Consider the following 131,140-nt stretch of genomic DNA (forward strand, 5'->3'; position numbering starts at 1 on the left):
TTACAAAAGAGAAAATACTTTATGTTATATTATTAATACTTAGTTCAGTTCATTTCAGTCACTCAGTCATGTCCGACTCTTTGCGACCCCACGGACCGCAGCACGCCAGGCTTCCCTGTCCATCACCAACTCCCGGAACCTACCCCAACTCATGTCCATTGAGTCAGTGACGCCATCCAACCATCTCATCCTCTGTCGTCTTCTTCTCCTCCTGCCCTCAATCCTTCCCAGCATTAGGGTCTTTTCCAATGAGTCAACTCTTCACATGAGGTGGCCAAAGTATTGGAGTTTCAGCTTCAACATCAGTCCTTCCAATGAACACCCAGGACTGATCTCCTTTAGGATGGACTGGTTGTATCTCCTTGCAGTCCAAGGGACGCTCAAGAGTCTTCTCCAACACCACAGTTCAAAAGCATCAATTCTTCGGTGCTCAGCTTTCTTTATAGTCCCACTCTCACATCCATATATGGCTACTGGAAAACCATAGCCTTGACTAGATGTTGGCAAAGTAACGTCTCTACTTTTTAGTATGCTGTCTAGGTTAGTCATAACTTTCCTGCCAAGGAGTAAGCGTCTTTTAATTTCATGGCTGCAGTCACCATCTGCAGTGATTTTGGAGCCCAAAAAGATAAAGTCAGCCACTGTTTCCACTGTTTCCCCATCTATTTGAATAATTGAATAATTTTGGGCAAATCACATCGTTTCTTTGAGTTTGATCATTTCTAAAATTGAAGATAATACCTTTCCCATACATACTAATTAAAGATTGAGTATTAATGAAAGATGAAGGATAGAATGAGAGATGTTACTAAAAATTTCTAGTCTACTATCTGGCACATAGTTTGTATATCATAAATATTAACTGATATAATGATAATATTCCAAGAATTTTATATGATTCATGCTTTATAAATTTCATTGACTAAATATTGTTAAGTAGCTAACATTTCTGAGCTCAGTTTTCCTTTTTTTAAGACACTAATTCCACCTTTGTGCAAATTTGAGGTGAAGGCATTATAATAATATTAGTCAAATGTACACTAGCAACTAGTTACCAATCCCATACAAACGATTGCACTTCATGAATATGGTTTATGAAATATGATAGAATTAAACTACCTTATATTTTTTATCATTGAAAATCTTGTATTTAAACAAAATGATTCCAATGTTTTCGTACATTGGCTATGAATAACAATTTCTAGCTGACTTTTGATTGCTACATAATTAAAACTATATTTTTACAAAGTTCTGTCATGGCCACTAGCATGGACTTGTGATGATTAATATTGTTTTCTAAAGCTTTTGTTTCCATTTTGATTTGCATCAGTTAAGGCACATTCCTGGAATACTTATCAACACAATTCTTGACTAAAAACTTAATCATTGTTGTAGAAAGTTTTCACCATTCTTGATCAAATAAAGAATGCTTTCAAGTCAGTCATTTTTACAGTATGATTCTGTTGTGTGTGTGAATAAGGTAGTGTGTGTGTGTCTGTGTGTGTGTGTAGCCAAACCTGCTACACAACCTGTAAAATACAAGAGTGATTTTACCAATCACATGGGTGGTTTCTTGGCCTTAGGAATAAGAATGGGTATTTTTTTTTTAAGTCGTAAGTCATGTAAAAGCAATCTTTCATCAAGTATTCAAAACAGGCTGTCAGTTTCCATTCAGAGCTGCAAACTGCAAGGAGGAAACTTTCTTTTTGAACTGTTGCATTTCCAGAAGGAAATAAAGAGAAGCAGAGTCATTGCCCTTAGTTCTTTTTACTTCTCTCCTTTCCTTTACCTCTCTCTCCTTCCACTCTTCAGCATAATAGCTTTTATATCCTTAAGGATTTGGTGTGTCACTTAGGATCTCAGTTACAAAATTTGTGGGCGAAATCCGCTGGAGACAGAGCCCTTTTAAAGGCTAGGAAAGCTCAGGAAACTGTTTCTATGGACACAGGACGCATAGCCAAGGGCCTAAATCCGGCAGAAAACAGTTACCAGAGCCAGAAGAGAAAAGAAAGTAGGTGCGGTTTGGGGAGGCGGCGGCGTTGGAAGTTTGGAAGCTTAAATTTGTATGGAGATGGAAAGTGAAATAAGAAACGCATGCTTTTCTTAGGCCTTTTTCCTCCCCAGCCGACAACAGAACTTTCTCCCCCCAAGGATCTGGCTGGGGAGGGATTGGGCGCGAGGCGTCCCTGTCACGCTGGTTGCGCTGGTTGCGGAGTCGCTCCCAGCACGGTTTCCAGGTGAGTGTGGGACACAGGTGGGAGGCAGGCCTCAGGGGCTTCACCCAGCTTCCTTGAAAGGACGTTTGCCTCTTCTATACTTAATTTTAAGGAGTTTCCTCAATCACAACATCTTTGATATTTTGGTTTCCTATTAAAGGACCACAGGCAGAGGGTGTTTGCGAAGGGCTCCCTGATTTCCGGGTACCCCTGAGCCTCTTCACGCGGCCCTCCTGAGATGGAGGCTCCCAGGGAAGGTGAACTGGAGGACCAGCATGAAGTGCGGGCGGGCTCCAGGCATCCTCATCGGTGCATTTCAAACTTTGAAACAGACAGAATGGTTGTGGACGGTGTTGGTTGGAGTTGATCACTCCAGCAATAATTGTGATGCGATTTCAAATTTGCCAATAAGAGTCTTCCTATCGTAATCTTATTGTTTGCTCACAATGGCACTCCCCAGAGCTTATACACATACTTTTAGAACATCTTTGATGTTTTTCGTTAGAAGCTTACCATCCAACCTCAAATTGGTGACAGGCAAATTTTAGTAATGTTTGAAAACCAAGAGTCAATTTTCTCCCCTGCCCTTATAACACAAAGGGGACAAGAAATTATATAGTATGGATCTATGTGCAGAGACCAGGATTAATCTTTAAATCTTCTAATAATGACTTTTTAAGTTAGTTCTCATGATTTGTGGGCTGTGTTGGTTTGCTAGAGCTGCCACAACTGCAATACCATGTGCCATGGTCCATGCACAGGTTGGAAAAGAATTTCCAGACATGAGGCAGAATGAGAGGGAAATAAAGTTTATTAAAGTGGGAGATGCTGTTAGAACAGCGGGGCAACTCAAGGGAGAACCAACATTGAATAGGGGTCCTTAGTCCACTTTCATACCCAGGGTACAAGGAGTGGGATAGGGATCTTGCGGGTCATTTGCTTATTGGATGAGGAACATATACTGGGTGGGGGGAAGAGTAAGGCAAATACCTCCTCCCTATGGGGTAGGAGCGGAGACAGGTTATACTGTTCCATTAATAGTTACAACATGGGGAAGGGGAGGACAATAAGGGTCTGGTTTTTCCATTTCTGCCTTCCAAGACCCTCCTTGGTTATCTGCTCCTTCGTCCTTGTGTCACCACACCACAGACAGTATGACTTGAACAACAGTAATTTATTCCTCACAATTCTGGAGACTAGAAGTTCAAGATCAAGGTGTCTGCAGATTGGTTTCTTCTTAAGCTTCTGTCCTTGGCTGACAGATGGACCCCTTTTCCCTGTGTCTCCCCTGATCTTCCCTTTGTGCATATTGTCTGTGTCCTAATCTCCTCTTCCTGTATGCCACCAGGCACAGTGGATCAAAGCCCACTCTAATGACCTCATTTTAACTTAATTACTTTTTTAAAAATAAAGGTCCTCCCTCCAAAAACAGCCACACTCTGAGATACTTGGGATTAGGATTTCAACACGCAGATTTGAAGGTGACATAATTCAGCCTGTAATATGAGTCAACATTTTAGACTTAAAAAAAAAAGAATTCTCTTGTGTCTGTACTTGGAATGTGAGGCAAAGAAATTTAGCCAGTTATCTCAAATGGAGCAAATTACTTAACAAGTGCTTTCTAGGTGCTTAGTTCAGTGTTTAGTGGGACTTCCCAGGTGTCACTAGTGGTAAAGAACCTGTCTGCGAATGCAAAAAAACTTAAGAGAGGTGGGTTCAATCCTCAGGTCAGGAATAGTCCCTGGAGGAAGGCATGGCAACCCACTCCAATATTATTGCCTGGAGAGTCCCATGGACAGAGGAGCCTGGCAGGCTGCAGACCATGGGGTCACAAAGAGCTAGACAGGACTGAAGCAACTTAGCATACATGCACAGTGTTTAGTGGACTGTGTCAGGTACAAGTATAAGAGGCCTTTCCTGAAAGAAGTGAACATATGACCTGATGAAGCCAGATAAAGGAATAAATGTTAATTTGAGCCTCCATTTTCTGGATAGTTGCTCAGTCCAGCTCTTTAGTTTACGAGTTTAAAGCCACTTTCAGTTTTCTTTAGTTTTTCCTTTAATAGGAGATGCTTACAACTTGCTGAAGAAGACTTCTTAGCAGAGCCTATTATATTGGCAGCATTGGGCTTTTTGTTTGTTTGATTTTTGACTTTTTTACAGTCCACAAGTACTGTTAAAATGAATTAATGCTTTTTAAAAAGTAACTTTTTAGTTTGATGTTATTTTTAGTAATGACTCAATCTCTGATTGCTTATAATGTTGGCCTTGCAACCTTGAAATTGTTTGTTGATGTAGCCAAGTCTTTGCAGTGAAGCCAGTGGATGATTTACTATGAGAGTGATTGGGAATTTTATTCTGCCCTAGTTGGCAAGTTCTTTATTTCATTAGGTTCTTTTTCAAAAAACTGTCATTACTGAGCCAGTAATTAAGAACATAAATCTCAGTTTCCTTTGAAATTAATTTTACCGAGTTTAGATTTGGCAAGAACCAAATCTCATAATTCACTCAACTTCATATTTCATCCCCAGTAAATCATCCTGAATTAATACCATCCATCATATATAAACTGGGATTGCTCCCCATAAAATGCTTTATTCAGAGACATCTCCAAACTAAATTATAATTTTCAGATCCCAGTTAGGTGTAAAATCCTTTGTCTGGTGCTGAGATTCAAAGAAGGTAAATCAATTCTTGCTTTAAATGAGATTTAACACAGTGAGGAAGAGATTTGTCAAATGGTAAATCTCTGTAGTACAATGTGCCAAGTTCTATCATGAAAGACAAAATACGATAGCACATAATAAAATGTAACTATCACTGGGACAAAGAATGAGGGAACGTCAAGGAGAGTCTTGCAAAAGAGCCTGCCTTTACATTGCTGTGCTGCGTGCTCATTCGTGTTTGATTCTTTGTGACTTCATGGACTGGAGCCTGCCAGGCTCCTCTGTCCATGGAATTTTCCAGGCAAGAATACTGGAGCAGGTTGCCATTTCCTACTCCAAGGGATATTCCCAACCCAGGGGTTGAATCCATGTCTCTCGTGTCTTCTGCATTGGCAAGTGGATTCTTTACCACTGTACCACCTGGCAAGCCCACCTTTACATTAGGAGTTGAGAAAGGATAGGGTTTTGACTAGAAGACATTAAGAAAGAACATTCCAATGAAATGAAAAGCAGGAATGGGACTTCTCTAGTGGTTCAGAGGCTAAGACTTTGAGCTCTCAGTGCAAGGGGCCTGGGTTCAATCCCTGGTCAGGGAACTATGATCCCACATGTCTAGTTTTCATGTTGCAATGAAGACTGAAGATCCTGTATGCTGCCACTAAGACCCGGCACACTCAAGCAAATAAATATTTTAAAAAGAAAGAAAAAAAAGCAGGAGTGAAGGACATGCTTGGAAAGGGGCAAGATGTGTCCGGGGAAAAGAAATGGTAAAGCCTGGCAGAAGAAGATGGGTTATGGGGGAGGTTAACTGGAAAGGTGGAGTGAGCCAGATCCTGGACTGTTTTCTCGAACTGTCCTGTATGTCATCTGCAGTTTGCATGTTACACTGCAGATATTGGGGAGCAAACTGAGGTTTGAGGGCTGGAGCTGGACCCGGTCAGTGTCCTGTTTCATTAAGCCAGCTCTGATGGCATTTTGAAGGACCAATATTTGAGGGATGCAGAGGAAATTTAGGGGCTGGCAAATTAGGGAGATTAGAGTGCAGTAACTGAGAGAAGGGAAAATGAACATCTTAAGGTCTGAAGGAAGACAATAACATTGAAAGTAAAAGCCAGGATCAGAAAGGCCTTGTCCAGTTGGGGTCAATGTAGCCTCACTGTACATGGAATTATGTGAAAGACTATTGGTCCATTTTAACCCCAAGATTCTATGGGTTAGGTTTCTGTGACCACATAAGAACTCTCCATTCCAAAAAGGAGCATTTCCCAGCAACTGTAAGTATATATAAGGTATGAGATCATCTCTTTCACCCCTAGTTAATAAATCATTGAAAGGCAGATGATTAGATCTATTTACTTGAACACAAACTACTTTTGTTTTTTGATGAGTCTCCAAATGACAACCCACTCCAGTACTCTTGCCTGGAAAATCTCATGGACGGATTAGCTTGGTAGGCTACAGTCCATGGGGTCACAAAGAGTTGGACATGGCTGAGTGACTTCACTTTCACTTTCTAGTGTGGCAACATCATAATGCTTATCAAAGGAGCATCAAATTGTCTCCCTAAACACTTACTATATATTCAAGACCTACACTAATGCCTCATGAGACAATGAGTTTTAGTTTTTGTTGACTGAACTCAGAAAAAAGAATTGAATAAAAAATTGAGAAGTAAAACTGAGAAAATTAGAGAAGAAAAGGAAAAAAGATAATAGATGACATGGTACAGAAGATATTAAATTTCTGAATTAGAATATACTGAATTACTGGATTAAATAGAAGATACTGACTTGCTGAATAAATTCTCTTTGTTTCCCAAGTTCCAAGCATTTAGTTTGGGTATATTGAAGAAATATCCTGTGAAGTAGGCCATCAGACATATGGAGACCATTGGTGATTGCATGGTGACAGGTATGCAGAAAAAAACAAAATGATATGCAGATGTGGAACATGCATTTTCCAGAATTTACAGGTAATCTCATACATTTTATCCCTAACCAGTAAGTGTATCATTACTTATATTTACTTCTTTCACTTATCAAACACTTTATGTGTCACTTGCATTCACTCAGTTAAACCTCATAACAGCCCAAATGAAGTAGGTTCTTCTATTATTCCCTTTTTATGAATGGGAAAATACAGAGAGGGTAGGCAATTAGCCCATAGTCACACAGCTGGTAAGTAGCAGAGCCAAGGATTCAAACCCAAGCAGCCCAATTTTAGATTTCATGTTCTTAACCAGTATACTCCCACTCCAGTATTCTTGCCTGGAGAATCCTAGGGATGGCGGAGCCTGGTGGGCTGCCGTCTATGGGGTCACACAGAGGCGGACACGACTGAAGCGACTTAGCAGCAGCAGCAGCAACCAGTATACTATGCTGCCTTTCTAAGTTTAAAGGTGGGAGAGAAAGCAGTGTTTTTTAATGTTATGGCTTCATCTAGGAGAACCTCAACAGGACTCTGTGAAAGATTTATGCATACTCATAAATGTAAATGCAGACTAAAAGTAAGCATCAGTTCAGTTCAGTTCAGTCGCTCAGTCGTGTCCAACTCTTTGCAACCCCATGGACCACAGTACGTCAGGCCTCCCTGTCCAGCACCAACTCCCGGAGTCTACCCAAACTCATGTCCATTGAGTCGGTGATGCCATCCAACCATCTCATCCTCTGTCGTCCCCTTCTTCTCCTGCCTTCAATCTTTCCCAGCATCAGGGTCTTCTCAAATGAATCAGCTCTTTGCATCAGGTGGCCAAAGTATTGGAGTTTCAGTTTCAACATCAGTCCTTCCAATGACCACTCAGGACTGATCTCTTTAGGATGGACTGGTTGGATCTCCTTGCAGTCCAAGGGGCTCTCAAGAGTCTTCTCCAACACCATAGTTCAAAAGCATCAATTCTTCGGTTCTCAGCTTTCTTTATAGTCCAACTCTCACCTCCATATATGACTACTGGAAAAACCATAGCCTTGAATAGATGGACCTTTGTTGGCAAAGTAATGTCTCTGCTTTTTAATATGCTGTCTGCTGCTGCTGCTGCTGCTAAGTCGCTTCAGTCATGTCCGACTCTGTGTGACCCCATAGACGGCAGCCCACCAGGCTCCCCTGTCCCCGGGATTCTCCAGGCAAGAACACTGGAGTGGGTTGCCATTTCTTTCTCCAATGCATGAAAGTGAAAAGTGAAAGTGAAGTCGCTCAGTCATGTCCGACCCTTAGCGACCCCATGGACTGCAGCCTACCAGGCTCCACCATCCATGGGAATTTCCAGGCAAGAGTACTGGAGTGGGTTGCCATTTCCTTCTCTGAATATGCTGTCTAGGTTGCTCATAACTTTCCTGCCAAGGAGTAAGCGTTTTTTAATTTCATGGCTGCAGTCACCATCTGCCGTGATTTTGGAGCCCCCCAAAATAAAGTCTGACACTGTTTCCCCATCTATTTGCCATGAATTGATGGGACCAGATGCCATGACCTTAGTTTTCTGAATGTTGAGTTTTAAGCCAACTTTTTCACTCTCCTTTCACTTTCATCAAGAGGCTCTTTAGTTCTTCTTCACTTTCTGCCATAAGGGTGGTGTCATCTTCTAATCTGAGGTTATTGATATTTCTGCCAGCAATCTTGATTCTAGCTTCTGCTTCATCCAGCCCAGTGTTTCTCATGATGCATATAAGTTAAATAAGCATGGTGACGATATACAGACTTGACATACTCCTTTCCTGATTTGGAACCAGTCTATTGTTCCATGTCCAGTTCTAACTGTTGCTTCCTGACCTGCATACAGGTTTCTCAAGAGGCAGGTCAGGTGGTCTGGTATTCTCATTTATTTCAGGATTTTCCACAGTTTATTGTGATCCACACAGTCAAAGGCTTTGGCATAGTCAATAAAGCAGAAATAGATGTTTTTCTGGAATTCTCTCGCTTCTTTGATGATCCAGCGGATGTTGGCAAGTTAATCTCTGGTTCCTCTGCCTTTTATTTACCATTTTCCATTTCCTCTATGGCTGGTTGTTAGGTATTCAGGATGCAAGGATGAGTTAGATCTGCCTCTGGCCTTCAATAAACAGTATAGAGCAGGGATAAAGTATATCAAATGCTTTAAGAGAGTGTGATTAAAGAACTAGGACAGCAGTATACATAGACTATCATGTGAATGTAGACACTGGGCATCTAAATCACAGTTTACCAGGAAAGCCTCCCAGCAGAGGTGTTATTTCTATTGGATCTTGAGGGATGCATTGGACTTAGAAATACCGAGAATGGATAACAGCATTGTAGGCAGAGGAAACAGCAAAGACAAAGCAACTAGTGAAGGAAAATACACCACATTCAAGGACTGCAAGTTCATCAGGACTGGGTTATCAAGGATACATGAGGAGGAGGCAGGTGAGGTTCAAGATTTAGTCAGAGGCCAAACCTTGAGCCTCGTAGAATAAATCAAGGAGCTTGACCTTTGTCCTGAAATCTATAGGGAGGGGTTGAAGTGTCAGGGAGGCATGTGATTGTATTTTTCTAGAAAAAATAATTCAGGCAAAAGTAAGAATAAAGCAAATGTACAAAGATGTTTTGAAACTGTTGCAATAACCCAGACAAGTTATGGAATCTTACACTGAGACAAATAGCAATGTGAAGGGATAAGAGGAAAAAAACTGAAAAGATATGTAGGATGTAGAATATATAAGAGAAAGTGATTATTGTATATTTAGGGAAAGGGTAGGAAGGAGTTTTCCCGGAGTGTGTTAGTGTTAGTCACTCAGTCGTGTCTGATTCTTTGTGATCCCATGGACTGTAGCCCACCAGGCTTCTCTGTCCGTGGAATTCTCCAGACAAGAATACTGGAGTGGGTTGCCATTCCCTTCTTCAGGGGATCTTCCCAACCCAGGGTTTGAACCTGAGTTTTCTGCACTGGCAGAAATGCAGGCAGATTCTTTACCGTCTGAGGCACAGGGAAGCCCTAATTAATTGTAAATACCTCTATTTTTAAGCTCAAATTATTCCCTAGTTTGGTTCCCATCTCTTAGCCAAAATTCCAGTGATGTAAACTTTTACTTTATCTATAAACCAAAACAGAAAATTTGCCATCATCCTTTTTTTAAATTTTAATTTCTAGTGAGAGATACCTATCTTCTACTCTGTTGTACTCAAAATAGGAAAACATTTTAGAGTAATGGGAGCCATTTACCTAGCAGAGATTTAAGAAGCAATCAGGAGAGAAGACAAAATGAACATGACAGAGCTTCTGATATTTATTTTCCATTTGTCTCTTAGTAAGAAAATCCTGATTTTCACCTGACTGTATCACAGAGGTAAAGGGACTGCAAGTCCCAGCCTCCCTTTCAGCTGGGTGCAGCTATTTTACTATGGCTATTCCTGGAGAGTGGTGACCAAATTCTGGTTTGGGGAACAGCTGCTTTAGAAGGGCTTTAAAAATATATCCCTGGTCTTTGCCTCTGTAAATCCTAACGTAGTGGGTCTGAGGAGGTAACTGGGAATTTGTACTTCTTGAAACCTTTTGAGTTCATTCTGCAGTGTAACTAGGATTGAAAACCATTACAACTCCTAAGTTTATGGGCTGGATGCCTAAGATATAATCTGTATGATAATAAAGGTTGGAAGAGATTTTTGGCTAAGGGAGCAGAAGAACGGATTTACTTTTAGTCCTACATTTGGGCCACCTGTGGGAAATCTGGACTGAGTGAGGTATATAGGTTGGAATTGAGAAGAGGGATTTTGTTTGGAAATAGATGGTGGTAGATGAAGTCCTGAGTTTGGGAGGTCATCCTGAAAGAATATATGGAGTAGTGGAAAAAATGACTGAACATTTAAGAATGCTAGTATTTAGGAAGTAGTCTGAGAAAGAAGAGCAAGTTGAAGCTATTGGCAAGGAATATTTAGAGAAGGTAAGAAGACAGGACTGTTGTCATAGAAACCAAGAGAAGGGAGACCTGTAGAAAGCAGTGGTTAACATTAGCAAAAGTTTTAAAAACTCAAATAAGATAGATAAGAGCAGAAAAGTGTCCACATATTTATAAAATGGTGACCCTGGTAACTTATGGGAGCAGATTTAGAGGAATAGGTTAAGAGGAAGTCAAATGATGACTGACTGAGAAGGAAAAGGGATGTAAAAAATTAGAAAACCTCAGTATAGACAATTATCTTAAGAATTTGGCAATCAAGGGAAGATGAGAGAGAGTAATGGCTAGTAGGGAGAATGGAGGAATTTTTTCCTTTTTTCTTTTTTTTTTCAAATAGAAGAGCCCTGAGCATGCTAAGGAGAAGGAATTGGTAAAGAAAAACAATAAAAGATAAAAGGACAAGGAAATAAAAAAATGGAAATAATTCTTTTAGGAGGCTAGAGATAGTAGAGTTTAGGGTATATGGGAGGAATTAGTTTGGATGGGAGAGGCAACACTTCTGTTAAAATTAAAATATAAGTAAGATGGCAATGGATGGATGCCAGTTAGACTTTGGTATGAGAAGTGGAAGTTAAAGAAGTTCTTACCTGATGATCTCTCTTTTTTTTTGGTAAAATAGGAGAGACTATTTGCCTTGCCTAGGAAGATGGTGTCACAGAAAAATGTCTGCCAGGAGACAACTTACTTACTTAGACAACTTACTGTGATAGAATACCTAGCACAGTATGTTTCATGTAATGGAGTTAGTGGCTAGAAGCCAAATGAAATGTTTATCATTAAATGAAATTATATGCTGATAGAAATAGAACAATGAAGTCGAATTTATGCCCATAGAAGTATAAATATGAAACTGAAGTACGAAGCCAATATGCTGGTTTAAAATAGACATTAAAATTAAAGATTAAATCAAGAAAGGACAGATGGTCAAATTGAAGGACATTTAATATAGTCTGGATGCTCTTGATTAAAAGGTTGGTTTTTACTTCATGCAAAAGCAGTTGGGATGCATCAGCATATTAGCCCTGGTGGTCCTTTGCTCTCAGCATTTACTTGAAGAGACACAGCTAGGTTCTTGGTACCCCCAGGATGATGGTGAAAGCAAGCAAGTTAGTCTGTGGCGTTACCTCACCTGTACTCTCCCTCAGTGCCCTTCATCCACTGGGAACCACTGGCATGTTGCCAAAGAGCTATGAAAACATTTGCAAGCTAAAAAGGAAATTTTGCCTCCAAAATATGAAAATAAGACTGCAAAACTGAAACTAGTAACATTCTGTTTCATTGTCAAACTTCATATTCTTCACTTCAAAGAAACTCATGATAAGCACAGTGATTTGCCAGAAATCATATCATAGCTAAATAATTTGCTCATAGTAAAATAATTTTAAATCAAAAACATAAAAATTTCCTTCAAATTACAGTTTTCTATGTGTGTGTTTATAAAAAAAATAGAATGATGTGGCATAGCTTAAAATGTCTGATGTGATGTTGAAGATGAGGGACTGTAAAAGGCATGAGACATTTTACCGTTTAAAAGCTCTGCTTTCTGTCCCTCCCACAGTAAGCAGCAAGTCTCTGTTCCCTCATATAATTTACATCTTCCTCAAACTGGGAAATGCATTCCTTTGATTATTCTAGTTATTTACTTCTGTGTATTTTATTTAGCAATAGAAATCTTTGTCCCCAATAAAATAAATTTTGGTGAGAATTATAGTATCCTTCCCCATATTTGAAGTCATATTATGTTTAAGAGAAACACAGAAGCTAAAATTCCTATAGTTGTTTTTGGGATATATAAGAGGGGTGGTTTCTAAATCTGAGAAGACAGTATACAGTGTCCTGCTGCTGCTGCTGCTAAGTCGCTTCAGTCGTGTCCAACTCTGTGCGACCCCATAGACGGCAGCCCACCAGGCTCCGCCGTCCCTGGGATTCTCCAGGCAAGAATACTGGAGTGGATTGCCATTTCCCTCTCCAGTGCATGAAAGGGAAAAGTGAAAGTGAAGTCACTCAGTCGTGTCCGACTCTTAGCGACCCCATGGACTGTAGCCTACCAGGCTCCTCCCTCCATGGGATTTTCCAGGCAAGAGTACTGGAGTGGGGTGCCATTGCCTTCTCCGTCCAGATAGTCTCTAATTTCTCCCCAACTCTCCTGTAGGAGACCCAGAGAATCTGAGGCATTCACACTGTGCTAACACCTTTATCCTACATCTTTCTTTTCCAAGCTGCAACCCAAGGTTATGTGGTTCATACCAAGGCAGGCTATCTGCATAGCTCACAAAAGTCCTTTGTCACATAGGACTACATCATGGGATGGAGGTGGAGTATTTAGATGTAGCAAAATGTCAGAGGGCTTGCTGGGATGGGAAGACACCAGCAGAGCATCAGGAATTCACCAGCACAATAGATGGTGAAGGAAAGAAAATAGAAAAGACAGCTAAAAGAAACCAAGTACAAAATAATTTGAGCTTTTGGCATAGGGTTCTTAATTCTTGTCTTTTCATGCTTTACTCCCTCTGTGTGATGTTGACTGAATAATATACAATATGGGAGACATTGCATAAAAAGTTTTTGAGCTAAAAAGAATCTTAGTGATCTTCACTAGAAATACTGATGAATTCAATACTTTTTGTGAAGTTTTACAGACATTTAACTAAATGTTGCTGGAGCCCATTCAATTCAGTGAACAAAAATACGTTAAATGCATGAATGTCTATTCAAATTTTAAAAATAAATAAATAAATAAAATAGGAGTTTTGGGTTGGTATTCCTGATCCTTGCCTCCACTCTGCCCCTAGATATTTGTGTTGCATTATAAGGTACTTTGTGGCTTTTAATTTTCTCATCTGAAAATGGAAATAAATTAGACCAGGTTCTAGTGGCTAACATTCAAGTCCCTAAAACTAATGTGGACCATCTGAGCCCAGATGAGATTTGTAGCAAATTAATTAACTGGAAATAGGAACTATTATGGCAACAGTCCCTTCCCAGCTTGACTGCTGCTCCTTCTGTGTGACTGATTGCCTGCTAAGTGCTGTATTAACAGTCTTGGATCATTGACCAATTTAATTTGAATGCAATTAATTCTATAAAAGTGAGCTCTCTTTATTTACTTTCATTAAAATTAAATCACGACAAAAAGAACATATAAATCAAACTGCATGCCCTTGCTTCAGGTATAAGTTACAGCTGGTTCTCACACAGTAATCTTGAACTTTCTTCAACTCACCTTTAATCATGCATATAAAAATTCCTAGGGCTCACATGTTTCTGGGAATTCTGATCATATGAGCTTCTATCTAAAACATTTGAGTACTTCTACAATTCTGTGATTTGTTCCATGATCTAGAAAAGAACTGTATTCTTTTCTTTACCTAAAACAGTGTTGGAAAGGTGTATCTCTTAATTTATGCCTAAATAGTTAGTTATATGTTTAGTTTTGTTTTGGAGATTTATTCCTCCCCCTCTTCCTTTTAAATAGGAATTTACTGACTGACAATGGCAGAAAGAGTCTTAGAGAAGTTGGATATTCTTGATGAGCAAGCAAAGACCCTCTTGGCCACAAGAGCAAAGGTTTGTAAAATATGAGCTAAAATTCACTAAATTTTATCATTAAAAGGTTATCATTTCAAATGTGAGCGGTGCTGCTGCTGCTGCTAAGTCGCTTCAGTCGTGTCCGACTCTGTGCGACCCCATAGATGGCAGCCCACCAGGCTCTGCCGTCCCTGGGATTCTCCAGGCAAGAATAGTGGAGTGGGTTGCCATTTCCTTCTCCAGTGCATGAAAGTGAAAAGTGAAAGTGAAGTCGCTCAGTCGTGTCCGACTCTTAGCAACCCCATGGACTGTAGCCTACCAGGCTCCTCCCTCCATGGGATTTTCCAGGCAAGAGTACTGGAGTGGGGTGCCATTGCCTTCTCCGAATTTTTAAAAAGGTAATAATTGTATTAGTTGAAAGAGTCATCTATGTAATACTATAAAGAATTGATTAAATATACAAGGTAACGTCCAGCCAGCTGTAATATTTGGTTATGATGCATCTAACCTGTTTTTTAAAAAAAATCTTAAGCAGTCAAATAGTAAATGTGACTACTCCTGGGACTTCCCAGGTGGTTTAGTGACTAAGACTCTGTGCTCCCAATGCAGGGACCCTGGGTTCAATCCCTGATCAGGGAACTAGATCCCACATGCTACAACTAAGTGTTCATGTGCCACAACTAAAGACCCCACAACTAAGACCCAGTGTAGATAAACATATAAGTATTTTTTAATGTGACTAGTATATTTTTTACTTATATGTTAAACATAAAAACTTGTTTAGTTGGTTCATTAAAAGGTAGACAATATTTGATAGCTACCATGTTAGAAATAAAGTTCTTAGAAAATAAACTGAAAAATGTTTGTTGTTTAACTGCTAAGTCATGTCCGACTCTTTTGGAACCCTATGGACTGTAGCCTGCCAGGCTCCTCTGTCCATAGGATTTCCCAGGAAAGAATACTGGAGTTGGTGGCCATTTGCTTCTCCAGAGGATCTTCCCTACCCAGGGATTCAATGTCTCCTGCATTGCAGGTGGATTCTTTACCACTGAGCCACCAGGGAAGACCCAAAAGAGTGAGACTGTTATAAAATTAAATATAATATATTAATAAAGAATATAGTTCTGAAACACCAGATTTTTTACATGTGAGCAATTTAACTTGGTTACAAAAAGACTTGTAAGATAATATAACTGTGGATAAATAAAGTATATATAAAGAGCAGTGGAGTTTAAGAAATCAAGGAAGACAGCACAGAGAGAAACTCTTAAGTGAATAAACATATTTGCAAACCTGGAAATGAAAGCATTAATGTTTGAATAATAATTTGGTTTCATTTTAATATTTCATAATTATCTCCTTTCATTCAGAAAATAAAGTAGAGGAATATGGAAAAATTTGTTCTGTTATAGCTACCAAAATTTTGAAATATCAAACCAAGGGTAACTTAACTAAAGCAAACCTGTTAGACTTTGACACCCCAAAGTTTATTGCTTTTTAATTTTTTATTTTAAATGAATTGTAATTTACTTTAAAAATATAATCAGAGATAAATCTATTAAATTTGTCACAAAATTCCTTTATACATAAAATGTTAAGTTATAAATAGTAATAATAATTCTTACTTTTTCCAGGAGCCTCCTTTGCACAAAGCATTTCCATGTATTTTCTCATTTTGCATTACTATGCTTAATCCATCTGACTGAAAGAAAATTCTCTGGAAGTTCTTTTAAAAGTATATAAAGTCATTTAAAAAATATTTTCTTAGTTTTCAAGTTATATTTTTGAAAACAAGTTAAGCAATATATATAGATATGTATAAAGAAAATTGTACATAAGGAAAATGATATAAAGAAATATTAATAGTCTTTGGCCTCTTCCCTCTAATCCTTTCCTCAGAGGCAGACTCATTTTAGCAGTTGAGGTTTATCTGTCTACATCTTTTGTAGTCTTACAAAGATATACAAATATGAATGTATGATTGTATACATACATTTATCTTTACTTACAAATATCTATAATATAAATATACAGGTACATATTTACATATATATTTGTGAAGATAGATTATCTCTCTTTATTGACAAAAAAATGAAATACAATATATAAATCAGTTTGGTAATTGCTTCTTTGTTTTTTAAAATCTTTTATTTTGAAATAATCGTAGACTCACAGGAAGTTACAGAAATAGTACAAATAGTTCCATGTACCTTTCCTCAGTTGACCCCCAAAAGTGACATCTTACATAGTTGTAGTTCACTAGCCAAAACCAGTATGAGTCACATCCAACATTGACACTGATGTATTATTCTTAACCAGACTACAGACTTGACCCAATCATCTCCATTTTTTAACCTTTATTCATTTGTATCTGTAGTTTTATGCAATTTTATCACATTACAGATTGTGGAAACCACCATAATCAAAGCATATTACATCTCCATCCTATAAAAGTACTCCCTCATGTTACTTCTTTGTATTTGGATTCACTTGTTATTGTTTAGTCACTAAGTTGTGTCCAACTCTTTGTGAACCTATGGACTATAGCCTGCCAGGCTCCTCTGTCCATGGAATCTTCCGGGCAAGAATACTGGAATGAGTTGTGATTTCCTCTAGGGGATCTTCCCGACCTAGGGACTGAACCCACCTCTTTTGCATCTCCTGCATTGCAGGCAGATTCTTTACCACTGAGCCACCAGGGAAGCCCATTCCCCCATCCTAATTCTGTCTCTATCCCCAGCAATGACTAATCTATTCTTCATAACTATCCTTTTGTAATCTTGAGAATGTTATATAAATGAAATTATTCAGTGTGTAAAATTTTGTGATTGACTATTTCATATGCCCTTGAGGCCCATTAAATTTTTGCATGAAGTGATGGTGTTTTTTTATGGTAAATAATGTATAAAATTTATTGCTGAGTAGTATTCCATTATATGAATGTACAGAGTTTCAATTACTTACACACTGAAGGATATTTCATTGTTTTCAGTATTTTGCTTTTAAAATAAGGCTGCTAAAAAAATAAGCTGAAGTAAAGCTGCTATAAATATTTATGTACAGGATTTTGTATGAATGTAAGTTTTATTTCTTTGGGGTGAATGCCCAAGAGTGTGTCCGCCAGTGCAGTGTCTATCTCTCAGAACCAGCCAGGTTAGAGCCACAAGGTTTAATTTGAGTTCCCCCCTCCCTGTGCCTCAGTCTGGAAATGGCCTTCAAGAATAAGCCAGGCTATTGTAGGGTTTACCTCATTTGTTTCTCTTTCCTCAGGGATCATGGTCCTGCTCTGCCTGTTTCCTAATGCCTGATTGTAGTTGTTTTCATATACTTTGTCTGGTTTTCTAGTTGTTTATAGCAGAAGGGCGATTCCTGTAGCACTTAATCCCTCACTGGCAGAAATCAAAGTGCTCATATCCTATGATTTCCTTTTCAAGTTATTATTTCTTTATTCCTCTGTGCAGTTCTCTGAGAGAGCTTTTTAGAGGAGATTTTCAGCTCCTTAACTCACTCTTTAGCTTTACCCTTTTTGCTCTTCAGTCCATCTGTATAAATACTTGAACAGAATTCTCTTTTGATTGCTTTCTTAACTCAATTTCTGGCTCTGGCTCCACCATGTATGTGGCTCCAGGGAGAGAAGTGGGTTGGAGGGACCTGCCTGCTATGGCTCCATTAACTCTACGGATTAATAATTGTCTTTGCTGAATATATAGGTCATTCTTAAATTCGGAACTTTAGAATTCTGAACTTCAGAGGGAGCCTTCATGAGCACCTAGTCCAACACCCTCGCTTAATAAACAGGAAAAGAGTCCATACACAAGGCCTCCAACTTTCAGTCTGAATTATTTTTGCATTGTTGCCTGCCACATAAATTCTGTGCATGAGGGTGTATGTATAAAGTGAGATTAATTTTGTCCTTTCCATACAGATTTTCCTCATGTGATATGTACTCATTTTTTTCACTGTGTTATATTTTGGATTTGTTGCAGAAAAACTGCCTTCAGAGTCAAGTAAAGAGAAAGATTTCAGTGATACCCCTGACGTTTGATTTCCAGTTGGAACTTGAAAAGGATATTGCTACCTCCACGTCTAAGACAAACTCAAAGATCACAAAAGACACATCATCTGGCACTAAAAAACCAAAAAGGTTATCATAATAACTACCTCAAACTTTCAGTCTGAAGTTTTAAAGCATTATTTTTATTGACTCAGATTGTGCAATCTATATTAAATGTAAGCTTTGTCAACATAGGTGTATTTCATAATGGTTATGAGTTACAGTATGCTTGATTAGTATTCCGGAGAAGGCAATGGCAACCCACTCCAGTGTTCTTGCTTGGAGAATCCCAGGGACGGGAGGACCTGGTGGGCTGCCGTCTATGGGGTCGCACAGAGTCGGACACTACTGAAGCGACTTAGCAGCAGTAGCAGATTAGTATTCTGAATACTAGTTTATAAAATATTTATTATAATATTTCACCATTCTAGATGATAATTATACATAGTAATTATAATTCTAAACATTTAAAGAAAGACTTCTTGAGCTTTATCATATCACTCCAAGTTAATATCAGGATTTATTTCAAGCTTCAACCAATATGATGCAAAAAAAAAGAATATATTCCTAGAAAACTAAGTAAGGCAGTTTCTCTGTGTACTTACAAGGGGTAGCCTGAATATGTAATAATTGGTCTTTCACTGGCATCATGCATGTATGTAATGAGATATGATTTTTCTAGGCACTAGAAATGTGGAGAAGATCCAAGACAAAAGAAATAGTAAGATGTAGAATCAATAAGACTTCAAATCAATTGGGCATTTGTGGTAGTGTGAATACTGCTCTTACCACATTTATTTTTATTCTGTAGTAACTCAATTTTCTGGTGGGCTTCCCCAGTGGCTCAGTGGTAAAGAATCCGCCTGCCATGCAGGAGACACGGGTGTGATCCATGGGTCAGGAAGATCCCCTGGTGAAGGAAAGGGCAACCCACTCCAGTATTCTTTTTTTTTTTTTTTTTTTTATAAATTTATTTATTTTAGTTGGGGGCCAATCTCTTCACAACATTGCAATAGTTTTTGCCATACATTGACATGAATCAGCCATGGGTTTACATGTGTTCCCCCTCCTGGACCCCCCACCCACCTCCCTCCCCATCCCATCCTTCTGGATCATCCCATTGCCCCGGCCCTGAGCCCTTGTCTCATGCATCGAACATGGAATGGTGTTCCGTCTCACATATGATAATATACATGTTTCAATGCTATTCTCCCAGAACGTCCCACCCTCACCTTCTCCCTCAGAGTCCATAAAATTGTTCCATGCATCTGTGTCTCTTATTCTGTCTCGCATATAGGGTTATCGTTACCATCTTTCAAATTCCATATATATGCATTAGTATACTGTATTGTTGTTTTTCTTTCTGGCTTACTTCACTCTGTATAATGGGCTCCAGTTTCATCCATCTCAGTAGAACCGATTCAAATGTATTTTTTTTAATGGCTGAGTAATATTCCATTGTGTATATGTACCACAGCTTCCTTACCCATTCGTCCGCTGATGGACATCTAGGTTGCTTCCATGTCCTGGCTATTGTAAACAGTGCTGCGATGAACATTGGGGTACACGCGTCTCTTTCAATTCTGGTTTCCTCGGTGTATATGCCCAGCAGTGGGATTGTTGGGTCATATGGCAGTTCTATTCCTAGTTTTTTAAGGAATCTCCACACTGTTCTCCATAGTGGCTGTACTAGTTTGCATTCCCACCAACAGTGTAAGAGGGTTCCCTTTTCTCCACACCCTCTCCAGCATTTATTGCTTGTAGACTTTTGGATAGCAGCCATTCTGACTGGTGTGAAATGATACCTCATTGTGGTTTTGATTTGCATTTCTCTAATAATGCCACTCCAGTATTCTTGCCTGGGAAATCCCACTGAAAGAGTAGCCTGGCGGGCTATAGTCCGTGGGTCACAAAATAGTCGACATGACTTAGCAACTAAACAGCAAAAACAACTCAATGTATTAAGTGCAGTTTCACAGATGACAAACCCAAGTCTTGGTGAGCTAAAATGACTTGCCCAGAGTCACACAGCTAGCAAGTGGCAGAAGCTAGATTTAAATACTAGCTAGATTTAAATTTCAGAGCCTATGCTCTTATCACTACCACATTCTACAGACTGATTTCCAGCTTTTGGTCTTGGTGACTAGATGTATTTTGGTGTTTTGTACTTAGGTAGAGATCATAGGTTGAAAAGCAGATTGGGGTGGGTAAGAGATTAGAATGAGAAATGCTGAGCTTTGGGGCATCCAGGTGGTGGTATCTAAAAGACAATTGAACAAACATGTCTGAATATAAAGTAAAACAAGGCCATTTAGACTCAAAATACAGCTTTCTCAACTGTATTTTTGTTATTTATGATTTACCAGGGTGTCAGAACATGTTTCCATTGTGCAGAAAAGGAGTTTGTTTCTAGCACAAATAAATATTAATGGTTTGTATACTTTAGCTTTATCACAAACTTCTTTCACTATTACTTTGTTTTTATGTAGATATGGCCAATACTTTTACTTCAAAATCATTTATAGATCTATCCATGTTAAAATAGAATATTGTAATAATACATAGAAAAAGTTGCATAAAATAGAAGTTGGGCATGTAGAGAAGGGAAAAATAATGTATCTTATTATATATTATGTATTATATAATTATAATTATAAATATTTTATATTTGTATATATTTATATTTTTATTATATATATGTAAGCCATTATGTGATAGCATAATATATGGCCAATGACCATTAGATACGTTTAAAGATAATGTGCAATGTGTCTTACGGCAGCATTTTCCAGGATGATGCCATTGCTTTCCCTTTCCTGTCTGTAGATGATAGTTTATAAAGGCATCATTGATCCTGTGTTTAGTGATAATACCAATAGCTGATAATGTTCCTTTGAATTGTGTAAGTCTGTAACTTGAAGTTTGAAATCAGTGTCTAAATTATAAAAACAAACTGGCACATAGTTTCAAGATTCAAAGACCAAGTAAATTTTGTTTGTTCAGTGCGCAGAGGACCAAAACTAGCACACATGCAAAAAAAAAAAAAAAAGTACAGGAAAATCAAAAGAATTTACATCAGAATTAGGGTGTAACCCAGGCCCAAAGAAAGAAAATGTGGTTGAAGAAATTAAGAGGATCTAGTACATATAGATAAGCCCAACTGGCAGTATATCTAGGCTCTGAGATTTCCTTCTAAGACTACTTCTAACATTTTCCTCTTTTCAAATAATTTTTCTCATGTAGTGATTTTGTGCTGTCACTCTTGCTTGAATGATTGGCCCTAAACCAAGTTCAAATAAAAAATTCTTACAGATAACTTCATTTTAAGTTTTAATAGTAGTGCTGCTATCACATACTACTGTAATTTAATTTATTAATTTTATTCTATAAGTATTGATTGAGTGACTGCTATGCTCTGGGCATCTGACAGCAACTGTGAAATATACCTCATCAGTGGGGATTCAGATAAGTGAACAGGCAAGCACCAGTTGCTACAGAGAGATTCCTAATGTGAGAATCAGCAGAAGTTTCTAGAGGAGGTGGCCCCTCAGGTGAGACCCAGAAAGTTAGTTAAGAGGCATTAAGATTTAAAAGAAAGAGATTCCAGGCCAAGGCAATAACATGGACAAAGGGTCAGCCAGAGGTAAAGGCAAGTGCAGCTCATTTGAGGAACCAGAAGTAGTTTAGCGTTGCTGCTGCTGCTGCTGCTAAGTCGCTTCAGTCGTGTCCGACTCTGTGCGACCCCATAGACGGCAGCCCACCAGGCTCCACCGTCCCTGGGATTCTCCAGGCAAGAATACTGGAGTGGGTTGCCATTTCCTTCTCCAGTGCATGAGAGGGTAAAGTGAAAGTGAAGTCGCTCAGTCGTGTCCGACTCTTAGCGACCCCATGGACTGTAGCCTACCAGGCTCCTCCGTCCATGGGATTTTCCAGGCAAGAGTACTGGAGTGGGGTGCCATTGCCTTCTCCAGTTTAGCGTTACTAGACTTGAAAGGGATATGAGGCAGAGACTGGAGACAGATTGGTAAGAAATTGGGCTAAGGGGTAAATAAAGGCCAGATTACCAAGGGCTTTATGAGCCAGGTGAAGAACCCTGGACAATCTCCTTCAGTGAGGAACCACTGAAGGGCTTAAACTGGAAAGCACACACTTGGATTCTAGAAATATCATTAGGTAGTAAAAGAGGTTATTAAAAACTATGAGAGCTCCTCAAAGAACCTAACCTTTTAGAATTCACAGTATCTCCAAAAACTTCCTCTTCCAGGAAACAAGTCATCTTGCAACGAGTCCTTTTTCAGCCATAACAGAATGATTACTTAAATAACAGAGTAAAAGGAGGCAAGTTTTTCCCTCATATCAACAATGATATGCTGATTACTTTGACTATATTGCACAGATTTAATTCCTCCAAATCTGGAGATGCAGCTCCTGGTCTTATACATGTATGTATGCTCAGTTGTGGGCTTCCCTTGTGGCTCAGCTGGTAAAGAATCCACCTGCATTGCCGGAGACCTGGCTTTGATCCCTGGGTTGGGACGATCCCCTGGAGAAGTGAAAGGCTACCCGCTCCAGTATTCTGGCCTGGAGAATTCCATGGACTGTATAGTCCATGGAGTTGCAAAGAGTCGTACACGACTGAGCGGCTTTCACTATGCTCAGTTGTGTCCGACTCTTAGGGACACCATGGACTGTGGCCCACCAGTCTCCTCTGCCCATGGGATTCTCCAGGCAAGAATACTGGAGTGGGTTGCCACTTCCTCCTCCAGGGGATATTCCCAACTCAGGGATCGAACCTGTGTCTCTTGCGGCTCCAGCATCGGCAGGCAGATTCTTTGCCACTGAGCCATCTAGGAAGCCCCCTGGTCTTATAAGTTACATTAATTATAACAGGATACCAACCTCTACCAGTGCTCACAAACCTCACTCCTACATGAGCCAACATGTCAGATGTGATTCACACAGATTTCAGCTCAGCCTAAACCTTACATCATAATCATGACCACCAGTACCAGAGTAACTCCTACCAACTGCATACCTTTTTCATTTTTGATCTCTAGTCTACTGCTATTCAAAGTGTTGTCTTCCATCCAGCAGCATTGGTATCACCTTGCAGCTTGTTTGAAATACAGAATTTTCTGACCTCATCCCAAACCAAAGCTGCAGTTAACAAGATTCCCCAGGTAATTTCTGTGGACACTAACGATTGAGAAGTATTAGTCTAGCCTTTCAAACATGGAGGAATCATTAAATACAGATCGTGGGGCCCGACTGGCAGAGTTTTTGATTCTGTAGGTCTGGGCTGGGGCCTGATAATTTGCATGTCTGGTTAAGTCTCCAGGTGACAACTGATGCTGTTGGCACAGGGACCACCCTGCTCTAGCTGTGCCCCCACTGTAATCATGCTGGTCAACACTGGCATCTGCTCCATGCTTCTTCTTGATTTGATGGATATCATAGCAACACTCAACCTGGTATTATGATCACCTAGATGAAACATGCCTATGGTTGAACTGTAGTTGAGTTTTGTTTTCAGAGCAGTGGTTTTTAACCCATCTGCATGTTAGCATTACTCAGGGAGCTTTAAACTAATTGGATTCAACTTTAATTAGTTTGGAGTAGGGCCCAGGCATTACTATTTTTAAGATTTCTCAGATGATTCTGAGAAAAGCTAGGATTGAGAATCATTAAAATTCATAGGGCTTCTTTCTCAGTTACTCCCAGAGACATCTTTTCCATGTTACTATTAGCTCGAGATTTCTACATTTTTCTTATATAGATGGGAACTGATAAAGGTGATGGCCTCAAACACCCAAAATTTGCTGGAAGGACATTCCAGGGACTACTTTACTGATAGGCAGAGACTTTTATAATCATTTGAAAATCCCTCTCAGTCTTTTGCCCTTCATTTGTCTATGGTCTTTAAGACTTGTCAGCAAACACCAAAGCTACTCTTCTTGGCAACTTTTCATAATTGGACCTTTTACAAAAGAGCCATACTCATTTTAACAAAAGTCTTTTTAAAAAATTACCTGGGACATAAGTTTTAAAAGAGAAAAAAAGTGATCTCTTCCATGCTGGATTCCCATACTCCTTTTTTTAAAATAAATTTATTTATTTTAGTTGGGGGCTAATTACTATGCCCCGACCAGTAACGCCGAAGAAGCTGAAGTTGAACGGTTCTACGAAGACCTACAAGACCTTCTAGAACTAACGCCCAAAAAAGATGTCCTTTTCATTATAGGGGACTGGAATGCAAAAGTAGGAAGTCAAGAAACACCTGGCGTAACAGGCAAGTTTGGCCTTGGAGTACAGAATGAAGCAGGGCAGAGGCTAATAGAGTTTTGCCACGAGAACGCACTGGTAATAGCAAACACCCTATTCCAACAACACAAGAGAAGACTCTACACATGGACATCACCAGATGGTCAACACCAAAATCAGATTGATTATATTCTTTGCAGCCAAAGATAGAGAAGCTCTATACAGTCAGCAAAAACAAGACCAGGAGCAGACGGCGGCTCAGATCGTGAACTGCTTATTGCCAAATTCAGACTTAAATTGAAGAAAGTAGGGAAAACCACTAGTCCATTCAGGTATGACCTAGATCAAATCCCTTATGAGTATACAGTGGAAGTGACAAATAGATTTAAGGGACTAGACCTGATAGACAGAGTGCCTGATGAACTATGGACAGAGGTTCGTGACATTGTACAGGAGACAGGGATCAAGAAAATCCCCATGGAAAAGAAATGCAAAAAAGCAAAATGGCTGTCTGAAGAGGCCTTACAGATAGCAGGGAAGAGAAGAGAAGTGAAAAGCAAAGGAGAAAAGGAAAGATATTCCCATCTGAATGCAGAGTTCCAAAGAATAGCAAGGAGAGATAAGAAAGCCTTCCTCAGGGATCAGTACAAAGAAATAGAGGAAAACAACAGATTGGGAAAGACTAGAGATCTCTTCAAGAAAATTAGAGATACCAAAGGAACATTTCATGCAAAGATAGGCTCGATAAAGGACAGAAATGGTATGGACCTAACAGAAGCAGAAGATATTAAGAAGAGGTGGCAAGAATACACAGAAGAACTGTACAAAAAATATCTTCACGACCCAGATAATCACGATGGTGTGATCACTCACCTAGAGCCAGACATCCTGGAATGTGAAGTCAAGTGGGCGTTAGAAAGCATCACTACGAACAAAGCTAGTGGAGGTGATGGAATTCCAGTTGAGCTATTTCAAATCGTCAAAGGTGATGCTGTGAAAGTGCTGCACTCGATATGCCAGCAAATCTGGAAAACTCAAAAGTGGCCACAGGACTGGAAAAGGTCAGTTTTTGTTCCAATCCCAAAGAAAGGCAATGCCAAAGAATGCTCAAACTACTGCACAATTGCACTCATCTCACACGCTAGTAAAGTAATGCTCAAAATTCTCCAAGCCAGGCTTCAGCAATACATGAACCGTGAACTTCCAGATGTTCAAGCTGGCTTTAGAAAAGGCAGAGGAACCAGAGATCAAATTGCCAATATCCGCTGGATCATCAAAAAAGCAAGAGAGTTCCAGAAAAACATCTATTTCTGCTTTATTGACTATGCCAAGGCCTTTGACTGTGTGGGTCACAATAAACTGTGGAAAATTCTGAAAGAGATGGGAATACCAGACCATCTGACCTGTCTCTTGAGAAACCTGTATGCAGGTCAGGAAGCAACAGTTAGAACTGGACATGGAACAACAGACTGGTTCCAAATAGGAAAAGGAGTACGTCAAGGCTGTATATTGTCACCCTGCTTATTTAACTTATATGCAGAGTACATCATGAGAAACGCTGGGCTAGAAGAAACACAAGCTGGAATCAAGATTTCCGGGAGAAATATCAATAACCTCAGATATGCGGATGACACCACCCTTATGGCAGAAAGTGAAGAAGAACTTAAGAGCCTCTTGATAAAAGTGAAAGAGGAGAGTGAAAAAGTTGGCTTAAAGCTCAACGTTCAGAAAACTAAGATCATGGCATCTGGTCCCATCACTTCATGGGAAATAGATGGGGAAACAGTGGAAACAGTGTCAGACTTTATTTTTTTGGGCTCCAGAATCACTGCTGATGGTGACTGCAGCCATGAAATTAAAAGACGCTTGCTCCTTGGAAGGAAGGTTATGGCCAACCTAGGTAGCATATTTAAAAGCAGAGACATTACTTTGCCAACAAAAGTCCATCTAGTCAAGGCTATGGTTTTTCCAGTGGTCATGTATGGATGTGAGAGTTGTACGGTGAAGAAAGCTGAGCGCTGAAGAATTGCTGCTTTTGAACTGTGGTGTTGGAGAAGACTCTTGAGAGCCCCTTGGACTGCAAGGAGATCCAATCAATCCATCCTAAAGGAGATCAGTCCTGGGTGTTCATTGGAAGGTCTGATGTTGAAGCTGAAACTCCAATACTTTGGCCACCTCATGCGAAGGGTTGACTCATTGGAAAAGACCCTAATGCTGGGTAGGATTGGAGGCGGGAGGAGAAGGGGACGACAGAGGATGAGAAGGTTGGATGGCATCACCAACTCGATGGACATGGGTTTGGGTGGACTCCGGGAGTTGGTGATGGACAGAGAGGCCTGGCGTGCTGCAGTTCATTGGGTCGCAAAGAGTCGGACATGACTGAGCGACTGAACTGAACTGAATTACTTTACAATATTGTAGTGGTTTTTGCCATACATTGACATGAATCAGCCATGGGTTTACATGTGTTCTCCTTCCTGAACCCCCCTCCCACCTCTCTCCCCATCCCATCCCTCTGGGTCATCCCAGTGCCCCAGCCCTGAGCATTTGTCTCATGCATCGAACCTGGAATGGTGTTCTGGTTCGCATATGATAACATACATGTTTCAGTGCTATTCTCTCAGAACGTTCCACCCTCACCTTCTCCCTCAGAGTCCATAAGACTGTTCTATGCATCTGTGTCTCTTATTCTGTCTCGCATATAGGGTTATCGTTACCATCTTTCAAATTCCATATATATGCATTAGTATACTGTATTGGTGTTTTTCTTTCTGGCTTACTTCACTCTGTATAATGGGGTCCAGTTTCATCCATCTCAATAGAACTGATTCAAATGTATTCTTTTTAATGGCTGAGTAATATTCCATTGTGTATATGTACCACAGCTTCCTTATCCATTTGTCTGCTGATGGACATCTAGGTTGCTTCCATGTCCTGGCTATTATAAACAGTGCTGCGATGAACATTGGGGTACACGTGTCTCTTCCAGTTTCCCATACTCATTTTAACAAAAGTCTTTTTAAAAAATTACCTGGAACATAAGTTTTAAAAGAGAAAAAAAGTGATCTCTTCCATATTGGATTCTCAAGTGAAAATGGCAAATTTACCACTTATTAAGTGGTAAGAACTAGGAAACCAGTTAGGGGCAAGTAGACATATTAAGATGGAGAAGGAAATGGCAACCCACTCCAGTATTCTTGCCTGGAGAATCCCAGGGACCAGGGAGCCTGGTGGGCTGCCGTCTATGGGGTCGCACAGAGTCAGACACGACTGAAGCGATTTAGCAGCAGCAGCAGCAGACATATTAAGAATACTTTTTCTTTAGATTAATAGGGGCTTCTCATTAGAAGAATTACTTTCCTAAAACTAAATCCAAAAGAATAGTCCTTTTAGAAGTATTTTTATGATAGAAGGATAAACTTCCATACAGGAGAGATAATGAAATATGAACAGAGAATAGGATTACAGCCTATAATGAAATTTAATCAGTCAAATTCTGTCTTCCTTAATTCAATATGCATGTCTTATACTCTGTGTGACATTAGCCTGGCATAGAGATTAAGAAGATGGGGATTGTTTGCCACTGATTTACTGCAAAAGAATCTTCTCTCTCACTGCCTGATGCTACCTGAGTCCCATATAGCTTGACCTTCATAGTTGCTGCAGGAACCCACACTCACTGAAATGAGTAAAGAACCACAGACCATTTAAGGGGACTCATATGAAGGAGGGAGATAAAACTAAACTCTCATTAACAGGTGACTCCTAATGAAACACATTTAAGGGAGGAAACAGAGGAAACTTTAGAAAATCTGTCTCAAACAGGAGGAAAGGGGATTTAGAAAAAAAGACTTTTTAAATCAAAAACTGAGTAAAGAAATTAAAAATAGAATACAGATGAAGACTGAATCGATAATCTAGATGATCAAATAAAGACACAATCTCATAAAAATACTCCCCCACCACAAAATGAAAATCGGGTTAAAAAGAGACATGTAGGTACAGTTTTAGGATACTCAATATGAAAATATACATTTAATACATAAATCAGGAGAGCAAGAAACAGATGGCAAGGAAATTAAAGAATTATAAGAAAAAAGTGTCATTTAAGACAGACTTGAATTTTCAGATCTAAAGTGTTATCAAGTACTAGACTTATGGTAAAATTACTCAGTTTCAGACAGGGGAGAAAATAGCGGTTAATTACAAAGGAAAAGATAGCAAATAAGATTCACGTCTCATCTGTATCTCTGAGGCTAGAAAACACTAAAACCTTTCCAACCTTTAAACAGAATGGCAATCCAGGAATCTGCTATTTGGGTGAATCATCATTTATATTTGAGAACAAAACAGAGACAAGTTTTTGGACTTGAAAGACTTTAGAATGTAATCTGCGTATTCTCTCTGAGGAAACTACTTGGAGAAATATTTTTATCCAAATTTAAGTTAAATATGAATAAAATAAAGATCCAAACTGAGTGTCTTTATTACACAAAAATGAATTTGAAGTTTTCCCATGGTGCCTGAATGAAACTCTGGATTTCCATTTCAAAATGGCTGCTCTATAAAAACATAAAGCATTTCAGAGAATTACCAAGCAAGTGTTCCATAGGAGATTTCCAGTTGAGAAGAGGCAGCCTTAGCTCACCCACCATGCTTCCATCTGAACTGTGCCTTTGTCTGGTTTTCCTTTGTGTGCCAGCGCCACTCGCATGGTCCTTTCCAGGCCCATGCAACAGCCTTCCTTTGATTCCAGCCCATGCAGCACAAATCAAGGCCTTTACCTGTGTTCCCTTTAACTCAACTGCAACAGGATATAATTTCACGGGGGATTTTTCTAACTAGAAGACAAAAGAGGGGAGGGGAAGAGTTGAATCTTTTAAAAATCCACATAGCCCCAAACCAATACAACTTACAAAAAACAGATTTATCATTTTATGCTAGTGAAGTCATCTACCAAATTTATAACTCCAAGCCCAATTCCTCATATTTTTTGAGAACACAGTACTAAGAACACAAGTTTTATTCCTAGATTCTTATCCCCTCCATTCCTTCTTTCTACTGTTGGGAAAACTCTCCATAGGTGTCTTGTATTTCTGTACATTTGTGAGCAAAAGCACTGGTTGTTCCTATCTTTTCTAGGACGTTTGTATAGCAGACAGCCTTGGAAGACAAAGTGCCCTCTTTTGAGCAAGAGCAGGAATATTACTGTCCATTGAAAAGATCTGGGTTCCCTAAACTCAAGGTTCCATTCCTGTAACATAACTCAGTGTGTGTGCTGATGTCATGTGGCCTTCTGCTTACTGCCCTGTGGAACTGGGGCTCAGAGAATTAGTGCAGAAGATACCACTCCTATTGCTGTGTGTGATAAATAGTCCTTTGTCTCTGACCCAGGAGTCTCATATCTTCCAAAAGAGACGAAATTGTATCAGGCCAACTTGTTACTTTGTAAGTAGGGTCAAATCTCTGACTTTTCACAGCTCTTCACACCTACTTGGAGGGAAGGAGCTTGGGGTAGAATAACAGAAACCTTGTTGCTTCTCTTAAACTGAGTGGTAAACAAAATTGTGGCTCATTCCTCAGTGACTAATAGAGGCGCCTCTGAGTTTAGAGGGAACCTATTTTATAGCTATTTTATCTATCCTATAAGTCTATAATTTAGTTATAGATTATAGATTATAGAATATAGTTATAGATTTATAATTTAGTTATACCTAAACTAAGTCCACAAAATTAATCCATATAATAAAATTTTCAGTAAAAAAGAGAACAACATGAAAAGGGACTATGTAAGCTAAAAATGACGTGATTAATTGAGGACAGTTTGTGTAAAGTTAATTTTACAAGTACCTAGCACTTAGTTCAGTTTCTTTTTTATAAAGTAAGTGCACATTTACTAAAGGACCAATAAATAAATAAGTAAAAAAAGCTGTCATCTCCCAGGAATTCCACCAAACTTTGCTTTCCTCTCATAAGCACTTTGAATCTTTAAGAGTATTTTGCAAAATTGGCATGTTCAAGACCTCCCCAAAGAATGTTAAAATGACCATAATTTGAGAAATTGAAGGGGAAAAAAAGGCACAGTACTAGTAATGGGAAAGGAGGAGCTATAAACATAGATGTAGAAGAAATTAAGATAATTATGAGTACATTGCTTCCCAGTGGCTCAGTGGGTAAAGAAGCTACCTGCAATGCAGGAGATACAGGAGACACAGACTTGATTCCTGGGTCCAGAAGATCTCCTGGAGGAGGGCATGGCAACCCACTCCAGTATTCTTGCCTGGAGAATCCCATGGACAGAGGAGCCTGGCAGGCTACAGTCCATGTTGGATGCAAAGAGTCGGACATGACTGAAGCAACTGAGCACACGTATAACTATGCTCCTTTGAAACATGAGTCTGGTAATGGATGATCTGGGAAGCTAAAAAAGGTGAAAGTAGAATTAACAACAAGAAGAAAACATAAATAAATCAATAGCTAGAAAAATTTGAGAAAGCTGTCAGAAAACTATCTTTTACCAAAGCACCACCTTGAAGTTGTGTCAAGGGTGAGTTTCTTCAAAGAATTATTTAAATGGTTTCTGAGCATAGACAAAGATGAAATACTTCCAATTCTTCTCCTAAAGATAACTTTGATCCCCAAATCTGACCATGAGAATATAAAACCGTTACAGTATTTCACTTATAAATATAGATTTTTAAAAAATCTAAAATAAAATATTAACTGTTTCATTGTCTGTTCTCAACTCAGGACCATATAAAGCAGTTTAATTTTTCTCCATTTCATTCTGACCATTTTTGGTTATTAAAAGTTTGTGCAGTTTAGTATTTTGATCCTACATATTAGTCAAGGCTTTCCCTTCCCCCATATCCAAGTCTTGTGACATTGGAGGACCTAAAACAAAAAGGGTATGGCCAGCAATTTGATTCTTTCTGTCCTGACCTGTAAGTGGGGGTGGGTATGGTCTTCCTCCAGCACATCTCCTCCTCTTCCCTCTTTTAGTCTTTTTTTTTTCTTTCTGTTAGGGGAACACAGTTGTGATAGAGCCAGCTCCCACCAATTCCTTAGAGCTGAGTGTTGAATTTGCAGGGATTTTGTGAGATCATTGTTAAATACAGTCATTATTTAAATTAAATATGTAAACTAAAAATTCAATGACAAAACAAATGCTGAAAACGCATCATTTCCTCATTATTTTCTTACATTTTATTGTTATCTATTTTTTTGAAGTCCTGTAGTTTACTTGTATTTCATCCGACAGAATGTTCTATTTGTGCGAGTGATCAGACACTGGGGATTAGGGCTGGGAGGGGGCAGGAAAAGGGAGAAAATAGCCACGTCCACTATCACAGATGCGTCTGCCCAGAACTACCACGTGGGGGTGAGTGAGAGAGTCTGGAATTCATCACCTTCTCTTTCCTCCCTTCCTCTCTTCCTGACAGGGAGGTCTGTAGTCTACAGTTCATGGGTCACAAAGAATCAGACACGACTTAGCAACTAAACAATATATTCTGCAAATGTATATGAAAAAATACCTTTGTTAGATAAGGGTAAAAACAATCATCTCCTTAACAAGACAGTCAACACCATTAGGGTGGAATACTTGACACATTGCCGTTTAAATTAGAAATAGGATGCCCATTCTTACTAGTATACCTAACTATTGTGGAAGTATTTGTCAACGATATTACATAAGAACATGAGATACAAATTTAAATGTTTTGAAAGGAACAGATGAATTATTTTATAAAGATTAAATGATTGTTTACGGAAAATCCTATAGAGAATAAACTGAAAACTCACTGGAGGTTTTAAGATTTTAAGAAAGTTCAATGAAAATTTACCAAAACAATGTATACATTCAACAAATACTTATTACACAGTACTATGTGCCAGTCCCTCTCCTGGGTGCTAGGAATAAAACAGTGACCTAAACAAACACCCTACCTTCAATTTACATTCTAGGATAAGGTGGGAAGATAGATAACAGACTAAATAAATAAATCAACATATAATGTAAATTGACTAGTGACAAATGTTATGAAGAAAAATACAGTAAATTAAGGGAATTAGGATTAATAGGGATTACTTTAGATGGGAGGGGATGAAAAAAGACCTTTCTGGAAAGGTGGAAATTTGAGTAGAGACTTAAGAAATATATCACTTATGATTTGAGTGAGTAAGCCTCTCTATATTTAGGGGAAGAATATTACAAGCAGAGGATAGAGCAAGGGCCAAGGTCCTGAAGTAGGAGCTCAAGTTCCTTTTCTTAAACCAAACAGCCAAAAAACTCACCCTGCTTCCATGTTGAGGAGAGGGGTGAAGGGATGCACAGAGAGGCCTGGAGGGGCATTCAGTGGAAGCTCCTCACTTAGAAATATAAGAATTGAGGAAAGTTGCTGTCTTGCAATGAGAATTTTGAATTTTATTTCAGTGTGACAGGAAATGGTAGGAGGGAAGTGACAATCTCATTAATATTTTATGGATGTCACCATGGGTTGTATTGGGACCGTTGGGCACAAGAGAGATAGCAGAGAGAGCAGACAGAAGAAGGCTAGAGATGTGGAGAAGTAGTTCAGATGAGACATGAAGGGGCCTTGGAACTAGGACAGAAGTGATGAGAAAGAAGCTGTTCGATTTGGAATGTGTTTCAAAGAAAGATCCGGTGAGATTTGTTGAGATATCAGGAACGGGGAATGAGAGAAACAGAAGTCAAAGATGACTGCAGAATACACTTGAAATCTGAAAGAACTGGTATAGACCATCTTATTTATGAAGCAGAAATAGAGTCACAGATGTAGAAAACAAATATACGGATACCAAGGGGGGAGGGGGGTGGGTGGGAAGAACCGAGAGATTGGGATTGACATATATACACTATTGATCCTACGTATAATATGGATAACTAGTGAAAACATATAGTATAGCATATGGAACTCTACTCAATGGTCTTTGGTGACCTAAATGGGAAGTGAATCCAAAAAAAGAGTAGATATACGTATATGTGGGCTTCCCCAGTGGCTCAGTGGTAAAGAATCTGCCTGAAATGCAGGAGACACAGGAGACGAGGGTTCATTCACTCAGTTGGGAAGATCCCCTGGAGGAGGGCATGGCAACCCACTCCAGTATTCTTGTCGGGAAAAATCCCACGGACAGAGGAGCCTGGGGGGCTACAGTCCATGGGGTAGCAAAGAGTCAGACACGCCTGAAGCAACTGAGCACACACACACAAGTATGTGTTTGGCTGATTCACTTTGCTGTACAATAGAAACTAACACAAAATTGTAAAGCAGCTATACTCCAATAAAAATTTTAAAACAAACAGAAACAAACAAACTTGAGTACATAATTTTGGCCTAACCCTCTAGTTGAATGGAATTGAGAAAACCTGGGTAAGAAAGAGATAGGAAAAGAAGTGAAAGCAAACATTTGGTTTTGAATATAAGTTTGAAATTCCCATAATACATCTAACTGCAGGAATCATGAAGCAGCTGGATTCATAAACCTGGAATTCAGGGAAGAGTTTGGGGTCTGTATTAAAAATCTGGAGAATACCAATCTATAGATAATATTTAAAGGTGGAGGACTAGATGATATAAATCAAAGATGAGTGTCTGAGGTCTAAGTCATAGTATTTAAAGGTCAGAAATACCATGAATTATATGGTAGTATTAACTTCCTTATATACTATCAATAGTCAAAGAATTTAGAGGAGAAAAGTTTTTGTTCACAGCAAATAGATGTCGTGATCCTATCTGGTATACTGTTCTGGAACCTGAACTGACCCTGAATCCATATCTCACTGCTTGACTAGAGTTGGCAGTGTTCCTAATATTTAATTCAACAAATTTTTAAGGTATTTTTCTAAAAGGGTCAATATAGCTTGTGAACAGTAATTTCCTGAGTGCCCTCACTCCTATAACACTAGCAGTTTTCTCTATTTCTTTCTTACTAATATTTCCAGTTTCTGCTTAATCAGTTCCAGTCTTTTACACTGTACTATAATATATTAAAACAATAACATTCAAATCTATATAACTGGGACTTGACCACATTTCTTCAGATGTATTTTTTAAGTTATTTTATACATTTTCTGATTATTTTAATTTAGATTAAATTTCTTTCTTTCAGATATGTCTCCTTCAAAAATATGCCTGAACCTAAAAAAAGTGATCTTCAAAACTCAATTTTAAGACCACCCTTTTTGCCACCAAATATAAAAACTCAGGAAATCAACACAATAGGTAATGTTTTGTGTAACATATTTGCCTCTCTTTTGATGTATTGAATGGTTTTATTTATTTACTGCTTTATTATATATTATTTTGTCTTATAGTTCTTATAATTTGTCTTATAAGTTCTTACAATTCGATGCGTCTGTTGAAAGTATTTGCTTGAAAATGCTTGTGAAAGATTTCAGTGAGCTATCAAGAAGGATTTCCTAAGAGAAAGAGATGATAAATATCAGGATAGGCAATTTGTACAATTCACAAAAAATTCATATTTTTATGTTTATTTTGCTAGAAAGAAAATCTTTGGATTTCCTTTCAACTCAGTCCTGAATTTTCTTATTATTGTTTTTTTAAAAAATCACTCAAGTCTGGACATCTTGCTTAGTAGAAACTTACTTTATAGGGACTGTAAAAGAATTCACTTTCCTAAAAACTTAAGGAATCTGTAAGCTAGGAACCAGCATTATAGTTCCTCAGAGAATTTGGGTGTTTTATGTCATCTTTGTTGTTCTTTCTCTGACATTGTCAGAAAAACGTCTAATTGTGTCATTCTCATCAACAACCTTGACTGAGATGCCTTGCTTCCATGTTGCCCCATTTGCCTCATTTCTGTTACTCTTCATAATCTGATTCCTCAGAAGGTTTGTTTACATATGCTGTCTCTACTCCTTCAACTTTTGTTCAAACTTCAACCTGCTGCAGTTTGTTTTTTGCCTCTGCCATCCTACTGAAGCTACCCTGAATAAGGGTACCAATGATCTCCGTGTTGCTAAACCCAAAGGATTTTTGTTTTCGTTTTCTTCCACTTCTCAATACCAGTGTAGTTAGTTCTTAACTCCCTCCTTCTTAAAACTCTGTTTTTCTGCTATCTCATTCTTCTCAGTCTGTCTTCTTAATTTCACTTCTCTATCCTTAAAGTACTGTATTTGCTGAGAGCTCAATCTTGAGCCTGCCTCTGTTTCTACACTGTCTCCTCTTAGGTAATCTAATCCAGTCTTATAGTTTAAAATACCATAGAAATACCATTAAATCCTTCATTTGTATCTCAGTCCAGACTAATCCTCTGAAGAGCAGATGCCTATACTGAACTGCATATTTGATATCTCCACTTAAACTTCCCACTACATCTTAAACCTAATATCCAGAGCTGGTCTCATGATTCCTTATCCCAACTGTCCTTGAAAACTTTCTCCCATTCCCCCTGCCCCTCAACAGCATTCCATTCTCAGTACTTTGGATCAAAGTGTCCCAAGTGACTCCAGTCTAAAACCTAGAAGCCAGGCCCACCCTGGTGGTTCAGCGGTTAAGACTTCGCCTTCCAGTGCAGGGGGTGAAAGTTTGATACCTGGTCGGGGAGCTAAGATTCCACATGCCTCATAGCCAAAAAACCAAGACATAAAACAGAAACAATGTTGTAACAAATTCAATAAATGCTTTTAAAAAATGACCCACATAAAAAATCTTTTAAAAATAAATAAAACAAAATAATAAAGCCTAGAAGCCATCCTTCATCTCCCCTTTCCTTCCTCTCCAAAGTTCAATACACTGACAAGTTCTTTTCATTCTAACTCATCTTGAATTAATCTATTTTCACCATTTCTGTTATCACCACTCTAATCCAAATCATCATTATTTTTGTGTGTCAACTATAGTAACTTGCTGACAGGTATTTCTTCTTTCAGTCTTGCCCTCTTTCTAATCTATTTCCTTCTTTTTTGTTAAACCATTTTAAGTTATGAAATAGCATACATTATAAAAAGTGAATATAGCATAAAGTATGCAGTATAACAATCAACTATAAAAATAAACACCTATATAACCATATTGCAGGTCAAGAAATAGACCATTGCCAACATCCCATAAAATCACCATTTGAGCTTTCCCAAATCACTTTCCCTTCCTTGTCCCTGGGAGTTACTACTGTCTTGATTTCTGTGGTCGTCACTTCCTTTTCTTTACATTTTTACCATCTATTTGTTGCATCTCTACAAAATATAGTTTGCTTGGTTTTTACTGTACATGAATGTAATCATGCCATATGCATTCATTTGTATTTTCTTTTTCTTTCTTCTTAGCATTGTTTGTAACATTCACTCACATTGTTGTGTGGAGGTATAGTTCTTTCATTTTCATTGTTAAGTATTCCATTGCACGACTATATCACCATTTATCCATGCCACTCTTGGAATTTGGGGATTTACTTTGTCATTGCAATGCTGAAATGAATAGTTTTTTATGCATCCTGCTGCATTTGTGTAAGTTTCTTGAGAGTGCATATCTAGAATTTACATTACCGGGGATGCTTATCTTCAACAACAGATGATGACAACTTTCCATCATATATTGGATGATGGTAAAAGTGTTTTTACCAACTTATGCTCTCATCAGATTTGTGAGGGTTCTTTTTGATCTGCTTTCTAACACTTGAAATTGACAGTTTTTTATTTTAGCAAACTACTAGCTATATAATAGTATACCATTATGGTTTATTTGCATTTCTGTGACTACTAATAAGTTTGAAAAATTTTTCATAAACTATTGACAAGTTGGATTTATACTTTTGGAAATCATCCAAGTTTTACCTTATTTTAAATTTAGCTTTTGCTCTTTTCTCCTTGATTTTTAAATATATTCTTTTACTAGTTCTTTGTTGGTTTTGTGTATTGTGAATATATTCATCTTTTCTGTGAGTTTTCTTTTCTTTCTCTTTATGTTGTCTTTTTCATGAACAGGAATTCTTCTACTCTAGTAAGGTCAAAAATACAAAATCTTTCCCTTTTGATAAGTACTTTTTGTTCCATATCTAAGAAATCTTTTCCTACTTTGTGGTACTGAATATTTTTTGCCACTTATCTTGCAAAAGATTTTAGTTCTTCTTTTTACCTTTAAGTATGAATTCTACCTGGAATTACATTTTGAGTGAAGTAAGGGTCAAATCTGCATTCCCAGGTGGTGCAGTAGTAAAGAATCTGCCTGCCCGTGCAGGAGATGCAGGAGACACGGGTTTAATTACCTGGTCCAGTCACTGGGTCAAGAAGATCCCCAGGAGCAGGAAATGGCAACCCACTCCAGTATTCTTGCCTGGGAAATCACATGGACAGAGGAGCCTGGCGGGCTACAGTCCAGGGGGTCGCAAAGAGTCAGATACCACAGAGCACACACGCACATCCCAAGGGTCAAATTTAGTATTAGTTCTTGTGAATACCCAGCTATCCCAGCATGATATTAAAAAGGCTATTCTTTCCCTAATGCTCTGGACTCTTTGTTCTGGAGCTTTTATAATGTTTCATTAAATTATTTATCCATTTCAATATCAATACCATACAACATTAATTTCTATAGCCTAAAATAACCCTTGATATCTGGTAAAGCAAGTCTTCCCACCTTGTTCTTCAATAGTATCATGATTATTTTGTTTTCCATTATGATTTCTTCTTCTGATCCATTAGTTACTTAGAAGTTATATCTTAATTCAAAATATATGAGTCTTCTCTAATTATCTTTTGGTTATAAGTTTTTAGCACAATTGCAGTTTGAGGATATACTCCATAGAATTTCAGTCCTGTGTAATTAGTTAACACTTGCATTTTCACCCAGTACATGGTCAATTGTTGGAAATGTTCAGTATGTGCTTGAAAATAATGTATATTCTGCAGCTGTTGGGTGCAGTTTTCTATATATGTCTTTTAGGTCAAATTTCTTCATTGCGTTTTTCAACTCTTCTATATCCTTAATGATTTTTCTGCTTGCTTGTTCTGTCAGTTGCCAAGAAATTTCAGACTTATTGACTTTTCGACTTATTGACTTAGTGTTATTGAATTTTGCTTTAAAGATTTTTAATACTAATTTGGCTGTCTTATTAATTATATAAAATTTTAGAATTATTACCTATTTCTAGTGAGTTGAATCTTTTTAAATTGTGAAGTGATTATCTTATTATCAAAAATTACTGTAGTTACCCCTGCTTTCTTTCGGCTAACATTTACATGATATATCTTTTCCATCATCTTGTTACCGTGATTTCTGTAACATTATGATCTATCTCTTATATAAGAGACATCTCTTGTAAACATCAAATTGTAAAATCTACTCTATAATCTTTGTTTTTGAAATGGAGCATTTAGTCCATTTGCACTTAAGGTAACTACTCATATCTTTGGATTTAAATCTGCCATCTTACTTTGTTCTTTCTGTCTCTCTTGTTGATTCTTTTTCGGTCCTCTTATGTCTTATTTAGGACTGAGTTTTTACATTTAAACTTTTCTCCTTTACTAATTTGGAAGTTATGTACTCTTTTTCTGTTCTTTAAATGATTACCCTAGAAATTACAATGTTCATCCTTTCAAGCTATAGTGTTACCCTCCTGAACAATAAAAGAATCTTAGAACATGTTCATTATTTTACTGCCATACTGAGTTTTGTGTTATTACTGAAGTCCAAAGTCTCACCTAAATATCTTCTAAATCAGCTGTGGGGAAATTCAGTATGATTGCTCCTAAGGTAAAATTCCTCTCCAGCTTGACCTGTGGAATCAAACAAATTATGTGCTTCCAAAATACAAGGCGGGACAGGAATGGGATAGACATTTCCATTCCAAAAGGGAGAAATAGGAAAGAAGTGATAGATCCAAAAAAAGTTTGAAATCCACTAAGACAAACTTTATGAGATCCTAAGGCTCAAGAATAATCCTCTTTGATTTCATGCTCTGCCTTCCTGAGCAACCAGGGCAGAGGTCCTGCTCTCAAAACTCTGCTGGGTAGGGGAGGGTCACACTTCCACCACCCCACTGGGGCTCTGGTAGGCCAGAATTCCCTCCCCAGGACTTTATCTAGTGGGAGTGTTGGCCTCCTCCTGAGGGTCTGGCAGGCAGAAACTGAGGCAGGCCTGATGATCTCTGAGTCACCTTCATAGTCTTTCTTCCCTTGTCTTAAGGAATAACATATAGTTGCAGTGGATTGCTCTGTGGTCCTATCCTGTAAAAGCCAAGAAGTTTGACAGCCTTCCTTCATTTTATCCTGTCTTTATCCCTTTCAATTCAAACTGGCAGTCTTTGCTGGGATGGCTGATCAGGTCCATGTTTCACCCTCATGCTAATCTCCTTAACTCTTTATCAGATGTGCACCACATCCTTAATGTTCTCTTTTGAGCATGCTTTCTCACTTTTGTAATATGAGAATTTTCTAACTTTGTAAGTTCTGGTTCCTTTTGCTTAACGATTTTGCCTTCAGTTCATTTCTCTTGTCTTGCATTTTACTTCAGGCAGCCAGGAGAAACCAAGACTCTTTAACACTTTGCTTAGAAATCTCAGCCATCCAATTCCATCGCTCACAAGCTCTACTTTCCACAAAAAACTACAATAGAAACACAATTCAGCCAAGTTCTTTGCCACTTTTTAACAAAGATTACCTTTTCTCCAGTGTTCCTCATTTCTGTCTAAGACCCCGTCAGAATGGCCTTTACCACCCATATTTCTACCAACATTTCTGCATTTGGTAATTCATGTATTTTCTATTAAAAATGGAAGCCTTCTCTACAGCTCTCTTCTCTCTTTCTGACTTCTTACCAGAATTGCCTTTAAAATCTCTTCACGGCTGTATTGGCTTCTTCTAGGATGCACCTCAGAACTGTTTCAACCTCTACCCCGCTAGCCAGTTCCAAAGGTGCTTTTATATTTTTTGGTATTTGTTACAGTATCTCTTAGTCCCCAATTCTCTCCTTATTCAGTCTACTATAGCAGACTACTGTAAATTGAGAGACTTAAAACAACAAACGTTTATTTCTCACAGTTCTCGAGGATGGAAGTCTGAGATCAGGATGCCAGTAGAGTCCGGTTCTGGCAAGAGCCTTCTTGGTTTTCAGATAGTCACCTTCTTGCTTTATTCTCACATGGTGGAGAGAGAGCATTAATCTCATCATGGGCATTCTACCCTTATCTCCTCATCAAAATCTAATTATGTCCCAAAGGCCCACTTCCCCAAACTAACACATTGAGAACTAAAACTTCAACATATGAATTTTGGGAGGAACACAAACATTCAATCCATGGCAACTACTCTATCTATTGATAAATTATACCTCCCTCTAATGCTATTTCTCACCAAAATCTGTCTGTGTCACAGCGTGCGTCTCAATCGTTCACTCTTTTCTTTATTTAATTCTTTTCGGCATTATCCACTAAAATGTGTGCATCATTGGGCAGAAATCACAATTCCAGAGTCCAACACCAGTTTCTGGCACGCTGCAGGTGATCAACAAATAATTGTTGATTGAAGGAATACCAGATGTAAGTTTGTTACATCTATTGTCTATTTAATCCTCACAGCATCCCTGTTACATAAGTACTATTGTTTCCACTTAACAGATGGGGCAACTAAGACTCAGAGAGGTTAAATGATTTTTCTGAAACTAATTAACTCACAAACAGAAAAGTAGTTTATGGTCCCAGGCTCTGCTGCTGTTGCTGCTGATAGAAGCAAGCTTGAAGTCTGGGACACTCTGCTGCTTGGTCTCTTCGTCATGTCCGACTCTTTGCAATCCTGTGGACCACAACCCACCAGTCTCCTCTGTCCATGGGATTCTCCAGGCAAGAATACTGTAGTGTGTTGCCATGCTCTCCTCCAGAAGATCTTCCTGACTCAGGGATTGAACCTGTGTCTCCTGCATTGCAGGTGGATTCTTTACCACTAAGCCATCAGGAAACCCTGGAAGTCCCAGGCTATCTTCCTCCAAAGTCTGTATGCTTGACTCTACATTATACCTACTTTTTAAAAAATCCATTATATGATAATCCAAATTAGGAAAATTCATAATTGGAGTTGGGGGATTCAGTTTGAAGGCAATAATTCTCTTTTCAAAGAAATTAATGAAGAGATTTATTTGACTATCAAGTATGATTCTATTTATTTAGAAATCAGTTTTTTCTAAGAAAATAGAGCTTTATTGTATTGTAAGTAACTGAAAGTTATATTCTGTTAATAGAAATTTGTTTTAAAAGCAAATTATTCTAGAATATATATAGCTCTAACAAACTGCATTTCCAAAAGAATTTACAAATAGAGAAAATGGTTTGTTGAGTTAAATTAGAAGTAGTCTAATAATACAGAAATATCATTTATGTTTGGATTTGTTTCTTTAGAGCCAGTAGAAGAATATCTAAAATCAAGATCTATTAGATCTTTTCATTATCTTAAGGATATACCTGAGGTAGGTTTAATTTGTATACTTACAATTATTTAATAGAAATACAGATTATCTCTAATAGTTTTATGCATTTTTCTACAAATCTGAAATTCAAATGAATTTTAAGAATCAGAAGGACAAAATTTTAAATGATTTCACCTTACATTATGTAAAACTTTAAAAATGGAAATAATAAAGAAAATAATGTATTTGTTGGACAGGCAATACAGTAAAAATTATTTATTGAATGTGTGAAGTACTAGCATTTATCATAAAGTCTGTGAAGACAGGGCCTCATAAAAAATTATACATACGTAAGTTAAATATTTTATTTTAATTCAGAATATGAAAGTATACATCCATTTGTTAATCTTTTGATATGTAGCCAAGACCATTTTTGTTATAGTTATTTAGCTCATATAATTACAATAATGATGATTATATTAGGTTTAGAAACTTCTATTGGGAAATATTTTTTTTAATTTGTTTTACTGAAGTATCGTTTGTTTTCAATGTTGTGTTAATTGCTGCTGTATAGCCAAGTGCTTCAGTTATACATATACATTCTTTTTCACATTCTTTTGCATTATGGTTTATCACAAGATATTGAATATGGTTCTCTGTGCCACACAGTAGGACCTTGATGTTTATCCATACTACATATGTGGGTGCTTGCATGCTTATTTGCTTCAGTTGTGACTGACACTTTGTGATCCTATGCACTGTAGCCTGCCAGGCTCCTCTGTCCATGGGATTCTCCAGGCAAGAATACTGGAGGGGGTTGCCATGCCCTCTTCCAGAGGATCTTCCTGACCCAGGGATGGAACCCACCTCTCCTGTATTGTAGACAGATTCTTTACCCACTGAACCACCTGGGAAGCCCTAGGCTACATATAATAGTTTGCATCTGCTAACCCCAGACTCCCAATTCATCCCTGCCCCACACCTCTCCCTCTTGGCAGCCCCAAGTGTGTTCTCTATGTCTGTAGTAACAACACTATTGACCCTCGCTGACTGCTTGTGCAGAGGTACACAGGCATCCTGTAAGTGACCAACCAGCCTTGACCATTGAGCATGCCTGGATATCATTCATGTTTCATTAGAAAGAGAAATTAATACAGAGAATCATCAAAGGGAATTCAAAAAGTGTCTCTTAGGTGTTAATTATTATTAACACAGTTTATTGCAAATATAGAGAATGAAACATGAAGAAATACATACTTTCACCATAATTAATAACAAATTATCATTTTGTTGTATATTTACTGCCTTTTATAATTTTAAAAAATATTGATAAAATACAATGTCTGGATTATCAGTTTTATCCTTATTGACATGTGGCTAATAAGAGCACGAAGTCCTTCCACCCATTCTTCCTGTTCTAATTTCCTCTTTGAAGAAGCAATCAAATTTAATCTTTGGTGGTTTCAATTCCTGTTATGATTAGCTATAATTCTAAAAAATGAGCTTCTACTGCTATTTTTTTATTTATCAATTTTAAGCAGTATTTACTACATAATCAAAGACAAAAATTTGAATTAGCTTATTTATACTGCTCTACATCTCACCTCTCTCCCTCTTTCCTCTTCTGGATCTATGATAGTTACTTTTCTGCTTCTTCTATTTTAACTTTTGTACCTTGAAATAGTATGTCTAAATATGTTCTTCTTTCCTATTAACTATAATCAATAACTCCTGATTCCTCCTGTACATCACATGAAAGATCTTAGCAGTTTTAGCCTTTCCTCCACATCTTCTTCCCTAGGTCAAATGTATATTTATTCTTACATTTTGAGGTTAATGATTATATTCATTTTTCAGCTCTGATTAAGGCTTTATATTTTGCCTGTAGATTAATTCTAAAACTCAAAATACTATAATTAGCACTTATTATTATATTTTTTAAATTGTTTATTGTAGAATAAAGTAATGTGCTAGGATTATGTTTCTTCTCAATGAGTACAATGTAAACACAATAGGCTCTCTTTTCTTATTCTCCATCAGTTACTAAAAAATTATGCCATTAGTTTCCCTTAAGTTTAGACCTTGACTGTCTTGTGTACTTTTTCTGGAATTCCTAGTTGCCTTTCTTTTTTCTTATGGCAAATAATAATAATAGTAAAAATCTATATAGTACTTGAGAGTGCCCAGTACTATTCAAATATGTATATATATCCCAGGTGGCTCAGTGGTAAAGAATCCACCTGCTAATGCAGAAGACTTAGGAGACACAAGTTCTATCTCTGGGTCGGGAAGATCCCCTGGAGTAGGAAATGGCTACCCACTCCAGTATTCTTGCCTGAAAAACTCTATAGACAGAGGAGCATGGCTGGCTACAGTCCATGGGGTTACAAAAAGTTGGACAGACTGAAGCAACTTAGTATATACAGCTATTTGTTATCATAGTTAGATATACCAAATGTGAATAATCAAGTAAAAATTATTTATCAATATAGACATGGAAAAATAATTTCTAAAATAGTTTCTCCTTTTCTTCATGTGTAGACAGAATATGCTAAGGAATTATATTCACAGCATAGACACCAATGTAGAAGAACATTGGGTTCTACAGTCTTTTCTTCTGTATCCAGCAATCAGTATAATGCATATAAGAAGGAAGAAGACTCTAATTACAGGTATAGATATTGTGTGTTTATATTGAAATAACTGAAACTTAACTGCATCTAACTTTAAGATATAAACATTAAGAAACCTTTAACCAAGAAATAGCAGTGTCTAATCATTTAACACATTATTTTGCTGCTCAATAACATCTGAAGACTCTCTAGTACAAAAATGGTAAAGTCTAGATTCCTGAGTAGGGCATATAATATCTTTTCAGCCATCTATTCTGTCCTTTACTGATTCTAATCACAATGAATAAATAGTCTGTTCCAACTGCTGTGTGATTTAACCCATTCTATTCTCTATGCTTAGAACATACTCCTCCACCTGATAGATTCCTATTTATCTTGAATAGTCTCAAATAGCAAGAAGTCCATCAGTAAGGCAGCTCCAGGTTAACTCAGGTATTTAATGATGTCATCAAGTATCCAGCTTCTCAATCCTCCTTCAATTGTCTCACCAAGTAGTTTGTCCTTCTAGCCTTGCTAGATAAGATGTCTATATCTTATAAATGTAAAATGTCCTACAGCCTTGCCATATAAGATGGTGACTACTATTCAAGAAAACTGAAAACAACACCCAATGAAAAAGAGATAAGCTCTTTGACTCTTTTGCAAGAATGAGGAAAATGCTCTCCAATGCCCTCCAGAAGACCTCCTCTGGTGTCTTCTTGGCTAGAAAAACTTCATGCACCCATATCTAACAATCAATAAATCAGGGAGTTTGGGGGAGAATACATACATATATACGTGTGGCTGAGTCCTTTCACCGTTCACCTGAAACTATCACAACATAGTTAATTGGCTATGCCCCCAATACAAAATAAAAAGTTTTTAAAAATAAAAATTAAAAACCAATAAATCATTATCTGCTTTTAATATGATCCACAGTATGAAATATTAATACTTGTTATATTACAAAGATTGATGTCTTATCAATCTATCTATGGAGCAGAAGATTCAGATTCATAGATCCCTAATTATTTGTCTTTCTATTGGTTGAAATTGATTGCAGTATTTTAGTGCTTTGAATAGTTACTACTAAGGATCTATGTGTCCATTTCCAAGGCAAACCATTCAATATCATGGTAATCCAAACATATGCCCTAACGAGCAACACTGAAGAAGCTGAAGTTGAATAGTTCTATGAAGACCTAAAAGACCTTTTAGAACTAACACCCAAAAAAGATGTCCTTTTCATTATAGGTGACTGGAATGCAAAAGTAGGAAGTCAAGAAACAATTGGAATAACAGGCAAATTTGGCCTTGGAGTACAGAATGAAGCAGGGCAAAGGCTAATAGAGTTTTGCCAAGAGAACGCACTGGTCTTCCAACAACACAAGAGAAGACTCTACACGTGGACATCACCAGATGGTCAACACCGAAATCAGATTGATTATATTCTTTGCAGCCAAAGATGGAGAAGCTCTATGCAGTCAGCAAAAACAAGACAGGGAGCTGACTGTGGCTCAGATCATGAACTCCTTATTGCCAAATTCAGAGTTAAATTGAAGAAAGTGGGGAAAATCACTAGACTATTTAGGTATGACCTAAATCAAATCCCTTATGATTATACAGTGGAAGTGAGAAATAGATTTAAGGGACAAGATCTGATAGATAGAGTGCCTGATGAATTATGGATGGAGATTCGTGACATTATACAGGAGACAGGGATCAAGACCAACCCCAAGAAGAAGAAATGCAAAAAAGCAAAATGGCTGTCTGAGGAGGTCTTACAAATAGCTGGGAAAAGAAGAGAAGTGAAAAGCAAAGGAGAAAAGGAAAGATATTCCCATTTGAATTCAGAGTTCCAAAGAATAGCAAGGAGAGATAAGAAAGCCTTCTTCAGGGATCAATGCAAAGAAATAGAGGGAAACAATAGAATGGGAAAGACTAGAGTTCTCTTCAAGAAAATTAGAGATACCAAGGGAACATTTCATGCAAAGATGGGCTCGATAAAGGACAGAAATGGTATGGACCTAACAGAAGCAGAAGATATTAAGAAGAGGTGGCAAGAATACACAGAAAAACTGTACAAAAAAGATCTTTACAACCCAGATAATGACGATGGTGTGATCACTCACCTAGAGCCAGACATCCTGGAATGTGAAGTCCAGTGGGCCTTAGAAAGCGTCACTACGAACAAAGCTAGTGGAGGTGATGGAATTGCAGTTGAGCTATTTCAAATCCTTAAAGATGATGCTGTGAAAGTGCTGCACTCAATATGCCAGCAAATCTGGAAAACTCAGCAGTGGCCACAGGACTGGAAAAGGTCAGTTTTCATCCCAATCCCAAAGAAAGGCAATGCCAAAGAATGCTCAAACTACCGCACAATTGACTCATCTCACACGCTAGTAAAGTAATGCTTAAAATTCTCCAAGCCAGGCTTCAGCAATACATGAACCGTGAACTTCCAGATGTTCAAATTGGTTTTAGAAAAGGCAGAGGAACCAGAGATCAAATTGCCCACATCTGATGGATCATCAAAAAAGCAAGAGAGTTCCAGAAAAACATCTATTTCTGCTTTATTGACTATGCCAAAGCCTTTGACTGTGTGGATCACAATAAACTGTGGAAAATTCTGAAAGAGATGGGAATACCAGACCATCTGACCTGTCTCTTGAGAAACCTGTATGCAGGTCAGGAAGCAACAGTTAGAACTGGACATGGAACAACAGACTGGTTCCAAATAGGAAAAGGAGTACCTCAAGGCTATATATTGTCACTCTGATTATTTCACTTATATGCAGAGTATATCATGAGAAACGCAGGGCTGGATGAAGCACAAGCTGGAATCAAGATTGCCGGGAGAAATATCAATAACCTCAGATATGCAGATGACACCACCCTTACGGCAGAAAGTGAAGAGGAACTAAGAAGCCTCTTGATGAAAGTGAAAGAGGAGAGTGAAAAAGTTGGCTTAAAGCTCAACATTCAGGAAACTAACATCATGGCATCTGGTCCCATCACTTCATGGGAAATGGATGGGGTAACAGTGGAAACAGTGTCAGACTTTATTTTTTGGGGCTCCAAAATCACTGCTGATGGTGATTGCAGCCATGAAATTAAAAGACGCTTACTCCTTGGAAGGAAAGTTATGACCAACATAGATAGCATATTAGAAAGCAGAGACATTACTTTGCCAACAAAAGTCCATCTAGTCAAGGCTATGGTTTTTCCAGTGGTCATGTATGGATGTGAGAGTTGGACTGTGAAGAAAGCTGAGTGCCAAAGAATTGAAGCTTTTGAGCTGTGGTATTGGAGAAGACTCTTGAGAGTCCCTTGGACTGCAACGAGATCCAACCGGCCCATCATAAAGGATATCAGTCCTGGGTGTTCATTGGAAGGACTGATGTTGAAGCTGAAACTCCAATACTTTGGCCACCTCATGCAAAGAGTTGATTCATTGGAAAAGACCCTGATGCTGGGAAGGATTGGGGACAGGAGGAGAAGGTGACGACAGAGGATGAGATGGCTGGATGGCATCACCGACTCGATAGACATGAGTTTGGGTAAACTCCGGGAGTTGGTGATGGACAGGGAGGCCTGGCATGCTGCGATTCATGGGGTTGCAAAGAGTTGGATACAACTGAGGGACTGAACAGAACTGAAGGATCTATGTGATACGCTCTCTTCTACTTTTTAAGATGTTGGTCAGAAGATGCTCAATTGATTTAGTATCTAAACTGATGGGTTGTAGGTCACATTTTGAAAAGCACAGCCTAGCTTATTCAAGAGAAGGCAATGGCACCCCACTCCAGTACTCTTGCCTCAAAAATCCCATGGATGGAGGAGCCTGGTAGGCTGCAGTCCATGGGGTAGCTAAGAGTCGGACACGACTGAGCAACTTCACTTTCACTTTTCACTTTCATGCATTGGAGAAGGAAATGGCAACCCACTCCAGTGTTCTTGCCTGGAGAATCCCAGGGATGGTGGAGCCTGGTGGGCTGCCATCTATGGGGTTGCACAGAGTCGGACACGACTGAGGTGACTTAGCAGTAGCAGTAGCAGTAGATTATTCAAGATTCATTCCCGTGATTTAGGAAGGAGCCCAACCTCCCTTGAAGGATAGGGTTGCTTGGAGAAAAATGAATAGGATCAGAGTTCTGTTTGCAAAAAAAAAAAAGTGGGTGGGATTCTTAAGTAGGAACCCTCTGTTTACCACTTATCCTTTAAGATTCTACTGAGATATCACATTCTCTCTGAAGTATTCCTTAACAGCAGTGGCAGATTGTTCTACTCTTTCAGCAAAGCAAATTTCCCTTTATAAAATTTCTTGAGTCTCTCTACAGAAGTGTTGTATTCTTTCATCAAATTTCCAAATAAAGACTTCTGGGAAAGTTGGCAACCTACATACAGGTTTATCCTGGCTAAAGTAAGTAACAAAAAGAAGAAAAATAGAGAAGAAAAATTCGTTTACTTGAAACTAGGACAGTTTATCTCAAACTCAAAGAAAATCTGCTATATATTACATATGAAAGGCTGAAAAGACTACAGAAGTCAATGCACAATTCCTGTTCCATAAAAAAGGGGGGAGGGGGAATATTGAAGGAGCCAGTAGAAAATATTTTGAAAATACTTCTGTTAAGCACCATTCCCCTACCCACCCCCCACTCCCGCGACACACACACACACACACACACACACACTCAAAGAAAAAGGTTTATAAACAATGATGAATCATATGAATATGGGAAATCTTCCCCTTGGGGATCCCTTTCCTCACTGTAAATCACAGCACTCCAAGCCTGTGTTAGCAGCATTTTTAAGATTGCTTTAGATGTTCTTAGTTAGAGGGAAAACCTCCTAACTTGGAGGATTGGTAACAGAAGAGACCAGATACAATTTTAGTAATCATCTTTGCAAGTGTGGATAATAGCCACCAAGATACTGTCTAAAAAAAAAAAAAAGCCCCCATTAAACAGTCCAAGAGCCATGCAGCTATTCTTTGATTGAATTCCTCACCAGACTGAGTTGTTTACCCCAAGAGAGAGGTAAAAAACTGGAACTCAGTGGCACCTCACCTGTAAATGGACAGAGAACCCACCACTACTACCATATTAGAATCATTGAAGAGGTTTCACAAAACATTACGTGCACAGGAAAAGTTTCCTCAAGATTTTTCAGGGATCCACCTCCTTCACAAGCTTACTCGGATAGCTGAATACCCAAACTGATAATGTAAAGTAAAAATATCTGGATTGACCTGTTTTTTAAGGAGAGAATTTAATAATACTCAGGTAAACAGGGAGAACATCCCAAGAAAATGTACCCTATTATTCAGGGGATAATATCAAGGCCAGATTAAAGTGTCCTGATTCAAAGGTGAGTAGATGAAAAAAATAAAAACAAAACATGGCCCCTATCAACAATTCTGCAACAAACAGAGGAAATAATTTAAAATATGGCTAATGGCTACATTTTGACAGAATGTGTAACCCATGAAATAGGAGAAAAGTTAGACAATAATTGCTTCATGTGCTCAAGAAATCAAAGAAAATTAAGATCCTATGAAATAAGATTTGAAAATATAAAAGGTAACTGCTGAGGATGAAATGGTGCTATCAGAGTTAACAATGTTTTTAAGGAAATAGTGATGATGCAGAAATGACAGGTGTATTAAAGGTAGTGGAGCAGAATAAACATGGAGTAAGGCAAACTGAAGATCTGAAGAGCAAGTTTAGGAAAATCACACGCAATGCAGTATGAAAGGATAAAAATATGATGGGATTAGACAAGATAGTATATTAACAGAAGAAAAAAGATATCCAACATGGAGATAATTGGTGTAAAGAAGAAAACAGAACACACTGAATGAACTGACTTTAATATACCAGGGCAATTTGTTGTGCTTAGAGAGTTATAGGTGTGCTGAAATGTTGATCCTTCAGCCTTAAAGATTGCTCAGGTGGCTCTATGGTAGCTAGGCTATGGGAGTCCTCAAGTGTTTATCCCGGTGTACTGAACAAAGAATATTAACTAAAATGTCATTATGTGGAAAAGATAGGGAAACATTGCACTAGAATACAAACTACTTGAGAACAAGAGAAAAAGCTGAATTTACTGCTTACAGCATGTGTGTCTGGGAACATATTTAAGAAAGTAGAGAAATGCTGGAGTGGCCAGCAGTCATATTTGGAAGAGTTCAATCTTGGACACTTTGTTCATGCCAGGTGGCAAGATCTAACTGACCTTTTGCATATGCTAACTGACCTCTCTCTGTACCAAATATTTAACCATCTGAGGCTTCCTACTAGGCTTCCCTGGTGGCTCAACTGGTAAAGAATCAGCCTGCAATGTGGGAGACCTGGGTTCCATCCCTGCGTTGGCAAGATCCCTTGGGGAAAGGAACGGCTACCCACTCCAGTATTCTTGCCTGGAGAATCCCATGGACTGTATAGTCCATGGGGTCGCAAAGAGTTGGACACTACTGAGGGACTTTCACTTTCACTGACTAATAATGAGTTTGCATATAAGAGAGATTTGCAAATTTGGGAATGCCTTTCTTCAACAAAAATCTCCAAGACCATTTTTATGTTTGATCTCTCTCAAGCCAAACATTAGATTCTTGATCTCAGTCTTTTCCAGTTCTATTTTGTTTATTTGTTTTTACTAAACAGCTACTACAGATTAAGCACGAAACCAAGTACTTTGCATGTTATTTTGCAATGTAAAATATTTTATACAAAATATTTTGTAAATACCATAGTAGATATGTACCTTTTATGAAAATCTTTTAAAATTTCAGCTCAAACGGGAAAAAAAAAACAACCCTAGGGAATCACTTGAACTGGTTGGTCACTCAGAAGATTGTTATTGGAGCAAAAATTCACAGCCACTTTAGGTTTAAAACAGCTCTTCTCTTTCTTTCTATGATGGTATCTGAGTGAGGGACTCACTGGACTTTGTGACATTGAGGAAAAGGTATTTGGCCAACGATCTTGGTCAGTGCCCTTGGACTGCTGGCCTGATGTCTAGATGTTCTGTGGCTACTGACACTTGTGGTTCATGAACTTATAGCCTATTCTGTCTGAACTTGGATAGGGTCCACTCTCAGGTATCATCAAAACAGTAGAAATCAGTGAGTTTCTGTCGTGTCTTCATCTGTGCTTAGACTGTCTATTTATACCTCACCCAAGGGAAGCTTTTGCTGTGGCTTACCCCTGTGATAGTAAGCTTGTTGGCAAGCCTAATCTGAGTGTTCATGTCACTTGTGGACCCATGGAGATCTGGAATGAAAGCTATATCTTCTCTCTGCTTGACCACATCATTTCATCCTAATAATAAAGCTAGGGTGACCCTGTGGTGGCAGGAAGCTGCCTGGTAAAGAACTATTGTCCCAGACTCTCAACAAAAGATGTGGCGAATATACCTGTCTTTCTTTGTTGGTCTCTTCAACCTACATAATATACTTCCTCCCCACTCAAAAACCAAAGAGGCACACGTATTACTGTCTTGCTTCCACCCCTGCTTTTGCTATTTTCCACCACAAACCAAGCAGCAAATGATGGTCGTGTCAGGCTGAAAGTATGGCAGGGGGATCTGAGGGAGATGTTAGTAGCAGTGATTTTGAGGAATGGGATAGGCAGACAAGAACTGATAAGCTGAAACCAGTCCTATAAACTGGTTATGCTGAACTTTCACTCATTTTCAGAATAAAATCTTCTTCTGATTTGAATGGTTTTAGTACCAAAGAAAATGAATCCATCGGAAATGATCAACTAAATGAGTATTCAGTAAGACAGAAAAGCCTGCTCCCATTGTGCTTTGAGGATGAACTAATAAAGCCAGATGCCAAGATAATCAATGTTAGTCTGGTAAGGACAGTAACTTCTCACACGGTAATAAAAACATCTATTTATACTACTGTTCGGTAAAAGTATGTATTATTACTACTTGTAGGCATATCGTAACCTAGTGACCAGAATCTTTGATAAATTCTTCTCACCTCTTGGCTTCATATTCTGAAGTGACAACAACATGGATTCTTAACATTCTTTTTAGAAACCCCATTCCAAACTGGGGCATTCCTTGGCACCAGCTGAAAAATGTGTGTTTTTCTTTTATGAAGGATTTATCAAATTTTCTTGGTTATAAAAGAAATATAAAATAAAGATGGTGTTTTTTTAAATGATTTGATTATGTTTCACTTTTCTATCAATCTATTCTATTTCAACCAGAAGAAGCATTTATTAAAGGTGATTTGGTAGCTCAGAGTCTCTAGGAATGCTGGACAGACAATATGGCTGGAAAGCTATCCAATCAGGACTCACCCTGTTACAGCCGCAGATTGCTCTACTGGGGCCCATGCTCTTGTCACAGACAAAAGAAATTTACAATTCTGATGCTGGGCAGGAGACACTGCTTCTAAGATCTTTGCCCACCGCCGCCTTTCAGCTAGCTATATCTACCACCAGCCTCACTGGAATAGTTTTCGCAATGCCTGCTTTTCACAGTGCTTGCTTTTTCTGAGCTGAAGATTGTCTGAAGTGTATCCAAGTGGCAGAGCCTAGGCCACATGTCTATGCCCTAACCTTAAGGGAAGCTGATAAACCAAGTTTTTGCCTCTACCTAAGGGTACATTGGGCTTCCCTGGTGGCTCAGTGGTAAAGAATCTGCCTGCAATATAGGAGACGAGAGTTCGATCCCTGGGTCAGGAAGATCCCCTGGAGAAGGAAATGGCAACCCAATCCAATATTCTTGCCTCAGAAATCCCATGGACAGAGGAACCTGGCGGATTGCAGTCCTTGGAGTCGCAAAGAGTCAGACAGACTTAGGGACAGAGCATGTATGCAAGGGTACATTCCCTAAGGTACTGGACAGACCAAAAATTTGACAAACCTCTACTACTATGGCTAAATAGGTAACACTGACATCACCAGTGGATTAAAAAACTAGATCTTTTGTCATTTTTTTCAGTAATCATAAGCATGAATATGCCTTTCACACTAAGGTTATTAATATACAATTAGATGATCATTAATTTCTTACTTTGTTAATTATATTTCTAAAAGAAAAGTAGCAATCATTGACTTAAAGTTTACAAACTAAATACTGGTAATATTTGTATTTGATGAGTAATCTGTAGATTTAATCTTTTTTTCCTTATAATGGAAATGTGTAAGAGAGTTCAGTGAGTAGATCATACATACATATTTTGCTACTACTGTGATAAAAATAGTCTATTTTTAAGTCAATCTACTACTTTGGCTCTTTTATTTCACAGATATAATATATTGAACACTTTTCAGTGTGCTAAATTGTGCTTATGTTGGGATACAATAACGAATGTTAAGTCTTTTAAAGAAAATTTTACACTTTCTGAATTTACTAGGATATTCAAACTTTGTAATTTTGGCTTGTAATCAGTTATGTAATCGGTTTCTTTTGATCTTTGACTCAATCTATTGTTTGATATACTGCTTGTTTCTGGACGTGGAAACCTAAGAAATGCCAGAACAATGTTCCATGCTACCAAATATCATATTTCCCAGTGACAGCACCAACATTTCTTTACATCTCACGCTATTTCAAAAAGAATTTTAGGAGGCCAGAAGTTCAGATTTTACGCTTAACATTGCAACAGAGTACTAAGAGAAGGAAGTGTGTAACATACAAGGACATATTTTTGTTATGTTTAAATACTATTATTGCTTATATTAAAAATGTCTATGTAGTTACTTTTAGAATATTTTGCCATTTTATTTTATGTTTTAAAAACTATTTAACCTTATTGCTTCAATAGACAGATAACAAAGACTCTTTTCTTTAATCTACAGGGGAAAAATGATACAAATCCCATAATTTTCCAAGAGGCTGGATATGTACAAATGTTACTTTTGACAAAAAGTAGGCTTCCTCACCATTCTATGGAAAATGGAAAGGGTTGCCTGTATGAAAGATCAAATGTTGTTTTAGAAAGAAATTGTGAAATGCTTAAATCTGTAGCTAGAGATCAATCTATTACTCCTTCCAAAATCCGAAGAACTCTGCCTACAACACAGAAGAAAGATATACCAGCAATATCTTTTGAAGCCAGCCATAGAGCTGTAGATGATAAACTAAGGAAGAAAACTAGTAAGCAGACATTCGAAAACATATCTTGGGATAAGCTCTATAATTCTTCACAGACATTTTCCAGCTTAACAAAAAAAATTGTGGGTTTCCTTGATAAAACTATTATTCAAGAAATGAGTGCTAAAACTGGAAAATTTGAAAAAATGTTTTCTACAGTAAAACCAATGAGCAGATTCGGTGCCTCACCTGTCAAATATTACTCAAAGCCTTCAAGAAATATACTCAAAGTCCATAAAATAAATAATGTAACACCATTGGATGATTTGTTAAACTTGTCAAGTAAAAACCAAGCACCTCATCAAATATTGTTTATTTAGCATTTGGGGATAACAAGAAGCAAATAACGAAGTTAGAAGATCATAGAAGAAATTCTTGTCTAAATGGTAATATTTTAGTGGATGGTAGAAGAGAACAAAGCATAGAAGTTGAAATTACAAACGAACAGTGGTTTAATATTTTTAGTAAATAAGAGGATAAAATTAGGAAATAATGATCAACAAGAGGAACTAGTTCAGAAATTTCTCTTATCTCAATTAGATTCCTCAATCATCAGCATTCCTACAGTTAAGTATGATTCAGGACCAAGAATGGTATAGACTGACTCTGGATATTTGCTATTAGAAGCCAAATAACATCAAAAACTTTGTTCCCTAACTAGATATCAAACAAAACAGTATACCATTAACTTGATAGATGTGGAATTAATTGTATAAAAGCATTTTGGATAATTGATGGAAACTATTACAGTATTACATTAGCAATTCATGAAATTAAAAGGCTTTGAAAAATTTCAAATATCTTTTTGTTAGTAAATGTTGAAACTTCTTTACTATATCATGTCTTTATCAAGTGTGACTTTGACTTTTTTTCTGAATTGTTAAACAATTTAAAAGCATAACTGATCCTTAGTAAGTAAATAATTTTGGTAGTAAATTCTATAAAAGATTGAAAATTTTCAATCAGTTGCTATTCTATTTATTCATTAACTTCTTATTAACTCAAACAGTAAAAAAGCAGAACTCAGAAGCAAGTTGCATTTCAGGAGTTCATTGGTAATCCACTTGTTTAAGGACTTTTCTTTTTTAAAGTCTTAACTGTTAGTACTTGAGGATAAGTAGGTTAGTTAGAAGCATTTCAGTTGAAGGAAGGTTTTGGAGGTCTTTTGGAAACTTTCAGGAGTGAGGAAGTGAACTTGTTCAGGTTTCTCTGTTTCCACTGACTGGAGGTTTCCTTTATTATGTGTCATCAATGCTACTCTTGGGCATCTCTTCATGATTAGAAGCAGATTTGGGCTCTCTGCTTGTCATCATAGGATGACAAGGAGAGAAAATGAAGATGGAGGAAAGAGAATGTTAACTGGAGACTCTGTAAATGAGAGAAGAACAAGAGAAAAAGGATTCAAGATAAGGTGGTGGGTTCAGTTATGTAGGAAGTAATAGAGTGGGAACACACAAATTTTCCTGGCTAATTACCTTTCTTTTAGTTACTGCTGGAGAGGAGAAGCAGCAGCAGCTGCAGCTCAAAGTCATGAAGTCATCTTTCTTTTCAGAAAACAGGGATTGACCTTGCTCTCTTTGCTTGCTTTACCCATTCTCCCCCTATCTCCACCCCACCACCATATTCACTGCAGTAATCCCAACAGCTTACTGCAAAGCAAAATAGTTTCCTTAATTACCCTGCGGTCTCAGAGAAGAAAACAGACTCTTAACCACTAACAGTAAAAATGACAAGAAATAGAAAATATACCTAGTAATAGCACAAGTAATGATGGTAGGGTTTCCTGATATTCAGTACAAGAGAAACTGGTGTAGACCCTGAATCTGGGCAGTTATGAGAGAACTTGGGCAAATAATGTCAACTATCTGAGTCTCGCTTTTCTATATTCCTGCCTTAAGATGAGGACAACAATACCTTGTTTTACAGTATGATTATTTTAAAGATTGGGCTTCCCTTGTGGCTGGTAAAGAATCCGCCTGCAACGCAGAAGACCTGGATTTGATCACTGGGTTGGGAAGATCCCCTGGAGAAGAGAAAGGCTATCCATTCCAGTATTCTGGCCTGGAGAATTCCATGAACTGTATAGTCCATGGGATCACAAAGAGTCGGATACGAATAAATGACTTTCACTTTTGCTTTCATTTTAAAGATTAAATAAACAATGTGGAGTCTCTTGAGTATGGTAAGCATTCATTTAAAATTCCCCTTTTATTCCCATCCTTTCTCCTGTTCTTAATGTAAGCGTGTGTATTAGTCGCTCAGTTGTGCCCGACTCTTTGTGACCCCGTGGACCATAGCCTGCCAGACTCCTCTATTCTTAGAATTTTCAAGGCGAGAATACTGGAGTGGGTTGCCATTCCCTTCTCCAGCGGATCTTCCCAACCCAGGGATCGAATCCTGGGGTCGAACTCAGGCAGATTCTTTACTATCTAAGCCACCAGGGAAGCCCATCCTTTCCCGTGCTCTTAATGTAAGTATAACTTCTTAAAAGATGTTCCCAAAGGTCTCTTACTACAACCTTTTCTAAATTATAGGCTAAACCTAACTACAGTCAGTCTTCAGACTTTAGCCCAAAGTAGACTTAAATTGGAACTGAGGATTTTGTATGTTATTTTTGGAAGTTTCTGCTGCAGCATGTGAGTTTTATTCTTTAGAAGGGCACTAACTCAATTTAAAAATTCCATCTCGCTGAGGATTGGCCATTGAAATAGCTGGACAGCTGGGAGCAGTGGGTTGTGGGAAGATGGTGACATAAGCTCACCACCTTTCTCTTCTACTCTCAGCTTTAATCTATTATCTCCTTAGCCAAACAGATGCTGGGATCTGCAAGAAGTGGGGTGCAAGTTTAGACAAGGTTTCTGTTCTAATGCTGAGATCTGAATATGGCTCTGGAGACCAGTCTCTGAGTTAGAAGGCAATAATGGAAATTGTGCTGTGTCTAGGGACTGGCTGGCAGTTGAAATCTGTGGATTACCCCAGGGAAAGATTGTCTCTGGTTCTCTGTAAGTGTTCCTGGTCTCGTTGGTCCCCAGGAGTCTAAGAAGAAAACACTAAACCTGTGAAAAAACTGGGAACTCAGAGAATTTTTCCTTCAGATGCCTCTGCAGAGGGTTATATTCTGCTTGCTTTTATAGTATCAGTCCATAATGAGAACGCCTTTACCTTCTACCATTTACATAGCTGTGGTCACTAAATACTGCCATAAACAGACCTAAGTTTCTCTGAGCCATATAAGAAAAATAGCAACCCATCTAAAGGGTCACAGCAAGCAGATGGTGGCCATCCAGGCAGGACATAACAGGGAAAAGGGCATGAGAACTGACAGAGGTTTCACCTAGGGATGGGGAGGAATAAGCAAACATAGTAATTTTGTAGGATTAGCAGTGAGAAAACATTTGAAAAAAAATTTTTTTTCCTATTTGCTCATCCTGCCAAGTGCAGCTCATTTAGCAGTTAGCTATAAAATAAATAGAACAGATAAAGATTCTGGAGGAGACAGGGATAATTTGATTTAAAAAAATAATAAGAAGCACTTAAGTAGATTCAAGTATATTACACACACACACAAAATACTGGTTGTATGTATGACTCAATCACGATCTGAATTGATAGAATAGGTAACTATTAATTGAGTAGAAATATAAGAAAGCTTCCAAAATAAGGGGAAATACAATTTATAAAATATAAGAAAAATGAAAAAGAACAAACATGATATAAAATCATAAAATATTGGTATCAACTATCTGTCATACTACATTTGAATTGCTTGAATTTTCCCTTTATTTTTTAAAAATTTACTCATTTATTTTTGGCTACACTACTTGCAGCGAGCAGGGGCTACTCTTCATTGAGGTGTGAAGGCTTCATTGCAGTTGGGTTCTCTTGTTGCGGAGCCCTAACTCTAGGCACTCAGGTTTCTGTAGCTGCTGTGTGTGGGCTCAGTAGTTGTGGCACATGCCCTTAGTTGCTCTGAAGCACGTGGGATCTTCCCAGACCAGGGATCGAGCCCATGTCCCCTGCATTGGCAGACAGATTCTTATCCACTCTACCACCAGGGAAATGCCTGAATTTTCCTTTTAAAAAACAGAGACTCTCAGACTGAGTTTAAAAAAATAACACTTAATTATACAATCGGCTGTCTGTATACATGGGTTCTACATCTGTGAATTCAACCAACCACAAATAGAAAGTATTATTTAAAAAAAAATTCTGAAAATTTCCAAAAATAAAAACTTGAATTTGCCTAGCTAGCATCAGCAGCTATTTACATAGCATTTACATTATACTTACAAATATTTACATAGTATTTACATTGTATTAGGTACTGTAAGTAATCTAGAGATGATTTAACGTGTATGGGAGCATGTGCATTGGTTTTACACAAATACTACTCCATTTTATATAAGGAAGCTGAGCATCCATAGGTTTTGGTATCCATGGGAGGCCCTGGAACCAATAACCTTGATACAAAGGGATGAATATATTCTGTTTATAAGAAATAGAGTTAAAGCAATAAAAAGAAGCTTGAAAATAAAGGAATGGAGACAGAGATACCAGACTAATGAAACAAAGAGAAACTGTAGTGGCATTATTAATATCACATGTTTAAAATTTAAGATTAGAAACAATAAATGTGACAAAGAAGGACCATATACCTTATGTAATAATAGAAACACACTATCTATAAAATGTATAACTGCTTTGGTGCACTATATATATACCAAACAACAAAACAGCTAGTTATATGAGAAAAAGCTATTAGAAATCTCAGAGAATATAACAAAAATAAAATTATTGAAGAAAACATAAATTCACTACTTTAAGAGTTAAACAGGTAAAACAAAAAAAGTATGGATACAGAGTAATTCAGTTCAGTACAGTTTAGTCGCTCAGTCGTGTCCGAATCTTTGCGACCCCATGAACCGCAGTACGCCAGGCCTCCCTGTCCATCACCAACTCCCGGAGTCCACCCAAACCCATGTCCATTGAGTCAGTGATGCCATCCAACCATCCCATCCTTTGTCGTCCCCTTCTCCTCCGGCCCCCAATCTTTCCAGCATCAGAGTCTTTTCAAATGAGTCAGCTCTTCAAATCAGGTGGCCAAAGTATTGTAGTTTCAGCTTCAACATCAGTCCTTCCAATGAACACCCAGGACTGATCTCCTTTAGGATAGACTGGTTGGATCTCGTTGCAGTCCAAAGGACTCTCAAGAGTCTTCTCCAACACCACATTTCAAAAGCATCAATTCTTCGGTTCTCAGCTCTCTTTATACTCCAACTATCACATCCATACATGACTACTGGAAAAACCATAGCCTTGACTAGGCGGACCTTTGCTGACAAAGTAATGTCTCTACTTTTAAATATGCTATCTAGGTTGGTCATAACTTTCCTTCCAAGGAGCAAGCGTCTTTTAATTTCATGGCTGCAATCACCATCTGCAGTGATTTTGGAGCCCCAAAAAATAAAGTTAGTCACTGTTTCCACTGTTTCCCCATCTATTTGCCATGAAGTGATGGGACCAGATGCCATGATGTTAGTTTTCTGAATGTTGAGCTTTAAGCCAACTTTTTCACGCTCCTCTTTCACTTTCATCAAGAGGCTCTTTAGTTCCTCTTCACTTTCTGCCATAAGGGTGGTGTCATCCGCATATCTGAGGTTATTGATATTTCTCCTGGCAATCTTGATTCCAGCTTGTGTTTCATCCAGCCCAGCATTTCTCATGATGTACTCTGCATATAAGTTAAATAAGCAGGGTGACAATATACAGCCTTGACGTACTCCTTTTCCTATTTGGAACCAGTCTGTTGTTCCATGTCCAGTTCTAACTGTTGCTTCCTGACCTGCATACAGGTATTTCAAGAGGCACGTCAGGTGGTCTGGTATTCCCATCTCTTTCAGGATTTTCCACAGTTTGTTGTGATCCACACAGTCAAAGGCTTTGGCATAGTCAATAAAGCAGAAATAGATGTTTTTCTGGAACTCTCTTGCTTTTTCGATGATCCAGCGGATGTGGGCAATTTGATCTCTGGTTCCTCTGCCTTTTCTTAAACCAGCTTGAACATCTGGAAGTTCACAGTTCACGTATGGCTGAAGCCTGGCTTGGAGAATTTTGAGCATTACTTTACTAGCATACGCTGCTGCTGCTGCTAAGTCCTTTCAATCATGTCTGACTCTGTGCAACCCCATAGACAGCAGCCCACCAGGCTATGAGATGAGTGCAATTGTGCAGTAGTTTGAGCATTCTTTGGCATTGCCTTTCTTTGGGATCAGAATGAAAACTGACCTTTTCCAGTCCTGTGGCCACTGCTGAGTTTTCCAAATTTGCTGATATATTGACTGAAGCATTTTCACAGCATCATCTTTCAGGATTTGAAGTAGCTCAACTGGAATTCCATCACCTCTGCTAGCTTTGTTCGTAATGATGCTTCCTAAGGCCCACTTGACTTCACATTCCAGGATGTCTGGCTCTAGGTGAGTGATCACACCATCATGATTATCTGGGTCGTGAAGATCTTTTTTGTACAGTTCTTCTGTGTGTTCTTGCCACCTCTTCTTAATATCTTCTGCTTCTGTTAGGTCCATACCATTTCTGTCCTTTATCGAGCCCATCTTTGCATGAAATGTTCCCTTGGTATCTCTAATTTTCTTGAAGAGATCTCTAGTCTTTCCCATTCTGTTGTTTTCCTCTATTTCTTTGCATTGATCCCTGAGGAAGGCTTTCTTATCTCTCCTTGCTATTCTTTGGAACTCTGAATTCAAATGGGAATATCTTTCCTTTTCGCTTCTCTTCTTTTCCCAGCTATTTGTAAGGCCTCCTCAGACAGCCATTTTGCTTTTTTGCATTTGTTTTCCATGGGGATGGTCTTGATCCCTGTCTCCTATACAATGTCTTGAACCTCTGTCCATAGTTCATCAGGCACTCTGTCAATCAGATCTAGTCCCTTAAATCTATTTGTCACTTGCACTGTATAATCATAAGGGATTTGATTTAGGTCATACCTGAATGGTCTAGTGGTTTTCCCCGCTTTCTTCAATTTAAGTCTGAATTTGGCAATAAGGAATTCTTCATCTGAGCCACAGTCAGCTCCCAGTCTTGTTTTTGCTGACTGCATAGAGCGTCTCCATCTTTGGCTGCAAAGAATATAATCAATCTGATTTCGGTGTTGACCATCTGGTGATGTCCATCTGTAGAATCATCTCTCGTATTGTTGGAAGAGGGTGTTTTCTATGACCAGTGTATTCTCTTGGCAAAACTGTTAGCTTTTGCCCTGCTTCATTCTGTACTCCAAGGTCAAACTTGCCTGTTACTCCAGGTATCTCTTGACTTCCTACTTTTACTTTCCAGTGCCGAATGATGAAAAGGACATCTTTTTTGGGTGTTACTCCTGGAAGGTCTTGTAGGTCTTCATAGAACCGTTCAATTTCACCTTCTTTGACATTACTGGTTGTGGCATAGACTTGGATTACTCTGATATTGAATGTTTTGCCTTAGAAACGAACAGAGATCATTTGTGATTTTTGAGACTGCACCCAAGTACTGCATTTAGGACTCTTTTGTTGACTATGATGGCTACTCCATTTCTTCTAAGGGATTATTACCCACAGTAGTAGATATAATGGTCATCTGAATTAAAATCTCCCATTCCAGCCCATTTAGTTCACTGATTCCTAAAATGTTCATGTTCACTCTTGCCATCTCCTGTTTGACCACTTCCAGTTTACTCTGATGCATGGACCTAACATTCCAGGTTCCTATGCAATATTGTTCTTTACAGCATCAGACTCTACTTCCATCACCAGTCACATCCACAACTGGGTGTTGTTTTCACTTTGGCTCCATCTCTTCGTTCTTTCTCCAGAAATAAGTGGAGTTATTTCTCCAGTCTTCTCCAGTAGCATATTGGGCCCCTTGACCTGGGGAGTTCATCTTTCCGTGTCCTTTCTTTTTGCCTTTTCATACTGTTCATGGGGTTCTCAAGGCAAGAATACTGAAGTGGTTTGCCATTCCCTTCGCCAGTGGACCTTGTTTTGTCAGAACTCTCCACCATGACCTGTCCCTCTTGGGTGGCCCTACAAAGTATGGCTCATGGTTTCATTGAGTTAGGCAAGGGTGTGGTCCATGTGATCAGTTTGATTAGTTTATGCTCCTATAATCATAGATATGCTGCTGCTGTGGCTAATTCGGGTCAGTCGTGTCTGACTCTGTGCGACCCCATAGACGGCAGCCCACCAGGCTCCCCTGTCCCTGGGATTCTCCAGGCAAGAACACTGGAGTGGGTTGCCATTTCCTTCTCTAATGCATGAAAGTGAAAAGTGAAAGTGAAGTCGCTCAGTTGTGTCTGACTCTTAGCAACCCCTTGGACTGAAGCCTACCAGGCTCCTCTGTCCATGGGATTTTCCAGGCAAGAGTACTGGAGTGGGTTGCCAGTGCCTTTTCCGAATCATAGATATAGAAGCAAGCAAAAGAATCATAGGAAATATTACATGCAGTTTTATGCCAACACATTTGAAAATCTAAAAAAAAAAAAAAAATGGATTGATTTCCTATCAAGAAAGAAATGCTCAGAATTGACCCCTAGAAATGGGTAATGTGAATAAACTAATTTCCTAGAAGGCAGTGACATGCCCCAGGACTAGATGAGTTCACAAATAACTTTTCTTAGTTCACTATTGAAGCCAGTGTGGTAAGTAGAATTTCAAAGATGTCTCCCCAAGATTCCCAACCCTTGTTTTTCAAACACTAAAGTAGATACAACTGTGAAAGGACTTTGAAGACAGATTTAAGGTTACTAACCATCTGACCTCAAATATGGAGATTATGCAGAATTATTGGTGGGCTTAATATAACCACATGATCCCTTAAAAGCAGAGGAGTGCAGAAGTCAGAGAGATGGGGCAGAAGAGAAGGTAAGAAAGATGGGAGAGAAGTAGAGGTTGGAGATTTTAATTCATAAAGGCAAAAATTTTCAACATTTGTTTACAATATTTCCAATTTGTTCACAGTTATTGATTTCCTCCTCACCTTTTCCATGTATCTCCATAGTTGAAGTGTATTTCCCTACTCCACTGATGTGGGCTTGGTCGTTGGGCTTACTTTAACCAATAGAATGTGAGCAGACATGAGTCAGAAGATTCAGCTTTGCTCCTCTTGCTCCTGTCCTCCACCATGAGAACAGCATGTCTCAAGTAGTGGTCACTCCTTAAATCTGGGTCCACTATGAGAAGACATTTGGAAACAAGGCAAGTTGAATCCTACAAAGGCCAGAAGAGCCTCAGCCAACCCATAGCCCTCATGTAACATGATCGAGAAATAAATTTTTGACATTGTTGGTCACTAAGACAAGGTAAATTGTTTCTATAACAAGGTCAGACTATCACAATCTCTTTGGGACTTTAATCTTTGAATTTAATTTCTCACAAGAAATTTTAGAGTTGGGGGCGATGTATTCAAAATTGGGCATTTCTGTGTTAGCATTAGTAAAGTGTATCAATCTCATAACAGTACCTCTGTTGACTTATACTGAGCAGTGGGCTGCCCATAATTTGAGATGGGAAATAAAATAGGAAATGAAATTTTTAATCTTGACACATCATGGTCTCAGAATTAATTTAATTGATATAATTGTTACTGAGTCCAAGCTTGTATTGCTCACTGCATGACAGGTCAATAAACTGAGAAACAAAGTGTTGGGGCAAGGAATAGTGACTTTATTCTGAAAGTCAGTGGAGTGAGAAGGTGGCAGGCTAATGTCCCAAACTGCCTCTTATCTGAGTTAGAATTCAGGTTTCTTTTATACTAAAAAGGGAGGAGATGTGGCTGCATGTTGCAAACTGAGAAGATGTGATAATCCTTTGATCTTGCAGCTGTCCAGGCAGGTCTGGTCATGAAGTTCCGATAAACCTCTGACAAGACAACTGCTATTCTCTGTTTTGCAACTTTATATGAATGAAAGGTGTTACACATTTAAAGGTCAAGGGAGGCAGAGCCTTGAGAATGGGCTATCATGTATACTTCAGGTTATAGGTAACACTGTTTTTCAAAGGTGCAGAGCCAGCGTGACTAAGCACAGGCAATAGAGCGCAAAGGTTGGAGATAAAGGAACAGATTCAATATTGAATCAGTTTGTTCTTCTCTGTTATGTAATGATTATTGTATATTTTAGAGCCTTCTGAACACAAAATTAACACTATTAAGCGATATTCCCAGGAGAATCCGAAAAAGGTACACTGTTGGAACAATCTCATAAATACAGGAGCAGGACTTCACTGATAGCTGAATCCTCTTTAAAGGGTGCTAGACACACCCCTGATTAAACATAACTTAATGATTAAATTCAAAAGGTAAGAGAAAGTTAGACAGGAACACCTGTTTCCTGCTCTTCTTGTTCCCCTGTGGAGAGAGGGACTTCTCTCTGGTAATACCCATGGTTTCCTGCCCTACTCGCTACCCCACTTTTCTCTACTGAGGAGGAATAAGAAGCCTCATTAGGGGTATTAGCAATTAGTTCAAGTTTCTTGGCTGCATAGATCTAATCTGTTAAAAGACTGTAAACACTAGGGAACTGATGTTTCTCTCTTTGACCCAATTCAGGGGGGGCAGCAATAAATCAGGTAAATGTGTGCATTCTGCCGACTCAATAATTCCATTGGGTGAGCAACTCTGAAACAGTAGGGAAGGGGGCAGGGCATAATGTTTAAAAGAATGGAATAGCCTGAGGACACAACATAAACTGAATAGAAACAAATAGGTCCAGAATGGCAGATGAGTCACCTTCCACCAGACCCTGAGCCTCAGGGTACACTCTTTGTAACACACCAGCAAGCTAAATGACACACTCACAGGCTCCATGAGAGTTCCAAGTCCTACCATAAAGGTCAAAAAGTGGGCAATGGCCCAATTCCTGGCAATGCCTACCCCTTCCCCAAAACAGCTGGAATACTCCTCCCAATCATTAGTATGAAATTACCCACCCCTATAAAAATTGACTGGTTTTGGTATTGACCATCTGTTGATGTTCACGTGTAGAGTTGTCTGTCGTGTTGTTGGAAGAGGGTGTTGCTATGACTAGTGTATTCTCTTGACAAAGCTCGATTAGCCTGTGCTCTACTTCATTTTGTACTTCAAAGCCAAACTTGCCTGTTACTCCAGGTGTCTCTTGACTTTTACTTTTGCATTCCAATCCCTTATGATGAAAAGGACATCTTTTCTTGGTGTTAGTTCTAGAAGGTCTTGTAGGTCTTCATAGAACCGTTCAACTTCAGCTAGTGGTTGGGGCATAGGCTTGGATTACTGTGAGGGGCATAGACTTGGATTACTGTGATGTTGAATGGTTTGCCTTGGAAATGAACCAAGATCATTCTGTCAGTTTTTGAGATTGCATCCAACTACTGCATTTCGGACTCTTTTGTTGACTATGATGGGCTACTCTTCTAAGGGAAGATGGGAAATCTTCTAAGAGATTCTTGCCCACAGTGATGAAAAAAAGTTACAATTTTTATATAACCTCCTACTCTTTCTGCCTCTGTAACTCAGCTTGCCCCTTGCAAAGTCTAGATAACATAGGTCTCAGAAAGTGGGGACTCACAATACTAAAAACTGGAGCTTATCTCACTCACCCTTGTCCTACTCTTTGCAATCACCCTGCTGCTGCTGCTGCTGCTGAGTCGCTTCAGTCGTGTCCGACTCTGTGTGACCCCATAGACGGCAGCCCACCAGGCTCCCAAGTCCCTGGGATTCTCCAGGCAAGAACACTGGAGTGGGTTGCCCTTTCCTTCTCCAATGCATGAGAGTGAAAAGTGAAAGTGAAGTCGCTCAGTCGTGTCCGACTTTTCGCGACCCCATGGACTGCAGCCTACCAGGCTTCTCTGTCCATGGGAGTTTCCAGGCAAGAGTACTGGAGTGGGGTGCCATTGCCTTCTCTGTAGCCCCTGCAAGCCTGCTTAATCATGCCTGTCCATATATAAAAGCTCTGTAACCCCTTTGTTTGGGCCTCAGAGCTTGGAGTGTTAACTCCTCTGGGCCTGCTGGCATAATAAACCTGAGTTCTCCAACTCTCTGAATGGTGCTTGGTTTCTCAAGTACTGGTTTCTGCAACAACAGTAGTAGATACAATGGTCATCTGAATTAAATTTGCCCATTCCTGGCCATTTTAGTTCACTGATTGCTAAAATGTCGATATTCACTCTTGGCCATCTCCTGCTTGGTCATGTCCAATGTACCTTGATTCATGAACCTAATATTCCAGGTTTCTATGCAATATTGTTCTTTACAGCATCAGACTTTACTTTCATCACCAGACACATCCACAACTGAGCATCATTTCCGCTTTGGCCCAGCCTCTTCATTCTTCCTGGAACTGTTTCTCTGCTCTTCCCCAGTAGCATATTGGACACCTATCAATCCAGGGACTCATCTTAAGTGTCATATCTTTTTGTTTTTTCATACTTCTCTTGGGGTTCTTGAGGCAAGAATACTGGAGTGGTTTGCCATTCCCTTCTCCATTGGACCATGTTTTGTTAGAACTCTCTACAATGACCCGTCCATCTTGGGTGGCCCTGCATGGCATCACTCATAGTTTCACTGAGTTACACAAGGCTGTGATACATGTGATCACCCAGTGGTCAACATTGAAATCAGATTGATTATATTCTTTGCAGCAGAAGATGGAGAAGCTCTATACTGTCAGCAAAAACAAGACTTGGAGCTGACTGTGGCTCAGATCATCAGCTCCTTATCACAAAATTTAGGCTTAAATTGAATAAAGTAAGGAAAACCACTAGACCATTCAGGTATGACCTAAATCAAATCCCTTATGATTATACAGTGGAGATGATGAATAGATTCAAAGGATTAGATCTGGTAGACAGAGTGTCTGAAGAACTGTGGACAGAGGTTCATAACATTGTACACAAGGCAATGACCCAAACAATTCAAAAGAAAAAGAAATGCAAGAAAGCAAAGTGGTTATCTGAGGAAGCCTTACAAATAGCTGAGAAAAGAAGGGAAGTGAAAGGCAAAAAGCAAAGGAAATATTTGCCCAACTGAATTCAGATTTCTGGAGAATAGCAAGGAGATATAAGAAAGGCTTCTTATGTGAACAACGAAAAGAAATAGAGGGAAATAATAGAATGAGAAAGACTAGAGATCTCTTCAAGAAAATTGGAGCTACCAAGGGAATATTTCATGAAAAGATGAGTACAGTAAAGGATAGAAATGGCAAGGACCTAACAGAAGCAGAAGAGATTAAGAAGAGGTGGCAAGAATACACAGATAAACTCTACAAAAAGGTCTTAATAACCTGGATAACTGCATTGGTGTGGTCACTCACCTAGAGCCAGATGTCCTAGAGTGTGAAGTCAAGTGGGCCTTAGGAAGCATTACTATGCCCAAAGCTAGCGGAGGTGATGGAATTCCAGCTGAGCTATTTAAAATCCTAAAAGATGATGCTGTGAAAGTGCTGCACTCAATATGCTAGTAAATTTGGAAAACTCAGCAGTAAACACAGCATTGAAAAATGTCAGTGTTTGTTCCAATCTCAAAGAAGGACAATGCCAAAGAATGTTCAAACTACTGTGCTCATTTCAAACCCAGGGATTGAATCCACATCTTCTGCATACTTTACTCATCTGCTTACAGGGGTAATAATAAATATCATAACCTCACTCTCCTCTTTAACACTTGTGACTATAATGCTATTGGCTAAAATCAATGTGAAGTCTGGGCTTAAGACAGGCTGAGCCTAGAGTGGGGGCTTCCTAGGTGGTGCAGTGGTGAAGAATCTGCTTGCGATGCAGAAGATGCAGGTTCGATCCCTGTGTAAGATACCCTGGAGGAGGAAATGGCAGCCCACTCCAGTATTCTTGCTTGGAAAATCCATGGACAGAGGAGCCTGGCCGGCTACAGTCCATGGGGTCACAAAGAGTCAGACAGGGTTGAGCAACTAAGCACAGCACAGAGACTAGAGTGAAGCTAGAGAAGTGCCTAGGGCTCCACATTTAAGGAAGCACTTTCTGTCAGGGTCTGAGAATGAGTGTTTTTAACATGTGGTGCTCTAGGTGTCTCTCTTGCTTCATTCTAGTCCCAGCCCTGAGTTGGGAGAGCCCATGATGTAACCCACAGAAACCAACCTCCCAGAGTCCAGATCTGGGTGGTGAGCAGATTTGAGGATCAGTTGGAAGATACTCAGTACACACTGTCAGAAAGTTCTTTAGCTTAACTTCTACTGGCAGTCCAGTGTTTAGGATTCAGAATTTTCACTGCTGGGCCCTTGTTCAATCCTTGGTTGGGGAAGTAAGATCCTGTAAGCATGTAGAGCGGTCATAAACAAAAATTTATGGCTTCCTCTGAACCCACTAGATTCACTGGACTTGATCAATCAGCATTACTTGACCAAGTTAGATTTATCCTAAGTATAACTTTCAAAAAGTTAAAAAGTGTGACTCTCACAGAAATATGAAATGAACACTGGTCAAAGATTTTATCAATCCATTAATTAATGAGAGGAATCACAAGTTGGAATCAAGATTACCAGGAGAAAGATCAACAACCTCAGATATGCAGATAATTACCACTCTAAGGGCAGAAATCGAAGAGCAACTAAGGGCCTCTTGATGAAGGTGAAAAAGGAGAGTGAAAAAGCTGGCTTAAAACTCAACATTCAAAAAACTAAGATCATGGCATCTGGTCTCATCACTTCATGGTGAAAAAGTGGAAACAATGACAGATTTTATTTTCTTTGGCTCTAAAATCACTGCAGATAGTGACCGCAGTGATGAAATTATAAGATGCTTGCTCCTTGGGAGAAAAGCTCTGACATACCTAGAGAGCATATTAAAAAGCAGAGACATCACTTTGCCAACAAAGGTCCCTCTAGTTAAATCTATGGTTTTTTCCAGTAGTCGTGTAAGGATGTGCGAGTAGGACCATTAAGAAAGCTGAGCACTGAAGAATTGATGCTTTTGAATTCTGGTGCTGGAGAAGAGTCTTGAGAGTCCCTTGGACTGCAAGGAGATCCAACCAGTCAATCATAAAGGAAGTCAACCTTAAATGTTCACTGGGAGGACTGATGCTGAAGCTCTAATACTTTAGCCACTTGATGCAAAGAGCCGACTCATTGGAAAAGACTCTCATGCTGGGAAAGACTGAGGGCAGGAGAAGGGGGGCGACAGAGGATAAGATGGTTGGATGGCATCACTGACTTGATGGACGTGAGTTTGAGAAAACTACCGGTGATAGTGAAGGACAGGGAAGCCTGGCATGCTGCAGTTCATGGGGTCACAGAGAGTCAAACATAATTTTAGCAACTGAACAATAACAATTAATGAGTAAAGAATAAGATGTCAAAACTAGTTCAAAAGAAAATATGAAGACAGATTTATATATCAGCCAAAAGAATGCTAAAGTGAATATGCTCATAATAAATACAAAGCTTATTAACATCCCATAAGGAAATAAACTTAAATTTGAGGGATTATCCTTTTTAAAAATAATTTTATTTATGTATTTTTAGCTGTGCTGGGTCTTCTTTTCTGCATGGGCTTTTCTCTAATTGTGAAAAGTGGGGACCACTCTCTAGTTACAGTGGGTGGGCTTCTTATTGCAGTAGCTTCTCTTGTTGCAGAGCTCAGGCTTCAGGCACATGGGCTCAATAGTTGTGGCTTGCAGGCTCTAGATTGCAGGCTCAGTAGTGTAGCACAGGGGCTTAGTTGCTGTGCAGCATGTGGAATCTTCCTGGACCAGGGATCAAAACTGTGTCCCCTGCATTGGCAGGCAGGTTCCTATCCACTGTACCACCAGGTAAGTCCAAACCTCTTCTAAGCAGAAAGCCCATCAAACGTGGGTACTACCACTATAGAATTAATTAATCTTCCAAGGATCCATTCAACAATTCCCAGTGCTCCACTGAAAACATTTGGTTATCACTTTCCCTTTTTTCTGCACTTGATAATGTTTTTAAACATTTCTCCTCTGCCTGCAGGCTATTCAGAGATTTAAAGACACCAGCTTCATCTCATTTATCTCCAAGAATCAGGTGCTCAGGATTAGGCACAGGTGTGGTAATGAACAAGAAGGTATTTTATTTCAGCTCGAAAAGGGGAAATCAAAACAACTCATTATTAAAACTGGGGTATATTATTAAATGTAAATCCTATTTGCTGCCTATTTCACTCTAAGAAAGCTTTCACTGTATATTTTCTCTGCCTCCCAAACAGGTAGGACACTGTATATGTAATTATAGCAGCTGTATGACAACAGGAAGAAAACAAATAACTAGTCAGACAACTATCACATTGTAGATTCCAAAGTGGCATTTAGTTTGTCAACATGCTTAGTTAATTTTAGTCAATAGTTAATTTGATCCAAACACTACACTTCACTACATGTGAAGCAGAATCAAAATATCGCCCTCTATGTTTCAGATATGAATTACCTATGTTTAGTGTCAATAATTAATTGATGACTCCAAAGACAATTCTATTTCATTCCATTCCTTTATTTTTCTTTCTCTCAGTAAACTTACTATGTTGTTCTTTTCTTTCATTGATTTGCTTAGGATCTCAGGTTAAAAAAGGATCTTGAAAACCTTCTAGACCAGAGCTCTCCAGTAGAATGTTCTGCAATGATGGAAAAATTCTATATTTGTGCTGTTCAGTATAGTAACTGCCAGCCACATGTCGCCATTAAACACTTAAAATGTTTCTAGGGCAGGATTTCTCTAACTCAGCACTATTAACATTTTGGGTTTAATATTTCTTTATCGTTGCAACATTGCTGAGAAATTCATTCAACATGCTAAGTAGTTTCATGCACAGTCATCCTATTTAATTTCAACCTCATTCCCTCAGCTCTCAGCATGCATGTTCCATAGTGGTTGTTCCAAACTCTCCCACTCGGCTGAAACGCATGACTTCACTCTGCCCACCAGTTCCAAGAGTAGGAAGAAAACTACACTCTGCAGCTGTAGTACGAGATTACTTCCTTGTGTAATCCTAAAGCTTACTTAAAATTTCTACTTCCTATGTGGATGACAGTACTGATTTTCTCTGAATTTCTCCATTTTATAATAAATTCATAGTGGAGTATCCTTGGAGATAATAGGAAGCCCAGTGCAACGAAAAGAATACTGGATGAAGATACAAGAGGCCAGAGTTTTACAACCAGTCCTATTTTAACCTGTCCAGCTTCAGATTTCACACTTGCATACCAGAGAATACTTCTAATGATTTATTCCTAATATTTTAGATGTCCATTCCAGGTGTAGACCTTTAAGATTCTACCTTCTTCCTCTTTACTGTTTTTTAATAAATAAATAAAAAAAGTCTATGTGCCATCATTGTGCTAGTTGCTGGAAATGCAGCAGAGACTAGAACAAATTTGGCTCATGCCCACATGTAATTTGATTGGGAAGTGAACTACCTGTTCAGTGCTCTACCCTGAGAAAGCTCAGCCCTAGGGAGATCAATTAATCTAAACTATAAGGTTGCATTGCTCTGTTCTTAGGCTAATCCATAGGTACCAGGAGGGTGAGACTAAGCCTCCTCCCAGTTCATGATTTCTCCCATGCAGATATGTCAACTGCTTAGTAGAACCAGGGGTATATGCAGAAGATGTATTAACGAGCACAGTATAGGCACTGGCCAATCAAACTGCACAGTATAGGCACTGGCCAATCAAACTTATAGCTGAAGCAAAATGCCACTCCTAGACTTGGTTGCCATGAAATTAAAAGACACTTACTCCTTGGAAGGAAAGTTATGACCATCCTAGACAGCATATTAAAAAGCAGAGACATTACTTTGTCAACAAAGGTCCATCTAGTCAAGGCTATGGTTTTTCCAGTGGTCATGTATGGATGTGAGAGTTGGACTATGAAGAAAACTGAGCGCCGAAGAATTGATGATTTTGAAGTGTGGTGTTGGAGAAGATTCTTGAGAGTCCCTGGGACAGCAAGGAGATCCAAGCAGTCCATCCTAAAGGAGATCAGTCCTGGGTGTTCATTGGAAGGACTGATGTTGGAGCTGAAACTCCAATACTTTGGCCACCTCATGCGAAAAGCTGACTCATTTGAGAAGACCCTGATGCTGGGGAAGATTGAAGGCAGGAGGAGAAGGGGATGACAGAGGATGAGATGGTTGGATGGCATCACCCACTCAACGGACATGAGTTTGGGTAGACTCCATGAGTTGGTGATGGACAGGGAGGCCTGGCATGCTGCGGTTCATGGGGTCGCAAAGAGTTGGACACAACTGAGCAACTGAACTGAACTGAACTGAGACTTGGTTGCTGGTTTGTACGGAGGTCTGAAGGATTTCAGAGGAGGGGCAAAGGTGATCACTGGCAGTAGGTCAAGTCACAGAGGATATGAGGAAGTTACTGTTTATCAGCATTTATAGACATAGTCCTATGTTCTAACTGAAGAGTGGCAATACTGCTGTGTTGCTACTGAATATCAACTGGAAGTAGGAACAAGAGGCAGCATGAACACACAGCTATGTTATTTCCCTGCCCTTTCCAGGGTCATCAGAAGAAGCCTGCAATACTCCAACCTTTCTTAGAAATGCCTGCTTGCATGTACAAATATATGTAAACCTTCCATCTTCACTTTAGTTTCTCCTTTTGACTTTACCCAAGTTTCCATCCACGACCTTCCTCTCCTGGACCATCTCATAGTTCTTCCTACTTCTGAGCCCAAACAGGCCCATCACCCTCTTGTCAGATTTTAAAAATTTGTTAATTCTGATACATTAAATGGAGACCCATTTTGATACCTTACTTTACATTCTTATCTTTGCATTTTTTTTCTTAAGGAGGACTACAAAAGCTTCAGGTTTCATAAAACTTGCATCCACTCCTGCTCTTGGAGCTGATATTTTATTGGGAGGAGACAGACAATAAACTAGTACAACATGATCAAGAAGTTCAGTTCAGTCGCTCAGTCGTGTCCGACTCCTTGCAACCCCATGAATAGCAGCACACCAGGCCTCCCTGTCCATCACCAACTCACGGAGTCCACCCAAACCCATGTCCATTGAGTGGGTGATGTCATCCAACCATCTCATCCTCTGTCGTCCCCTTCTCCTCCTGCCCTCAATCTTTCCCAGCATTAGGGTCTTTTCCAATGAGTCAGCTCTTTGCATCAGGTGGCCAAAGTATTGGAGTTTCAGCTTCAACATCAGTCCTTCCAATGAACACCCAGGATTGATTTCCTCTAGGATGGACTGGTTGGATCTCCTTTCAGTCCAAGGGACTCTCAAGAGTCTTCTCCAACACCACAGTTCAAAAGCATCAATTCTTTGGCACTCAGCTTTCTTTATAGTCCAACTCTCACATCCAACTCACACAGTCCAACTCATACACGACTACTGGAAAAACCATAGCTTTGACTAGATGAGGCCCTGCAGAGAAGCTGCATGCTTCTTCCATGCACTGTGGTTCTCTGAACTTTAAAAGCATTGTTCAACTAGGAAACACCTAAGACCTTTGTTCCCTGGCTATAGTGTAATCAGTAATGCAACATAGTGGTTATTGGGTGTGATCTAGGCTGGCAGTGAAACAAGAAATTGGTGAACAAAGGTGAACACCAAAAAAGGCTAAATAAATTTCAGTATAAGAAGAGCAAGTAAGCTAGAGAAAGGGAAGTGTAGGGAAAAGAAACACAGAAATATGAATCATGTTAACAAATAGTATACAGATCAATTTCCCTCATGGAGAAATGTAATGGCTAAAGCAAAAGACATGATTTAAATAGAAAGAAGGTTTTTCTGCTAGTAATTATACCTAGAAAGATATAAAATATATCAACCTACAGTGTTGATATTTCTAAATAGAGTAAGCATGTATATCAATGAGAACATTTAAATCTAGTTTTTCCAATCTTGTACAGTTTATTTAGATATGTTTCAAACTTCATCAAATTTTATCAGATAATGCATAAATTTCCCATATATAATTCTATGATTAATATTACTAAGGTTAGGAAACAGATTTGAGTGCCTAAAATGCCTACAAGTCTAAATACCTATAATAAAAATCCTGCTAGAATACTGGAACCTGATCTTATCTTTATGGGCACGTACTGAGAATGTGACTCTATTAGATTTAATGGCATTTTACTGAGTGTCCACAAATCATTACTGGAGTTAAGAAAATCCAACACAGTTCTTGGCTTATGGTAGGTCTTAGTAAATACTTGTTAATAAAGTATGTAAACATGCTGAGAAAAACAACAGTAATTGATCAGATCGGTACGTTTTAAGCAATTTATTTTTATTTCATTTTGTGTTACTGCAGAAATTTGTACCTGGCATTTCATCTTCCACAGAGTAGCACTTGAAGTATTATCTGGCCTTTTTCAGTAGTTTTCATTATCCCCATCTGATTTTAGAAAAGATTTCCTTTTCATACAGTGTTAGTGTTAATATGAAGTTGGTACAACCTCTTTGGGGATGGGAGGAGGCAATGGCAACCGACTCCAGTACTCTTGCCTGGAAATCCCATGGACAGAGGAGCCTGGTAGGCTGCAGTCCATGGGGTCGCTAATTGTCGGACACGACCGAGAGACTTCACTTTCACTTTTCACTTTCATGCATTGGAGAAGGAAATGGCAACCCACTCCAGTGTTCTTGCCTGGAGAATCACAGGGACGGGGAAGCCTGTTGGGCTGCCATCTATGGGGTCGCACAGAGTCGGACACGACTGAAGCAACTTAGCAGCAGCAGCTTTGGGGATCAATTTGTTCATTTCATTAATTTTTTTAAAAAGTAGTCTTTAAGCAATTCCACTTCTAGAAACTGATACCTGCAAAAGTGGAATGGACAAGGATAATCAAAGACACATTGTTTATAAACTGAAAAAATGGCAATAATTTAAATGTCCATGGGATGGACCACGTGAATTATGATGCATCCAGCTGACAGAATTCTTGGCAGCCATTAAAAATGAATGAGGTAGAGTCTCTTTACTGCCACAGAAAGGCCTTCAGGGAATACTAAGTGAAAAGAGAAAGGTTGCATAATGGTATTAATAGTAATTATTATTATCGTTGCTCAGTCGCTAAGTTGTGTCTGACTCTTTGTGACCCCATGGACTTCAGCATGCCAGGCTTCCCTGTCCTTCACCATCTCCCTGAGTTTGCTCACACTCATGTCCATTGAGTTGGTGATGCCATCCAACCATCTCATCCTCTGTCACCCACTTCTCCTCCTACCCTCAATCTTTCCCAGCATCAGGGGCTTTTCCAATGAGTTGGCTCTTTGCATCAGATAGTCAAAATATTGGAGCTTCAGCATCAATCCTTCCACTGAATATTCAGGGTTGACTTCCTTTAGGATTGCCTGGTTTGATCTCCCTGATTATTATTATTATTAGGAACACTTGTAAAGTGTGTACTATATTCTAAACATTTAACTTAACTCATTTAATTCTCATCACCACCTTAAGAGGTGGGTGCTATTGTTATCCCCATTTTACAGACAAAGGGACTGAAGCACCATATTGTCAAGTAACTTCCCCAAGGTCACAAAACCAGCATCAGAGACAGTGTCTGGCTTGAGCATCAGTGTTTCTCACGTGATTCTCTCCATTTATGTTAAAAAAATGTATAACAATACACGTATGTAAATATATGTGTATACATGTAAATGTATGTGTATGTGTGTATGTAGGCACAGAGAGTGGCTCTAAGTACGGCCTTTGAACAGTTAGCAGTCACTTTCTCTGAAAAGTGGGTTGGGGTGAGAGAGGAAGAGAGCATGTGATACAAGTCTCTTTTGCTTGTTTGCTTTTGTTATGAGGGACATTATTATTTTCAAAATAATTTTTTCACAAGGGATATTTCTCAAAATATAACTCCCCAAATATTTTCCTTCTACTGCCAGCAGTGAAGGAAGAAATTTGACCATTTTTTTTCTAATCATTGAAGTTATATCATTGATTCATTTAGCAAAAACATCCGAACAGTGCTAGGTGTCCCTGCCTCACCCAGCCCCCAGGAGCTCACTGTGAAGTGGAACAGACTGTCAGGCAAACACCTAATTCCAGAGCCCCTATAAAAGGGGATGAACAAAGTTGGGGTTGGGGTGGGAGAAGCACAAGAGATGACATTTCTGTGGAGGGCAAGGAGAGGCAGTGTGAAAGAAGGTACCCAGAGAGGAGATAATATTTTGCATAAATATTGAAGGAATAGTAAGAGTTCTTCAGGAGGCAGGGGAGGGGAGGGAGAGAAAAAAGCATTCCAGATGGAGGGAATATGGGAGTAAGGACAGAAAAATAGGAAACAGGGACCTATGTTATTCTTCAGGGAACTGGGTGTAGTTAGCCAAAACCTAGGGAGGAACAGGTAGGGAGGGCAGGAGCCACGTCACTTAAGCCCTTGTGGACCAAGTTAAAAATTTCATCCTTGTGCTAGTTTTTACTAAGGAACATTCCAAGAACACAGGTGTTCTCAGGATAATTTAAAACATACAGGTCAAAAGATGTATATACAATGAATATTATCTAGCTTCAAACAGGAAGGTAATTCTGACACATGCTACACGTGGATGAACCTTGAAAATACTGTGCTAAATGAAATGAAGATACAAAAGGAAAAATGCTGTATGATTACACTGATATGAGGTACCTAGAATCATCAAATTTATAGAGACAGAGTAGAATAGTGGTTACTAGAGGATGGAGGGAGGGAGCAATGGGGAGATATTGTTTAGAAGTTTCATAACCTGTTTGAGATGATGTGAAAGTTCTAGAGAAGGGTAGCAGTTAAGAGTTGTGCAACCACTGAATTATGTACTCAAAAAAATTTAAACTGAATTGTGTACTCAAAAAAAGTTAAAATACTACATTTTATATTATGCATATTTCACTATATAAAAACCAAGTAAAGATGGTAAGTTTTGTGTTATGTAAATTTTACTATAATTTTTAAATGTGGAAAAAATTGAAAAGTTATAGACAAAATTTTGGGGTAAATAGTTCAGTTACTTTTCTTTCTTGACATTAAAATTAGGTATGTCATTTCTTTGCTTAAGCTGGTAATAATGATTTGTTTCTCTTATATATAATGTCTACCATTTACTGAAAACTAGCTTTATATCCAGAGATGAGGCGATGCAGGCTCAGGGACGTCAACTCACTGACCCAAGAGCACACAGCTAGTGAGGGGGCATTTCTAGGAATCCTAGAATAGGAACTCAGCTCTTAACACCCTGCTCTTTCACCAATCCGCAAGCCAGTTGATTATCTTTCTACTTTTTGGATACCGCAATACTTTTCTTTAAACAATCTCCCTTGATCTGCAAATAAGATTGTATTGTATGGTGTTTTCTGGGTTCAGAAACCGTAAGAAATCCGAGGCAACGCAGATGCCTCAAATAGCTGTTGAATGTTTACACTTGGTCCATATCTGATACTTTTTAAGGGCTTGGATCTTCTGCAAGAGAGACCAAAAGATCATTCAAGTGAGTCTAGACACACGCACGTTGTTAACTACTGAGCCGACCACCTGTTACCTATTGGAGGCGGGTCTTTATTTATTTATTTTTCACTCTTGCAGGACTTATCTAGAAAATACGGCTTTCAGCCCTTCAGCCTCCAGCCTCCGCATCCCAGGTACGCGGCCGCGGAGAGACCCGGAGCAGGCTCGCGCGCAGGCGCTATGCGGCGGCTTCTTTCCGCGACTGTGCTGTGCTGCCGGGAGCCCCGGTGTCCCCGAGTGGTTCCCCTAAGCTTCCTCTCCCTCTCCGTCCGGGACTCAGGGTCGTCAGTGCCCCTTCCCAGAGCCCTCTCCAGCCCTTGCCCAGGCCGAGCCGGGCGCAGCCCCTACCCTCTGACCCCGCGTTGCACAATGCCCGACCAAAGTCCCCGGGCGTGTGAACCCCAGCGTCCCTGCCCCTGGGCGGAGACAGGCGGCGGCCGCGCGGGGAGCCGAGCCGGCGAGCGCAGCCGGTTCAGAGCACCGGCCCCGGCCCCGCGAGCTCCCCGCGAGCTGCGGTCGCAGACCCCCGCGCCGCTCGGGCCCGCTGCCCGCCGCTTCCCTCGCAGGCCCCGCCGCCGCAGCCATGGCGGAAGTTCATAGACGTCAGCATGCCCGGGTTAAAGGAGAAGCCCCCGCGAAATCCTCCACACACAGACATGAGGAGGAGCTGGGGATGGCGTCGGCCGAAACGCTGACCGTATTCCTGAAGCTGCTGGCCGCCGGCTTTTACGGCGTGAGCTCCTTTCTGATCGTGGTGGTCAACAAGAGCGTGCTTACCAACTACAGGTAGGGCCGAGGCGGCGGCGGCCCAGGCCGCGGAGAGGAGAGGAGAGGAGCGGGCGGCGGCAGCGGCTGGGCGCCGGCTCCCTGGACTTTGGCTGCAAAGTTGGAGCTGAACAAAGTTGGGCGGGAGCCGGGGAGGGCGGGCAGGCGGCTGACACGCGGCCCGGGCGGCGGAGCCGGCTTGCACGGCGGCCCGGAGTGGGGGTCCCGCTCCGAGCGCGGAGCTCGGGACCGCCGGGCTTGCGTTTGGAAAGCTCCTGCCCTGCCCGCAGTGCAGCGCCCTGGAAACCCCGCTCTTCCTAGCGACGGAGCGAAGTTGCTTCGTGACTCTTCGACTCTTGTGCATGCCTGACTGGGAGCCGGAGAGGGATGCCCGCCCTTCTCCACAGCCTGGGCCAGGGTCTGGGGCTTCAAGGTTCCCCGAATTCGCCGACTGCCTCTGGGGACTTACGCATCCTCAAGCCCATTTAAAATTGTGATGCTGCCACCGGGACCCCTAGGCAGAAGCACCTTTTTAGAAAGGTGCGAAACCATTTAAAAGAAATATGTCTTAACTTCCAAGAAAAATCCGTTGCAGAAAACGGACTGAAATTTGTAGAAACCGACAAGAGGAGACAAGTGGCAGCCCGAAGCTACAAAATCTGCGGTGTTGCCTGACAACCATCAGTGATTTTCCTCACTCCTGTCATTTGGATAAGGGGTGGACTTGGGTGTGCTTTCAAAATGCGTTGTAAGGTTGCATTTGTAAGGTTGAGTTCGGGTTTTTCTGACACTGGTTTTTTTCTCTCTACCATTTTTGTAGATTTCCCTCTTCACTATGTGTTGGACTTGGCCAGGTTAGTTGGAATCTTCAGCATTACGTGGTTTGTGTCGTTGGAACTTCTGAGTGTGTCTTTATGTGTGGAACAGTGAATCTGTGTTCTCTGTTACAGATGGTGGCCACAGTGGCAGTACTCTGGGTGGGAAAGGCACTCAGAGTAGTCAAGTTTCCTGACTTCGACAGAAATGTACCTCGAAAGGTAAAAAAAAAAAAAAAAAAGTAATACTTTATTTTCGAAATGAAGTTACTATGTATATTTTCCATCGGTGCCTTACGTATTTAAAAATTGCAGCCTTGAAATCGCCCAGTCCAAAGTGGGTATAAGGAAGGTAAAGAATGAATGTAGTAATAAGTGTTTTTAAAAAGTCCCACAGTCTCTTTAAAGTTAAGGAAAAAAAAGAAGCCCCTAGGTCTTGTATTCTGTTTTAATTAATAAATACTTGTTGGGATTACAACCATTTTGCATTTTCTGCATTTGTCTAATCCAGCTGGTGCATCCTGCAGTCATTATTCTTTGGGTTTATTTTCTTATTCTTTGGTCTGTCTTTCCTTGACTCCACCTGAAGATGAAATACCTTTCCTTTTTCTGCTAACATTAGACCCATTGGCTCTACATTATCATTCTTTAAAGCAAAGATGTTGTCCCGTATGATTTGATCATATTCATATTTCTGTTTCTTGTTTTCCCTGCATTCTTCCCTCTCTCTTTCTGCACAGAGCTCTTTATCCAGGAATAATGTTTAGGTGCTTCATAGGAGCCAAAATTGTGTGTGAGAACTAATCTTATGTTTTATGTGGAAAGAATTTGATCATGTAAGCAAAACTGTTTCTGTTTGAAAAGGACCTTGTTTTAGCTGTCTTTATTATTGAGTTTTGTTATCCCTTTTTAAATTTTCTAGACGTTTCCACTACCTCTACTATATTTTGGGAACCAAATCACGGGACTGTTCAGCACAAAGAAACTGAAGTATGGATAACTTTATTTTACTAGTGAGGTTAATATAATGTATTCTTAAAATTGTACTTGAATGTCAAATGTTTATCACATTGTTACTGATTCTAGAAAAACAAAGGACCAGAAAGCTTCTGTTACTAAATAAAGATTACACCAAAGGTTTTAGTTAAATCTCTTTAACTTTGAAGAGGAAGAGGAGTTTTTTGTTTGTTCTGGGTTTTTTCCCTTTCACTTTGATGATAGAAGCTTTAAAATGTTATAAAATACTGTGATGGGAGATTTTCATTATTTTTCCAGACATATAATGGTGAAGAATATATGTTAGGCTTCTGAGATTTCAATTCTTTAGTACAATTTTTAAATATTATATTTTAGGCAAATTTCACAAGTAAGATTAGACGTAGTTTTTCATTAACATGAGGTAGTTAAAATAACATCTGATAGAACCCTGATAAAAATATCATTAACATTTTTCCCGTGGTCATATGACTGTAGAGGCAGCGTTTTCACTTTTAGAAAGAAGCGATAGCTGTCTACTCCATGACAATACTCTCTCATTACCCTGTAACTTCCCAATTCTTGTCTTCTCCACTTAAGGAGTATATGTATCAGGAACATGTGATATTAAAAATATACACATAGGGAAACCATTGAACAGAAACCCAGGGCTTCACCACTGCCACGTGAGTTAAACCTCTGGTGTAATGGGTGATTGTAAAACAGAACAGAGAGATCTCTGAGGGTCAGATACCAAGGTTTTTTCATTTCCTCAGACCCAAAAAGCTTGACAGAATGACCACGATGATATTTCTGGGGAGGGTTCCATGGAAGCCATGTTTATCATGAGTGGGGCACCCTTTTATCCATACATCTCATTACCCGTTTGGAAAGAAACACAGAGCTGCTGCAGCGTGCGACTTGTGTATGGAGTTTGCTCTTTTTCCTCCATTGTCATTCATCCATCCATCTATTCACGCCCCATCTTTGATTGCCAGCCAAGTATAAGGCACTTTGGAGTGAGATGATAGAGTCAGAAACAATTATATTGCAAGAGGCTGTATGTTCGATTAGTGCAAGCAAAATACTCTGGGAATTTAGAGGAAGAAAGGATTACTGCCACAAAAGGACAATCAAGGAATGTTTTATAGGGTAAAATGATCACCAGTGTTGTTTGAAGGTTAGGGCTTGGAAGGGAGATCAGTCTAGAAAAGAAAGATCTTTTAAAGACCGACATGAGTATGTCTAACATAATAAACAGGGTAAAATTAAAAAGTGGCTGTTACTAGTCTTTGATAATAGATGCAGATTTTCTACCATTTTATAATTAGTTTAGTGTTTTTCGCTTCTAGTAGTTTTATGAAAGCAACTCTTTCAGACTTTTAAATACTTTCTATAGAGAAGTAAGGATTTAATTTAGTGACAGATTAATCAACATGGAATTTTTATAATGGAAAAGGTTAGCATTATTTTAAAATACTAATTTTGGAGAATCAAATTTTACTCTACCTAAGTATTTTTTTTTTGTTTTTTTTCAGCTTGCCAATGTTTACAGTTCTGAGAAGGTTCTCCATCCTGTTTACAATGTTTGCTGAAGGAGTTTTACTCAAGTAAGCTAAATTTCTAATATATTTAGTCTTTAACAAGTTTTTAGCTCCCTGAAAAGGTGTCCAGCATATGTAAGATATTCCAATTGTTTGTGTTGTTTTACTTTATCTTTTGAGAAGTTTAAGCAGCTTTCTTCCGTTGCCATAGGAGTTGATAGTTTATCACTTCCTTATGGAAGCCTGTCTGAACATGAGATATGCTTTCAAGAATTCCTATACCTACTGAAGCCACTGGGTGAAGCTGAATCAGAAGATCAGTATGGGTTTTAAATCATGTTCATGACTACGCTACTTTACTACAAATGTGTATGACTATTTTCTGCTTAAATCTGATTTGCAAAAATGTAAACTCAATAATAATAACATAAGAAATAAGCATACTTATTTATACAAGAAAATAAGTTTTGCTTCATTAGAAGAGTTCTTTTAAATATACAGTTCCTTGGAATCATTTGTTTATAGTTCTTTTTGGAAGAAAACATATTTTTGTTGTAAAATGAGTCTTTGTAAATAACTAAAGCTGCATATATATTTTTAAATTATTTTATAGGAAGACTTTTTCTTGGGGTATTAAGATGACTGTATTTGCAATGATTATTGGAGCCTTTGTAGCTGCAAGGTAAGATGTGGGCCCATATAAAAGCTATGAGAGTGCATTGAAATTTGTCAGTAATTACTGATAATAAATGATTAATTACCAATGAAGAGAATTTTTTATAGACTAAATAAGAACCATGTCTTTGAAAAGTATTCAGAGACTTCAAAAAGTTAAATCTTTTTGGTTGTATGAAGATTAAGGCTAGCAAAATCAGGTTCTTGGGAGTCTTAAAAGTTAAATTCATGTAATTTAGAGTTTATTATGCTGTCTTCTATTGAGCGCATACCATATGCCATTCAGTATGTTGGTATTTTACACATACTATTTATGTGTTTTTCACAACTACACTGAACGGTATGGATATTATTTTCCTATTTATGTTAAGAAATGAAAATCTAAGCTCCATAACTTGCTCGAGGTTACATAGCTATTAAATGGCAGACCTGAAATTTGAGTCTATGCCTGACTGCAAAGCCTGTGTGCTTTTATAAACCGTGTAGCATTCTTTTCCTTTGCATGCTGCTAAAGAAAATGGTGTCGCAGAGAAGGCAAATGATCATGAATTATTTGCCTTATGGGATAATAAATAATAAAATTGCTTTATTTGGCTTCACCTAAGGTGTGACAAATGCCAAAACTTGGATATTCTATTAAATTATTAAAGCTTTTTTCCATTGTTCTTAAGTTTTAATTTTAAAACGAAGAAAATGTATATCCAGAGACTCAGAAAATTAGTGCTCGCTTTGGCAGCACATGTACAAAGACTCAGAAAATGGAAATGATGAGTGGGAGTCTTCTACAACATTTTACTCAGCCCAGAACATGCATGTATGGGTTTGCTAATGCTGTAGATTCTATCTGACATATATTTTCCATCCTGGAGTTCCAGTGTGCTTCTTGAATTGGCTCATTGACCTTTATCATATCCCTGTAATACAGGTACGTGTGTGGGGGAATATAAGTCAATTCTATTCCACCCTAACTCTCCAAGTAAAATTTCATTCTAAAAAAAAAAAGAGAGTAATTAGTTACTAGAATTTTGTTATATAGCTGACTGCTTTTCCCTCTAGGTAATCTTGCCTTCTTGGAGAAAAATTCTATGTGAATTACCTACCATTCTTTTTAAAAGTGAAGTCACTCAGTCGTGTACGACTCTTTGCAACCCATGGACTGTAGTCTACCAGGCTCCGCCTTCCATGGGATTTTCCAGGCAAGAATACTGGAGTGGGTCGCCATTTCCTTCTCCAGGAGATCTTCCTGACCCAGGGATTGAACCCAGTTCTCCCGAACTGTAGGCAGATGCTTTACCATCTGAGCCACCAGGGAAGTCTGTTCTTTTTAAAGGTGCCCTGCTAATCTTGGATCCCACTGAAGCTGGTGAGATCCAGAATTGAACCAAACACAGGAGTTTCTCTGAGCTAACTCTAGCCTGCAAAAAGTTTCTGAAGGCAGATTGCTATCTGGTCCAACCTTATCTAATTAGAACCTTTTACTTGGGAAAGAAATTTGGAGGAAGAGTTAGAGGGTTGTCAGGCTGCTTGGAAGAGGGAGGGGTCATTAGGTAGTTCTGCCCAACATTGCAGTGGCATAGAGCTTCTCAGAAGTCTGTCCCAAGGAGTAGTTGAACTCCAAAGAGATAGCCCCTTTGCAGAATCACAGAATGTGGGGCTCCTGTTTTAGCTAGGGTGCTAAAGTATGCTGATGGCATATTCTTCTTAGATTTTCATTTATTCTCTGCAGTTTACTAAGTTCTTCTGCCTGGTGCTCTACAAAATACTAAGAAACTTCAGTTTCCCTAGTCTCACTAGTTATATGTAGTAGGCTCACTGGGCAATTATTTTAAGTATTTGAGTCTACACTGTGTGCTAAAACACTAGTGTAACGTGATCTCAGAACTAACCACAATCCGCACTTCAGAAATTCCACCCAGTGGCCCAGCCATCTATGTAAGATAACCCTGTCTTTTATGTGAACCTTTGAAAAATGACATGTTAACAACTTCATTCTCCTTTTTGTTTCCTTATCTGTGAAATTGAGCTCTGATGCCTTCTGCTTGCTTCAGATGTACTATAATGGTGAATTTGGTTGGTTCTGTCTTGCCTGACTTTGAATTCAGAATAGTGTGCTATTAACTGACAAGGTTGACTATTGCTAATGACTGTGTTTAAGCATTAGTGCTTCTCATTTCTGCTGACTCCCTTACTGATTATGAAATTGCAAACTGTAACCTGGAACCAGGAAATACTAGTAGCTGATAAAATGTGAAATATTCACTTACGTAGATAAGCATATGTTCTTGGAAATATTGTAGTTCAGACCTATTTAAAATTTAATGCATGTTCTTTAAATGTTAGTTGTTATTAAAGTGTTGTTTATGTTTTGCAGCTCTGACTTGGCATTTGATCTGGAAGGATATGTTTTTATTCTGATAAATGATGTCCTGACAGCAGCAAATGGTGCCTACGTAAAACAAAAATTAGATTCAAAAGTAGGTAGCAATCTAACTCGTCTTTAAGAGATGTTTACTGATACTGGGAATGGTCATGTCACTCCTTCAGGGAAAAAGTGGAGAATAAAGGAAGATACTTAGGAAAGATGAGAAAGACTAGGGAATCTCTGAGGGTAAAATGCCTGGACCTTGGTGCTCATGTAAGAAACTTTATTTTCTAATTAGCAATTAGATTTTACTGTTGGCTTTTCTGGAAGGGACTGGGTGAATGTTGATATTGAGTGGGATAGTGATATAAGAAGTGTTCATTAGAGAAAAGTGTCATGAATGTTCATGGCTATGTCCTGGAGGACTTGATGAGGGACCTGGACAAGAAAGAAGTATCTGGAGGCCCTTGAGCAGATTTCAGAAGTGATTTAGAAGGAGCTGCAGAACAAAAATGGACTTTGCATATTTGTCCTACAGACAGTTGTCCCTCAGTATCTTTGGGGGACTGGTTCCAGGAACACCTGAGATTACAAAAATCTTTGGATGCTCAAGTACCTTATATAAAATGGAATAGTATTTATGTGTAACCTATGCACATCCTCCCATATACTTTAAATCATTTCTAAATTAACCTAGAAGATCTAGGGACAGTACAGATCTATTTCCAACAACTTTTCTTTGAATATACCTTTTATGTCTTTTTCTCCATTTATTTGCCTTGATGACTATGTGATGATTGCATTTTAATGGAAGCTACTATTAAAAATTTTTATCTTTGTACTATAGCTAGAGAAAAGGGAGCAGTTTGAGATTTAGTTTTGCTCTGTGTGTTTGCTGCTTTGGAAGTAGGTAGGAATAATAACATTTTATTAGTCCACCAGCCTTAGCTGTGTAAAACAGTACTGTCCAGTACAATTCTGTAATGATGGAAATCTGTTTTTTCTTCCTGTCCGTTAATGGTAGCACCTAGCCACACATAGCTGTTGAGCACTTGATAGGTGATGGCCTAATTGAGGAACTGCAGTAGTAGTTTAATGTAATTATAATTAAATTGAAATCACTGCATTTGGCCAGTGACTACTGTGTTAGATAGCACAATCTAGAGTACATCCTCAGTTCAGTTCAGTCGCTCAGTTGTGTCCTGACTCTTTGCGACCCCATGGACTGCAGCATGCCAGGCCTCCCTGTCCATCACCAGCTCCCCGAGTTTACTCAAACTCATGTCCATTGAGTCGGTGATGCCATCCAACCATCTCATCCTGTGTCGTCCCCTTCTCCTCCCACTTTCAATCTTTACCAGCATCAGGGTCTTTGCAAATGAGACAGTTCTTTGTATGCAGTGGTCAAAGTATTGGAGTTTCAGCTTCAGCATCAGTCCTTCCAATGAATATTCAGGACTGATTTCCTTTAGGGTGGACTGGTTAGATCTCCTTGCAGTCCAAGGGACTCTCAAGAGTCTTCGCCAACACCACAGTTCAAAAGCATCAATCCTTCAGCGCTTCAATCCTTCAGGCCAACTCTCACATCCATACATGACTACTGGACTACATCCTAGAATGTAGGAAGAAGCAAAGATGGTTTCTGTATTTTATTTTATCCCCAGCAGTGTCCTTTAGTTCCTCATTCAGAAATGACTTATGACTTACTTGTAGAACTTCTTGTTGAACTTGTAGAACTTCTTGTATACTTAGAACTTCTAAGCGTATTGATCTGCTTTTCGTAGTTTATGGATTAGGAGCAACAATCCTATCTAGAAGAAGAGGCTTACCAGCAGTATAAAAGATTAGCTGATAACAGGAGAAATAGGAAAACTGTGACAGTCAAGTGGACTACTCAAACATGGCAACATCGTGTAAAAACACAGTATAATCATGTTTATGATAGTGCCCTAAATTAAATTTTAGTTGATGTCCCCTGTTTAAGAGGACAGAAGAAAGTGTATTCAAAACAGCAAGTAAAATGAAAAAACAACAGTTTGGCCTTTGTCAGTTTTTTGGATGGGGTATGTGTGTAGGCATCCTCTACTTCCTGGATAACACATCTCTTGCTGAGGGGGCACCTGATGTTACAGGTTGCTTTGTCCTACTATGGCTTTTTTCTTGCTGTCCTGATGTCTGAGATGCTTTTAATAAATCTGGAGTTTTATTACCTATAATTTCAGAACTACTTGTAATCATGGTCCTTTGAGCATGAATCCCATAGCGTAATGACTTAGTGCTGTATTTCAGACCTGAATGCAGCTACTGAATTTAAAACATTTTTAACTTTAAAGAGTTCATACAAATAACATGCGTTTATAATAGAAGTGGTAGAAAACATAGATAAGCAAGAGGAAGAAAAGATAAATCTCTCTTAATTCCACCATTGAGTGAGAAGCACTGTTTCGGTAGATACCCTTTTGTAGGAATGTGTTTGGGTTTATATATGCATGTACACACTTAGCTATGAGAAAAACTTAAAAGAGTGATGATACATAATGTTTTCTAATTTGTATTTTTCATTTAGTACTGTTTCATGAGCACCTTCCTCACCAGTCAGGGTTACTAAACATTTTTAGTGGCTGCATAATATTTCATTGTATGGGTGTATCATAGTTTAATCAACTAGTTTTCTATTGTTGTATCTTTGTCTCCAGTTTTTCAAAGCTGCTTTTGATAAAGCACAGGGAACTCTGCTCAATATTCTGTAATAACCTAAGTGGGAAAAGAATTTGAAAAAGAATAGATATAACGTGTATATGTGTAACTGAATGACTTTGCTGTACACCTGAAACTAACACAACATCGTTAATCAACTATATGCCAATATAAAATAAAATTTTTTTTAAATCACTGAAGGAAAAAAATCTGCTTTTGAGAAGGCATTTTGACGTTTCATATCAGTTGGTGATCTTTCAATTACAGAAGTTAGGCAGATATTATGGCCCTATCCTCACTACTCCTTTATCCCCTAAACTCTAGGACTGCTTTTTCAGGTGATGGCTTCCTGCTGAATGTCCCAGAACTGTGTGAATCACAGGTAGACCCAGAGTTCTTATAGGTTCCCTGTGTTTGAAGATGTGTGCAGTCCTTTTTTGCTCCCAAGTAGCCAAGGGCACAACTAGTCATACCATGTTTTGGGAATTGTAGGGTAATGGTAATCTTTTTCTTTTCCTCTCCTTTTTTTTTGTGTGTGTGTAATCTTAATCTTCATTGTACTTCCCATGTACATTTTCAGAAATAACTTCAGAAATACTGGGAAGTAAGTCTGTCTGTGTTGTTCTAGGTGTGAGTCTGTGTGTGTGGACCTGGCCTTCCTTCTCTCTTAAATTGTGCTGTTATGTTTCTGGAACGGCCCAGGACTAACTTGGGGACTTTTGATTCAGTTCTGGATAGGGAAGGGCTCCAAAGACATGACTGTATAGAGATGTATGTTTTTTGTTCAAAATAACCTCTTTTCTCCTTGCTGTTTTGAGACAGCCACTTGGTATCATTTTTATTTCTCTGATTTTAAGTACTCAAGGAACTTATGTCAAATAAACTAAAAATCTTGTAAGTTTGCTTTTTTTTTTGAAAGCTTAGGTTATTTCTTAATGTTTGCAAAACTTCTCACTTAATGTGCTGTGTATATTGTGGCAGGAGTGGTGTGTGTGTATAATGGGGGTGGTGCTCTGTTCAGGGTTGTCTCTATCTGTCTGCTGGAACCAAATGAACCACCTAATTTTTTACTCTCCTAGGAGCTGGGAAAATATGGTCTGCTCTATTACAATGCACTGTTCATGATTCTGCCCACCCTGGCCATTGCATATTTTACGGGAGATGCCCAAAAGGTAAGACTTTCTAATTATGGCTTCAGTCATGCCTTATGTTTTGGAATTTTATTTTTATTTGTATGACCAAAAGATAGACAGTTGGGTTGTTAAAAAGTAATGTTCATATTAAGTGACCAAAAACCAAGAATTTACTTTTTAGCTTGCTAATGTCATGCTAACCTTTTTGGATAGTACTAAAATCGCTTAAAATAGCTTTGGCTGTCTACATAAAAATAGTGCATGCCCTCTATCGTCCTTCTCTTACGTGCCAGAAGATTAGAGGAAGGGAACTTTTACATTTCTGCTGAACTACAGAGTAGGGATAGTAGCAGACTATCCTTGAAAAACAAAAAATCCTGAAGTAGTAGAATTCATCAAACCTAAGCAAAACGCTTGGCATCTCTAGAAGCTCCCAGTTTTAGTGACAGTTGTTATGCTGGCTTAAATCCCAGACTGTTTTTTCCCCTCAGGAGATATTTAGCCGAGTGGTGACTTAACCACATAAATAGCAACTAATATAGTAGTTAACTCATTTTCTGCAAATGTCTAGCTAAATCCAGAATAACATAACAAACTAAATCCAGACAAGAATTTTTCTCTGAAACAAATGCATATTCATAGGATAAAAATTGGTAACATTTTGTTAGAAGTCACAAGATTTTGAGAACTTAATGGAAATCTAGAATTCTGCCAAGGATTTCTGTACCAAAATTCCTTCTAAATGATTCCCCTGGCTAGTAGTTTCTTCAGAATAAATGTGTTGATTATTTATTCTAATGACAGTGACAAATTCCATGAATCAGTCAGAACCAAAGTAAAGCAAAGGTTTTTGGAAATAGTTAGGCTGTTAAAAAAAATCAGCGGTAGGAGAAGAGTGACTGCTTATAAAGCTATTTTTTTTTTTAATCAAGAGCTCTTTCTTGTAAAACTGGCATAGAACATATGTAAATGTTTTAATGAATAGAGTGTTGAATAAGTTTTTGTGGCTGTGAAAAAAGTGGGAAGAGAAACTAACATTTATTGAGTTCCTGTTATGTGCTACTCACTTTATGTATATATAATGTAATATGGTCCCCAAGGATTCCCTGATCGCTCAGCTGGTGAAGAATCCACCTGCAATGCAGTAGACCCCGGTTCGATTCCTGGGTCGGGAAGATCCACTGGAGAAGGGATAGGCTACCCACTCCAGTATTCTTGGGTTTCCCTTGTGGCTCAGCTGTTAAAGAATCCACCTGCAATGCGGGAGACCTGGATTTGATCCTTGGTTTGAGAAGATCACCTGGAGAAGGGAAGGGTTAACCTACTCCAGTATTCTGGCCTGGAGAATTCCAGGCACTGTTTGGTCCATGGGGTTGCAAAGAGTTGGACACGACTGAGTGACTTTCACTTTATGGACCGTGTAACAGCTATAGGAAGTTTGAATTAACCCTATTTTTTTTTTAATTAAAATTTATTTTTATTTTATTTACTTGGCTGCAGTGGGTCTTAGTTGCGGCATGTGGGATATTCAGTGTTAGTTATGGCATGCAGGATCTTTAGTTGCTGCATGTGGGATCTAGTTCCGTGACCAGAGATTGAGCCCAGGTTCCTTGCATTGGGAGCTCAGAGTCTTAGCCACTGGACCACCAGGGAAGTCCTTGAATTAACCCTATTTTATCAGTGTGCTAATAGAAGTTCAGAGAGACTGAATAACTTGCCCAGCATCATACTGTCAGCGGGGTAATAGAGTCAGGACTTAAACCCAAGCCTGACTGCAGGGACCATGGTCTCTTCAGTGCTCTGCCTACCTCTAGCTAACCCGAGCAGAAGCACCCTCCACCCTTTAGCTTTGGGGCAAGAATGTAACGTACAATAACTCGATACCTCATGGCAGCACAGATGTTCCAAATCTTCAGGCCAATTTGTACATGAGAAAGTTGGAAGAATTATTGTGGTTAGGTATTCTACAGACTTGGCAAAAAATGTAATTTTCATTAATTTGAAACTTGGCTAGTAGCTTGTAGCTACTTGAAAAAATTGACTGAAGGAGGTATTTCTTCATTCCAGAGTGATGATCATTTAACTAGAAGTTACCTGCAGGTTGTAGCAAAATTTGTGCATGTTTTGAAGTTCACTAACACACTTTCAATTTTAAATGCTTCAATATAAGTGTTTACTTATAGTGGAGAAAATGATTTTGCCACCCTATATTGGGACGAGAGAAGGAAATGGCAACCCACTCCAGTACTCTTGCCTGGAAAATCCCATGGACGGAGGAGCCTGTTGGGCTACAGTCCATGGGGTCACAAAAAGTTGGACGCGACTAAGCGACTTCACTTCACTTCACTTCTCTTTTAAGACAGAGGAGTGGAATTTGAGTAATCTTTTTGTTTTTCTCAATAAAGATGCCAAGCAAAGGTCACGAAAGGTTTTTTTTGAAAGAATAATGTTTTTAAAGAATGGCAGATTTTATCTAAATGCTTTTAAGTTGGGATGATAAACTAATTAGGGAGACTGAACTCAATTGCTGTGTGATCAACCCCATCAGTGTTTTTGGGTTTCACGTAAGTGTTTGTTCATCCTCATTCTCATTATCAATTAATATGATCCGTATAAAATATTTATTGGAGTATGGATGGACCTACTGGCTGGCAGGCTTAAAATCTCATGCTCTTTTTCTTAACATTCTTTCCCTCTAACATTCTCGGGTAGTTATTAAGTGCTGTTATGTGTCTCTGGGCTAGGTGATATGAAAGAAAGATGAATTAGGTGGTATTCTTACCTCTGAGGATCATTTAGTTGTCTTGGGGAGCAGACCTGTCAGCATCAGAGTCATTAGTGTTATAGGTTCTGTGGGAGAACTGTTGGGGGCATTGTGGGTTGGAAAATGTAAGTGGATCAATTCCACCTCCTTGTTGGAGAGGGAATGCCTGTCTTATGGAACTTTGCCTACAAACAGAATGAAAATACAAATGATATGAATAATCAGTACTGACTGGTAGGTTTTTAATTAAATTCGGCACTTAGGAACTCCAAGAATTCTGAGTTTGATTCTGTTTCTAAATTCCTTTGTTTCTGATTTTTTTTATGCTTATTACTAAAATTTCAAATTCAGTTCGGATTCAGTCAGTTCAGTATTTCTGAGCATATTCCTTGTGCTGAGAAAGCCATGTGCTAAGTTCTGTTGGGAATATGTGAGAACTACAACACAGTTTTTACCACTCAAGGAAGGCATTTGACATGCTACAGAGGTGGTGTAAGATCCAGCACCAAAGTGCATGCCAGTCAGTCGGTACTATGAGTATTGTAGGAAGAAGCAGGTGTGGGTGAAATATCAAGCTTGGCTTGTTCAAGAAGATAGGGCTTGGTTTTCTGATCCACCAACTGCAACAAGTAACACTAACCTGTTCTGTGAGTGTCATTGTTAGAGGTACAACTTACAGAAGTGGTTGAATGGTTTGCTTTTATTGACCAGCACAGAAGCACTGGGGGGAAGCCATAGATGTGCTAACACGTCCTAGAGGCTCATGCAACACTACCAGAGGTTGCAGTTGATTCCTTCCACTGAAAGGTTCAGTTTCATAGTCAGTGGACTGCTTGTCTGAAGTTCTGGTAAAAGGGTTCACATTACAGAGGAGAATATGTGGCAGGATTTCAAGTAAGTGTTTTCTCTTAAGTCCAGTTCATGTTCAGTGTGTGTCTTTTAGGTTGGGTTTCCCCTTCAAAATATGTGTATGTGTAAGTGAGCAAACATTCATGAATGTGCATGTATTTTTTAAAAAAGAGTGGACGCTTTTTGGCGTGACAGTTTAGCTTTAAGTAGAACTGTTCCATATTAACAATTTCAGTCTACTTCTGGTGTTCAAGTAATACTTCACCTATAGGATATGGTGCTTTGTACCTGATAAGATGCTTCCATGTTAATCATTTTCCCCTAATCTTCATTGTGTACCTGTGTGGTAGGTTGTTAATCTGGTTTATAGAGTTTAAAGACATGCTTGAGGTTACCTGATGACAGAATTTAGTACTAGAATCACTCTGCCTTTTTTTTGTTTGATCATACCATGCAACTTGAAGGATTTTAGTTTCCTGACCAGGAATCAAACCTGGGCCCCCTGAAGTGGAAGCGCAGAGTCCTAACCACTGGACCACCAGGGAATTGCCTAAAACCAGTCTTTCTGACTCCAGGGAGATCTCTTGCTGTTTGCCTGACCACATCTGTCTCCCAAAGCCGTTTGCTGACTCCCTGACTTACTTTTTCCCCTGTTCAGGACTATGCATACAGAACAAGCTATTGAATGGAAGAAATATCTCAGATTAATATTAGAAGTGGAGTCTCTGCAGCTTGGCTTTGTTGTTAATTGTTGACAAATAATTATTTCATTCAGCAAATATTTATTGAGTGCTTCTTATATGTCAGGTGCTGTTCTAAGTTAAAAACACATGCCTTTGCTTCAAAGGAGCTTACATTCCAATGGTGTAAGATAGACTAAACATAGATTATATAGTAAGAGCTATAAAGAGAGATAAAATAAGGAAGAGAGTGATTAGGGAAGTACTATTTTGGATAAGATGATTAGGGAAAGCATCTTTATAAGCTTCGTTTGAACAGACACTGAATGTATGGACTTAGAGGCCAGTTGGTGTGGCTCTTTAGAAGGGGTAGTCTAGGCCAAGTGTTCTAAGGGCTGAGGTAGGAGCTTGTTCACAGGGGACGTTTTCTGAAGAGGAAAATAGCGGGAAAAGTCAGAGTGGGCATTGAAAGATGTAAAGGCAGAGAAACAAAAGGTACATTCCAGGTGGAATTGACAACCTGAGCACAGGCACAGCCCCAAGGACCAGAATCTTCAGTGTGGTTAGAAAGTGTAAGTCAGGGACTTTGGAGCCTTTAGCAGAGAGCCTTTAGAGAACACGTGGTTCCAGCCTCTTATCTCACAGATGAGGGAACTGGGGCCCAAAGAGGGCTCTGGACTAGACCCCAGATTTCCTGACTCTACAACTAGTGTCTCCCTCTTCCTGCCACACCACACCCCACTTCCTTCTAAGTCGGAACCAGTGCTAGGCACAGGAATTTGAAATTTACTCTGTTGATAACGACACATCCCTAAAAGTTTGTGACATAAGTGGTACAGCCAAGAGAACTTGGTCCAGAATGCAAAAGACCAGCAACCTCCAGGTCTGTTTATGAGCACTATCTGGCTCTGGGCAAGTCCTGTCTGTTCTCTAGGCCTGCTCTGTCATGTAGTAACTGAGTAGGTTGGATCTGCTAAGTTGATGGGTTCTGTAGGTAGGGCCTTTTCGGGGCTGAGACAGTGTGTCTGAGGTGTAGAAGGCACACCAGTGTGGAGACTGAGCTGCTGTTCCTGACAGCTGGCACGAGCCCAGTTGCTCCCTGACTCCTAATAAGCTATGCTGATAAACTGCTCTCATCTATTGGACTTGTGGCTTCCCTGACCTAGAGCTATTTTGTTTGGAAGCTCTCTATTGAATGAAAAGATTGCCAAGATAAATTATTAAATGAAGAAGTGCAGTGTAAAACAGTGCATCTGGTATACTAGCTTTAGAATAAAATACAAAGGAAAAAATAAAAATATATGTACACATTCATTTAATTTACTTATTATTTAACTAAAGAAACTATGGAAGAATATACATGAAACTAATAAAGTAATCAGTTTGCTTGTGAGAGAGAGAACAGGAAAGTGTAGAACAGAAATGCGAGGAAGACTTCATTACTTATTTTTTTTTCTGATTGTAGAACTGTATGAATTTATTTAAATTGCATTTTATAAAAGGAACATAAAAAAAGATAAAGTTTTTTCTGTAAGTAATGGCTATCCAGTGATGAATTCTAAACTTTAAAATCACTGGGAGAAGTGGGGCAAATTAACTTGTTTCCACTGTTTCAGAGTTTCAGACTCTTGACTCAGGATTCAAAATGAAGCAAAATCAGATCCAAATTATTTTTCTGAAAATCCCGCTGTTAACTCTAATAGGGAGAGAAGGGAAGACTTCCCTTTGTTGGAGCAAGAATCCAATAAGAGGGCTCTGAAAAGTCAGCACCCCAGGGAGGCAGGAGTTACACAGAGCAGTTGATGGGGCTGACACAGCTTTTAAGGAAAAATTGAAAGCCAGTGAAGAAAATAACTAAATTTCCATAAAAGTGAAAGGCAAGATCCAGTTGTACAACTCATCCCAGTGAGCACGTAATACTAGTCCTTGGCAAAGTATTCTGAGAAACCATGTGTGTGTGTGTGTGTGTGTGTGTGTGTGTGGTGTAATTTTAAAAAGGTTTAAGTTCTTGAAGTCCTGGGCTTACTAGAAACCAAGGAACCAATATATTCAGCATTTAGTTTTTCTAAACACATATCTTCTAACTTTAAAACATACTCCTTAGAAAAAAACAAAAACAAAAACTGTGGTAAAGCCAGCTTACTATTAACAGAAGATATCTAGTTAACATTGATAAAGATGGAGCAAGCACCAGTTAACTAATGACTTTCTAAAGTGTCAGATAGAAAAGACTGTGTTTAAACTTGTTAGTCGCCACCTCCAAAAGGGAATGTGTGCAGCACAAAGCCAGTGATTCAGAGTGTCGGGAACTGGAGCCTGGCTTTCTGACAGCACACCCTGTTAGGTGTTCTCACGTAGGGATGGGAGAACAGACCCTTTGCTGTAGCTCTCACAAGGCCAGCACTGTAGGCACTGGTACACTGTATAATGTCTTCATTCTATCACTGGTTAAATTACATGGCTCAGATGAGTTTTACAGGAAAAGTTCTTGCACAGATTATCTACCGGGAGGTATCTCTTACTAAGCATTGCTTCTAAATAATGAAGAATTATTAGGCTGTTGCTTTAGCCTGTCCAGGGTTATTAATCTTTTCTAGGTTACTTTGTTGGAGAAGGCAATGGCACCCCACTCCAGTACTCTTGCCTGGAAAATCCCATGGACGGAGGAGCCTGGTAGGCTGCAGTCCATGGGGTCGCTAGGAGTCGGACACGACTGAGTGACTTCACTTTCACTTTTCACTTTCATGCATTGGAGAAGGAAATGGCAACCCACTCCAGTGTTCTTGCCTGGAGAATCCCAGGGACGGGAGAGCCTGGTGGGCTGCCGTCTATGGGGTTGCACAGAATCGGACACAACTGAAGCGACTTAGCAGCAGCAGCAGCAGGTCACTTTGTGAACCATTATAGACTGATTCTCAAACCCTGAAGTGTTCTCTCCCACATAGAGATAGGGCCCTTCTGCTTTTCTGGGCCTTGGTATTCTCAAACATAATATGAGTGGATTGGATCAGTTATTCGTTATTTTCAAGTGACTAGATCTTTCTCTGTGATGGAGTTAATAGCGACCTCCTCCAAGAGGGCATATGCCATACCCAGGTGTACTGCACCCAGAGCCCCTGCCACTGTATCCGTCCACTGCTGACCCATACCTCCCAGGGGACACGCAAACAGAGTTCTGGCTCAGTCTCTGTGGGGTCTCTGGGTCCTGGTGTGTACAAGGTTTGTTTGAGTCCTCTGAGCGTCTCTGGCAGGTATAGCGTTTGATTCTAAAGACAATTTCGCCCCTCCTACCGTCTTGATGGGGCTTCTCCATTGCCCTTGGATGTGGGGTATCTCCTCAAAGTCGCTCCAGCACTATGCAGCCACTGCTCCAGCACCACAAGACTGGGGAAACAGACTCTTGGAGGGCACAAAAAAAACCATGTGCACACCAGGACCCAGGAGAAAGGATCAGTGACCCCACAAGAGACTGACCCAGACTTGCCTGTGAGTGATCAGGAATCCCTGGTGGAGGCGTGGGTTGGCAATGGCCTGCTGCAGGGTTGGGGGCACTGAGTGCATCAGTGCATGCTTGGGACCTTTTGAAGGATGTAGCCATTATCTTCATTCAGTTCAGTTCAGTCGCTCAGTCATGTCCGACTCTCTGTGACCCCATGGACTGCAGCATGCCAGGCTTACCTGTCCAACACAAACTCCCAGAGCTTACTCAAACTCATGTCCATTGAGTTGGTGATGCCATCCAACCATCTCATCCTCTGTCATCTGCTTATACTCCGGCCTTCAGTCTTTCCCAGCATCAGGGTCTTTTCAAATGAATCAGTTCTTCCCGTCAGGTGGCCAAAGTATTAGAGTTTCAGCTTCAGCATCAGTCCTTCCAATGAATATTCAGGACTGATTTCCTTTCGGATGTACTGGTTGCATCTCCTTGCTGTCCAAGGGACTCTCAAGAGTCTTCTCCAATACCACCATTCAGATGTTTTGGCTGGACAGACCTTTGTTGGCAAAGTAATGTCTCTTTTTTTAATATGCTGTCTAGATTGGTCATAACTTTTCTTCCAAGGAGCAAGCGTCTTTTAATTTCATGGCTGCAGTCACCATATGCAGTGATTTTGGAGCCCCCAGAAATAAAATTTGGCATTGTTGCCATTGTTTCCCATCTATTTGCCATGAACTGATGGGACCAGAAGCCATGATCTTAGTTTTCTGAATGTTGAGCTTTAAGCCAACTTTTTCACTCTCCTCTTTCACTTTCATCAAGAGGCTCTTTAGTTCTTTGTTTTCTGCCATAAGTGTGGTATCATCTGCATAGCTGAGATTACTGATATTTCTCTCAGCAGTCTTGATTCTAGCTTGTGCTTCATCCAGTCCAACATTTCTCATGATGTACTCTGCATATAAGTTACATAAGCAGGGTGACAGTATATAGCCTTGACATACTCCTTTCCTGATTTGGAACCAGTCTGTTGTTCCATGTCCAATTCTAACTGTTGCTTCTTGACCTGCATATAGATTTCTCAGGAGGCAGGTCCGGTGGTCTGGTATTCCCATCACTTTAAGAATTTTCCACAGTTTGTTGTGGTCTGCACAGTCAAAGGCTTTGGCATAGTCAATAAAGCAGAAGTAGATGTTTTTCTGGAACTCTGTCGCTTTTTTGATGATCCAACGGATGTTGGCAATTTGATCTCTGGTTCCTCTGCCTTTTCTAAAACCAGCTTGAACATCTGGAAGTTCACGGTTCACGTACTTCTGAAGCTTGGCTTGGAGAATTTTGAGCATTACTTTGCTAGCGTGTGAGATGAGTGCAATTGTGCAGTAGTTTGAGCAATCTTTGGCATTGCCATTCTTTGGGATTGGAATGGAAACCGACCTTTTCCAGCCTGTGGCCATTGCTATGTTTTCCAAATTTGCTGGCATATGGAGTGCAGCACTTTCACAGCATCATCTTTTAGGATATGAAATAGCTCAGATGGAATTCCATCACCTCCACTAGCTTTGTGGTGATGCTTCCTAAGGTCCACTTGACTTCGCATACCAGGATGTCTGGTTCTAGGTGAGTGATCACACTGTCATGGTTATCTGGGTTGTGAAGATCTTTTTTGTATAGTTCTTCTGTGTATTCTTACCACTTCTTCTTAATATATTCTGCTTCTGTTAGGTCCATACCATTTCTGTCCTTTATTATGGCCATCTTTGCATGAAATGTTCCCTAGGTTTCTCTAATTTTCTTGAGGAGATTGCTAGTCTTTCCCATTCTATTATTTTCCTCTATTTCTTTGTATTGATTACTGAGGAAGGCTTTCTTGTCTCTCCTTGCTATTCTTCAGAACTCTGAATTCAAGTGGGTATATCTTTCCTTTTCTCCTTTGCCTTTCAGTTCTCTTCACAGCTATTTGTAAGGCCTCCTCAGACAGCCATTTTGTCTTTTTGAGTTTCTTTTTCTTGGGGATGGTCTTGATCATTGCCTCCTGTACAGTGTCACAAACCTTCTTCCATAGTTCTTCAGGCACTCTGTCAATCAGACCTAATCCTTTGAATCTATTTGTCACTTCCACTGTATCATCGTGAGGGATTTGATTTAGGTCATACGTGAATGGTCTAGTGGTTTTCCCAACTTTCTTCAATTTAAGTCTGAATTTGGCAGTAAGGAGTTCATGATCTGAGCCACAGTCTGCTCCCAGTCTTGTTTTTGCCAACTATATAGAGCTTCTCCATCTTTGGCTACAAAGAATATAATCAGTCTGATTTTGATGTTGACCATCTGGTGATGTCCATGTGTAGTCTTCTCTTGTGTTATTGGAAGAGGGTATTTGCTATGACCAGTGCGTTCTCTTGGCAAAACTCTGTTAGCCTTTGCCCTGCTTCATTCTGTACTCCACGGCCAAATTTGCCTGTTACTCCATGTATCTCTTGACTTTCTACTTTTGCATTCCAGTCCTCTGTAATGAAAGGGATATCTTTTTTGGGTGTTAGTTCTAGAAGGTCTTGTAGGTCTTCATAGAATTGTTCAACATCAGCTTCTTCAGCATTACTAGTTGGGGCATAGACTTGGATTACCGTGATATTGAATGGTTTGCCTTGGAAACAAACAGAGATCATTCTGTCGTTTTTGAGATTGCATCCAAGTACTGCATTTTGGACTCTTCTGTTGACTATGATGGCTACTCCGTTTCTTCTAAGAGAGTCTTGCCGACAGTAGTAAATATAATGGTCATCTGAGTTAAAGAATTCTTTTCATGCCTGTGATGTGTATTGCATTATACTACCAGCACCTGTAGAGCCAGAGACTGTTCAAAACAGGACGAAAACCTTAGAAAGCATCTTTGTGTGTTCAATGTGTAATCATAGCTGCCAGTCAACCAGGATTGAAGATTGCTGGCCTTGTGGCAGAGAGCCCATCTACTTCTGTGTCGCACAGAATGACCAAGCAAGTCATTTTCTTCACAATGGCTCTTTATCAGTGTTTTCTAGAGGCAGACGTTTTAAAGTTTTTTTTTTTTCCTGAATAACAAAGTACATTCTCACTGTGCCTTCTTTATTTCCTATCTTCAAGAGAAGAAAAATTTGCTTGCACATCTATCACTGAGCGATAACAGTGGTAGAAGTTAAAGTGAATATTCTGTCTGAATGTAAATTATGTATACATTTAAAGTGTCTGTGTTTTCTTCTCTCAACTGATTCTCACAAGAGATAGATAGATGGAGCAGTTTTCTCTATTTGTAGTATAGATAGAGGCTTAGAAAGGTTAATGACTTCCTAATGGCCTCACAGGAAATTAATGGCAGAGTTGGAATTAGAACTTCAGCTTTTTGACTCAGTAACCATGTAGAACCATCTGGGAGAAAAAATTCAGACTATATTGCCTTGTCTTTGGTTTTCCCCAGTAGTACAGATGGAAAGATGATAGGCTATAGAACTTCATAGGCGTTTACTAGCTGAGTAATTTGGAGAAAGTTACTTAATATTTCTTAGCCTAGAGCATAATAGCTTAATAAGTTGTAGATTTTATTGTTTTTTTTTTTAATGCTGTTTTTATAGTAGGGAGAGTGGACTCCATTGTACTGTAATGCTGTTAGGGTTGTATTTATCCTGCAGCTGTACTCTCAGATGGCTGCTGCTTGTTCTGTCTCAGTCAAGACCCATTCCTGTGGCAGAGCAGGGGGATGCAACAGGCTTCCTGACCCGTTGACTGACTTTCTCCAGAGATAGGCTGAGTATGTAGGGAAAGAAAAAAAAAAAATCTTAGGAGAATTATTTTTCTATTTTTGAATTATATATAAATGGAATTATGTTCATGAGATTTATTTTTAGTATTCTACAGATATAGTTATTATGTTTCCAAAGGGCACTGTGCACTATATACTTGGATCATTTTTCTGAATAGAGTTTAATGTTCAGTGTAGAGAACATTGGGCTTGAAATACATTAAGTCTACCATTGATCAGCTGTGTTACCTAAAGACAGTCACTCATTGTCTTCTGGGAATAGTAAGACTTGGCCTTTCTACCTCACAGGCTTGTTGTAGGAATCAAATGATGGGGTGTATCTAGAAGCACTTTGCCAACTATAAAGTGCTCCACAATACATGGCACTACATTTTTAACTGTTAAGGCAGTACATTTTTATTGCCACTGTTTATCCCTTCATTATCAACAAATTCAACTGAATTATCTTCAGCTCAGTGCTCTGAAGTCCACCGTGGGGCCTGGAGCACGACTGAGTTTTAGTAGGTGTCAAATTGTACATTGAAAGCAGTGAAGGATTGTTGAGAGAGAAAGGATGAGAAGAGAAAAAAAAAATATATATATATGTATATATAAAGGCTCAAGTGGAACTTGTAGAGATGAAAAATATAATCAGAATTGAAAAATAAAGCAGAAAGTATCAAGCAGCAGATCAGGCACTATGCAGGAAGAAAAGTTCAGTTAGTTAAACAGCAATAGAAAGTGTTCAAGATGAAGGACAGAAAAAAAGACTAGAAAACAAATGAACAGATTATTAGTGATGTGTGGGATAATATTAAGAGCACTAACATTTGTGTAACTAGAGTCTGAAAAAGGGGTGAGTAGGGGGCAGAAAAAAATTTGAAGAAATAATAGCTGAATTTTTTCCAAATTTGATGAAATCTCTAAACCTGCACACACAGGAAAGTCAATAAACCTTAAATAGAATAAACATAAAAGAAACTGTACTATAGAGAGGGACATGTCATAATGCTAAAAGGGTTAATATAGGTGGGTATAACAATCCTAAATGTGTATATACTTGATGAGAGAGCTTCAAAATATATGAAGCAAAAACTGATAGCACAGAAAGGATAAATAGACCAACCTGGTGGAGATTTTAATATTCTGCTTTAAGTAATTGATAAAAATACCTAAACTGAAAGTCATTAAGGATAGAGATTACTTGAATAGCACCATCAACCAACGCAACCTATTGATGTTTGTAGAGCACTTCTGTCAAACAGCAACAGGATACTCATTCATTTCAAGTGCGCATGGAACAATGCACCAACATAAACTACATTCTGGGCTGTAAAACAAGTCTTGGTAGTTTAAAAGAATTGAAACCATACAAAGTATGTTTACTGATCAGCACAGAATTAAACTAGAAATTAAAATATATTAAAAACAAGATTTAAATTCAGTGATCTAAAGCGTCTCCCTTAAGAAACTAGAAAATAAGAGCAAATTAAACCCAAGTAAATAGAAGGATGCAGAAATCAATGAAATAGAAAACAAGCAGCAGAGAAGTCAATAAAAGTAAAAGCTGGTTCTTTGAAAGGATCAGTAGAATTGCTAAACCCTGGCCAATTAACCAGGACAAAAGTCAGAATACACAAATTACCAACATTAGAAATGAACAAAGGGCATTATTACAGAGCCTGTATATATTAAAGGGATAAGAGAATTATATGAACAATATGCCATAAACTGAAAAACTGAGAAGTGTACAAATTCTTGAAAGACAAAACTGTAAAAGCTCACTCAAGAAGAAATAGGTAACATGAATAGCCTTACTCTATAAAATAATTAACTTGCTTGAGTTAATTAAAATAATTAAAAGTCCTAATTAATAGGGCTATTTAGCCCCATCTTTATTAGAGAAATTGGATTTGTAGTTTAAAACCTTCTGAAAAAGGAAACTTCAGGCCCTGATCACTTCACTGGAATGTTTAAGGAAGAAACAATGCTAATTCCACATAAATTCTTCCAGAATGTAGCAAAGGAGGAACACTTCCCAAATGATTTTTTATGAGGCCAACATACCCTCTACCACTAGCTGACAAAAAAAATTATAAGGAGAGAAAAAAAAAACTGTAGTCTAAAAAAATCTAGCAATATATAAAAAGGACACTACCTCATGACCAAGTTGTGTTTATCTCAGGAATTAGGGTTAGTTTAAAACTGGAAAATTAATCAGTATAATTCATCATATTGGCAAGAGTAAAATAGAAGAAGGGCTTCCCTGGTGGCTCTGTGGTCAAGAATCTGTCTGCCAATGCAGGAGACGCAGGTTTGATCCCTGGGTCATGAAGATCCCCTGGAGAAGGAAATAGCAACCCACTCCAGTATTCTTGCCTGGGAAATCCCACGGACAGAGGAGCTTGGCGGGCTACAGTCCATGAGGTCACAAGAATCGGACACAAGTTAGTGAGTAAACAACAGCAAAAATGGACGAAACGTCAGTAGTTAGAGAATATGTATTTGATGAAAGTGACACCCATTTATGGGTTTAAAATTCTCAGCAAACTTGGAATAGAAGGGAACTTTCTCAATCCAATAAAGGACATCTACCAAAATAATATGTTGCTATCATACTTAGTGGTGAATGACTCAGTACCTTTTCTCTAGGACTGAGAACAAGGCAGGAATGTCCACTCTTATATAATGTTCTATTCAGCATTGTACTAGAAGACCTCATCAGTGCAAGAAAGTAAGAATAAGAGATTATAAAGGAAGAATTTAAAATACCTCTATAAAAACCATGATCATATATGTAGAGAAAAAAAGAATCTAGAAAAGAGTGATTAGAACTAACTAGTTTACAAGTTGTAAGATAACAAGGTCAGCATGTAAAAATCGACCGAACTGTGATTTACCAGCAGTGAACTTTTGGAAACTAAATAGTACCATTTACAAAAGCTTCAAAAGTATGAAGTACTCAGGGAAAAGTTTAGCAAAATATGTCTATATATCTGTGCCCTGAAAACTTTACAAGACAATAATAGATCAATGAAACAGAGCAGAGAATCAAGAAGTAGAAATAGACCATGTGGTCCGTTGTTTTTGTTGAAGTTACCTGAATAAATCAATGAGGAAAGGATAATCTCTTCAACAAATGGTGCTATAGCAATTTGACATCTGTATGCAGAAAAATGAACCTGACCCCTACCTCGGGAAATACAAAAAAATTCAAATGTATTTTGAATTGCATTGTGTTTTTTCTCCCCTAAGTCATGTTGAGGTCCTACTCCCAGTACCTCAGTGCCTTTGAAATAGGGTCATTACAGATATAATTCATTAAGATGAAAAGGAAATGGAGTAAGGTATACCCTAATCCAGTATCACTGGTACGGTTAGAAAAAGAAGAAATTTGGATACAGACAGTAACATAGAATGCCATGAAAAGATGAAGGCAGACATCAGAATGATGCCTCAGTAAGCTAAGGAACACCACAGATTGCCAGCACATCACCAGCCTCTAGGGCAGAGGCATTGTCCCTCACAGCACTCACAAGGAACCTACCCTGCTGATGCCTGGATCTTGGACTCCTAGCATTTAAAACCGTAAGAAATGATTTCTGTTTTTTAAATCGCTCAGTTGGTGGTACTTTGCTACAGTAGCCCTAACAAACAGATTAACAGTATCAAGTTTTCCAGTTCCATTTATTTTGGTTTTTTAAAACCAAATGAAGGTAGAGCAGTGGGAACACTCACACAGTGCTGGTGGGAATACAAAATGTTTTAGCCACTTTGGAAAACAATTTGACATTTCCTTACAAAAAGATACATTTATGGAAGGAACCAAAAGTATTATGTCAAGTTAAAGAAGGCACGTATAAAAGAGCACATACTATACAATGCCATTTATATGAAATTACTGAATGGCAAAACTCCAGTAACAGAAAGAAGAGCAGAGATTCCCAGAGGCTGTAAATGGGGGAGGGATTGACTGTAAAGAGGTGGGAGGGACCTTTCTAGGCTGGCAGATGTTTTTTTCCCAGCTTTACGGAGATATAATGGACATTTTTAATATTGTGTAAGTTTAAGTTGTACAATGGTTGATTTTGACAGTTATGTATTAGGAAATGATTACCACAGTAACATGAGTTAACCCTACTGTCACCTCACATAACTGCTGTTTCTTTGTGGTGAAAACACTTAGGATCTACTCTCTTAGTAACTTTCAAGTATGTAAACTTTATAGTATTGTTAACCATAAAACCGTGCTTGCACATTAGAGCCCTAGAACATATACATCTTCTAAGTTATAAAAACAACATCTCACTGTTTCCCCCTGCCAGTGCCTGGCAACCACCATTCTGCTCTGTTTCTATGCATTTGGCTTTTTTAGATTTTTACATGTGAGATCAAACTGTGTATGTCTTTCTCCGTCTGATCTATCTCACTTTGCACAATGCCTTCAAGGTCCATTTATGTTGTTGCCAAATGCAGGATTTCCTTTCTCGCTAAATAATGCTCCATTGTGTGTGTGTGTGTGTGTTTCATTCTGACTGTAAAATGTACATTCTTGCCAACAATATACAAGGATTCTCTTTTCTCCACACTGTTGTCAGCACTTGTTATCTCTTGTCTTTTTGATGACAGCTATTCTAACAGTTGTGGGGTGCTGTCTCATTGTGGTTTTAATTTGCACTGTTTTAGTGATGTTGAGCACCTTTTCATGTACCTGTTGTGCATTTATACCTCTTTTTTGGAGGGGATATCTACTCAATTCCTTTGCCTCTTTTTAAATTGGATTGTTTGGGATTTTTCTTGCTGTTGAGTTGTATGAGTTTCTTATGTGCTTTGGCAATTAACCTCTTATCAGATATGTAGTTTGAAAATATTTTTTCCCATCCCATAGGTTTCCTTCTCATTTTGTGGATTGTTTCTTTTGCTGTGCGGAAGCCTTTTAGTTTGATGTTGTCCCTCTTATCTTTGCTTTGGCTGTTTGTGCTTTTGGTGCCATAGCCAGAAAATTGTCAAGACCGGTGTCAAGGTGCTCTCCCCTCTGTTTTACTCTAGGTTTTATGGTTTTAGGCCAAACTTTCTTTATCATGATTGTTTCATGGTGGTTTCATGCCTACACATTTGTCAAGACTCATTGAATTACACACTTAAAAATTGGTGAATTTAATTTTTTTTATATGTTATGCCTCAACAAAGAATCATAAACAAGTTGAATGTCTGCTGCTGCTGCTGCTAGATTGCTTCAGTCGTGTCCGACTCTGTGCGACCCCATAGACGGCAGCCCACCAGGCTCTCCCGTCCCTGGGATTCTCCAGGCAAGAACACTGGAGTGGGTTGCCATTTCCTTCTCCAATGCATGAAAGTGAAAAGTGAAAGGGAAGTCACTCAGTCATGTCCGACTCTTCTCGACCGCATGGACTGCAGCCTACCAGGCTCCTCCCTCCATGGGATTTTCCAGGCAAGAGTACTGGAGTGGGTTGCCATTTCCTTCTCCAATGCATGAAAGTGAAAAGTGAAAGGGAAGTCACTCAGTCATGTCCGACTCTTCGCGACCGCATGGACTGCAGCCTACCAGGCTCCTCCCTCCATGGGATTTTCCAGGCAAGAGTACTGGAGTGGGGTGCCATTGTTGAATGTCTACTGTCTATCAAATGCTGTGATTCAGCTAATGTGAAGCGGGTCCTCCCACCAGGGAGCTCCCAGCCTGTAGACATGGCAGAGGAAGACTTGCAGTTCAGAGAGAGAGGAGTACGGAAGAGAAATAGTGCTCTGAGGCACAGGGGAAGGAGTTTTTGATCCGGGAAAGCCCCACAGAGGACCTGCTTGGCTTCTAGTTTGATGGGTGAGCAGGAGTCAGGTGAATGTCAAGGGGAAGGGCTTTCCAGGCAAAGGCATGTGAGTGTGAAATGCATGTTGTGTTTTATAAACCACGAGGAGCCTGGTATTGCTGGAGCCCTGGAGCTATGAGATTTGTGTTGAAGTGGCAAGAGTTGAAGTTGGACAGGTTGGCAGAGAGATGAAAAGTGGAATGTTCCTCACATTTGCTTGACAAACTCATATTGCAAGAGAAATTATGTACTTGAGAGAGAAACCCTCCTTCCTGGGTGAGAGATAGATGATCAATGCACGCTGTCATTTCTGTTCATTCCTTTGACGTTTGGCTTAGAAACAAAGGGGAACAGCAGAAACTTTGCTTTTATAAAATCAACTGTTTTTAAATAATAATTCTCCCTGGACAGACCTCAGCTGAATTTAGGTAACTAAGACTATACTTGAGCCTTCACACATTACAAGGAAGAAATATGTTTTAAGATTTGAGAAAGCCGTTATTTAATACCAGCCATCTGGGAAGATTGCTGAAATTAGCAAGACATGGCTTGTGCCTTCAAGCAAATAGCAGTTTCTTTGTACCAGCATGGAGAAGTATAACATCTCGCTCATGTTACATTTTGGAAAGGAGAAAACCTTACAAAACTGCTTGTTGATTCATTTCCATATATATGAGATTCTTGAACATCGTTCTTGATCGTTGGAGTGATGCGTGGAAATGTATGTTTATGACTGTGTAATGGGAGCAACTGCACAGGGTTTTCATTAATCAATGACACAGCCGACTTGGAAGGTCTGCTCTAAAATCCGGTGCTTTCTTGTTTATTACAGGCATTGGATTTTGAAGGCTGGGCTGACACCCTCTTTCTACTGCAGTTCACTCTCTCTTGTGTGATGGGGTAAGCCTTTGCTGCCTTGTTAGCAGATAGTTTTCCTAAAGAAATTTGGTCTAGTGTCTTTCTGCCTCATTCCTGACTGTTGAATGTATCACCTTAGGATAAACCTCCAGACTCAAGTGGTTTCACCATCCTTGGGAATGTACCCCCAGGGCTACCAAACTGATCTCAAAGTCATGCTTTTAGAAGGATGAAGGAAAAAAACTAAATATTTATTCAATAAGCTAGTATGTGATAAGCACCATTATATTTCAACATGCATTATTTAATTTTATTTCTACATTAACCATTTGACAGATACCGTTGCCCCCTACTCCTTAACTGCCTGAGAAAACAGGCTCAGAATTCAAATAAATTGTTTTAAGTTTGCAGAATTAGTAGGCAGCGGTAGCAGCTTTTGAATTTAGGACTGACTTCTCCCTATCATGTTGAAGAAGGCAAGAGGGTATCTGCAGATGTGACCCTTCTCTTCACCTCCAAATTTCCCTAGTGTTCCCTCAACCAGTCATTTCAATTGATGTTTGTGACTGGATGTAGTCCAGGCTTGCTACATAGTGACTGGATGCTTCAAAATAAAGTTGACATGGTAGCTTGCTACTGAATCAGGCTCAGAAGCCTCATTGTAAAATCTGTGAGTGCCGGCTGCTGCCACTGTTGTTAAGTGAACTATATCCCCTCTTAGAGTAGTTCTCACTTGTTTTTCTTCCATCCTTAAAGTTATCTCTCTTCTCTTCACCCTGGTCCAGAATCATGTTGCCCTCATGTTACGTACACACCTGAGCCAGAAACAGGGCTCATGTTACATATACACCTGAGTCTGTAAGCCCTGAGCTTTGTACCTCAGTTAGGTGAATTAGGACTGTGATCTAAAAAGATGACTCATGATTGTGAACGGTGATTTCAAGGTTTTGGTGCAGTAGCTGGGAAAAGCACCTGATCATTAAATGGACATGTGTTTCTCTTTAATGAAATTAAAAAATCCAAAGCTTCAATAGAAGCAGCAGTGAGGTGGGAAAGCTCACAGTCAGTGTTGAGCAGAATGTGCTGGCATGGCCTACATTGATCATTTCCCTTGGCTAGGGATTATTATAAAATAAGCAGTTGGGTTTTACTTATAAGATACCTTTTCCTTTTTTTCCAGATTTATTTTGATGTATGCTACAGTACTTTGCACTCAGTATAATTCTGCTCTGACAACTACAATAGTTGGCTGTATTAAGGTGAGTTGAAAAGGTACTGTATTCTTTTGGGTGCCTGCTTTATTTGAAAAGTGTTCTTCTAAAATAAGTCTGACTATGGCCTTCACCCTTTCATTCTTATTTCCTCATGTGTTGCCTTGATAGTTTGACAAAGTGTGGTGATGGTTTCTAGAACAATCCTGAGGAACTCAGGGAGAACATGATCTCCACTTTCAGGCAGCATAGGTCTGAAGAGTATGAGAAAAGGAGAATGCGTCATCTCAGAGGGGAGGAAGGAGAATGATATTCAGCTCTGCTTCTGACAGAACAGGTGACCAGCTCGGTACTGGTGGGTTTGTCCCTTTAACTCCTGACAAGGATTGTTCTCTTTCTCGCTGAGCTCTGGCTGTGTCATAGAAGGAGGATGCCTGCCAGAAGCTAATCAAGAGAGTTTTCCTAAGCGTGAGCCAAGCCATAAATGGCCCACTTTTAAAAGCTGTGTCTGACATTACCAGTGATGTCATTTCCTCCCGATCCATTTTATTTGAGAGAGGCTCATTTGTTTTCAGCCAGGAGAGCCACATTGACTTGAATATTGAGCTGCAGTTAGCAGCTTGAAGCCTGAGGCCTCTTACATCTGAATTTGTGATTCTAGTGCTTTAAGATCCAAGAGGCCACAGCATCCCTGAATTCCAAAAGCATTAGTGAGGTAGGCTTGTTTTCTAAAAGAGCACAATAGAGATTGGTAGGTCCTTGATCATTTGGAGGAAACAGTACAGTTCCCCTTGGGACTGAACTTCTGGTGCCTCCTTTGTCAGTCATGAGGGAAGGGGTTGCAGAGTAGAGTCTGACCTACTGTGTGCTGTGTTTCCCTTTGCATCCCCCGTGGAGTTGTATTCATAGATACCAGACCTCATTTTAGAACTAGATTTGGGTTAAAACTTCAGAAGGTCTGTGATTTCAAACAGAATTGGAGCATTTGGTGTGAATAGAATTCTAAACTAAGCTGTAATAACTGTGTGACTTCTATGAAAGCTAGAGATAAGCATTTGAAGGCCTGGGCTGGCTGAGACCTCTCCAGCCTTATTTGGGTTTTGTAAAGTTAATGCTTCAAGAGCCAAGTAGATGGCTTGTCTTTTCAGAATAAAAACAGCAGGAACACAAGACACAGGACAGTTGGTGCTTTGTTTTTAATCAAGAAGAAGGATGGTGTGGGAAAGTTATTTAGCAAATAACTAAACCTAATTGCTTAGAATTTCTTAGCGTACATTCTTCATCATCATCAATGTGAGGTACGAATATAGTAATGCTCTCATCAGCATTAAGTCCATTGCTTTTCTTTGGATGTTTCCTCCCCTCCACAGAATCATATGAACTTTCAGTCCAAAAGGAACAGTTTTACTTCTGAACTCTAGAGGGAGGGAAAAAAACCAAAGTATCTGATTACAGTTGACCCTTGAACAAAGCAGGTTTCAACTGCTAGGGTCCACTTTACTCATTATTGACCAGAGACATATTAATATGTTTTGTTACCCAAAAACTATTGACCAGAGACATTTCTGTATTCACTTACATAACAAATTGCCAGCCATAGACGTTAGTGTCTGCAAAAATACACCAGTCAATAATGTATTAACAAGCAGAATTTTTTCAGTAGTAAATATTACAGTACTGTACCATCTGTGGTTGCTGAATCTACAGATGCCCAATCTCAGATAAGGAGGGCCATTCATAAGTTGGGCTTCCCTGGTGCCTCCATATGGTAAAGAATCTGCCTGTAATGCTGGAGACCTGGGTTGGATCCTTGGGTCGGGAAAGTCCCCTAGAGAAGGAAATGGCAACCCACTCCAGTGTTCTTGCCTGGAGAATCGCATGGACAGAGGAGCCTGGTGGGCTACAGTCCATGTGGTTGCATGCACACACACATCTATAAGTTATACTCAGATTTTTCACTGCACCCCAATCCCAGCTTTGTACAAGGGTCAACTGTGGTTTATATTGCTATTGGTTCTCACAGCTGCTGTGGTATTGAAGAATGTCTTATACCTTTAGACAGATGTGAGTACCCTGATATCCTTGCTGGTTTGGAGTTGGGGCAGAGTGGAGCTTCTTTCATTGGCCTCCCAGTTGCATCCTGTGTAGCTCAGTCGCTGTTCCCCAGCAGGCTTTAAGCTGCCTTCTGTGCTTGAGGATCCTAACCCCCTAAACCCTTGGGTCAGCATTCCCTGTTTCTTTTAAGTGTGGTGGGAAAATTACTTAGGAGAACTTGTTAAACTTGGAGGGTCCTAGGCCCACCGCAGATGTTTTGAATCAGAATCTCTAAAGTAGGGCGTGGAAGTCATCAGGGTTTCCAGCTGAGTCTCAGGTAAACTAAGAGCTCAGAATTGCAGTCTTCGTTTTGAGCTACCAGCAGACTCTTCTATGCCTCCTGGTGAGTTCTACTTTGGGGGCATGCGTGTGTCTTCTGATAGAAAATCTTGGTTAGGATGCTTTAATATATAGTTTTTCTAACTTCTGACTGATATTGAGCAAAAGATTGGGTTCTCTGTTCTTTCCTTTTCTGAAATTTCTTGGGCAGTTTATGCTAACTAATTTCTCTTTTCCCTGAATCTCTGTGTTCCGAGAGGGGTTGTGTTAACACATTTTCCCAAGTTACCTACCAGCCTTGTTTACAGTTATGTGTTTGTTTTTTTTTCCCCCCTCTCAAATAATAAGAAAATCTGCTCTAAAGTGACTTCTTTCTCTATATTTAGACCTGGAAAAGGCTGACATAATTTTGAATGCTCTCTCAAAGGGTACTACTCCACTATAAGAATAATTTTGAAGTTTATTTTTGGCCTTTTCAAAACACGATAGCACTTTACTTGCTGCTTTGTAGGCCTGATCTAAGAGAGCCCGGGTACTAAAAATATTTGTGACATTTACCGTTTTGGAAGTTGTAATAGCACAGAAGGAGTCAGTGACTTAAGAATGGGAAAAAAGGTTAGGGAGGAATTGAATAAGAGCTTAAACTTCAGAAATTTTCATTTCATCTTTGTGGTCTGAGGATAATTAAAAAGGAGCCAGAGGTTTTCACTGCTGTGGGCCCAGTTTGAGGCCTAGTTGAGGAACTAAGATCTCACAAACTGAAAAAGGAGCGAGATAAGCAAATGTTTACACCTGGGAGTTTAAGGGAGTTGGGAGAGGTGATTTTAGGTGTGAAGCTTTGAGATGACTTCCCCTGTGTTTTTTTAAGATACCAACAAAGAGTCCTCTAGAAATAATCTTTGAGTTGGTAAATTCTCCATCATCCCTTTTTTCCCTTTCAAAAAAAAGGGAAAGATACTTGCCTGTAAGCAGATTTTCCTTCATTCTCCCCTCACAAAGTCAGCTGGTACCTCTGTGAGAGGAAAGAAACATTCTTTCTGAGCTTGCTAAATGTGTAGAAATACCCCTGGTAATAGCAGTGTTTCTTTATTTAGATTTGTAATGTCAGCCCATATCACAGGGAAGGGGAAAGTTTGATGATCTTTTTAGTATTCTTCAGTATTGGTGAAAGCATTTAGCTTCTGGAGAGAGACCAGGAAGAGACTGCTGTTATTGTTTGTTGATGTTCATACTCATGCTACACTCATTTTAGGATCGTTGGGTTTTTGTTAGTTTCTGTTAATTTGCTTTTGTAATTTAAGGATATATGTTTGGGTCATTGTGTGGATGACTGCATTTGAATATTGAAAAAGTTCAAACCTGTGTAACAGTATTTTGCCATTTTTCTTTTTAGAATATATTAATAACTTATATTGGAATGGTCTTTGGTGGAGATTATATTTTCACTTGGACAAACTTCATTGGCTTAAATATCAGGTAAGTAAAAATATTTAACTATAACCACTTTGACAGATGGATTTAGATTGTCAAACAGTCACAGTTAGCTTGGACTATTTAATGGCAAATTTGTTCACTTGTTATTAAACAGACATTTGTGGAGTTCCTACAATACTTTATACAGTTAATGTCTTTTTGATAATGCTTTTTAAGAAAAAGGGAGAAAGTAGTTTCATATTTTATGCACAGTTTTGAGGGAGTCTTTTCTGGAAGTTGAACTCCTTTTGTTTAGCCTTGAAAGAATAATCTTTTATTTTTTGTGCTAGATGTCAGTGCAGTGTTCTTAAGAAAATTCCAGGCTAAAGAATACCAGCTCTCTTTATATTGCTTTATATGCATCTTACTTGGGACACATCACTGCGTTTCTTGAGACTTCTTTTATCGTCAACAATGATGAGGGTAACTTGCCTGAAAGAGCTTTTTCAGTTTGAGAATCTTGAATTTCATGGTTTTAAATACTATTTATATGCTTTAAAACCCTCAAATTTTAAAGACCTCCGTCCTGAACTCGGACTTGTATACCTAATTAGCTCACTTGACATCTCTAGCTGACATGTCCAAAACTGAACTCCCTGTATTTCCTCCAAAGTCTGTTCCACCCACAGCCTGAACATCTCAACTGGTGACACTCCATCCTTCTAGCCTCTCATTCTAAAAGCCTTGGAGTTATCCTCAACTCTTCAGCCTATACCCAACATCCAGTGTGTTAGCAAATTCGATTGGTTTTACCTTCAGAATACATCCAAAAAAGATCACTTTTCACCATCTGCATTCCCCCCATCATTATCTCAGCCACCAACATCTTTTGCCTAGATTACTGCCTAGTCTTCTATACTTGCATCTCTGATTTGGCTCATCCCCACATCTCACCCCGAGTCAGTTCTCAAGAGTAGACGGTGTATTTATTCCTTGTCAGAGCTAAGTCAGAACATGTCCCTCTTCTTTGTACTCCCCTCTCCATGTCCCAGTGTCCTGACAAGGCGCTGCAAAGCCTGTGTCTCGCTTGCCCTTCAATTTCAGCTCTTGCTTCTCTTCTCCCTCACTCTATTTCATCTACACAGACCTCCTTGCTATTCTTTTCGAATACAGGGCATGCTGTCTCTTTAGGGTGTTTGGACAGAATATTTTCTTTACCTGGAACACTGTACTGCCAGATGCTTGCCTGGCTGGTTCCCTTATGCCTATATATTTTTGAAAAATGTTACCTACTCACGGAAGTTTACCCTGACCACCTCATTTAAAATTGCAACCTGCTCTTCCTCTTCTGATACTCTGAAGCCCTCTTACTCTATTTTTCTGTTTATGTTTATATATACTATGCATTTTCTATCTCCTCTGCTACATTGTAAGTTCCATGAGGGTATAGATCTCTGCCTGTATTGTTCACTCATCTTTCCAAGCTCCTAGAATGAGTTCTGGTCATTGCTTAATATTTGTTTGGTGAATTCTCTATGGATTGGTGATAAAAAGAAAAAAAAAAAAACCACTTTGAAAACTATGAAGGTCTTTAATGGTAGTATCTTTTTAATTTACAATGAATTATATAACTTCTCTTGAGCTTTTATATCTTTAAATGTAAACAAGTGATAATGCCTATTCCACCTTTCTTATTAATCAGTGTGAGAATTAATACTAATGCTATTAATAAAGATAATAATTCATTATTTTCCCTTCCATGACATTTATTTGCCATTATTATTGTTTGTCTTTTTAGAGGAAAAATTATTTGTTATTTGTGGGGGTTGGACATGTTGGTTGGAGTTTGGATATGTAAATATGCCCGAGGCTTGCATATTCTGGAAGGAAGACAAGCAGTTGAGTCTCAGATCTCGTTCACAGTTGCAGTTCTGATACTTAACACTTGTGTGATTTCGAACGTGTTGTTTCTTTCTGAGCTTCAGTTTTCTTACATATTTCTGTTAGAAACCTATATCTTGAGAGTTGTTGAAATGAAATAATCCAATGAGTGAAGTACCTGATTCATTGCTTGATATTTATGCTTAGTAGATAATCAATTTCTTTCATTAATAGTTGTGAGAACGGCTAGGATATAAGGATCAACATGGTGAACTAGTTCTGAGTTTGCATGTAGCCTAAGCTTCCTTCATTTCTAAAAATCTAGATTAAAGAGTCTTTATATGATACATTATGGGCCTGATTCAGAAATGCCTTGATTTTTTTTTTTTTTGTCTCCTTCAAGTAAGAACTTGATGGTTAAAATGAAGTAAGAGCTGCTGTGCGCATTTTCAGATATCTGCAGTTTAAATCTCTTATAACATAGTATCTTATAAGAAATATTGGGTTTTTTTTCTACATCGCAGGCTATTTAAAAAAAAACTTCAGTGCCTGAGTATGTTGGAACGTTTCATGTGTCAGCCCAACATATGTCAAATCTAAAGTCTTGAAAGTTTCTTTTTGTGTTAAGTAGTGATTATAGTTCTGGTTAAACAGTACCATTTTGCTAGCAAGGTTAGTTGATAATGATGTCATTGGTACTCTTCCCTTATGTAATATTTTTAATAATTTCTAATTGCCTTCACATTTTATTGTAATAAATTTTACAGGCCATATCTCTTTAATCTCTGTTTCATTACAGGGTTAAGGAGAGTAAGTAGTATACTTATTTGCCAGTTAGCATTCAAATTATTTGCAGAGTTAGGATTAGAGTCCCGATGATCTTGTGTTTCAAATACCATTTCTTTCCATTACAACTTGGTTTCAGTGTCTGTAAAGGAAGGTATATGTTGCCTTTTTTTTTCTTTCACTTTTTTTCTTTAAAATAAAAATTATGGTTTTGGGTTTTTTTTTACATCTTACACTAGTTAGTAAGTGGACTCATGGATTGTGAACTTTACTTTTTATTTTTTTAATGTGAAAAACCAAACTTAGATTGGCTACTTAGTAGATTTCACATTGATTGGAAATGGTGTGAGTCCATCCTTGGCTAATTGCACTTTGAAAGAAATCACTAATACAACTGTACTCTTAAAGAATTTTCTGGCTATACTCTGATGAATCTTGCTTCCCTTCATCCTGCTTGGGTTTTTTGTTTTTTTGGTTTTTTTTTTTTTTTTTGCTGTTTCAGGAAAAGTTTAAATAGTCCCTTCTGATAGGATTCAATTCTAGGAAGCAAGAGGTTTGTATTGGTAGGTTCTCAGGCTCCAATTCGATTTTTTTTTTTCCTGTCCCCCAGTAGGGCTCTGTTAAGAGCCTGGCTGTCTCCAGCTCCCCTAAGTGCCTTTTTCCAGTGGCCAATTACTGTGTGTTCACTCAAGCTCAAAAAAGCAGCAGAGCTAGTGGGGAATGAATACTGAAGGGTGGTGACAGAGTGTGCTTCTGTACTTTCACCAGAAGTTGGGCTCTGGCCTGTGGCTTTGGCCCAAGTAATGCAGGCTTTCCAGGTAATGACAGCGGCATCTCCGTAACTGCCCAGGCTAGAATTCATAGAACTTTTGGAGTTTATTTTTATCTGTGATTCTTTTTTTTTTTCCCTTCTATTTAAAAAAATTAACATATGATTTAAATACAGTAACCTCTCCCCCACCATTTCCTGTACAGTTCTGGGAGTTTTGATAAATGCATACAGTTATATAACTACCACCACCATATTCAAGGTATAAAACAATGTAATACCTCCCAGATCTCCCTGTGTCCTTTTTCATTGAATCTCTCTCCCCTACAAAGATCTGTTTTGTATCCATATGATGTCCCAAATGTTGTATAATGATACAAAATGTTATGCAGCTCTTTGTCTGACCTCTTTCACTTAACATGTTGCATGAGAGTCCATGTTGCATATGAGATTCGGTGGTATGCATGTATCAGTAGTTTGTACCTTTTTCCTGCTGCTGCTGCTGACTGTCCATCCCTTGAGGTGGTATGTGTGTGCTTAGTAGCTCAGTCATGTCTGACTCTTTGTAATGCTTTGAACTGTAGCCCGCCAGGCTCCTCTGTCTGTGGGGTTTTCCAGGCAAGAATACTGGAGTGGGTTGCCATTTCCTCTCCAGGGAATCTTCCCAGCCCAGGAATAGAACCTGAGTCTCCTGTGTCTCCTGCATTGTAGGCGGATTCTTTACCTGCAGAGCCATTGGGGAATTCCCTTTTACTGCTGAGTAGTATTCTATTATGGAGTTCCTAGATCAGAGATTGAACGTGTGTCTCCTGCATTGGCAGGTGGATTCTTTATCATTGAGTCACCTGGGAAGCCCTGAAGTTCTTTTATTACCGCTATTTTATAAATGAGGAGGCTGAGGCTTAAAAAGTTTCAGTCTAATGCATTCTGAAGACATGGCATTGGGCCTGTTTCTGTTTGCCTGGCACTGTGCTCTAGAGAGATGTGGTGCATTCACTCATAGCTCTGCCAGGGTCACACAGCTCATGTCATTGAAGGATTCCATGTTCTCACCCTTGAATGAATTATCATTCAGTAAATGACTAATTAGTTATAATGTAGCCTAAGTGAACCATATGTAGCCATTGCCATTTTAGATTCTCAGCTATCTGAGGGCAGAAATCACTTGTCTTATTTATAGTTGTGTCAGTACTTATCAGTGCCTGGTCTGTAACAGGCATCCAACCAATAATAATAATAACCAAATACCAGACAATATTTTTTTATGCTTAGTCTTATCCTCGGCATTGCCCTAAGTATGCCATACTTAATCTAACAGTTCTCTGAGATAGGTGCTGTGAGTATTTCATTTCATAGAGGGGCTGAGAAACTTGCCATGTATTATCCAGCTGGTGAAATATTCAGTCCATGATTGCCTTCCAAGTTTTCTTAACTGCAGTCCAGTAAGAGTGAATAGAGGAATAAATTAATTTTATTTTCATATCCCTTCAGCATATGTCATCATACTGGTTACATAACTCAAGTCAGCCTCCTTTTGTGTAACACACCCATTTTACTGTACCTTCTGACATCAAACCAGAGTCTATACAGTCTCTAGGGTGGGCTGTGATGCAGCTCAGAGTCTGGCTCCAGAGCTGGGTCCTGAGGACTTTGGTCTAGCCACTTCTGCCTGGCTCCTGAGTTTACTGTTCCTGCATTTGGGACTCCTTTACCTGTTTCCTTAAAAGGAGGTTTTGCTTCCTGGTTCCAGACTTCTCCTCCTGCATAATTCCATCCTAGCAGACTTTTCTAGTTCCAGGCTTCTCCTGAAGTAAGGACGTGAGCTCTTCTTAGTGGTTCTCTCATTTGGAGAGAGAGAAGGACGTGTTTTGTATTATCAGTTGGTATTATCAGTGGGTTGCTGCTGCTGTAACAGTTACCAGGCTTTTCATAGAGATAAATAACTGACTTCTCACTGGAATAACTTTGACTTCTAAAAGGATGTAGGGAGGTTAGCAGGCCCTTTACGATATTATAATTCCTTACAGAAGAGCACTGAAATGGACTATAGCAGCAGATTTGTGTTCTGTTATGGGTACTGCCACTAGCTATTTATAGTTCACTTTTCATAACCTCAGTTTTCTTTTGCTCAGTTTTTAAGCTAGGGTTGTCTGTTTTAGTTCGGTTACTAAACTTCTCTGATTGACCCTGGTCATGAGATCTGAAGTTATTTTGCAGGAGACTAATGACATTTGAAGGAACTTCTTTCAGGTGTGGGAAACATATATAATATATTACTTTTTTAAAAGTTCTGACAGGAGTCCTCTACCTACATTTTAAGGTGTTTTTTTTTTTTTTTTTTTTTTTTAAGAGGCAGAAAAGAAAAAGGAGTAGAAGTAGGGGAGAAAATGATGGAAATGCTTGAGTAATTTGGATTCAGCCCCGAGTTGGGGAAGAGTATCAAAGATATCAGGAAAGCAAAAAAAAAAACCCTGTTTTCAAATATGTGAGAGAAACGCCCCCTTTCCAAAAACAGACATTAAATGGTAAGAATAGGTAGAAAGCAAGTTTTTAGGTTCGTATTCTTCTATGTATTTAACTTTTCTCTAGTTGAGTCCTTTAAAAAAAAAAAACTGTATTGTGCATGAAGTCAATCTTGTCAGAATTCTGATCTTAAAAGAGAGCATCTACCTGACTCACATCAGTTAATAAAACAAATAATATCCTTATCAATGCCGTTGAATTCCAAAGAAATCACAACAAAATTTGGGAGCCTTTTATTTTTTTGTAAATTTACTCCTGGCCAAATTCCTAAAACTCCTAGGCAGATAGAATGGTTAACAAACATCCTGGTCAGACTTTTGTGACTGAAGTACTTCTATTTTTAAAGTATGTGCACACAAGGGAACGATATTTAATGTCCTGTAGTAAATCATAACAAAAATAAAATGAAAAAGAACGTGGGTATGTATATGTATGAAATTGCATAACTTTGCTGTACACCAGAAACTAACATAACATTATAAATCAACTGTACTTCAATAAAAACTAACTAAAGTATGTGCACAGACCTACACTTACCTTGATATAGAAAGGACATAGATAGATATCTGTGAAGGCAACATAGGGAGTTAATATTTGTTGAGTGCCTAGTCTGTGACGGCCACCTTTACAACATTGTTTCATTTAATCATCGCTGAGTTCACATGAAAATGAAACTGAGACTCAGAGGGGTGAAATAACTTGCCCAAGGTCTCACAGCCACCATAGTAAGAAGCAGAGCTGAGACTCTAACCCTGATCTGACTATAAAAATCTGCTGCGTGATTTACCCATGTGAGAGCATATGGGATAAGAGAGTAAAATGGTCCTACTTTGTTTTGAACATTTTCAGTCTCTCTGCTTACCTCCTGTCTTCCCACCGGCTTGTCTTTATTCTCCTGTCTCCTTAAGGAAGTGACTGATTAGTATGCAAAGGCATAGACTAATTTTTACCTTAAGGGAATTTGTAATCTAGTTGGGAAGGTTCATTTATTCCTAAACACACATATGATAGGGACTTTTAATACATTCCCTCAAAAGAGTTTTCAGGACACTGTGTAGCCCAGGTGGGCTTGAGGTCCCAGAATAATCACTGTCCCAGAAGAGCGAGCCCTCCTGGCGGTAGGTGTGGTAGACAAGTGTGAGGGGTGGCAGCAGCCAGCTCAGAGGCCAAGGGCTCAGATGATACAGGTTCTCCCCTGTTCACTTGATTCTAGCTGGAGGGAAACCAGCCCTGTGAGTCTCCCCAGGATCTGCGTGTTTTCTTTCTTGTGTGTGTGCATGTGTGCTCAGTCATGTCTGACTCTTTGCAGCCCCATCGACTGCAGCCTGCCAGGCTTCTCTGTCCATGGAGTTTTCCAGGCAAGACTACTGGGGTGGGTTGCCAGTTCCAGGGGATCTTCCTGACCCAGGGATCAAACCCGCTTCTCTTGCATTTCCTGCATTGACAGGAGATTCCTTGACAATCCGCATTGACAAGGCGGATTCCTTCCATTGCACCACCTGGGAAGCCTGTTTTCTTATTGAGATGTTTTTTATTCTTATTGAAAAGTATTTCTGTCTCAAATGATTATTTTTGAAAATGCAGAAAATACAAGTAGAAATCACCTATAATCTCAGTCTAGATGTAACTATCATTAATATTCTTATTTTGTTCCTTCCAGACTTTATTCCGATGCATTAATGTACATACTCGTGTTCATTTAAATAAAATTGGGTTGGAGAATGCTGAACTATTTTTTCATTTTAAAGGTCATGGCCAGCTCTTTATTTTCTGTCATTTAAGTGAATGCCTATTATTCTATTGTATGAATTTATATAATACTCTATTGTGAGTCACTTATCCTTTAGCTAATTTTCTGCAGTTATAGATTTTGTGATAAGTGCTTTGTCAATAAGTCTATGAAGATGTACACAATTCATCCATGAAATAGATTGCTAGGTCAGAGGATTAGCAGAATTCTGAGCTTTTTATTTCAACAAATTGTCATGAAGAAAGACTGTATAAAATTGGCACTCCTGCTGACAAGTATATGCAAACATTCATTTTTCCAAAGCATCAGCGACAGTGGATAGTACCATGATGAGGGAAAGTCTCTAGTTTGGTAAATGAAAATGCTGTATGTTTTCATTTTATGTGGTGTTGAATTATAAAGGTAGCTCCAACCCTCACTCCAGGTTGCCTTATATTTGCCATTCCTTCCTTCCTCCCTGATGGTGGTTTTCTGTTTTGCAGCATTGCTGGGAGCCTGGTATATTCCTACATCACCTTCTCTGAAGAGCAGCTGAGCAAACAATCAGAGGCCAGTAGCAAGCTGGACATTAAGGGGAAAGGAGCAGTATGATGAGGGTTGCATCAACTGCATTGGCCCAAGTTTTCGATCAAATGGAAATACTGGCAATTCTTACACAGATACTGAGGTGTCTTGATCATGGAGAAAATACCATTCCTTTGCACTTGTACAATCTGAGGATTGATTGCTGCCTTTTAAAATTTTATGAGAGAAACTTACAATTGACTTTTAAATATGCCATTAGAATTAATTTATATCAGACTGGAAAAAGTACTGGGCTTTTTAATTTATTTTTCTTCTATGCCGACAGTGAAACATCCATGTTTTGAAAATATTTTATTCAACAGTTTGGTATCCAGGTGTCCCTGAGAGCCACATATCTAAAGCGTTCTGTCAGGAGCCTCACTGTTCACGTCGTTGCTGAGTCTGAAGGCGGTTTGGCCTTCCTTCTGCTGGAAATGCAGCGGAGGATCTGAAGTTACTCTTCTCTGAATTTTCTTTTCTAACGATTGCCTTTTCTTCATGAGCCTGTCATCACTGCTTTGGCCAAAGAGGACACCTTTGGCACTACAGAAGTGTGTGTGGCTTTCGAAGTGTACTGGTTTCTACATTGGCTTTCCTGAGAGCTCATGGGATGAGCAGGGTGTGTTCCTTGAAAATGTCCTATTCCCTGTATGTTGTGTAGGATGAGGAAAATGAAGGGGTGAAGGAAGTAGACCTTTACTCATTTTATTCATCTGTTGGAGTCATTTATTCAACTAAAATGTATTGTGCATGTAATACGCGCCAGGCATTGTGCTGAGTGCTGGGGGTGGAGAGATGGTCTTGGAGGTAGTTGCCTGATCTCGCTCCTGCTATAGTGACCAAGGTTAAGACTGAGAACTTAGCTCCATGGATTTATTCAGAAGACGTTGTGACTGTGAACAAGTCTTAGAGGTTTTCTCAGCTCTCAGAAACTGCAAATCTGTATGTGGGGTTAGAAGCACCCACTCCACAGCGATGTGAAACCAAATGCTGCAGTGTACATCAAACGCATATGAACCCTGCCATCATAAACCATGAGCTCAGCTGTTCTTGCCTGAGTGAGAATGGCATGCTGGGAACATGACCTCCATCTATTTCCCCTTGCTTCCCGCCTCTGGGTTTGGTTGCTACTCTTTTTACTCCTGCTTGAATCAGTATGACTAGTCTTACATTTCTCAGTGTATGATTTGAGGGGAAAGGCTGGTTAGATGTTTCTATATGGTCGGGGCTTGGACTGTGTTGCTGGCACTGTCAGTGTTAGAGCCGTCACCTTCCCTCCTCTTCCTTCGATGGCATGACCATACCTCTTTCCTTTGGACACTCCCACCACATCCCACATTAATGAGCAGGCCCACTTCTCTCAAGGTCAATGCTGCATCCTGGGAGAGCAGCTGTGGATGGGCCTCGCCTGAATTGCCTCTTTGGGCAGGTCGGGTGTTAACTCAAACACAGCAGGTGTGACTTGGCTTAGAGACATCCATTGACTTTGGAGATAAATGCTTGCTCAGGCCAGCTGTGCAGTCATTGTGCAGGAGGCTAGCTACCTTTGCGTTGGTGTACATGCTGGCTTTCATTTCATTAGGTTTGCAATCTACTGGCCTTTGTTGACCTAAACAGCTAGTATTCTGGTGTCTCAACAGGGGACCTAGAAGGTTTTGATTTCTTCCTATTTTTGAAAAAGTTATATATTGGAGTCTTTTTCATATTCATATCTTTCCCTTATTTTTGGTTTGTCTTTGTCAAAGCCTAGCCAGTGGTGCTGGGTCCCTAGAATTAGCCTCATAGCCAACTCTCAAGTTAGTAGCTCCATGTAGGGGGGTCCTGAGACTCACTGTTTCCTAATATTATGTGAGCTGATAAATTTTAAGTGGGAGAATGGGATATTATCTTGTGCAAGATATCATCTTATCCCTGTTTTATCGATAAGAAAGCAAGACTCGGAGAAAGATGACTTGCTAATAAGTCAGAATTCCTGTTTTTTCCACTGAACTGTGCTGCCATTGATAACCCTCCCTTCTCCTCTGAGGAAGTGAGGAAGTAGGGGTGCCAGCTGAGCTAGCCTGAGCTCTTTCAAGGAGGCGAGTGATTGATGGAATTTGGAGTCAGCAAGGAATAGGCTTTGTGCATCAGGGAGAGTGATGGGCACTCTGCGTGCCTGAGCTTCTGTCTTACTCCAGGCTGGCCGTGGGTGACACGCACTTCTTCCTATGAATTTTGCTGCCTCTGCCCACTTTTGCCTGGGGACAAGGGGAAGGCATTTTGGGAGCTAATTTTGGTAGTTCTGTTCCTTCTTCTATGAGCTACTGGGAGGAGGGAGCTTTGACATTAGAAAGAGTTTGTGTGCATTTAGAGGTGTTGTACTAAGACCCACCCCTCCGCCCCGCCAGGTGTTGAACTGCTTCCTGGGGAGTCGGTTTCTTTGAAGATCTGTCGTCTCTCCAGGTCTTATTTGAGAAAATTGTGCTTAGTAATAACTTGACTAAATGCACATGACCTTAGGGCCCCTGGCCTGTACTGAGCTTTCTGACTGACTAGAAGCGGTAGAGCAGCTTCAGGCTTTCTGCCCTGTCCATGTTGATTGTTGGATCCCCCTTCACCTGCCACCAACATCTCAGCAAGAAGCCTGGGGAAGTTGGAGATTGAGTAGACTGACCAACCATTTTTGTAGTTTGTTTTCAGTTATGTGCAGGCTTGGTTATGGCACATGAAGAGATGTACCTGGTATTTCAGCATCTTACAAGGCAAAAGTTCTTTGATCTGTTAACTACCTCCTGGGAGAAAAAGAGGCAGTATAGAGTTAAATCCTGAATTTGCCCTTTGAGACAGATGAGCTATGGTGAGGATTTTGAAAACACATTTGTGACTAGTGGCTCCTCTTTTTAAGTTAATGACAACGATGCCTTCTTTGACCAGTCTGATTTTAAGGCAGTGCCAGACTGATTTGAATAACCTGATTGGTCAGGCTACACGTTGCCAGCATGTCTGGTGATTTTTAATTCCCTCATGTGACTGTTGACTGTAGGAGTCAGTCATTTGTAGGATCCAGCTTGCACTTAGGTTAAGAAAGAGAAGTATGTTTTGCACTTGTTTGTAGTTCTTATTATATCAGCCATGCATGGAAAGTTCACAGCAGTAACGCTGATATAAGATCTTCATGGAGAGAAGAGTAGAGTTTCACTTTTGACTCGTTTGGAGTAGTAACCAGGATTTTGGGCAGGCCTACCTTTATTTTGGTTGGTATGGCATCTTTCAGTGAGCAGAAATTGACTATTTTATGCCAGGCATTATGCGAAGTTCTGCGGCAGCTGAGATGAATAGGTTCTCATTCTCAAGGAATGTATAATTCTTTAGTCAGACCCCGATTGAGAGAAAGAAGCAGATGAAAGAAGTCAGCGATTTATGAGTAGAAGCTGCCTGCACAGTTGTTAGCACTGCTGATTAGGGGTGTCCCACCCATAGAGTTGACTGAAGCACTTCTTTAATCTAAGAGGACTCATAGCTCATACTAGTCCTCTAGCTCTGAGATGAGAGCCAGGCCATTCTAATTCTGTGACTACCCGGGTCCCTCTGCTCTCTCCTGCACGTATTCTTGCTTCCCCATAGCTGTGTACTACTGGTTCCTCCCTATGAACAAGGCTGTAATTGATTTTTCTCTCCCTGAGGGAAAAATAATAATCTTCAAAATAAATAAGGGATGCAAACTTCTCAGCACAATGCCTCGTGCATATTAGGCACTCAGCAAATGTTGTTACTGTCATGATTTCAAGGTTAGACTCTAGGCAAAGATTAAGAGTCTTACTTTGTGCTCCTTAAATGCTAGAGGCCTGGGCAATGTATTTCTTTTCAAATGTGACCCTATAATTTGGTTGCTTCTAGAATGGTTAAAGAAGAGTTTCTGCTCACGGTCAACTTTTTAAAATATCTAGTGGGTATAGTTGGGCTATTGTATGATGCAGGTGATTCTACCTTTAAAAAAGATTCTATTCTTTGAAAAAGAAAAGAGAAATGACTCTCATATTTTGGTAAATTTTTAAAAAAAATTTAGTATCTATCTCAGAGTAATAGCATTACACTTCAGAATGGTGATTCTGTTAGAACTTCCCCAGTTTGTTACCTTAAGGTAGCTCCTGTGTAGGTTGGACATTCTTTCTTCTCATCTCCGAATTAAATGCATTATCTTCATGCTGCCTCTGTGTCCAGGCTTTTGTCAGTTGTTGGTATTTGTGAACCTCTGGCACCATCGCTGTTTTCTAAGCCTACCTTCTAGTTCCTACTGTTAGGATGCCACTTCATCATGGTATGAGGAGATAGTCTATGATGGGTTTTTTTTTAAGCTTTCTTTTTTGAAAATACTTTTTTTAAAAAGAAATCTACTGGTTAGATTTTTTTGTCTCACAAAGATGTTTTCAGAGATTATTTTGTTCATAAGCATTTCTTTCTCATGCTGATAATCAACTGATTTTTGTCTACAAATGTTGGCCTGTCACAGTATTTTTTCAATATAGATTCTATTTACCAAATGACCATTTTAGTGTTTTTAAAAGGTACTGAGGATTGAGATATGTAAATCAGGTGACATAAATATGAAAATTATGTGCCTAAATATTTTTGTAAAGGTGTCAAATAAATACTTTTTCTTCAACCCATGTATTAGAATTTCTTTCTAAGTGCCTTCAAAGACAGTCAAGAGCTGTAAGTCTGCCTGAATTTAAGAGGATGGCATCCCAATTACTTGGCTGAGACACAATAGAGAAAATGCTGTTTGCCAGTGTGATATTATGATTTATAATAAATATGTATTTGGTCTTTGTCCTTATTGCTGGCACACAGCTCCTAAAACCCGTGTAATTTTCTTTGTAAGAGCTACAGGAAAATCTTTTATTAGAGTATGTAGTTTTGTTTCCAGTTCATGAAATAGCTCCAGAGCCATAAAGGTGAAAAGAGTGTCTTTTGTTAGCATCTTTCAACCATTCCTAAGGTTATGTTAATGAGATGGCTTTTGGAAACTCCCTAAGGCTGGGAGCTGGTTGCCAGGGGAACCAACTGAGAGATTTATATTGGAACTTTCAGCCTCTATACATCTGCTCTCTCCAAGTGAAGAGAAGAGAGGATGGGGAGAGGAGCTGGAGGTTAAATCTATGGCCACTGATTTAGTCAATCATGTCAACATAATGAAGCCTACATAAAAGTCCATTAACTATGAGATCTGGACAGTTTCCAAGTTACTGAACATGCTTAGGTGTTGGGTGATGGTGCTCCTGGAACAGTGGGCAAGTTCTGCACTGCGCCCCACACACCTGGCCCTCGGCATCTCTTCCATCTGCTATTCCTGAGTTATATCTTTTTGTAATAAACCAGTAGTTTAGTAAGTAAACTGTTTTCCTGAGTTCTGTGAGCCACTCCCACAAATTAATCGAACCTGAGAAGAGTGTGATTTATAGCTATTTGGTCAGAAGCACAGGTGGCAATCTGGGTTTGTGATTTGTGTTGGAAATGAGTTGAAGGAACAGTCTTGTGGGACTCAGCCTTTTGCTGCAGGATCTGATGCTAACTACAGGTTCAGTGTCAGAACTGAATTGTAGCCCATGTAGCAGATTGGCTTGGTATGGGCAAAAACACACAACTGGTAATCAGAAATGTGAGTACAGCACAGAGAAGATGACCTGGGAGCAGTTTTTCCTTTACAGCCATACAGTACTTGGCATGCATAGCACATATGACTAAATATTCAGTGTCTTTGGTGTACTTGTGGTAAACTGAAAGGAAAGAAATGCATATAAAAATTGCCTTTAAAACATTTCATCTCCTTAATCAGGTGCTTAATACTCTGAATAACTTTATTAGGAAATAACCCCCAAATAAAACATGCTATTCAAGAAGCATTTATTGGTACTGGCAAAAACAGGTAGAAGTACATTAAAACATTAAAAAAAGAACTGTGGTAAAATATATAAAGTAAAATTTACTGTCTTAATGCTTTTGAAGTGTCCAGTTCAGGAGTAATACTGTATATTCACACTGTTCTACAGCCAGGCTTCAGAACCTTTTCCATCTTGTAAAACTGAAGTCCATAACCATTACAGAACTCATTTCCCACTGTCCCCTAGACCCCGGCAACTACCATTCTACTTTCTGCCTCTCTGAATTTGACTACTCTGGATAACTCATATAAGTAAAATCGTACAGTATCTGTCATTCTGTGACTGCCTTATTTCACTTAACATAATGTCATTGAGGGCACATGTCAGAATTTCTTTCCAAAGCTGAATAATTTTCCATTGTATGTATGTGCTAGCTTTTGTATATCTGTCCATCCACTGGTGGGCACTGGTTTCTTTAGCATGTGGCTATTGTGAATAAGAATTGCTAAACATGCCAAGCTGTCACTTTGAGTTGCTCTAACAAATGGCCATAGATGGCAAATAACAAACATTTATTTCTCACAGTTCTGAGGCTGGGATGTCCAAGATCAAAATGCCAGCAGATCTGGCAGCTGCTAAGAGCCCACTTCCTGGTTTGCAGATGTCCATCTTCTCATAGCCTTATATGGGAGACAGCAGAGAGAAAGCAAGCTGTCTTGATTCTTCTTAAAAGGACTCTTAATCTTGAGGGCTGCACCTTCATGATTTAGTTACCTAACAAAGACGACATCTGCAAATACTATCTTGTCAGGGATTGGGGTTTTGACAGATGAATTGGGGGCAGGGGATGGGACACAGAATCTATAGGAGTGGCTGTACAAATATGCTTTTGATTCTTCTTTGGAATTACTAGGTTATATAATAATTCTATTTTAAATTGTTTGAGGAATGGCTGTACTGTTTTCCATTGTGGCTGTGCCATTTTACGTTCCCACCAGTACTGCACAAAGATTCCAACTTCACATCCTTTGTCAACACTTGTTATTTTCTGTTTTATTGGTAGCCATCCTGCTTAGTGTGAGATGATATCATTTTATTGTGATTTGTATTTTCCTAACAACTAGTGAGCATTTTTTCATATGCTTGTTAGTCATGTAATATACTTTCTTTGGAGAAATGTCTATTCAAGTCCATTTTTTTTAAATTGGATTTTTTGGTTCTTGAATTGTAGAGATATTCTGCAGTTATAAAATATTCTGAATTTTAACTCCTTATCAAATACATTATCTGTAAATATTTCTCCCATTCAGTAGGTTGCCTTTTGATTCTTGTTGACTGGTGTCCTTTGACATAGTTTTAAATTTTGATGTAGTGCGATTTGTCTTTTTTTACTTAGGTTGACTATTCTTTTGGTGATTCTCATATCCAAGAGATAATTGCCAAGTCCATTGTTACGAAGCTTTTTCTCTATATTTTCTTCTAAGAGTTGTATAATTTTACATCTTAGGTCTATTTTTAGTTAGTTTTTGTATATGGTTCTACTTCCAACTCTTTTTTTTTTTTCAGCTTGACTATCCAGCTTTAAGAGACTGTCCCTAAGGCATTTGTTGTAATCAACTTTTAATATCTTCTCAGAATTTTTTCTTTCTAGTCTGTGAGATATGTGCTTTTTCACGCAACCCTTCCTCTACTGGTTTATCGTCTTGCTCAGCTTCCACTCACAGGGCCGTCAGTTACTGGGGAGCAGCGTGGAAGAGGTGCAGCCAAGATGGGCAGAGCACAGAATTGGGGCCTTGGTGTATCCACAGCAGGTGAGCAGAAACCAGGGCCCTTCAGGACTTCTTCCCTGCAGAAGAAGAAGGGACACACATCTTCTTCTGTCCATCCATCCATCTGTGCAGTAAGACTGAGCTCACTGGGACCAGCACCCAGCCTCTAGCAGAGGCCTGGCACAACTTTGTTTTACAGATGAAGCTCAGGGAGGTACTGCTGTGCACTGGAGTTGTGGAACCCACATTCCAGTACTGATCAGTCTTTGCTCTTCACCACCACACGAGATTCTTTTTGTTTTTAATTAATGAATTCAGGAAGCATCAGTTAGAATTGGGCATGGAACAACAGACTGGTTCCAAATCGTGAAAGGAGTATTTCACTTATATGCAGAGTTGCTGCTGCTGCTGCGTCACTTCAGTCGTGTCCGACTCTGTGCGACCCCATAGACGGCAGCCCACCAGGCTCTGCCGTCCCTGGGATTCTCCAGGCAAGAATACTGGAGTGGGTTGCCATTTCCTTCTCCAGTGCATGAAAGGGAAAAATGAAAGTGAAGTCGCTCAGTCGTGTCCGACTCTTAGCGACCCCATGGACTGTAGCCTACCAGGCTCCTCCATCCATGGGATTTTCCAGGCAAGAGTACTGGAGTGGGGTGCCATTGCCTTCTCCATATGCAGAGTACATCATGAGAAATGCTGAACTGGATGAAGCACAAGCTGGAATCAAGGTTGCTGGGAGAAATATCAATAACCTCAGACAGGCAGATGATGCCACACTTATGGCAGAAAGCGAAGAAGAACTAAAGAGCCTCTTGATGAAAGTGAAAGAGGAGAGTGAAAGTGTTGGCTTAAAACTCAGCACTGAGAAAACTAAGATCATGGCATCTGGTCCCATCACTTCATGGCGAATAGATGGGGAAACAATGGAAACAGTGACAGACTTTATTTTGGATGGCTCCAAAATCACTGCAGATGGTGACTGCAGCCATAAAATTAAAAGACGCTTGCTCCTTGGAAAAAAAGTTATGACCAACCTAGACAGCATATTAAAAAGCAGAGACATTACTTTGCCAACAAAGGTCTGTCTAGTCAAAGCTATGGTTTTTCCAGTAGTCATGTGTGGATGTGAGAGTTAAGCTATAAAGAAAGCTGAGTGCCGAAGAATTGATGCTTCTGAACTGTGGTGTTGGAGAAGACTCTTGAGAGTCCCTTGGACTGCAAGGAAATCCAACCAGTCCATCCTAAAGGAAATCAGTCCTGAATATTCACTGGAAGGACTGATGCTGAAGCTCCAATACTTTGACCACCTGATGTGAAGACCTGACTCATTGGAAAAGACCCTGATGCTGGGAAAGATTGAAGGTGGAAGGAGAAGGGAATGATAGAGGGTGAGATGGTTGGATAGTATCACCGACTCAATGGACATGAGTTTGAGTAAGCTCCTGGAGTTGGTGATGGCCAGGGAAGCCTGGTGTGCTGCAGTCCATGGGGTTGCAAAGAGTCGGACATGACTGAGCAACTGAACTGAACTGAACTGATTTATTTGTGTTGAGTCTTGGTTGCATCATGATCTTTCCTTGTCGTGTACGGCTCCCTAGTTTTGGGTCCCAGGCTCTGGAGTGTGCAGTTTCAGTACTTGGGGCTTAGTTGCCACGCCCCCCTCCCCCCCCCGCCCCCCGCCCCCCGCCGGGGGCCCCCCAGTGTTAGTTAGTTCCTGGACCAGGGGTCAAACCTGCATCCCCTCTGTTGCAAGGCAGATTCTTAACCACTGGACAACCAGGGAAGTTCTCAAACTAGATTCTTGTTTCTCCTAGTCTGCCTGTAATAAACTTGGTGGTACCTATCTCATCACCACCATATGCCTGCCTGTTAGTGGCATTCTTCATTCAGAGTTCATACACAGTGGGTTTAAAGCTGCTGAAGCTGGTGGCTGGTTCAATCTGAGAAGGCAAAGCAACCAGCCATGCTTTTCAGCTGTGCTGATGGTGCCCTCTTGTGGCAACAGCCGACATTGGGGGCTGTATGATAGTGAAGAAAGTGAAACTGTTAGTCGTTCAGTTGTGTCTGACTTTGCACCACTATGGACTGTAGCCCGCCAGGCTCCTCTGTCAGTGGAATTCTCCAGGCAAGAATACTGAAGTGGGTAACCATTCCCTTCTTCAGGGGCTCTTCCCCATCCAGGAAATAAACCCAGGTCTCCTGCATTGCAGGCAGATTCTTGCTGTCTGAGCCACTGTTTGCTTTGCAAGAAGGAAAAGCAGTATTACTTATTTATATTATGCCTACTATATGCTTTCATGGAGTTAAAACTTCTTATCGTGTGCTTTCATGTTACAGTATTGCTGTACAAATGGTACCTTAAGCAAGGCTGAGGGATTTGTCCCTCAGCTCATAAACTTAAGATCATGGCATCTGGTCCCATCACTTCATGGGAAATAGATGGGGAAACAGTGGAAACAGTGTCAGACTTTATTTTTTTGGGCTCCAAAATCACTGCTGATGGTGATTGCAGCCATGAAATTAAAAGACACTTACTCCTTGGAAGGAAGGTTATGGCCAACCTAGATAGCATATTTAAAAGCAGAGACATTACTTTGCCAACAAAAGTCCGTCTAGTCAAGGCTATGGTTTTTCCAGTGGTCATGTATGGATTTGAGAGTTGGACGGTGAAGAAAGCTGAGCGCCGCAGAATTGATGCTTTTGAACTGTGGTGTTGGAGAAGACTCTTGAGAGTCCCTTGGACTGCAAGGAGATCCAATCAATCCATCCTAAAAGAGATCAATCCTGGGTGTTCATTGGAAGGTCTGATGTTGAAGCTGAAACTCCAATACTTTGGCCACCTCATGCGAAGGGTTGACTCATTGGAAAAGACCTTGATGCTGGGTAGGA

At 39.4% G+C, this 131,140-nt stretch overlaps 2 protein-coding genes and 1 non-coding gene across 40 annotated transcripts; 2 read left to right on the plus strand and 1 right to left on the minus strand.

Moving 5' to 3' along the window:
* The first annotated feature begins 1,924 nt into the window (after positions 1 to 1,924).
* C5H1orf141 (chromosome 5 C1orf141 homolog) lies at positions 1,925 to 55,535 on the plus strand. 38 transcript variants are annotated; one of them, XM_081490729.1, is made up of 10 exons: positions 1,940 to 2,011; positions 2,108 to 2,237; positions 6,703 to 6,854; positions 14,261 to 14,352; positions 18,300 to 18,457; positions 34,760 to 34,872; positions 41,996 to 42,063; positions 44,545 to 44,675; positions 52,318 to 52,504; positions 54,443 to 55,535. In XM_081490729.1, exons 4-10 carry the CDS (start codon positions 14,278 to 14,280, stop codon positions 55,055 to 55,057), a joined length of 1,347 nt encoding a protein of 448 aa, XP_081346855.1. In that variant the 5' UTR covers positions 1,940 to 2,011; positions 2,108 to 2,237; positions 6,703 to 6,854; positions 14,261 to 14,277; the 3' UTR covers positions 55,058 to 55,535. The 38 variants fall into 38 exon arrangements, 37 of the variants coding, with proteins under 37 accessions (XP_081346879.1, XP_081346855.1, XP_081346862.1 ...); XM_081490753.1 differs by having other exon boundaries at positions 1,925 to 2,237; positions 52,351 to 52,480; XM_081490736.1 differs by having other exon boundaries at positions 1,940 to 2,237; positions 52,318 to 52,480.
* Positions 55,536 to 78,622: 23,087 nt separating this feature from the next.
* Positions 78,623 to 125,263, plus strand: SLC35D1 (solute carrier family 35 member D1). The gene is made up of 12 exons (XM_081490762.1): positions 78,623 to 78,996; positions 79,796 to 79,829; positions 79,926 to 80,012; positions 80,713 to 80,780; positions 82,304 to 82,375; positions 82,923 to 82,991; positions 85,356 to 85,458; positions 89,123 to 89,215; positions 107,326 to 107,393; positions 108,532 to 108,610; positions 112,329 to 112,411; positions 120,540 to 125,263. Exons 1-12 carry the CDS (start codon positions 78,794 to 78,796, stop codon positions 120,646 to 120,648), a joined length of 1,068 nt encoding a protein of 355 aa, XP_081346888.1. The 5' UTR covers positions 78,623 to 78,793; the 3' UTR covers positions 120,649 to 125,263.
* On the minus strand, positions 93,262 to 93,334 carry TRNAG-UCC (transfer RNA glycine (anticodon UCC)). Its single transcript has one exon. It is a non-coding gene; the product is annotated as a tRNA-Gly (tRNA).
* Positions 125,264 to 131,140: the final 5,877 nt, after the last annotated feature.

This window comes from Giraffa tippelskirchi, chromosome 5, assembly GCF_054371585.1.
Source record: "Giraffa tippelskirchi isolate mGirTip1 chromosome 5, T2T-mGirTip1v1.2.pri, whole genome shotgun sequence".
NCBI lineage: Eukaryota > Metazoa > Chordata > Mammalia > Artiodactyla > Giraffidae > Giraffa > Giraffa tippelskirchi.

What these genes read in the sequence shown, in the direction of transcription:
- SLC35D1 (XM_081490762.1), top strand. Translation starts at nt 78,794, where the DNA reads ATGGCGGAAGTTCATAGACGTCAGCATGCCCGGGTTAAAGGAGAAGCC. An exon ending in GGAGCCTTTGTAGCTGCAAG is followed by an intron (nt 82,992 to 85,355) that starts GTAAGATGTGGG and finishes TATGTTTTGCAG; the next exon opens with CTCTGACTTGGCATTTGATC. An exon ending in ACTCTCTCTTGTGTGATGGG is followed by an intron (nt 107,394 to 108,531) that starts GTAAGCCTTTGC and finishes CTTTTTTTCCAG; the next exon opens with ATTTATTTTGATGTATGCTA.
- C5H1orf141 (XM_081490729.1), top strand. Translation starts at nt 14,278, where the DNA reads ATGGCAGAAAGAGTCTTAGAGAAGTTGGATATTCTTGATGAGCAAGCA. An exon ending in GGCACTAAAAAACCAAAAAG is followed by an intron (nt 18,458 to 34,759) that starts GTTATCATAATA and finishes TCTTTCTTTCAG; the next exon opens with ATATGTCTCCTTCAAAAATA. An exon ending in GAAGAAGACTCTAATTACAG is followed by an intron (nt 44,676 to 52,317) that starts GTATAGATATTG and finishes ACTCATTTTCAG; the next exon opens with AATAAAATCTTCTTCTGATT.